A 144179-nucleotide genomic window follows, 5' to 3' on the forward strand; every position below is an offset into this window, starting at 1 on the left:
ACCAGATACATGTAACACTCAGTAACTTTAACGGATTTAACATTTTTTATTAAACACACAAAAAAAACTACTAAATCCAACGTTTTCGACACGACATAGTGTCATCATCAAAAATAATTATAGGCAGTGGCTTAGCCAGGGGGGGAGGGGGTGTTGGGGGTTTCAACCCCCCGTTTGGCACGAGTGTGACGTCACGATATTGAGAATGATGCTTTCAGTTTCTTTATGTCTCTCAAACAAAGTTTGCCTAATTTTAAACGAAACTGCATTAAAAGAGGGAGTTTTGCCAATACCAAACATTCAAACATCTCAGCCAGGAATTAGCAAGAAAACATAGAAACTTAGCTTTATTTCCGAAAAATGCCGAAGAAAACATGATCTTATCCTTTTGCTATATTACCGGACAGCACCATTTTACAGGAATATTTATACGCACATTTTTGTTAAAAAATGCTCTCAGAATGCATTAAATTCAAAGTAATTTTTCAAAATTTTCTTGGGGAGGCTCCCCACACCCTCACCACTGGTTGTCGTAAGTTTCGCCGGAGTGAGAAGGGGGCCCGGAGTTACTCTTCATACCCCTAGTAAAAATTTCTCTCAAGAGGCCCTGCTTCATTGTACCGTAATAGTTTCAAACTTATGTTCCATCCTTATGTTTTATGTTTTTAACAGTTTAAAGTACAACCAGAGGTTGAAAATATACATCAGAGGGAAGTTGAATACTCCGCAAATAGTTTTTTGCTTCCTCATTCAGGGATATCTAACTACAAGATTGTAAACTCTTTTCAGTGCTATAGACTACATCAGTAAGGTCATCACATTACTACGATTGCAAAAAAATTAACAAAATAAAATACTGTTTGTATGTATCAAATTCGGTTACACAATAATAATATAACATGTACACTCACATCAAAACATATTTGATGTATAAATGCATAGGACCACGAATCCAAAGATTGAATAAATCCAATGAATTCCAAAATCGTCTGGTTATGTTCTTCAGCATTTTTTTTTATTGCAAACCGAATCAGAAGTAAACGAGGAGTGTTTAACAATCAGTGGAATTTTCTATTGTATCATGATGAACAAGTTCGCAGACCAACCAGTACGAAATCAATGCGAAAAAGATGTCATAAGACCTAAACCCAATGTTTGTTTTGGAATTTTTTTTTAGCAACAAACAAAATACGACACGATGCACAATTGGAATACAAACAAAATAAACAAACAAGGCACGCGTAGACCCTATAGTTTACAGCAGGTAAATTGACTGTTACACTTTCCTTTGTCCGTTTACTACACACTACCCTTTGAGGTCAATTTATGGTAACCTTTATCACAGCGACGCAAAGAACAGTGACCCTACTGGTGTATAGAAGTGGTTTCAGTTTCACAAAGTTTCCGATCCCGTAGTTATAAATATCCCTGCCTCATTTTTTCAAAATTAACGGTTGAAGTTGCAACCATGGGTGGATTTATTAAGTTTGATTGAACTATTTCAACCTCTCAACAATGCACTACCAAACTTGCAAAGAAAATCATAAATATAATGATTCTATTGCAACAAGATTTTCTAACTTGCAACTGTTCTTTTTACCAGTGCATCAATCATAGCAACAAAAGCGCAAAAATTTTTTTAAATATAACCAGGCAATAAAATAATTTGTTGATATTTTCAAACATTTCTTCTTTTCATTTCAGACATTTAACCTACAAAGCAAACGAAGCTTGGTGGTTGAGCGTTTGCTGATTTGCATTCATTCTTCTCAAAATTTAAAACATGAATTTTTGCATTTCAAAAATTAAAATTTTGGTTGTCGAAAGTCGTTTAAAAAAGCTAATGCCGAAATAAGGTAGAGTTTGATTAAGTTGTAGGCTATGCTACTTGTTAGGTATAGACCACTGGTTTTCAACCTTTTTGTCTTGGCAGGCCCCCTTTGGTGCCTCGAAGCTGTCGCGGACCCCTAACAAAGTTTTATCTGGAAACTTTGGTATATCGCGTCTTCTAACAATCTAATGGAATCAAATGTTTTATAAATCTCGAAGCGATAAAGAATTTGCTGAACTCGCGACGCACTTACGACGATTGATGACATTGACGAAGTTAATGTTGGAACACAGGGTCAAAAATCAGTCATCTATATACTAATTTAATGTTTTTCTATAAACTTTATCAAAAATTAATAGAATTTTTTGTGACTGTTGTATAGAATTTCTTTTTTTTCATTTGTAATCAATGTTTTGTTGTAATTACAGTCATGGAAAAACTGTGAGAGCTGATAGACTGCTGACTAACGTTTGCATTTCTTAATTAAACATTAATTAGCAATCCGCTGTCCTAAAAGAATTAAGCTGATCATAGCCTTGTTAAAGGATTGAAGTCATTTATTTGATTCTTTTTACATTATATGATAATCAGGAAACCAAACTTTTGTGCAAACCTTTGAAATCTCAAACGACGCACCAGTGCGTTGCGACGTAGGCTGCAGTTTGAGAATCACGGTAATAGGCTACCCAAATTGTTATAGTCGTCATCTACGTTGAATATATGTAACTCGTGACCAGCGTCACTACATAATCACCGTTCAGCGTTTTCTGGTACAGACGTTGGAATTGATTACCACCGCACTGCGCGTGTAATCAATTGAGCGTTCTGTACCACGTTCCTTAGTTGATTGTTTTGCGTTTCTTTCTTACTATATATTGCGTTGATTTTATGCACTGAATCAGTAAGTAACAAGAGGTAAATGGTTTTCTCACTTGGTTGGCTATCGCTACAATTATTATTGTTTATTTTATATTAAACGTCTGGAAATACAACAGACATTTAACTGGCGTCGCCGGCAGGATCTTTACAGAATTTCTACAGGATTTTAGAAACATGGAGAAACTGATCGAAGTCCTGCAACAACAAATTGCCAACCAAGAACGCCAGACGAAGGAGCAAATTGCCAGACAAGAAGAACGTCACCGAGAACAAGAACAACGTCACCAAGAACAAGAACAACGTCACCAAGATCAGACGAAACTACTCATGGAGCAACTACGAGAAATGCGAGCCCAAACTTCAAGACCACAACCAACAACAATACAACAGCAGGTATCTTTACCTAAGTTCGTAACGTTCGATGCCACCACTGAACTGTGGGCAGACTATTGGAAGAGGTTTAACACCTTTGTAGCAGCACATTCAGTCGCACAAGACAAAATGCCGCAGGTTTTTCTCACCAATCAATCACCTACAATCTACAAAATGTTAACAAATTTGGCTGCGCAGGAAACAAACCCAAAAGAAGTCAACGATCTCACCATGACGGAAATTACAAATTACATGGCTCAACAATTCGACCCAAAACGCTTCATCGTGAGGGAGCGATTCCGTTTCTGGAGCGAAATGAAGCGCAAGCCCGGTGAAACAGCTCAAGAACTAGCCATCCGCATACGCCAGGCAGCTGCCACCTGTGACTTCTCGTCCATTTCAAATCCATTGGACGAAGCTTTACGTACTCGTTTTATTTGTTCAATAGGTAACGAGGCGGTGCTTAAGGCGTTATTCAAAATCAGAGCTGATGAACTTACTTTCAAACGTGCGGTGGAGGTTGCATCAGAAACCGAAGAGGCAGCCAAGGTGGCCAAAGAAACTGTTTACGGCACTCCACCAGTACCAGTTGCGAAAGTAAGGACCATCAGTAAACCTCCAAAAACTAGGCAACTTACAGGTACTTTCTTTTCTTCTAAAAATAAAGAATGCTATCGCTGTGGTAATTCCAACCACAACGCCAATGACTGTAGGTTTAAGAAAGCCACTTGCCATTTCTGCAATATTACGGGACACTTACAGAGTGTTTGTCGAAAGAAAGCTAGACAGTTCAAATCTTCTAAGGTAAATTGTATCGAGGAAATTAACATCAATCAATCAATCAATCAATCAAAGTTTTATTTGTCAGTAACAGGAACATAGGTACATGTTTGAAATATGCAATATACACAGTACAAAAGTTACACAAGTTCCCATACCGACAGGGAGACAACGAGACGACCATACGGTCTACTAGTCAATTGCCACCCTACGGAAATTACAATTTTGCCATTTAAAATAAGCTTACAAGAGAAAAATAATAATTGAAACGTTCCCGCGCTTCAACAACAGCATACGCATAAAAAAAACATATTGATGATAACGTAGGCCAAAACACAAAATTCCATGAAGCAAGCAGAGAATAATAAAGTTTCCGAAGCAACTGACAAGTTGGTTTCCATAACATATCACTTATTACGATGCACTGTAGCTTTGTAAAATTAACGTTTTGATCTCTTTTTTGAAACAATGAAATGATAAGTTTTTTAGCCTACTTGGAACCTCTGACCAGAGCATTGGTCCCAATACCTGCATGGACTTCTTGCCAAATTCTGTGTTTGATCTGTTTATAAAATAATTGTTGCCTGTTTGATATCTTGTGTTATGCTGATGAATAGATGAAGCATTTGTAAATAAATCACAATACGTAGACGGATACTCATTCATATGAACTTTGTACATATGTTTTTTTATTTCAATGTTATGTATGTCTTTTAGTTTCAAGATGTTCATTTTGAAAAATAAAAAATTAGTGTGAGCATAGTAATTTTGTTTCGTAATTATTCTTATTACCTTTTTTTGTAATTTTATTAATGGATCCAGTGCACTGTCACAGGCCTTTCCCCAGCTTGAAATACAATATTGCAAATGACAGTAAATCAAAGCGTGATACACATCTTTTAAAGTGTCTGTGTTGACATAATTTCTGAGTTTAAGCAACGCCCATGAACCTTTTGCTACTTTTCCGCAAATTTTATCTATGTGATATTTCCATGTTAATTTGTTATCTATGTAAACGCCAAGGTATTTTATTTGATCTTTTTGTTGAATGCTTGTGTTACCAATGTTAATGTTAAAATTTTTTATGTGTTTTTTATTTGTTATTAGCATGTATTCAGTTTTTGAGAAATTTAATGATAATCTATTAAGCTTCAACCAGTTGTAAACTTTTTGCATTTCGGCATTCACATTGTTCTGCAAATTTATTTCACATTTGTCGCTCATCGTAAGATTGGTGTCGTCAGCAAATAGTTTAACATTCATGTTTGTTGAATTTGGTAAGTCATTTATATACAGTAAGAAAAGAAGGGGTCCCAATGTCGATCCTTGGGGCACACCGCAGGTAACCTGTCTTGAGTTTGAAGAGATTCCATTGACGACCGTGTGCTGTAGACGATTGCTGATATAGCTTTTTAACAATTGTAATGGAAGGCCCCGAAAACCGTATGTTTGCAGTTTCTGTATGAGAATAGTGTGATCAACTGTGTCGAAGGCTTTAGCTAAATCAAGAAATACAGAGCAAGTTGTATTTTTATTATCTAGGTTAGTTAAGATGTTATCACAAACGTTTGACACAGCTAACGAAGTGGAATATTGTGGTCTAAATCCATACTGATGTGGTGTGATCAGGTCTTTTTTTGTTAGATAATTGTACATTTGTTCATACAGGCATTTTTCGAATATTTTGGTGAAGGGGGACAATAGTGATATGGGCCTATAGTTGGAACAATTTTTCCTGGAGCCACTTTTGAAGATTGGGGTAACTTGAGCGACCTTTAGTACATCAGGATATACACCTTTATCGATACACTCATTGAATAAGTTGGTGAGGAAAGGGGCGATTATTGGTGAGGATAGTTTGACAAATCTTATAGGTATTCCATCATGTCCTGTACTTTTAGAGACAGAAAGATTATTAAGATGTTTTAATACTTCTTCTTGATTGACGGGTTTTAGGAAAAAGGAGAATGGGACACTTTGCAATTTCAATAATGAGCCAGGAGACGGTAGAGGGATTTTAGATGCCATGGAAGGACCAATTTCTGTGAAATAATCATTAAAACAGTTACTTATTTGTGCAGGGTCAGAGATTTTTTCATTGTCAGTGCTAATTATTTCTTCTGGTATGTGAGCTGTGTGCTTATGTTTGTACTTGATGATGTCATTTATGGTTTTCCATATTTTTCCAGTGTTGTGCTTGCTTTGCGTAATAAGAAAACTGTAATGCATTTTTTTTGCTTGCTCTTTGGTATGAGTAAGTACATTTCTGTACTTTTTGTATGTTGCTTGTGCAGAAGTGTTTGTTGGGTCTTTTATTTTTAAGTGATATAGTCTGTTTTTAGTTTTGATGGAGTTCAAAATTCCTTTTGTTAGCCATGGTTTGGTCTTGAGTTTTCTTTCTCTTCGAGACAACAATCGTAAAGGTGCATGTTTGTTTAAAGTGTCATTAAAAGTGTCGATGAAATGATTAAATTTGCTATGAACTGAATCATTCCTTTCTGTGTATTGGTTGGTTAAGCTATTTTCCAGATCACAAACGAATTCATCAGCAACAAAGTTTTTCATATTCCTTACTTTTTGTGTATACTTTTCTTGTTTTGGTTTTACAGAGTTTATCACAACTACAATAGGAAAGTGGTCAGAAACATCGTGAATAAGAACATGGCATTGAATTTTATTTGATTGGTCGTTGCTGTATACATGATCGATTAAAGTTGAACTTGTGGAAGTTACACGGGTTGGGGATTGTACTAATTGATTGCAGCCTAAAGAGAGAAACGCATCACAGTAATTTTTTACAGCAGAATTTTTTGTCTTTGCAAACATATCAATATTAAAATCACCACAAATGTAATATTGTTTTGTGAAATTATTTAACGAATCAATGCACTCACAGAATTTGGTTTGAAACTCAATTAACTTATTTTTGGGATGCCTGTATACTGCACCAACTGTGCACTGTCTATTGTTTGATAAAGTAATATCCACCCAGAGATCTTCACATTCCTGTAAGTTTAGACTTAAATTATTAATTTGATTATACTTTATTGAACTGCTTACGTATAGCCCGACACCACCTGCTTGTATTTTAGCATCAGTTTGTTTGTTATTAAAGTGGACAAAATTATAGCCTTGCAAGCTAACAAAATGCAATCGATTTTCATTCAGCCAGGTTTCTGACACAGCAATAAGGTCCGGTGCTTCTTGCATTTCGACAAGCAGTGATTCTAATTTTTCAAAGTTGCCAACTAGGCTTCTCATGTTTACATGTAAAATCGATAGCTGGTTCCTATTAATATTGTTAGTTAAAGAGAAGGAGTTTTTTGAATAAAAATTTTTACAATCCGCAGACATTGCCACAAACAAAGTATGACCAACAGATGAATACAAAACCAATAACGCAGGACACGAAAGATTACAAAATGACTTTGCAACAAAACAGATTAAAAGCAAAATCACCAACACCTGCATTTATAACTTGTAGTCAGGATAATCAAAGAATTCACTTATGTGTGACGTGACGAAATAGGACGGTGACCAACAAGCACCGAAAAAGAACAAATAACAAGTCTGGTTTAAGTGGTGTAAGAAACACTTTAGAAAATAAACAAACACTATTATTGCGTTATGAAATATTTAATTTAGCAAGGATTTTGGAAATTGACTAAGTAATAATTTTAATTTGAAACTAAGAACTAAATTAAATTACGGTAGGTCCTACTTTAGTTGATGAGAGGTAACTCAGGGCAAAATTCCGTCAAGCAGTGATATAGAATCAAATGAATTGTGTTAAAATGACCTGATTAAAATATGCAGCTTAAAAAGAGAATTAAGACTGGCGAGGATAATGGATATACTTACGTAGACGTAGCCTAAGTTAGTCGGTTTATGATATCGATCAATGTCGGAATACGAATTGTAAAATACAGTACGAGAAAAAAAAAAATAAAAAAAAAAAACGAGTTCGGAAGGTGAAGATTTCAAAAATATTATTATTACGTCACAAAGGATGAAACTTAGGAGAAAAATATTAGTCAGTCTTGACCTAGCTGAATCTGATTACTGTACTTCAAAATTGTGTAGAACTACAAATTAATAGAATAATAAACATGCTTTCTAGTTCTTGCAGAAAACCTCGAAATTCAAAGTTGGAAGTACCGATCTCCATTAATTCGGTAACCACACACTTAGAACTGGACACTGCTACAAATGGAAATTTCCTTTCCAACGACGTCTGGACTCGGGTAGGCGCACCTCAATTGCAAGCACCAGTGTCGCAGTTCCAGTCTGCTACCAAGCATCTAGTACCAATCACGGGTTCTTTCACGGCCCAGGTAACTTGTCCTTCCACGGGAAGGTCAGATAATATTCCTTTTGTAGTCACGACAGTCAAAGGACTGAACTTGCTAGGTCGTGATGCAATTTCGTCTTTAGGAATTTCTATCGATAAATTCCTTCTGTCTAACTGTTCTACTTTACAGAGCATCCAGTCATGCGACAAGCCTGATAAGAGTCTGGAGAAGGCATGCTCCCTCTTATGTGACGAGTTCAAAGATGTTTTTAAGCCTGCACTCGGGTGCTTACGAGATTATGAACTAGACATAGATTTTAAGTCTGATGCTAAACCTGTTTTTCTCAAACCTAGGCCTGTACCTTTCGCGCTAAAGGAGGACTTAGCACAAGCCTATGATTCGGGCATTGCACGTGGTGTATGGACACCAGTTCAATTTTGCGATTGGGGCACACCGGTTGTTCCAGTCCGTAAGCCTTCAAACTCTTCAGAAGCGAAGGCCAAATTACGCATATGTGGCGATTATTCAGTCACGGTGAACCCTTCCCTGGAGACCCATCGTCACCCGTTACCCTTACCAGAAGACTTAATGCAAAAGTTGGGTGGTGGGTATGGTTTCAGCAAGATAGACTTGGCTGATGCCTACAATCAGATTCGACTTGGTCCTGACAGTCGAAAACGACTCGCATTAAGCACTCACCGTGGCGTACTTTTACAAAATGTTTTACCTTTTGGCATATCTTCTGCTCCAGGTTATTTTCAGAAGATCATGGACGACCTTACAGCCGACCTTCCAGGGGTTGCAGTCTACCTAGACGACATTCTTGTCAGTGGCACTACTGCTGAGGAGCATCTCCAGAATCTTAGACGGCTCCTCGATCGACTTCACTCAAAAGGCCTGAGGTGTAGGAAAGACAAGTGTAAGTTTGCACAACCTCAGGTAGAGTATCTCGGACACATTTTGTCCAGGCAGGGCATCTCCAAAGGTCCCAAGGTAAACGCCGTACTGGAGATGTCTGCCCCCACTGACGTATCTTCTCTTCGTTCGTTTTTAGGTTCCTTACAATTTTATTCGAAGTTTCTACCGTTGAACGCTTCTACTGTAGCAGAACCACTATACCATCTCACGAAAAAGGACATTCCTTGGAGATGGGGAAAACAAGAGGAAAACTCTTTTGCTCAGCTGAAGCATCATCTATCTACTGATGAGGTTCTTACACATTTCAATGCGTCACTTCCGGTAGGTATCGCATGTGATGCTTCTAGTGTGGGCATCGGTGCTACTTTGTTTCACCGTTACCCAGATGGCACAGAACGGCCTATAGCAAACGTTTCAAAAGTATTAACAGCCTCTCAGAGAAACTATAGTCAAATTCAGAAAGAGGCTTTGTCGATAATTTTTGCGCTAAAGAAATTCTATCAATATCTTTTTGGTAGATCATTCATTTTGGTCACAGATCATAAACCATTGCTTAGTCTTTTTGGCCCGACCAAATCGACACCTTCTTTGGCAGCAAATCGTTTGGCTCGTTGGGCACTCTTTTTGTCGCAATTTACATACACTATTGAGTACAGGAAGACGAAGGATCATCAAAACGCTGATGCTTTGAGTCGTTTACCAGCAGGAGGGGATAAAGTCTTCGATGAAGAGGAAAGTGCGGATGACATTGATATCGTCTGCGCTATCGATGCTTTGGATTTGCAGGTCCAGACCCCAAATGCCGCCTCACTGCGTAAAGAATCTTCTAAAGATCCTATCATTTCCACGGTAATGCGTTTCATTCATGAAGGATGGCCGGCCAAGTCTTCTCCACAAGACCCGGTCGAACCGTTTCGTAAGTACGCAGACTCTCTTTCTACTTGTTACGGATGTCTACTTTACGGTTCCAGAGTGGTCATCCCGTCCAAACTTCGTCCTTCCGTCCTTCAATTGCTTCATGAAGGACATTTCGGCATTGAGAGAATGAAGCAGTTGGCAAGGACGTCCGTCTACTGGCCAAACATCGATCGAGACATCGCGGAACTTTGTCACAAGTGCAGTACCTGTGGCGAATATCAACCGCAATCTAAAACCCAGGTCCAATCATGGACGGTTCCAGAAGCACCGTGGAGTCGCTTGCACATAGATCATGCGGTAGAATTCATGGGTTACCATTGGTTACTCAGCACTGATGCTTTTTCTAAATACCCATGTATTCATGCTACTACTTCTTTATCTTCAACAGCTACTATCAACCTGCTAGAAGAAGATTTTGCTCATTTCGGCTATCCCCATACTATAGTTACCGATAATGCTACTACTTTTAAATCCACAGAATTTCAAACTTTCTGTAAGGAGAGGGGTATGGTACACATCACGGGTGCACCTTACCATCCGGAAACCAATGGAGCGGCGGAGCGCCTCGTACGTACGTTCAAGCAAGCACTTCGCAAATCTTCCCTACCCCCGAAGCAGGCCGTCTTGGAATTCCTACAGCAATATCGACGCACGCCCACTCCGAGTGGCTACTCTCCAAGCCAATTACTCAACAATCGTCAGATTCGAACCAAGATCGACACGCTTCTCCCTACACCGTCTCAAGTGGTACCCCGACAAAACCCTCACAACACCGACGCCTCCGAAGGTACCAAACGACATTTCAAACCGGGAGATCCCTGTTACGCGCTATCATTCACTCCACGACGGAGCCAGGATCCTCGTTGGGTTCCAGCCGAGGTGATCAAGCGACAGGGTAGCCGAATCTTCCTGGTACGTCTGCTGCCACATGGTCCGACGTGGAGGCGCCATATGGACCAACTGCAACCTCGCTATGCATCATCGGAGGACCAGGAGCCGGGAGATACTCCTGCACCAACAATCGACTCTTCCGCTGTCTCCACCTCAGCCCGAACGAATTCGGACGACACACCGACTGTACCGGAATTCGGGCCACACAACCCACGAAGGTCGAGCCGTCGCCGCAGACCTCCGGCTCGTTTCGGACTTTGAGTTTTATTGTTAATTCGGTGTCTTGTTCATTTTTTTATGTTTGTGTATAAAAATTATCGGGGAGGTGTTATAGTCGTCATCTACGTTGAATATATGTAACTCGTGACCAGCGTCACTACATAATCACCGTTCAGCGTTTTCTGGTACAGACGTTGGAATTGATTACCACCGCACTGCGCGTGTAATCAATTGAGCGTTCTGTACCACGTTCCTTAGTTGATTGTTTTGCGTTTCTTTCTTACTATATATTGCGTTGATTTTATGCACTGAATCAGTAAGTAACAAGAGGTAAATGGTTTTCTCACTTGGTTGGCTATCGCTACAATTATTATTGTTTATTTTATATTAAACGTCTGGAAATACAACACAAATAAAGCACAACCAATTTTTAAATTGACGTAATTTATCGATCATGCAGCAAACTTGGAAACTTTCACGGACCCCTTGAAATCGCTTCGCGGATCCCCGGTTAAGAACAGCTGGTATGGACTTTTTCGACTTGATAATGGCGCGTAGGCTTATTATGCTGAACTATGCCTTTACGCTGTGGCTGTTCGAAACAAAAACTAAACTAAACTGAAATATAGTATATGACTTATCGAAAGGCCTATCTGTAAGTAGGATTATTTACACGCTAAAACAATTTAGAGCATTTAAATGAAATTCAACAGATTTGCAGTTACAGATATTTTCAAGTAGCGACTAAACAATAACTCTTTCTTGGAGATAGACTCAAAGCAAAGTGATAGTTGATTATTACTGAATAAGGTTTAGGAACGTTCGCAGAGCGACATGAGAAACAAACACTCTCAACTGTTTTGAACGCCTGCGGCTAAAACAAATTTATTTGTGTCGTCATCTGAGCGCAATCGGGCATATAAGCCACAATCGGTTGAGACAGTGCAGCTTCCCAATCAGGTCCGTTGAAAGCATAATTTTGCCCGGTACCAATGAGACTCTCGGGCCCTAAATATAGACACTTCTATGAAAATGAGCATTATATCCAACGAATACGAGGTAGTTTCTTTAAGTTCCCGGGCCGCTTGGAATGATTACGGCCCTTAAAGTCATCCCGGGTCCAAAAGTACTCTCTGAACCTCTCTGTCAACGCTACCGTTCCCAACCAGTGGGTCGAAACTCATAGGTTGGTTTCGAAATTATTTTAGGTGGACTAAATGTTGCAGTTTACCATTACATCGAGAAATTATTGCATTATCACTCCTTACCATTTAGGAAAAACCCAAAAATTATGCAACAATTAAAATTATGCGTTGAATCGTGGTTACAATTTCAGTAGGCTACCTCCTACACTCCTACATGCTAAAAAGTGTAGGCCCAGGTAGGCTAGTAGGCAGATTAGAAACTTTTTAAATTCAGATAAACAGTGGGTAGCAAGTAGCAAAGTCGCGTTTTGTGTAATTGTCAATCTTATGTCCAACGAGGTGCCTTTTCAATATGGCTAAACCAATGTTGTGCCTCTACCATAGAACTTGAAAATATGCTCATCAAAGTTTCTGAAGACAGCACTCTCCAGTTTAAATATCAACAAGTAGATCTTAGTTCATTTTGGCTCCATGCTGTAACCAAATCAAAGGTTAAGAACAACTAGAAAACGAACACTCTTAAATACTTTGTCTCCTGCAAAGGCTCAACTTCATTTGATAGTTTTTAACATGCAAGCTCAAGTTTTGCATTACCGTAATTGTGGATTGTATGAGAATACATTAACACTAGAACAACGGGCAAAAGTCTACAGGCTACCGGTTAACGACGGAAGGGATATCGATTTCGACGCTATGAAACAGTAGGCTATCACTCGAATTCGCGTGTAAATTTTTTTTTTTGAGCAGACATGTAGGCTAGTTTGTTGAGTTTCAAACTAAGTCAGGACAACAATTTATGAGTTCTTAAAACTAAAATTACAGTTTTGTTGATAGTATCTTTACAGTTTTTATTTCTGCGCGGAGCATTCCTTGTAGGCTATTCATTAAGTTTCCCATCATCAGTAAGCTACCATATTTTCCGCAGGTTGGCTTTCTGCAGTGTTGGCAAATAGTTACCTTGTTATTGTTGCTCAGCACATTTCAGTTAGCTCATCAGGCAGTTGCAAGATGAGCTCTAGAGTCTAGACGGAAAATTTTACTGCCTAAGACAACTAATTGCAAAGTAGGCTACTTGGATCTGTCTTGTTAAAATCCAAAATTGTATGATAAATTTGTCAGGTTCAATTGGCATAAAGAGAATAAATGGGATTCTGGTTTTCGTTGAAAACAACTAACCGTGCATCGATGGTTAGGTTTCATCCCAGCAGTAGCGTACGCACGTGGGGCCATTGGGCCATGCCTCCCCCCCCTCCCTTAAAAAATGTTTTAGTAGTTAACGACGTACGACATAGATTAAGGCATTTAATATGTTTTGGATTGCACTGTCAAAGCAATTAACAATGTTGTTTTATAGACCAAGCCAATACGAAATACTGTACATGGCCAATCAATATGGCCATGGCCAATAAGACAATCCACCTACCCCACCCCAGGTATGCCAATGTAGCATTGTGTTCTGTAATCCTATTATAGTAAAAACAAAATGGATAAAGTCTAAACTAAAACCATACCGGTACTGGGATATCATGAAGACGTCTGCTGGTGATTTCTATGTGTTTTTATCCTGCAGTCCTCATCTTAAAAATTTGACTTCTTAAACTATGACTTTCTAAGATGTATTGTAGGCCTACATCAACGGGCACTAGGATAATTGCCCGTCGGATAATTGTCCGCCGGAAAACTGCCCGCCGGAAAATTGCCCGTGTGGGAACATTTCCCGCCAGAAAATTGCCGTGTGGAAACATTGCCGTCGAGAAAATTGCCACCAGGAAAATTATCTGTCTTTGAGTAAGAAATAGCTCCGAAAAAAGTCCAGCTGTGATAAAAGGCGTGATAAATTTTAATCTGCAAATGCCAAACCGAATGGAAAAATGCTTCTGGGAAATATAAATATTAACTCTCTATCTCATACCGAAGTATACAGCTTTACACTAAGTTCTGAGGACAGTCTTCTTTCGGATTTCGCTATTGTCTCAAATTTTGTCACCCCAAAATGGTGACCGCCATAAAAAGTGAGCGCGGAAAATACATTCTTGTAGATAAATTGCAATTTATGTATCATCGGAATAAGACGAATAAAAGTGGTACTACGATTTATTGGGAGTGCAGTGAAAGAAAATCTACAAGTTGCAAAGTAAGATTACACACGAACTCGCATATTGACAATATTCAAATTTTAAAGAAACTAAATGAACATACACATTCACCAGGTAAAGATATTGTGGAAACAAAACAAGCTTTGAAAAATGAGGTAGTTTCTTCTCACTAATCATGTCGTGCCTCAGTTTCTGAGTGTGTTTCATCTCTAGACGAATATGCACTTTCCGAAATGCCAAGTTTAAATCACATGCGTAAAAATGCTAGGAATTGGAGACAAAAAGCATGCAATTTTCATTATTTGCTTTCTGTATGATCGCTTTGGTTAACGGATGAGCAACAACAGTAATCACGCAATTTCCGATAGGCTATTAATTAAACCTTCCCCATTGTCACAATCAAGGTGCAATGTTTCGCGATGGCTTGCTTTGTATCTTCAACGAGCGTGTTGTTTTGGTTGTAGAATTCTGGTGCGATGTGTTATTATCGGTTATGACCTGAAGTAACCTCTGATTACGAAATCTGTATTATGTAAAGTGTGTTTTCTGGAATCATTTTCCCTACGTGACATTCTAGAGACTTCTGTTGTTTACATTTCAACTTGACAGAATAATGAGTGGTGTGACATTACGTAACCTTCTCGAAGTTACTATACCGAGAGCCCTACTATAAATAGTGGTGCAGTTTGTGTAATGTTTATTAATTATTGATGATGATTATTATGAGTTGATTATAAGAGTTGTGTTATGAGTTGTGGATTGGTAGTTGGTGCAGAAATTATTGTTGATTGAGAGTTGAAGAAATCGAATACAAGTAGATGAGAATTGGTGCTGATTTAAATTGTGTTCGAAATTAGAGTTATTTGAGAAGCCGTTCGTTAAAGTCCTTCAAGAAGTTAGATTTTCATTTCACTAGTAGAATTATTCGACATTTAATTGACTGCTTTTCGGTTTGACCCATTAAACTACGTCATTGAACCTTTCCAAGTCTTTTTCCTGGTAAGAGATAGAAAGAAATCGTGACACCCATACTTGTCATTCCCCCATGAAAGTTGTTGATACTTTCAATGTCTAAAAGATAAGTTTATGATGTGATGTGCCTTTATTACTGCGAATTACCTAATGTACATTTTCTAGTTTGCTACAGATTAAAGTAGGCTACTTTATGAATTTCGCTTAATACATGACAAAGATCAGTGTCAAAACGTGATAATTAAATCTCGTCGCACCAATCTGGTTGCAAGGGTGCTAAGTTTAAACTATTTGAGGAACAATGATTCAATAGCCTACAGACTCACAGCTGGATTTTTTTTTTGCAGCTATTTCTTACTCAATAACGGGAAATTTTCCGGGTGACAATTTTCTCGACGGCAATTTTCCCACACGGACGACTTTCCGGCGGGCAATATTCCCACACGGGCAATTTTCCGGTGGGTAATTTTCCGACGGGCAATCTTCCTGTCACGACATCAACGGAGGTTGGCTAAGTAGGCCTAATACTTTCAGATCTGAAATGTGCATGGTTTGCTTTAAAACATTACATCCGCATGATTTTTTAGCAAATTTGCTGTAACAACCTTACTGCAGGAGAATGCTAAAACTTATTTGATTGTGTACGTTGTGTTTATCACCTTGGTGCACACGCAATCACCTAGATTCCGGGTTTTTGTTTCTAATTAGGTGAATTTAGTCCTAGCACTCCGGCTTATCATTATTTTGCTCTCACCATTACTGCTGGACGATAATTAAAAACACTATTGTATTTTTCGTCATTTTATTGCCCTACGTAAGATCTCATGCAAACCGTTTTGCGTCTATTGTAATTCAAGTTTGTTTATTGTCTGGTAGGTCTATGAGCCACCAAAAATATCCAAAATAAATTTTATAGGTAATCTAATCAATATAATCTCGCATGCCAAAAACGTATTACATTTATCAAAATTTAGGTGTATCAAAGCTTGAAATAGGCTAATAATATGATATGAAATTTCATGGGTACCGGTAGGCTACGCTTGGAAAGAAACCAGAGTTGAAAGCAACATTTCTTGAGAATCTTAATCAAAGTTTTCAATTGTCCATTGAATGATTTATTAGCTTTACATACTCTTAGTCTCTTACTGAGCGTGTTTTTTTCAGCGTTATTGTGATTGTGTACTGTAAATATGTTATTGCTTGATGGTGGTTTAGGAGGGTAGGCCTTATTTTTCGTTCTATAGTTCAGAGTGAGGTAATTTTTGATTAAAGTTAAAATTGCATTCGATATTTAAACTTTCACAGAGTAGTTCGATTTATGCTTTAATTAAGGTAATGACATTGCCTATCATGATCGAACTATTATGGTTTTCACTTCTCCGTTTAGGCCTATACTATTATGCTTTTCATATTCAGAATCGGTATCTGTACAGTGGCATACGCAAAGACCGTGAGAGTCTATATTTCACCAACAGATAAGCTACCTTAAACCTTGGTCAGACTACAGAGTAGCATAAGGCAACTCTTGATTAAAAAAAAGTCAAATTATATCGAACGCCCTTCTCCCCACGGAACAAAATCTTTTGTACGCCACTGAACGTACTCTCAATACGCGTAGTTCATTGGGTTTAGTAAGCCAACTACGTCGTCTACCTAAGGCATTAAATGCGACGTTAAGAATGTTATATCGTATCGTTTGTTTTCAATACAACATCTATCCAAATGAGTAAACTAGCCGTTGCAAATTAAAACATTATCGTCAATGCAAGCTGAGTACCTATGTTTGTAACCTATCAGCTATCATTAGCAAATGGGCATTTTTTAATTTTTTTCGTTTTGATTGAATAGAATTTTCAATGCCCCCCCCCCTCTGAGAAAATCCTGCGTACGCCATTGCATCCCAGTGTATAGTTGTACTGTAGGTAGAAGATGCTAAAAGTAGCTACATACTTCAAAAGTCCCTCGAATACGCACAAACTTATCTGTTGCCAATCTCTGATTGTGTTGTCAAACTTCTACATTGCATTATCATTGAACAATTCCCAGCATTTGTAAGGACTTTTAACAGTCTTAGGTTGAAGAGCAGAATTGATTGATCCTAGGGCTAGGTTTTACACGCAGGAAAGGTATGGACCCATGACCATACCTGACCCATGAGCCACCCTCTTCCAAATTTGAATAAAACCTTATAGTAGGCCTAGATTTTTTATCGACTAAATAAGTTGCGTTTAGTTCAATAGTAGTTCTTGAAAAATTCTGAATTGAATCTTTTTAAAATTTGCAAGTTAGAGGGTGGGGTGTGATTTTGAGGTGTTTTAGTAAAATTTCTCATTTGCGTTTGGAGCTTTACACAAACTTAAATACAGCTAGACCAAAAGAATTCTATGAAAAACTTTACAGTAGTAACAACAATCAGCAGAATCTCTCCAAAACACCAAAGTCAAAAATAGCAACGAACCACGAACCACCAATAACTAGCTGTTTCTGAAGTGAAACATGCTATTGATGCTCTAAAAACACAAAAAACTCCAGGACCAGACAACATCACTAATGATCTTCTAAAAGATACTGGAGAGACCATATTGAAAAGGCTAGCTAACCTCTTCACTGAATGCCTTCAGCAGGAAAACTCTGAAAGCCTGGAATACTACTGTCATGGTCTAGCTTCACAAAAAAGATTACAAAGATCTGAACAATTACCGACCGATCAGTCTACTTAGTAGTGTCTACAAACTTTTTACCAAAATCCTTTCCTATAGGCTAGCTAATTCAATTCAATTCAATTTAATTAGATGAACTAATCAACTAGATGAATGCCAACCAAGAGAACAAGCTGGATTTAGAAGTGGCTACTCCACCATAGATCACTTACAAACAATCAACCAAATAATAGAAAAAACAAATGAATACAACTTGCCTCTCTGCCTTGCCTTGCCTCTCTGCCTCTGCCTTGCGTTTGATTCAATACAGATCCCTGCAGTGCTACAAGCCATCAGAAACCAAGCAATTGACCAGACATATATTTCAATATCCTTCAACACATCTATCAAAATTGCTTTTCCTTCATCAGACTACACAAAGACTCAGCCAATATCAACTTAAACGAGGTGTTAGGTAAGCAGACTCCATCTCTCCTAAGCTTTTCACAGCATTCTTAGAAGAAATTTAAAAAGTTTTGAATTGGGAAGAAAAAGGTACCTATCAAAGTAGATGGCGAATACCTATCCAATCTCAGGTTTGCTGATAACATCATTTTAATATCTTCAACACCCAATAAACTCCAAACAATGTTGACTGAACTCGATGAGACAAGCAAAGAGGTCGGTCTCAAAATTAATTTGACTAAAACACAAATTATGTTCAATCACCATGTCAAAGAAAACCAAAACATTCCATTAGATGGAGCCAATCTCCCAAACGTAAACAAGTACACATACCTTGGCCAAATAGTAACCACATCACCTGATAAAGAAGAAAAAATTAAAGATGAATAAAATATTATACATAAAATGACTATAGTAAACCTGGTGAGCATTTAATGTTGACATCGCATAAGAAGAAGGATCAATTTGTTGAAAAGGAAATGAAAAGAGCGGTGGAAGATGTGATGAAGTTAAAAAAAATTGTTTGTGCTGCTGCAAAAGATAGGCCTAATAATGTTACTCGCATATCCCAAAGGAAACGGTTTCATTTCACCACAGACTAAGGACATTCATTCTGTTTCTGCCTCATCAATTGTTTTTGTCCTCCCTCACCCCTTGCAGGAACGACAAAACGAACAGTCGACATTAAAAAGTTTTCAACTCACTTTTCGCAGTTTAATATTGCTTAATCTATTTCTGTAAACTGTTAGCAGTGTGTGCATTTGACAGTGTATTTATTGTATCTTAAAAGTTTGCTCTAAGCATCTTTAAGGTCTAACTTATCAGAGTGGTTCAAGGGTCCATACCCGGTGGTTCAAGAGTCCAAACGCGTTTGCTCCCTTGAACCACTCTGATCACCGTCAATGTTTCCAAATATTTTTGTTGATCCTATAATCATCTGTGGTTGAATTTTTCACACAATATACTGAAGTGATCACACTATGTTGTGCTGAAATTTCGTTATCATAGACTAATTAGTTAACTAATTATAGCTTTTAATGTGAAAAAGTGGCTCATCAGTACACACCTTCCCCCACAATGTTAGAGGGGTTAGTGCGACAACAGAGAAATTCAACCCAGACAATCATTTTATCTTTCTCTGGTTCAAATCTTTACCAGATAAGGTAGGCTACATATCTGACCTGATCTCAACAAAAAATAGACGAGATAAAGTGGCTGTCTGGGAACCTTCTCTGTTTCTGCAAATTGCACTGAACATTCAGTCGTTTCTTCATCTTCAACAGATAAGCTGCTTGAATCATTAGGATGTTATAGTTCTTCTTAATCACTTTATTCATGGAACCTATCATTGTCACAGTCCTCCTGCTGCATAGACATCTATAAAACACTTATCGACAATGGAACACTTTCATTTCACCTTTTCGTGATGTAAGCTACCTCCAACCTATTTTGACAAGTGTCTACTTCATTGTCAAGAAGTTGTACATTGAAAATTCACATACTTTGTAAAATGCCTGACTAAATTTATTTTTTCATCTTGTAAATTAATGTAATTATGAGCTTGCAAAACGCCCTCGCAGCGGAAAAAATACTCTAAATCGTTCTATTTACAATTCATCTCTTGTTATTCTTTTGTGATGTCATAAAAAGCACAATCTGAGTCCATGTAGTGCAGTGGTTCTCAATCGGGGGTCCGTGAAGCGATTTCAGGGGGTCCGCGAAAGTTTCCGAATTTTCAGCATGGTTGATAAATTACGAAATTTAAACTTGTTTGTGCTTTGTTTATATATTAGCCTACAGTGATTCTTAAACTGTAAGTCGCAACGCACTGGTGCGTCGTTTGAAATTGCAAAGGACATGGCACAAAGGTTTGGTTTCTTAACTAAAAATATCATATAAATGACTTAAACTTTTTAATAAGGCTATGATGGCTATGTTCAACTTAATTCTTTTGAGGCAGCAGGGTTGTTGATCAATGATTAACTTAAAAATGCAAACGTTAGTCAGCAGTCTATCACCACTCACAGTTTTGCAATGACTGCGATTACAACGAATTAATATTGATTACAAATGAAAGAAGAGGGAAATTCTTTGTTGGCCTAACGGTCGCAATTATTCTATTATCTTTAAAACATCAAATGATCATATAAATTACTGATGTTTGATCCTTTGTGCCAACGCATAGCTCATAACCAGGAGGATTTTTGTCACTGTCACGGTTTCTTTCTATTTCTTACCAGGAAAAAGACTTAGAAAGGTTCAATGACGTAGTTTAATGGGTATAACCAAAAAGCAGTCAATTAAATGTCGAATAAGTTTTACTGGTGAAATGATAATGAGAATTCTTGAAGGACTTTAACGAACGGCTTCTCAAATAACTCTAATTTCGAACACAATTTATATCAGCACCAATTTTCATCTACTTGTATTCAATTACTTCAACTCTCAATCAACAATAATCTCTGCACCTATTACCAATTCACAACTCGTAACACAACTCTCATAAAAAAATCCATCAATTTACACCACTATTTATAGCAGGTTAAAAGAAGCTCCTAGATTGTCACGTAGGAGTAGAAGGTTCTAGAAAACACATTACATAATAAAGATTTCGCAATCACAGATCTACTGGTAAACATCCTTATGACATCATGACAAACGTCATTTGGCAATTATGAAAAACAAAGAACAGTCCAGGTTTGTTCTGAATGAATATCCCGAATGCTCTGGAAACACGTTACATAACAAAGACCTCACAATCATAGGTTACTTCAGGTCAGTGACCGATAATAACACACAACATGAGAATTCCCTAACCAAAACAGCATGCTCGGTCAAGATACAAAGCAGCCCGTCGCGAGACCTTGCACCTTGATTGTGACAGTCACTAAAGTTACTCGTTTTGTCTTTTTTTTGTCACTGTCAAATTTTTGTCACTAAAGTTGTATCAATTAACAAAACAAATGTAGAGATAAAATTTCATGGTTGTGGGGTCAATATTTAAGAAGTTATAAAGTTACCAAAAGTCACTTTTTGTGTTTTTAGGATACTTTTAATTTGTTAGGTCACTTTATTTTTCATACTTCTTATTTATTTATCTTTCATTACTACTGGAGAGATGAATTTGCATTCTACGTAATGCCAAAATTTTAATATAACTTCTACTATGATAGGCTACGGATTTTAGGTTTGCATGAGCCCATGCTTGTTCGTATCATGTGTATTACCGAAAACTCGTTAAGCAATTTTTTCGATGAAACAAATTGTGTTAACTAGACTTAACCAATTGTTTCCCTGCAACAACTAAAGTGTTTGATTGACAGAAACTTCCTGCCAGAGAGTGTAAAACACCTTCATATGTGTAATTCTGATTTGAGTACAAATTGAAACTATTTTAGGTGCTTTTTTATGTTGAATTGCTGCCATTTCGTTCGCTTTCTTGTTTTCTTTGACTAACGTTACTTTTTGAATCTCATCAATCGTCAAGTGCGTTGCGAATTCAGAAATTTTTTCTGTTTGGCTTCGAATCTTATGTAACATATGATTCCATAAGGAGACGCGATATACCAAAATTTCAAATATAAATTTTTAGGGGTCCGCGATCGCTTCGAAGGCACCAAAAGGGTCCACCAAGACAAAAAGGTTAAGAACCACTGCTGTAGTGTTACCAAAACGCAGCCGATGTCGACACCCCCGTTGTTACAGGTATATCCTCTGATAAAAAAATATTATTTTTACAATGTTTTTCAGCACAGTTTAATAGTTAAGCTAGTGCAATTACACGAATGCAATTTAGATGTCGAAAAGTATAAGTGTCGATTTCGACACCTCCGTCGTTCTAGAGTTAATTATTTTTACTGATGTATTAATTTGTTTGGTCATAACATCTCATTGTGGGCCGCGTGAAAAAAATGAGAATGAAAGTGGGTTGAAAAAATGAAAAAAATTGGGAGGCACTGGACTAAGAATAAAAGAAACGATACACTAGGCCTACTCGCATGTTTTTAAAGTCAAATTAATAATTCAATCTGTCGTTTTAAGCCATACTTCTAGCCTTGCCATGCTCTAGCTTTATTGAATATTTTCGAGTTCCAACACAAGTTTGGTAAACTTTATACTTTGCTGTGGCTAAAATCTCCTCCTTCCAATCAAATGAGTCACGCTACCCCACAGTTCTTTCTCCAATTGTTATTATACAATGTACGGCATTGAAACACTAAAACGTTTACTTGTAATGTTTATTGCTACATAATCAAAATTTCACGTTTACGGACATTGTTTAAAGTTGCTATAACAAGGTACAAAAGCAAAGCTTGCAACGCCTCACAAAAGCATGATGAATAACAATGAAAGATTTGACTTTGATAAATTTATTTTACTGCACCATAACTTCAAAGACATGCACATTTCGCTATATTTGATGGTAGTATTGACAAGTAGTAAGGGGTTAAATTGCATTGACTTGCAGTCAGCAACTGTCCACAAACAGTTTTTGTCCAATGTCGAAAAACACTTCCCAAAAACTTTCTATCAAACCCAAAGTGATAAAGATAGAAAGAGCCAACTTTCCAAAAAATAGTACATTGGTCCTGAGCAGAAGTGAAAAAACAACTCGTCCTCACATGCATACTGTAGCAACATTCTGATTGAAAAGCATTCAGATTTCCATCAGGGCATTGTTTCATCAGCATCGTTGAATTTTGTTACAATTGTGACGCTGTATAAATACAATTGTTATTACAATCCTAAGAATAACTATAAAGGAAGAAAGTGCTTGAGTGTCGAAAATGCATAAAAAATTTGCTTTAGATTTATAACAATTGCTCAAGAAGCAGCGCAGGCATCTATATTGCAACCATAGACCTGATGCAAATAATAAGTGACTATCGTCAGTAGCTCCACTGTCAACAACTTGAGTTAATTAACTCTCCTGTCAATATATTGCAAAATGACTTGACACAATACGATGATGCAACTGCATTTTTTTTCAGCTTTTCAGAATTATAACTCACTTAATTAAAAACTTTAATTTATAAGTTTCGATAGTCATTCCTAATTTTATTATTAATTTAATTTAAGCTACTCTAAGCTAATACTTCCTTTTTTCTAACTCTAGGTTAATATAATGTATTTTAATGACAATGCAACATAACATGCTGATCGTGAAAGCAAACAACAAATTTCATGCATTCAAACATATCAAAAGGGTTCCATCATAGATATGTTGAAACACAGTCATCAAAAACAAACAAACAAACAAACAAACAAACATGAACTCTAAGGAAGTACCCTAATTAATTTCTAACTGATGGGTGGTGGAAAGCTTTTCTTTGCAATATTATAAACTTGCATATTCGCACTATACTATATATTGAAATTTAACACAGCAATATCGCTCAATAATGTTTTCGATGTTGTGATGGCGACTTCAGCAGTTCAGCTATGAAATACACTGCAATTATCTCTTCATGTTTCATAAATTAGAGTAAAAATACATTTTTGAAACGTGAACCTCATAAGGCAACTTTTTTTTTTCAAGGTCAATATTGTTGCGTGCAACAATTTCAAAAACAAAGTTTTGTGTGACTTAGCAGGAGCAAAGCAACCTTTAAGTTGGGTACTGCAAATCGTACGTCTACACAATGCTAGTGATTTTTGGGATCCAACATGTCATTGTGATGATAGGAACGACAAAGCACTTCAAAACTCTCCTTTTGGCAGTTTTGATTATTTGGCTTATAATTGAAATTTCTCACCAAACCGTTGGTAGGCCACACCAGCTGCCGTCTGAGTTGCATGAATATGCCGAAAATTTTTACATTGGCTAGCTGGCTCAATCAATCATTTTGGTTTGATAAAAATTGTTACAGTGCAAAAGTAGGAACATAAACTACTTTACAAGACATTTAGTTAAGTGGTTAGTTTTGGTTGATGGCAGTAGTCGCTTCGCTGTATGCAGCTTTCGGTCACTGTAGTGTGCAAGCATGGTTTGATTAGAATGCAGGTTCTTTTTCAACTCAATGATCATAAGTTTTCTTCTTCATTTATTCTTTTTTCTTCCACCAAAGCAGTCGTCTCTTCTGTTTCATGAACAGGATATCTGAAGAGAAAGACATTCCATAAACATTTGAAGCAATAAACGAATAGCTAGCCACATTAGCCACATTGTAAACCAAAGTAAGAATTAAATTATGAATCGATCCATATAAATGTTCGTGCCAACAAAGAGAACTACTTGACCACCGAAAGTAAGCCTGCTATGTCATAAATAAAACACTAATTTATCAAGCGTAATTCATCGTTTTTTTATTTTGTTTACTTAGCAAGCTATGATTTTACAGGATATCACATGATACTAAACAAGTCGATAGCTCAATTGGTTAGCGCGTCACTTCTGGAACGAAGAAGCTTCAAGATCAAGCGCCGCTGGTTCGACTCTCGGGGTGTGCGCTTGAGCAACGCACGTTAAGGACTGCTCTCCATTCAGCGGCATCTAATGGATGGAATAATTCCCTGGCAACAAGACTTCAACAATCGGAAACTTCACTCTGTCAATCTCGGTGACCGGGCCTGCGTCAGTGATTCAAAGCCTCTACAAGTATGCGAAACTGCCAGGATTAAGCTCTGCAAGAAGCTTTCCCAGTCCGAGGATAAAGATTCAATCAATCAATGTTTGGTTAGCTGGTCTAATTCCTTGATGGAATTAGTCCTGGTGCTAAAGGGTGAAACGTCGGAAATAAAGTTAATTATTATATTTAACCAGTTTCAATAACTTAAAAGGCTTAGAATTACCAGAATATAACACAAAAATGTTTTGTTATCTGGTAAACAGTCTCTGTAACGCATAGGTTGAGGTATGGCAAAGCATCCTAGCCAGCAAAAGTCATCTGTTGTGTAAGGTTATAAAAACATTAAGTTTTGCTGACTGGCCGGTATAGTTGCCGATCTTCATAGAAGAGACGATTGATTGAATGCTGGAATATTAATTCTCCTACTGAAAAGGTCACTTCTATACCTTCTGAAGCGAAGTTGGGTTACTTTTTAATACTTGAACATACTTTGAACAACTGGCCCAAGAAAAGCCACCTTAGACACCTATCATCGAAACAATACTTGCAGATGTGAGTTGTCAGATTTGCAATAATTTCAACCCACAGACAGCGTACATAGTAGATAATAATACAAGTTTAGGCTAACCTTTTCCGTTTAAAAAATCCACATCTTATGAGAAGAAAGATGACAATGGCGTATATGATAAAAGCGACTACTACCCCAATGACAATGAACCACCAGGGAAAAACAGATTCGATGTCATCTTGAAAGAACGTGTGGTCGACTGTGGTTTTTATCTGAGACAAAACAGTAGGGGAGATGTGGGACCAATGAAACAAAATGAGTATTTTTTCCGTTGTCGCGCGTGATTTTCGCAGTACAGGGCTACTTAAGCGTTTGAGGGAAGCACATCTTCTTACTGTATTTATGCATAGCTAAGGCTTCGGATTGGACCAGAGATTAAAAAATTATTTCACTTTTTAAAAGTTCACTTTTTTGTATCATTGGTCCCACCTGGGTGGGACCTTTGCAACACACCAATGGGACCAATGAGACAGGTTTACTACTTACACGAAAACTGTACTTTTTCTGAAGAAAGATTGCATTTTGTGTAAAAGCAAAGAACAAGAAGTTTCTAGAACGAACATGGACAGATGGAAGAACGAACAAGCTGATTCAATACAAAATTGTTTAAACAGTAACAGTTGGCTGGGGAGGGGTCGTCACAGACAGCAATGTGATATTGTGACAAGTTTATTGCAAATTTCAAAACACCAGACAAGCGTTTCGTTTTGGCAACAGAGGTTGGGTCTGGCACAAGACATACAATATCACAATGAGACACATAAGCCACATTTTTATTTTCTGGGAGCACAAAACAGTCCTTCATTTTGTCAGATGTTTTCTCAATTTAGTTTTAAAAACTTCATTTCATAGTCATTATCTTGATCAGGTCCATGTGCAAGCCGGCCGATGAAATGTTTAAATTTAACATCTGCATTTGCATGAACTTTGGCCACTACATAGGTTCCAGTAGAAAGACAATCAGGAATTATGTTTTGCAATGCATTTTCTTCACATGAAACATCACTGGTATCGGTGCAAACACTCTCAACGTCAGTTTCTAGATGAACTTCCACAACACTGCTTGTGTTAGATTCTGAAGATGTTCACAACTAATTTACGTTTTCGTGATTTTCTCTTTCTTCCCTTTGCAACTCCTTTTGGATATGGCCGTATTGAAGATAACAAAATCGAATCATTTTTTTGTAAAGAAGCTGAGGTACAAGGCTCAGTTTCTCCTGTTTGGTGATGCTCATCAGAAGTTACAGAATTCTCACATTGTACGTTTCCAGAAATACCTAGATTGATTTGGAGAAATTCATAAATTTAATGAAGTGTGACAACACTTCAGAAAATGGCTCATTTTTCATCCATCCTTCAAGTATCTGCCAAGAGTGGTATGATCAAATTTATGTTTTTTGGCAGCTTTTCTCACAGATAAGTTATATTAAACAATGTCATGCAAAGCATTATTTGAAGCTTCATTTAAAAAATTCCTTTTTAAGCCTTCAGATGGCTTTAACATAGGCATTTTCTGCAAAAAATACTTTCAAATTCAGACAGGGACCTTTGAGACATGGTCTCAATTGACAGTGTCTCAAAGCTCCCCCATCTCAAAAACTTTGAATTAAACGATGGTTTCACAAAACTCGACTTATTATCTCTCATAAAGCCTACCAATCTTGTAGAATACCTTCCTACCTAGTACATGAAAAACTTAGCATTTGCTATAATACACACTTGAACATAATATTGAAAGTTTTCCAGAAGTACTACTTTTTACTTTTGCCTGCCAAAAACATACTTTTGTCTCTCATTTCTGCATTTGCAACAACCTAACTTTCAAACCTCGTGGCAAAGAAGGTTTATGTAATCTCGTTCCAATAACTACCAAAAAAATAGTTAATTTTTAGTAGGGATCAAAAACGAGCTGTGTTGTATTGGTCCCCTTGTATCATTGGTCCCACATCTCCCCTACTGCATGTTATTTGGGGGAGGTTATGCAACAAAATAAAAATCTCACAACAATTGCCTCCAACCCTCGACGAGAGGAAGGAACTTAATGATGATAATGATGCAACAAAAAAACGTCGTTTGCTACGAGAGAAACAAACTTAATGCTGGTATTAGGCTACCTTGTTTTTAGATTTCGAAATTGCTTTGTTGTTTTGCCAAATATTACTTCAACATGTGTTACCTAATAATAAGAAAGTAGGTCTATGGATCGGCACCCACTTCGGCATAACGGGTTAATAAAGAATTAATTTTATTATTTTTAATTTTTGATAAAAGGAAACTTCTTGCAAAATATAAAGCAAATATAAAATAACATTGGACTTTTCATGAAACAAAGAGTTCACCTGTCACTTCTGAATTCTGAAAATTCAGGGCGTAGTAGGGCTACACGGAATTTAGATTGATCAATCAAAAACCATACAAACATCAAAAGTAACACTTTGCACATTAAATCAGTCAAATATTTAAAACTAAATACTGAACAACGATGATGCATTGTGTTCATTTCTTAGTATAGAAGATAGAAAAACATGATAAAAATTTTAATTCAGTTATGTAATTGAAATGGTTTTGTGTGTTTGTGAGAGCACCAGCGCTATTTCTAGGCATATCAAAAATTCATACCTGAGTTGAAAGTTCTTTTCCTGTAATGCGGATATTTTCATCAGCGTTTACAAGCTCTCCCAACAATTCAACATCCACCAAATCAACTTCCTCAAATTCCTCAAGAAATGTAGCATTCCAAAGCCGAGACTAAAATATTGTGTAAAATCTAATTGATACCCTAGTTCTTATCATCTCACTACACAACTGTCAAGACAAAAAAGATCAAGAATGTTGCCTTAGCATACGAAAAGCAAAATGACTATACCTGAAAAAATACAGACACAGTGCTGCCTGGTTGTATAGGTTCCACTGTACATTCAATAGGGTAACACCTGGCTGATTTGTCTTCACAGTTTAAGTGCAACCTGCTTCTGTGCACTCCACTCGAATACACCGTCGCAACACGCTCGGGCTTGTACAGTGCGGCAGCTTTTTGAACCTGAACACATTCTCATTTGAACTTGCTTTAGCAAGTTGTAAGGAGGCCCGAAGCAAATTTGTTTCATGAATAGAAAATTGAAATATTTAGTAAAAATAATGAAGACAATGGAACCTCTTAAATTCGTTTTAAAATTGGTTTCAACTGAATTTTTACAAACATTGACAACTTCCCTTGGAACAAAGCTTCTTTCTGAGGACAGTTGTCACTGCTTGTGAAATCTCCAAAAACGTAGGTAGCCTATTTATAACATAAAACTTCAGAATAATGAACAGTATAAAACGAAGCCGTTTCGATGATGAGCACTCACAAAGCAAGAGTTAGGCTACATAGACAGCAGAACTTATATTTCTTATTATCATTAAAAATTGTAATTACAAAAGTGACTAAAGATGTTTTGATGGTGATAAGTAGACAAAGAAACTGATTCAATGCATCACAGCACACCGTCACATTACTGAGCAATCATGAAAAACCTGAAATTCACATGAATTATTAAAATGTGTGCTTAGCAAAACTCAAGTAAATGGACACAAATTTTTCGAAAATACAAATTACAGTAAATAAAATTTAAGACAAGTTCATCTATTAATAAAGTACCTCTCTTCTCTTCCTATTCGATGTTATTGCAGAAGGTAATTTGTAACCCAGCATATTAGCCTTGTCTTTCAAACATGATCCTGCAGTACGTTGTCCCCCTGCCATGACTCTACTGGAGACCAGATAAAGCAACCACTTCCCGTTCTTTATTTCATGTGGAAAAGTAACGTTCAGTACGATGTCTCCACTGACTTGCTGTCCTATGAAATAAAACTGAATTTAAACTCTTTGTTTTTAATATAAAAATATACTGATTTCTTGGAAAATATTTGGACTTTGAGTTTGAAATACTTTTTGAGGTTTTATTCGCAAGACGTAGAAATTATGGACAAGATTATTTTGCTAGTTCAATGTGCATGCAGAGCAGCCGTCAAGTTGGAGATATACATCGCAAACCAAAACCTTTACGGAGAAAACAATTTTTGAATGTAATATAATTATGTTATCTTGTATGAAGTATTTACTGTATTTTAGGTTTCCGCATAATTTATTTCGGATCGGGAGAAGTCTCGTTTGCAGAAAAATAGGAGGAAACAGGGGAGTAAAAAACAACACCCGGTGTTCGAAATAAAATATAACATAAGTTATTTAAAATACTCTAAACTTCATTTAAAAAGCAAAAAGGTAATGCAACGCCATGCCATGTTTGTTGAGACAAACAATAAGCCTTGTGCTGATAGCCGGGAAGAACGCCCCTCTCTTCACAAATAATGCTAAATTTTACTGAAATATGCTCGATTTAAAGCAGTACAAAAGTGGTGGAAAACAGAGTTTTTCTCTAAAATACTTTTGTTTCTGCTCACTTTTTGTTATCGGAAACATAAGAAAGTTATTTCAATATGTAAATAATTGAAAAAGAAAACTTAAAATGACTGAATTTAAGGACCAATTTGAAACATGTTTTTGCCAGGCCAAATTTGACAAAGGACCACTTTGACAAATTGAACAAAATCAAATTTTGTTTCTCGGCAGTCGAGTGTAGCAAGAACTCAGCGATAGACACGTGTTTTGCCCATGAGGCTGGGCTCATCAGTACCGCACCACTAGTTCTTGCCACATAGTTCTCAACCGCTGTATTTGCCAGTCAATAAAATTATTACCTTTGAATTCTTACCTTTACCTCCTTCTCAACTGAAAAATCAAATTTTTATAGCCGATGCCTTTGAAAATTTTGTTCTGCAATTAACAGATATGACAGCCTTGTCACGAATTAATAATCATGTAAAACGCCAGCTCCACATGAATACGTAAGGGGCATTGGTCCATGATTTTAGTGTTGATTTTTATTATATTTGTATGGTCTAAATCTCCGATGCTTACGCCACTAACTGCTATGCAAGCACAAACCCAAATTCTTATAATTCCCAAGTTAAAAAATAGCGAGAAAATACAAAACACTTTAATCTTCTTCAATTTTATTAAAGTCCTGATAAAATTACGTGTAGTATTAACTATAGTCTACTATCAATTGTAAGCTACATCAGTATAACATGTCATTAAGGCCCCGATCGAAGAAAAATGGAAGACGTCATACTTGAGTTTCACCCTGATTTGATCATCCCAAACAAGAGTGAAGCTCGAGTATGACGTCTTCCATTTTCGTTTGATCGAGGCCGTAATGGCTATAAATTCTTACATCCATCCATACATCCATACATACATACATCCATCCATACATTCTTACATCCATCCATCCATACATCCATCTCTCTTAGTGTAACATGTAAAACTCAAACAAAATCATGTAAAATAGCCCATTAAACAAGTGATAAATCTAAAAGCGCTGAAGCACTCACCATTGTTTCTGATGATGAACGTGTGATTTATCATAGGTCCTATCTCATCTGTGTATACTATAGCTGACTCTCCTTTAATGGGCGTATTGCTGTATCGAACCTGTTTTGTAAACAATAAAAATGTTTCAGGTATTATGTAATGAAACTAACGGCTGTAAGTTTAAATCTGTAAACTGTATTTATTGATAAATAATAATCAATCTATATTCTATGACATAACAACCAGTGGCGTATATTTCACTTTTTTTAATCACGCAGATTTTTGTGAGTATTTAAAGTTAAACTACCTTAAACTCAGTTTGCTTACCATTTTAAAATCTTCATAAATTTATTTTATTGTTTATCATATCTTTACCCTGCATTGTGGGAAAGCGGACTTGAGCGCTATGCATCGGTGTACGCCTTCCGACGTACACCTGACCGACGCTGCAGCCGACGGCAATGACTGTTTCCGGTTGTCTACTCTACTTATGACTTAAATTTGGTACTACCCATTACTCGAAATCGATCACTGGGTAGAGGCAATTATCGTAAAGTTTCTTGCCCAGAGAAACAACAGCAAGTGCAGGTGGCTGGAGTCGAACATGCAGGCTCTCGACTGCGAGCCCAACGCGCTAACCACTCGGCCACTGCTGCCGACAACTTATTTTATATACTTATTAAGCATTGTTTAAGCATAACAATCGATAGGCCAACAAGTCAAAATAGACAACTGAAAGTCCTTGGATGGATAGCGTTAAATTTGAATGCATTTGTTTCGTAAGCAAGTGAACAATCCTGTTATGAATGTGTGCACTCTCAAGAAAGTGTGGTATTCTGGCAATTTGTGGGATAATCATAAATATTTTTTTCAGCTTACAGGAAACTCTCTAAGTAAATCCTAAAAGTTTAGAGAACTTTTAGGCTAGTTTGCATAGAATTTAATTTTCATGTCACTAGTCGCATTACTCAATAAAAACGCATGGCAAATAATTAATTGATTAATTATGAATTAAACCTGTTGCGGATGACCATATCCTGATAATGATAACTGCATCTCTATGATGACATTAGAATATAAAGGAAGAGGAGGAAGATCTGGGTTTTCGCTTGTCGTTGATGCAGTTACTTCGAACACAACCTGAGAAGATAGAAAGTGCACTTGTTTTCAATTTTTTTTTACCACAGCACTCCATCGTATAAAAATGACTAATTTGATATACTCATTTGATTATTACATTTAAACGCTGGAAATTTACAGCAACCCATCAGCAAAATGTAATAATAATGCAGAGTATATCTTCAATATTGATAATAGCTTCTGATTATTTTCTTCTCTACAACATAAATCAATTGTAATATTTTTGTTTGTTGGTGCAAACCAGTAACTTTCAACCTTCTTGAAACCTATATAAATACGTACTTCGTACATGCATTGACATTGCATGAATAAATACTAAAAGACAATTGGTTACATGCTTGATAATTCGAGGAGTACGTGACCACAAAGAGGTTGAAAATCACAAGTCAAACCATTGAAAACTCGAAGTCACGCGTTGGTGGCGAACATCAATTCAATACGTTAGTCCAATGGAAGGAGCATATACTGTACATCACATATCTTAGCGCAACAAAAAACAATAGAAACTCAAAGTAACACTTAGGCTATGCAGATTAAAGTAATGACACACAAAAACACAATGAGAAATTAAAAATGAATGGCTGTTTTTGAATTAAATCTCTTATTTTCAATAATATTTAATAGGGTGAAGGTGTTAATAAAAATGGGTCCAAATTTATACTTGATTGTCACTTGTTTTCGTAATAAGTTTCAAGTATGACTTTGCTAAATCACACTTGCCTTCTTTGATGCTGCAGTTAATTTTGAAACATCTAAGTCAATGTTTATCTCATCCATGCTACCAGAGTAATAAGGATTTCCCAACGAGCAAGTGACAAATATTGAACCACCTAAATAAATGAGTACACAACTTACTCTACATTTAAGTGTGGGATATTTTAAGATTTTGACAGTAACTTCATCAAATCTAACATGAAACAAAATACCAGCATGAGATGTTCGAAAAAGACAGAAGAATTGTTTTTGTCAAGTTTATGCTGCCTACTAGTTATAATGCAATCTTTCAAAAAACTATTCACAGCATGGAACAAATATACTGTAAGTACACCGTTTTTGTTTTTTTTATTTCATATACCTATTGTTTCTTAAGTTTTGAAAAACGTCTAACCGGTTATCCGTTCTATGAATATTGCAACCCATTGCGTTTCAACAGAGGTCACCTATTTCACCTATAGGTCACCTATTTGACGAGTATCTCATACGAGAAAGACTGCATAAATATTGCAGGAATTAAGTTTTCTTATAAATGGATCAACCATTCAACCTTCAGTATTGTCATCACATGTTTGAGTTATTCAGTTACAAGTCAAATACTTATAGTCTACAGTATTTACAGACAAAGATTTAATCTAAGAGGTGATGCAGATCAAACCTTTAACAAAAATCACCACAGAGACTTTGTAAAACATTTTTTCTCATTTTTAGCAAAGCAAAGTGGAAATTCAAGCAAATAATTTTGTACCTTGGTTTGCTGCTTTGCATGCAATAGCAGCCCCGGAAGATTGTGCCACAGTGAAGTTGTCGTAGTAAATATTACTTGGCAGTTTCACTGATACTGAAGCTTGGTGAGCCTCTTCACCGTCGTTGGATACATTCAACTTTAGTGTAATTTTACCAGACCCTCCTGAGAATGATTGATAAGAAGTGAGTTGTGAGTTTCATAGCCTTATCAAACCACCAAAACTTTTCATATGATTATACGTTTAATTAAGCAGATTAGCTAACACAGTAATTGGGTTGGAAACAACATTAAACTAGCATAAATTCGACACCATATAAAAAAAATTACCGTTTGCGCAGCGCTGTAGATTGAAATTGTGAACAATGTTGTTAGCCCACCTATTTTTCGGTTAATTATCTGTTTGCGATTGGCTATATAGCAAAGTTACTTTTGCTTTAACATATAGCCTACGTCCAAGTAACACACTTACAATTTTGTGAAGAAAGGCGTTCTTCCCGGCTATCAGCACAAGGCTGATTACTCACTAGCACAGCGAGCTGCAGTGACGCCTTTCTTCACATTGACCTACCCCTGGCACCTGCTGGTTTTGTTGGCTCTTTCTTTCCACAAAGATAAGAGTTAAACTGACTGGTAAAGCGGCGGTCGATTACTCAAGTGGCAAGAATACGGTGCGATACTGATGAGCCCAGCCTCATGGGCGAAACACGTGTCTATCGCTGTCTATTCGATGCTACAATCGGCTGCCAAAATAACTTAAACTTACAATTTTGTTGATTAATAGCAATCTACAAACTAGTGATAGACAACAAATTATTTGAATTGAATGACTTTATTCAAAAAACAATACAAGAAACTAAAAAAGTACGGTAACATAATATTTTAAACTCTAACGTTTTCGACAAAAACCTCAAAATAGCCTGTTAAACGCACTAAAATAACTCCAAATTTCTCAAATTTAGCGCTCCAACCGCCAATATGACAATCCTTTTCAGGGCTCATCTTGGACGGCAGCGTTTGGCTTCCAGTCCAGATGCTATTATAGCGACGTCCACGTGCTATCCATTCATCCTATAGTGTATCGAATACCTCTCAAACAATCGGAAACTTCGCTCTGTCAATCTCGGTAAACGGCCCTGCGTCATAAGCCTCTAGTCTACAAGTTTGCAAAACTACCCTAAGACGCAACCCTAAGCTCAATGACTGATTATTTGCCAGAGAAGCATCTTACTGGCTGAAATTATATAAAATTACGTTGGTTTTTTGTTTTATAGGTGGTCGCTTGAATTTCTTAATATTGTTATCACCGGCTGCTTCGCAATGCTATGCTTGTCTTGTGACTACACTCGTAATAGCAGCTTTGTATCTGTGTCTTCGGTTTGTACTCAGCTCGATAGTGTTCCAACTTGTAATTATTTCGCAGTTATTGTGAAATCTGCTTCTAGAGAGTTTCTATGTACGTGACATTCTGGAAACTTTTTTGACTTATTGACCAGAAAAATGAATTCTTGTGATGTAATATTACCTTAGTCTCTGGAAAATTTTGGTCTAACCAAACCTGTTACAAATAGCCACGTGATTCGTTTACAATTATTATTAAAGTTGTGTTGAGAGTTGTTTATTATGGGAATCAGAAGTGGTAAAGAAAAGCATTTATTGAAAACGATTGTAGAGTTCCAGCCGATATGGAATAGATTGTAAAAGTGAAAGTTATTGCCAATTGTAAAGTAGTTGTTGCAAGTAGTAGTGTATATTTATTTTGAAATCGACGAAGATGTTTGCTGTTCAAAGTTTGATTTTTTTAAGTGTTAGAAGTGGTGAACCTTTTGTCAGTTCAAGAGTTTTCATCTGTCATCTCACAAGTAGAACTTTCGACCATCTATTTGATTGTTGAACGTTTGATATCCCAATAAACTACGTCACCAATCTTTCCAAAGTCTCTTTACATGTAAGAACCAGAAATAATTGTGACATTGACAAAGACTTTATTCATAGCTTGCATGTTTTAGTTATTGCTTTGCTATACACTGACTGAATTGGTTATTTCAGCAACCATAGTGGTTGTGACGTATAGCAGGATATGCAATTATAAATTTGAATGAAGAAAGATGACGTGAATAGCAAGTCAGGATGCTTGTTATATAGGGACCAAAAGTGCAATAGGAGGTGATCAGATAATGATGCATGTAGTAGGAGGCTAGTGAATTATAGGAATTTATTTTTCAAACTACTTTTAGAAAAAAGAATGAATCTGTCATGTGGTTTTTGTTTTGTTTTTGTTTGTCTTATCCAGGCTTTCATCCGGTGGTTGAAGATTTAGATTAAGTGGACGGGAAGGCAAGGAAGCCAATCTTCTTGTCCACCTTCAGGCGTGCCTTTAAGTGTCCTGCCACAGACACAGCCGCATGCTCCTGACGTGTCGAACCGACGCCCTTTCGAATGCCGTTCCAGAGTTCTCACCACTCGGCTATGCAGCCGACGTCATGCCATGTGGTGAAATACTTTTATAATAAAATTGTAAACATAAAATTAGTTCGGATCTGTTTTGAATCCGGATGTGAGATATCTAGAAATTACCGGAACCAGATCGGATCTAGATTTCAAGAAGCAAAATCAAGATCGGATCGGATCAGGATCCTAAAAATCTTGGATCCTTACAACTCTGCTACATTTATTGCCATATTGGTAAAGAAATGTAAGAAAACAGTTTCACGTGATAATTTCATATAAAACCGCATGTGATATTTCAACAGTCTCTTCAAGAAGAATCGTGTTTTTTGCCGAAGAGCATTGACTGAAAAATATAGCCTACAATTGGCTGCAAAGAATCGCATGGCGCGACGATGAAAAGAATTACCCTTACAAAACTTGTTAAAAAAGTTTAAAGACGTCGTATTTAGAAAATGTTTTTAGCCATGACGTTTACTATGTTATTTAAGTTTGCATGACTCTGTTCGACTAATTGCAATTTCCAAATCCTTCAATTCAACTCAGAATTCTTACCAACGATAATTACTTCGGGGACACTTCCCCCCACTTGTAAATTACTCTGACATCCATCGTCTCCACAATCATGTAGCAGGGCAATTATTAATCTCTTTTCATGAGGATAATCAGCATCTAAAATCGGATCGTTTATCATCTGGAATACTGGATCTCCATCAGCTTCCGCCGTGACATCATATCCGTCACTCGCCAGTGAAAATTCTTAAAATGAACAAAAATAATGGTTAGTTGTTACTTCTTCTTCTTCGTGTGTCGCACAGCCGCAGTCTAAAGCATCACACAAACTCTTTCTCTAATGTTGAACTGCTCCAAGTCTTGTGGAGAGCATTTTGCTTTCTTGCAGACCAGGGCTCAAACTGTGTTAAATTTGACTTACACGATGTTTAGCGTCAAAGCTCTTGCTGTGTCATTTCTAATTCATCATATTTTTTTTTTAATTTACAAATGTCTTGCCCAATGACATCGGCTACACTAAGCATTACAAATAACGCTGTCAAGAGCTAGAGCAGTAAAAGTAACAAAAATCAAATTAAAAAGAACATTTTGTGTCAGGTCAGTCGCTTGATCAGATGTAAAATCTTAAAGCGACTATTGTTACCTGACGTTGAAAATGCACCTAAACTACAGTTTCATAAAGTCACTTTCATTGTATTAAAACATCTATTACATTACACTGGTGGTGTACAAACATACACAGACTAATTTGACAAAAAACTTTGTTTTAAAGGAAATTTTGTAATCTTTTGAACAAGGTGTTGTTTAGAAATGTTCATAAAACAGTAAACCAATAATTGACGTACGAAAGTCAATAAAAATAGGTCGAAGTTTGTCATTAATATTCTTTCCTATGTAAACCGTATGTGTGCCTCCAGGACAGAAACGACGATCTGTAAAAAATAAAATCAAATGGGGTCAGTTTTTAGTTTTGGCTACTAATACGCTACTTAAAAGTTGAATTCAGGAACCTAACAGAGTTGTTAAAAACAAACACGACAATAAACTTTTCTTTGCTTCTTCTTTCGTATGAGAGGTTGGTTTTTGGACTACATTTCATTGGGGTCAAATGTCCGGGCATTCTTCGAGCAGCCACTTGATTGTAGAGTCCTCCAGCGTTGACAGGCCAACTGCCCTTGGAAGAGTAAACGTCGGGCAGTGGTAGAGGATGTGATCTGCTGTATGTTCCTCTACACCACAGTTGCATGCCGCAGATGTTGATAGGCCCCGTTTGTGCATCAAGGATGCGAAGTGCCCAACACCCGTGCGGAGGCGATTCAACCGTCTTCTTAGCTCACACGTTATTTAAAAGTATTGCTATAGCCAACAGATTTCATCGAACATAAGTATCCATTATCAAAACCAAATCTAATAATAGCAAAGCGTGGAACAACCTGCTTGCGGAATGTTGACGTTTTCACTCATCACTGCAACACCCCTTGGGGAGTGAAATAAAGCACGTGACCGTCTGTTGGATTTTGTTCTTTTGGCATCGAGTGTCACCGTATATTTGATGTTGATTGCTTCTGAATACTCCTTGTGACGAGAAGAATATCTGAAATTGAAAACAATACGTAAAAATCAGAAAATTAAAAGCTTGAACTAAATTTTCCTTTATTCTAGATTTGTTTAGATTTAGCTTGAGTTCATTTGAGTTGGTCTCTTTAGAATTTAGATGAATGAAATAAAAATCGTGGTATCGAGAAAATCAGTATTATTCGGCAATAATGATTTACATTTAAGCAGTAAACTTTAACTTACGTAAAGCAATAGTTCAGATTGAAACATGAATACTTCTTGTCGTTAAACAAACAGCTGGGAGCTTTCAAGTCTAAAGATAATGCACTAGCGTCGAACGTCGACTTCACTGTGATTATGGGCCGAGACCTGCAATTGCATAAACAAACATGGTCGATTGATTGCACGGTATTTCAGCCGGACGTTCAATATATATACCGCGACCGGACAGGATCGGATCGCTGCCAGGAAAACTGGAATCAAATCCTACTACTTTTTGTGAATAGCGTGTTGAAACATTGCTTCCGCTAATCAATGCAGAATGCAAAAACTTTTGCATTTACAACTATACAGTCTTTTAAAGCTCCATCTCATGTTGGTAGTTTAGCATACTGGCAAGTGACCTGCAGTCTTGCACCCTCGCTGAGTGGCGCAGCTTGTCTCAATTTTTTTCGCTGGGCAGCTTTAAAATACTTTGTTTTATTAGTTTATCATACAACGATAAAGCATATTTAATTTCACTACAACTCTTTTGAAAATAGTCAAACGTTTTTTTAATTTCATTACAGACATGGCTTGCATAAAATATGGCAGCTGTTGTCAAAAAGCAATATAATAAAGCGGATACTTTTTGTTATTAAAAGAATAATTTCCCAATCTTCAAAATAGGAAAGCTATTAAATTGACCACCGTGGTGCTACAACTACCGCATTAGCGAAACAAGCATTTTGTTCTCTAACCAATTAGGGTGACGCGAGCTATTTCTCAAATTCACTTTTATCTGTCTTCCTACAAATATTACGACTTACTAGAAAGCCACAAATGCAAGTTTTAAAGTCTTTTGTGTGAAACGGTTAAAGTTTGTTCCTAGAACTGTTGCATTTGAGATGAAAGATCGTTGGTCTACCACGGGGTACTGTAGGGAACCGTCAACCTAGAATGGTTGGGAACCGCTGCTTTGAGCTAAGAAATTACCTGAAAAGAACAACTTGATCAGACAAACTTCCGATTATGAGATCCGGATACTTGTTATTGTCGATATCCACGGCACCTGAAAGTGACGTTCCAAACCCAGTCATTTTCGGGCGAAATCGGACGTAATCGTTTCCATCAAATACTTGTGATTCTTTTATAATTTCGTCCGCTGACCCTAAAAAGGATTAGTTGAAAACAGTAAAATCGATTCCAACAGCTTTAATTGACATGAAACTTTTTCGTTCATGTAATGGAGCATTTGAGTAATAGAAATTGGATTAATCAACACAAAATTTAGTGCCTGGAACGTTGAGGGTATATCTGGGGGCACTGATTTTAAAAATGCAATCATTTCTACCCATCAACTCTAGTCCTTGAGATATGATAAGTTATAGCCTACCCCAGTGATGCCAAATTTAACAATCTAACATTTGTGCACAAAATACAGTAGTTCTGATACTGTATATAATCGGAACTCTTAGTAATATATGATAAACATATCATTAGCCAAGATGAAACTTTTAGCTTGGGAGACCGGAATCAGTCTGAACAAATTTTACTAAAATTTGTAGGCCTACGTCTAAAATTTAGAATGACTTTTAAAAACTTTATTTGGCGTGGCATAATGGCCACTCTATTGTGTAAAGGATCGCAAAACATTGGCTAGAAATATTCACAGTTTTTTTCACAAATTTCATTATTTTAAACTAGAGCTATCATATGTCCTCTTTTTCTCAAAAAAATAAATTGTCCGAAGACGCTCGAATGTCCTCTTTTTTATATTTTAGCGTTCTTGCTCCATGGCCACCTGGAGATAGTTGCTCATATTTTGAACAAGATTTTATTTTTATGTGACTTTTCGGCAGAAGCTATATAAGGCTAAACAATAATACCAAAATAAAATGTCTGTTTTTTAGGAACTGTAGCAGAAGCATCCTAGTTTTGGAGAAGGATTTATTCATTTTTAAGTTGAATATATGGCTATGGATATGGTACATTTACTTCTGTGGCAAACAAAAGCAGTGTTACCCTTAATGACTATACCAGATGTATTTTTATTGTAAACCTACAACTCCTGTTGCCTACTTGAATGAATAGTATAGACCACTTCATTTGCCGAGTTCAAATGTTTTGATTGAATACTTCTATCTAAAACCAAAAAAAATGGATAACGTTTAGCTGTGTGTGAAGTATCTGGCAGAGAAAAACGTTGGCATTGATGATGCTAAACGGTTGCATCTACAGTAGCCTACAACAAAGCTAGTGCAAAAGCGCCTTTTAAAACTGATACATTCGCTTTTTCTAAAATGATGTCACATTAAAAATTGACAAAATATTTCAAGCAGAAACGTGAAATTTTTTATTAAATTGTTAAAAATCGTGCAATTTTTCGTCTGCCATAGGCTACGACTTATAATGCAAACGTAGAACGCATTTTTTTACGTAGAACGCATACAGTCTTATATTTCTAAGAAAACATACAGCAGCTTTTAGTTGAGTCTGTTTCTAACATCCAAATGGTTGGTACAATTTTCATCATATTAAGTGCAGCTCAAGCAATTTTATGATCACGTGTAAGCACAAGCAGTTTCTTCTTAATTGAAAAAAGTTAAAGGAACAGCTCACTGTTTATGCACTGAATCTAACTATCGAATTTGTTTTGTTTTTTAGCTGTTAGTTTTGCTGCATAGGCCCATATAATTATCCAAGAAGGTGTAAAAAGTTGTTCAAAAAAAAATCGACTTGCATTTTACTTGCTTAGGAAACATGTCCTCTTTTTGGGTGATGAAATATAGACTAGTAGTTCTTTTTTAAACATACATCACAGACCACTTGTTTCAACAAACCCCATAGGCAAGGTTTGTTGGAGTACCGCACAGGTTAATTAGAACATATGTCAATTTTTGTATATATAGCCTACAGCCCTACACCCTGCAAGCCTACAGCATTGAAATGTGTCTGTCAATCGATGTCAACTATCAAATGCCAACGAATCTATTGTGAATTGGAGCTTAGCGAGTTGATAGGGAAGACATGCAACGATTTATTATATATATGTAGTATTTAAACGTGTCTGCCAATCAGTGTCAACGGTCAAATGTGTTCCATACCGATCAATCTATTGACTATATATTGTTATATATTGTCTGTTAATCAATCTCAAGGTTCAAAATCAAATTCAATTTTTTTTAATTAAATCCATATACTGTTGAGAGTGAAAACGTGCCGTCATGTAGGAGAACCTGAACCAGGTAATTTAACTTTCTCTGCTGTTTCTAGTACCATAGCACCAAAACTTGACATAAACCAAACAACCTTCACTTATTGTTCCAGATTATTTTTTTCCAAGTTTGAATTTTAGTTTTGTTCTGGTTTTCACTTAATTAAACGTAACATTTTTGTCTACATTGTGCGAACGTCTGATTTGACTACTCGCATGTCGTTCCAACCAAATCTACGCTTTTTACAATTTACCTCAATTACTTTCTTACGTTCTTTTCTCAGTATAAATTGCGTGGCGTTTAACATCACTTAGGTGAGTCTACTACTGTAGTGCAATCGACTACAATATTTCCCCCGTAGACTTATTTTGCCTGTTTTAACCTTATTCTGTCTTTTGTTCAATACAAGTCTAATAAAAATACAACAACTTAAAAGAGTAAAAATTAGAAAATTCATAGGCCTACCATTTTCACACACCCTCTGAACACAATGAAATCAGTCTCACTTAGAGGCAGTAAAGATTTACAAGTATGTTCTGGGAGATAAAACGCCAACAGTGTTTCACTAACCCAGTATTCCGACAAACCCCATCTCCTTATTTATAGTCATAGACGTAGGAGATGGGAGGCAAGGGGGGCGGTTGCTACCCGCTGAAAAAAACTCTAATTTGGGGAAAATGTCCACTTATTTGGGAAAATCAATCTTACCATGATGTTTCTACATCTCACCAGTTTACAAACTTTACATAATTGTTATAATTTATGCGATACATTGATATTTTTCGATAATATAAAATGTATTGTCATCGATTTTGAAAACTATTGAATGTGGTATTGTAATTTGGGCAGAACGGTAAGTTTTGACTCAACATTTGCAAAAAGTAGCCTAAGTGTAAAAGAGCTCAATTGGCAAGCAAAAGTAAGCTTATTCACTAGCATGTAGGCTACATTTCTTTACGGGTATGATTCAAACATCTGTTGGGTACTGGTGACTTGATGAGTTTTTTTATTTCCATTCTACTAATGCAATAATTAATAAAATCATTTGGGCAAAAATGTCTAGTTGTTTGGACAAATCAATTTTTTATAAGTTTTTAACATTTTACCAGTTTAGAAACTTTGTATACTTGTATGGAGTTGTATTTTGCAGTACATTAACATTTTTCTTAGAATGTAAAATGTAGTATCATCCGTTTTGGAAACTTTTGTATTTGATGTCGCAAATTGGGCAGAATGGCTTTGATTCAGTAGCCTATCTGCAGAAATTAAATGTAAAAGAATGCAATTGGTAAGCAGATGTAAACTTATTTCAGATATTTATTAGAATACTATCCTACATTTCTTCATCGGTACAATTTTCAACCTTCTGTTTTTCTTATTTTCAATAAACACATGGCCCCACTTGTACCTTACAACTCATCACCTACCACTACGTGTTAGTTGTAGCCTATTAAGTATTGAAGCATTGTATGGTTCTTACGAAAATACATTTCCAAAAATGTAGCTTTCGTGGCTTTTTTACCTAAAAAGGTTCCCGACCCCCCGACCCTTGTATTAGATTATACACCACCTCAGAGATTGTGAGTAATGTGGCATTTTTGAAAGTATATTTGTAAATACAAATTTGGGAAAAATTTGTTGGCCCCCCAAAATGTTTTACTCTCCTACGGCAATGCCTATGTCAAAACGTTGTGTTAATTATATTAATGTTTACCTCGATAAATGTAAACTTTTCCACTGTTTTCGTACGGTGCTCCGACTGCAAAATCGTTAAATCCGTCTTGATCTATGTCGCCAAGAGGTGCTATGGAGTATCCAAAAAAAGAATCTAACTTTCCAAGCAAAATTTTTGGCTTGATGAGACTGAAACAAAAGTTGAAAAGTTTCATAAAGTAATTTACTGACTTAACAACAATTATCTTTCGCGCTACAACTTTAGATATCGTATAATAAGTATTTCCTGTAAAAATTGAATGATGCTAATTCACAGTAAAATGATCTCAATTACGGTTACAACAACTATGTAAAACTTGTAGTGGATTTCCATTCTGAGTGGAAAGTTCCAAAAAGAAAAAGAAGTGTGAAAAATATTTTTATCCTGGTTAGATGTTATTGCAGCGTATACGATAGAGTTTAAATTTAAAATTTGCTATTTACAGCGCTTACAGTACCTTATAAGTATTGTTTAATGCAGCTTGTAACACTCTTGTGATAATGAAAATGAATGCACTTGTGAATGTGGTGCTGAGGAACAGACCGCAAACCACATCATCAACGATGACATCATCTTCAAGCCATCTAACGGAGTGGAAGGTCTGCGTGTCTTGGATGATGAAATCAAAGACTGGCAGCTCTCTAGTAGCCTTCCAGCTTAGTTTGGGAACGTTATGAATCTGGGGCGGTAAAAAAATATACTCTCGGCTCCAGAGGCTCAAACGAAGACGACGACGACAGCGCACAATGAAATGGTGAAAACAATACGTTAAAGTATTAATAACTGCCATTACCCGAATCGTCGGAGTGGTGTGTTGAGATAAATGTAAACTGCGCCACCGTGTTTTCCTTTGTTTGAATATTCATAATATTGGGGAGCGCCAACTAAAAGATCATCCAATCCATCCCCATTAATATCGGTCACAGCAACAGAAAAACCAAAACTGGATCCAATTTGATCTCCCAGAACGATGTCATAATGGCGAGGTGACAAGTAGGGACTTCCGGTGTCAACTACATTAAAAAAATGCCAACAAACTATGTATGTCACCACTCACCAGTCACCACCAATAAAGCAAGCTTTATTGTCAACAAAACTAAGAAAAAAAAACAAACATTCTAATTGCATTGCCATCGTCATGTCGTTGCAGTTACTAAAATCAACAGTAAAATATGAAACTAGAAAAGTGATACTTTAAAACCTATCAAACTTGATAAACTAACCCACCTTTCTTTTCGTACATAACTACGGCTCCCGTAAAGTTTCCTCTTGGGGCACCGGCAACGTATATCGTGTTCTTTAGACCAGCATTGTTAAGAGAATTACTTGAAGCCACCGAAAATCCTATGTAGCTATCCCTTCTAAGTGGAATCCTTAAAAAAAAAAACATGCTTCAAAGTTACATAGTGTATACTGCACAATACGAAACATTTTGTATACATTGCACTATTTTCACTTTGTAGCTAGTTGCACTGCAAATTTCAAAACATCTTTATCATTGTTCACTTGTTCAGTGTTCCATGACGTCGTAACAATGGCATGGTCATACAGCAGTGTTTAAGTATACGTAATCGTTTATGTTCAAGTCGCTCTACTACAGTACAACCAACGCTCACTGTCATCATGTCATCTCTCATCCGAAAGTTGGCTGGTAACTGTTTTCGCAAGGCAAATATTTGCCTGCTGAGAGACGGATTATTAGTTACGCTTGTTTATTAAGGCTTCTGAAAGCCGAAAGAATCAAGCGTAATAATCCGTCTCTCAAAAGGCAATTATTTGCCAGTGGCTTGTCTTTCCACTAGTGTGTGTTCTAATTGTTGTCATATGCTTGTGTTTTACACTTCATGTGGTCTGTTTCCCGCCCTGTCCTTTACTCGTAATCGTTTTTGTATCATTTATTGAGCTTGTGCTTTTTCAGTCCGGAGTGTCGTTACAGTTACAAGGCATGGTCAGATTTATTTAATAATTCTCATTTTACGTATACTGCAGATTTAAAAGTAATTCCTGATGAGGATTGAACTCATTTTAATTACAGAATGTTATATATCTTATGTTAAACTCGTTGAAGTGACTTTGTTTTGTCTGCCAAATATTGTTACGTTTAGTAAATTTTAGTTTTCAGTTTCCTACTAACTTAGTCTAGTATTATCACAACATACGTGCAACACTAGCATCAACTATGCTCATTGACAAGGCCGTTTTGGGCCCGGTACCAATAAGATGTTTGAGCTAAAAATGAAGACACTTGACTTCTAAGGGAAACGCACTATATCCATAGAGTACGCAGATTGTTTTTCAAGTTTCCGGGCCGCTTGAATGTTTCCAGACGCGTAAAATCATCCAGGCCGGGGTCAAAAAGTACTTCCTGAACCTCCCTGTTAGTGCTATTGCTCATCGAGAATACTATGGCATAACTCAAGAACAGGATAACCCATATACCTAGTGTTGAAAACTTGATCGTAACTCGAACTGTCCTTCAAAATAAGCATTGGAAGTTGTTGTACTACTTGATCATTGAGATTACTTGAACGATACTTGTTGCTTCAACAAATTCGTTACTTGTTACTTTAAACTTGAACTTGTTACTTCAACGACAGACCCTCAAAAGCAGATTAGTCCAAATCTCAACAAAGAAGCTCAGAGCTCAAACCACGACAAAGAAGCAATAGTTCAATTTCAATTCACTCACTCTGCACATTTAACCCTTCCACTCTCACTTCTTTGGCAACCATGAGACTCGTATCTTTCCACGGCAGGACCTCCAAACCCAAAATCATCAGGGTCTATTTCTTTCATTTTAAAATCAAACACCGCACCGGACCATGCATAGGCCCCAGGTCCGCCTATACATGAAAACTATTATACAGTATATGTGCATTTAAAAACACTTGCAAAACAACGCTATAAAAGTCAACGCAAACATTGACAAAAAAAATATATGTAGGCATGGCCACCTAAAGATATGGCTTGATTTGTTACATTTTGCAGAAATTTCCAGGTTTTTCTAACTTTGGGCGAACGTTTTAATAAATTTTTCTAAAAATTAGATTTTTACGCTTTCTTTATTTTTTTCCCCAGATGATACAATAGGTTTTAACATCCTCACATGTTGAAAAACAAAGAAATTTTGATTTCGAAGATTTTAGTCAGACTGTTAATTTTCAATAACAGTCTGATTTTGCGTTTTTCAACTTACTTTTTCTCATTTGCTACTGCTTCCCCAAGACAACAAAAAATTTTTATGTCATTAGGAAACCGTAAAAAGTAAAAACATCTCAGAAAATGTCAGTCAAGCACTAGCAGTAGCTGTAATCAAAATCTGCAAAATGTGACAAATCAGGCCGCATCTCCAGGTAGCCATGATGTAGGCTATGCAAAGTAACATTGGAATTTTAAAACAACTCAAAACTGATTGATTAAATAGTTTTCTTCTGCTGTAAACAACAGCTTCTTGCAAACAAAGTGGAAGTTTTCATATTCTATTTAGGCCTATTAATTTTAAACTTTTTGCACGTAAATTTTGTCTGCAAGAAACGAAGAAACTGTTAAAGAGTTTTGAGAAGTTTGAAAACAAAAACCCTCTAGTAACCAAATGTTTAAAACGCTTGTTCAACTAGTCATGTAACCAATGGAATATTTTCAAAAATCTATTTTAAAAGAACTTCAACTTGCAACACATTCAATGGAAATCAAACCTAACAAATATTCGTCGCCCAACCATGACACGGAAACACCAGCTTGTGTGTACGCCAGCGTATTCTTGTTGTCCGACAGGAAAGGGCTTCCGTCACAAGGTGACGCTGCAAACAAATTAACAAAGTTGATTTGAAATTGTGAAACTTTATTGACGAGTGGAAGTTGAGTTGTATCAAGGTGACTGGCCAGGGTGATGGTCCATGCCCAGACCGTATTATTTTTTTCACAAAAGACATTCCCAAAACAACAATAAGCTTCTCCAACAACTGCCAGCTCTCCATGAACTTTTTTGATGTCGCCAAAACGAAACTTGAATGACAAACGCAAAACCCAAACTGAAGGTAAATTATTTCGTGATTTAGTGAATTAAACTGCGAATTGCATGAATGTGATATAATCAATCTACACTATTTTTAATGATTTTAAGAGTAATAACTATAATAAACGATGATTCTTACGGATAAACGACCCATTGCTTTCATCAGGTGCAACTTCGTATAGTTCATCAGAGCCTCTGCCTGTGACAAAAAAGATGAATAAGTGCAGTATTTCCTATTAAACAGGCCATTTACTATTATTTGTTTACTTCGTTGCAGTTTAAACTTCACAATTAGAACTAGCTTAATAGACGTTTTTGACATAAGCAAGTAACCTTTTATTTTACTCGAAAGGAAAGTATTTGGATATTTTACAACAATGATCTGGCAATTACTTTGAATACAATGTTACTAAGAATGGATACGGCATTGAAAGCGTAGAATTGATGCATTTCCGCGATTTGGGAACTGAGGAGTTTTTTTGGTTTGTTTTATTGTTTTATTTACTTTTTTGGTGTGGTTGTCGGTGATCGTGGTGCTCAGTAGCTCATCGTGAAATTTTTGAAATGTATATCGAACAAGTCAACAGTAAATAAAAAACAATGAACGGGCATCACACTCTTGGAAAACATTTCATGATCAAAGTGGAAACAGAAGTAATAGTATTATAATGGTCAATTGACCAATGCAATTTAGGAAATCCTCTTCCCAACCCTTCAACACATCCTGCTCACTCTGTACATTGTAGGACATAGCCTACCGTGCTCAAGCTATGCGCCGTATTTTTACAATGAGAAAAGCAAAGGATTTAAACAAGAACAAAATTATTATCAAAAAAAACGTAGAAAACCAAGCGTTGTCTATTATATGCCTTCAGTGGTTCCAAGCGTTGTCTACTATTTGCCTTCAGTGGTTGCAGTATTCTTAATGCAGTTCTTGAGTTTTAAAAATATTCTCAGCAGTTTTTATAAAGCAACACTTTTCTTTTCATTACTGGCAGTTAGATGTATGCCTTTTGAAATCACAAAAATTATGACAAAATAAGCTCACGTGCTTATCGCTTACAACGTTAACATTTGCAATGATTGTGAAGAATTCAGCAAACTTTGTCCATTCATGTTCAGAAGACGTGGAGAAAAGTCTTTATAATGAATTGATAGTAACATTCTAAGCTTCTAAAAACTGAAAACACAGTGGTGTTGGGTCAAGCAAGAGCTTGACGGCATAATGGCGTAATGATCATGATACCGGCATAACGGACAACTTCATTGAAGTCTACCTTTCCAATGTTAAAAAATGCTTTACAAGTCTTTCATCACTCATGAGTCATGACCAGCTACAATGGGCGAGGTCCTATCTAAACCGAAGATGGATCACCGTCAAGGAGGCAGCACCATAAAACAAATGCAGTTATACTCTGAATCTCTAACCCTTGTTGAACCAGACATAAGTGAAAATAGTACAACAAACCAAAAAATTAAAAAACGTTGGATCAAACTTACTATTTAAAAGAAAACATTTCCCACAAACTCTTTCCTTTTCATTCTCGCCAACACCTCCTCTTTCGGAGTGTCTGTGGGCGCAAGTGATAATGTATTTCCCATCACCTGTGTAGAACAAACAAAAAAAGGAGGGCAAAAGATCAAATATTCTGACAATATCAAGCAAATTATGAGAATAAAAAGTATACCAGAAGTACTAACAAAAACAAAAAACAGAGAAAAATGGAGGGAGGTCATTTGGGAGGCCGTAACTGATCAAACATGATTAATCCGTTGAAGAAGAAGTGCAGAATAAACACGAAAATATGAACACAAGTGTAAAATTATACTTTGAAACATTGCTTTACTGACAGTATTGGAAGATTGACTAGAAACTACCAGTAATTAAACTTGCAGAGAATCACACTTGACGTGAGAAATAAAGGCAAGATGAATATGTAAATGTAAATAATGCAACACTCAATTCAATGCGATACGATCAATACGACTATGAAGTTTTATTGTAAATTTTGAAACTCTTCGTATTTTATAATGCTACATAATTGTCCATTGTAAAATCTCATCCAGGTTCCATTATGTTTTGCATACCGGCAGAGAATTGGTGTGCTTTTGAACGACAATAATCTGCATTTTTACAGATTGCAATTTAGCAAGTATGAAATGCAATGAACTTAAACGATTAAAGCTCTCCTATTAAAAATCCCAAAATTTGCTTTACCACTAACCTTGACTGCTCAAGCTAACTCCAAGCCATTGATTTGTTTTGTTATTTTCAGCAGTGGACCCACCTATAATAAATGACATTGCGCTTGAATCGTAGTAAAAAGCCGGCAGAGATATAGCACAATCTTTTACACCACTATGATGGAGTTGAAAGAAAACTTACAGGCTAAAGGCCAGAAGGGATGGTAGTTAATTTCATATGACCAAAATTTGAAAGGAAGCTGACGATGCACAGAAGACGGGTACAAACGGCTTTCTACGATTCTTTCCACAGTCCACTGTCGATATTCATTATTCAATAGAAAAAAACGAGCAAAGTAAGCGCGAAACCATAAACACACTATTATCTGCACAATCAAAACGATTGGCCTCCCCAAGAAAGCAGTTGGATGAGAGCCCGATATTGTGTGCAAAGAAACTACAAGATTAAGTAATAAGGATTCAACTTTCGTGAAGTGCGCTTGAGCAATGCAGTTGTTCAATGTTCATAGACATATCTCCATTCAGCGGTACTTAGTGGGTGGAATAATTCACAAGTAACTCCACTTCAACACTAGGAGAAACAGTCAATTGTTCAAATAATCCAATGTTCCAATTCTACACGAGCTATGCTAAAATGCCAGCATTAATCTTCCAAAGACGTTTTCTCAGTCCCAAGAAATTCCCACCTTCAATCTATCACATTTATTTCACTTTTTTTGAAAATTTTAATCGAGATATGGGAGAACCTTTTACAGTGCCCAGTTTTTTTACATTTTCATAAATTTTAAGAAAAGTTGCAGAGAAACATTGAACTTTTGATTTTTATTCTATAGTTTGAGGTTTTCTCTATTTTTTGGCCTATTTGTCCAAGTTCTGGGATTACTAATTTTTGTTCGGTAGCCATTTAAAAACTTGCTTTCAAAAGTAGGCACTGTAGGGTATCGGTCCCATACAATGCCCATGGGGAGTACTTACAGTGCCCACTTTACAAAGCATCACATTATCGTACTGCTTAAAAGGTCATATCCTACTTATCTTGTGTTGTAATACTCTGGCTGCAGCAATCACCACACAAAAATGTTGAATTCAAGCCATATAGCCTAACACATGGCCACCTGGAGATGCGGCCTGATTTGTCAAATTTTGCAGATTTTGATTACAGCTACTGTTAGTGCTGAACTGACATTTTTTGAGATGTTTTCCATTTTTGCGGTTTCCTAATGACAAAAAACTTTTTTGTTGCCTTGGGGAAGCAGTAGCAAATGAGAAAAAGCAAGTTGAAAAACGCAAAATCAGACTGTTATTCAAAATTAACAGTCTGACTAAAATCTACAAAATCAAAATTTCTTTGTTTTTCAACATGTGAGGATGTTAAAACCTATTGTGTCATCTGGGGAAAAAAATAAAGAAAGCGTAAAAATCTAATTTTTAGAAAAATTTATTTAAACGTTTGCCCAAAGTTAGAAAAACCTGGAAATTTCTGCAAAATGTGACAAATCAGGCCGTATCTTTAGGTGGCCATGCCTAACATAAAATGAACAACACTAATCAACAATAAAAGAAGCAGATGAAGAAATAAAAAAAACCTTCTAACCATTTTTTTTCCAGCCATGTTATTTGCTTTTCACGCTTCCGGAATTTTTTTTGTCATATTTTGTACGTAGCAAGTTCGTATGCCAACTTTCTAACATTCTTATTGGAAAACCAAAATGGAGCTTAGCAGACTCTGTTAGATAGTCACAAAGTTTCTGCTCTTCTTGGTCATTGAAAATCCTGTTTTTTTTTGCTTGAAATTGTTCATGGTAATATTTTCTAGATCTCCTTCACACTTAGCTAAATAACGCCGAATTGTTCTACAAGAAATGACGAACTCTTCCGATACAAATTTTTTTGATCTACCTTTTACAATCACCTCCATGCATGCTTTCTTCATGACATTTTCTGGATGTCTAACAAGCTTCTTTGTAGGCTACTGGGCATTTTGAAAATAACATATAAAAGATTCAAACTTATTGTCTGGACAAAAACACTAAACGTACCCCTATATGAAGATTGTTGCTCATGATCAATAAAAAAAAACATAGATCCAACAGTGCCCACCCCTGGGCACTGTAGGCTCTGTCACTGATGGGCACTGTTGGGGCCGTCGCTATTTTGGACAAAATGTGCTGCAATATTTATAAACTACATTATTACAAGCATTAAGCAGTATCAAAGCTTGCCTACATTAACTAACTATCCACAGTGTAACAGACAATACTGTAACATGAGCAATGAAGTCACATGCACACTTTCCTTTCTTCCAAAAAAAAGTTTATATTTTCCTAAAAAAATGATTTCTGTTCTCACATGCCAAGTACTTCACATTGCATCTTCACGTTACATGCGAGAAATCATTGGGCACGTGGACATCTCAAAATGAATTCGGGCGCGCAATTGATGATGCATTGTGGGTAAAATTTGAATATGGGCACTGTAGGAACCTGGGCACTGTAGGAGGTTTTCCCCCCTACCGGTCTGTTTCAAATGGCTTTCTGTTGAAGGGAAAAACAAAACGTTGTTTACATAGCAATGTGATCAAAATTATTCTGATCAGGTTGTACATTATAACTCAGCTCTTGGGAGTTGAGTATTTCATTTGTTTTTACCTTTTATGTGTGATTGTAATATGGACCATCTTGAGTCTGATGCAAATACAAATAAATAGGCTACCAGTTTGAAATAATACAGTATACTTACGTGTCATAAATCGCAAAAATCTATTGGAGCAACAGAAATATACTGAACTGTTCTTTATTTACAGTGCACTTTTCGCATAAGAACTACAGTAGGCTATATATCGGAATGGCCCGTTTCGGTGAGTCCGATCCCTTAACGGGGGATTTTTTTTTTTAATTATCGTGTACCGTAGCCTAATTATCATTTCCGTTTTAGGGTTAGGGGTTTGGGGTTAGGGTTAGGGGTTAGGAACTCACCGAATCGGACTCACCGAATAGTAGCAGACCCCTATATATAGTGGATAATGTGGATTATTGAAAAACGTCAGGAAAATATATTTTAGCTGTCTTCTGTTTGTTGTTGTTGTAAATTTAAACTTTCAGGAATATGCAAATTCGTTTTTAGTAAATTATGGTATATTTTTTAACATTATTATCAGCCTACCATTGTCCATTTGCACTCTAATACAGTCTTGAGGAGTGGTAGAAACAGGACAAGAAAAGACAGCACCAGGGTTTCTTGTATTGGGTTGCGTTGATAAAGCAGGAGCGGTTGGACTTCCAATCACAAGCAGACTGTTTCGTAAGCTTCCTGTGCAAAAACAAAATTTATAGGCGCCATCAGCAGAAACGTTTAAAACTGACCAGAAGTTACCAACTAGCCTCTACTTGCAAAAGTGTATGCCTACACATCTACTTTGGCTATAGTGACTGAGTTCATACACAGACCTGTATAGACTACAGCCCTACATGGCTATTGGCTACAGCATTGATTTTCAACCGGTATTGCGCTGAACACTAGTGTTCAGTGAAAGATCGTCAGGTGTTCCGCAAGAAATTTATTAGTTTGGCTAGTGTTCCATAGAACACTGGTGGAAAATCAAAATCACAAGAGCTTCACGTTTGCTTTCTGCAATTCCTGTCTAATATCTACTTAGTGCTCATCCAAACCAGCCAGATATAGCATTGGGAAAACTGAAAGTGAATAAGTTGTGTTGTTTATTTTTTGGTCTCATTATAAAATTACGTTTGCTGTTCCGTAAAAAAATTTTAATGCATAAAATGTTCTGTGGCTAAAAAAAAGGTTGAAAACACTGGGCTATTAACACGTAACCACAAAAAAACTTTGCAAGGAAAAGAAAAATACATCAAAACTTGTAATATCGATATGTTTTTGCCAATATTGTTCATTGTGCCTTTTATATAAAAAATAATAAAGCTTTTGTAGAGAGTTTGCTTTGTTGAACCATAGAAAAATAAAACATAATAACTTTAGCGGGTTTATCATACTTTATTACACAAAAAAATATAACATAATTAAAATAAAAATCAATAACACCTTCATGGCTGATGAACCAAAAGACACGCCTGAAGAAGTAGATTTTAGTTATTTTATTAATATACCCATGACCACCTGGAGATGCGACCTGATTTGTCACATTTTGCAGATTTTGATTAGAGCTACTGCTGGCTTGTGACTGACATTTTCTGAGATTTTTTACTTTTTGCTGTCTCCTAATGATATAAAAGCTTTTTGTTGCCTTAGTAGCAAATGAGAAAAAGTAAGTTGAAAAACGCTGAATCAGACTGTTATTGAAAAATTAACAGTCTGACTAAAATCTTCGAAATCAAATTGTCTTTGTTTTTTAACATCTGATCAAGTTAAAATCTATTGTGTCATTTGGGGAAAACAGTAAAGGAAGCGTAAAAATATAATTTTTAGAAAAATTTATTTAAACATTTGCCAAAAGTTAGCAAAATCTGGAAATGTCTGTAAAATGTGACAAATCAGGCCGTATCTTCAGGTAGCCATGGTATACCCTTTCTAGAAAAAGATTCAACAAGCTTTGCGAAAAATCTAGCTAAACTTATAAAAAAGAAATTTTCGTGTGACATTCATCCTGTGTATAAAACATTTAAAGTGCACCAATATTTTTAGCTGAAGTCGCCTACCCCCTTTGCTCTTTCTTCGAATGCTGTGTATAAATTTAGTTGTTTGCGTGACGCAAACCAGACATAGGCTACATTGGTATATGTCAACTAGACATTTGTTGACAAGGGCCGGGGAGCACTTAAACCCAAACCTAACAACTAAAAGTGCAATTAAGGAGCACATCGCCTCTTGTGAAACGTGCACTGACAATGTCTCGATCGACCAATTTAAAATCATCTCTCGAGGCAGATCTGATTTTCAGACTAAAATCATGGAAGCCTTAAAACTGTTTAAAAATCATTGACCTTTTGAATTCACGATCTCCATAAAATATTTCATGACAATGTTTTGCAATGGAGCAATGAAACACATTGGCCGTCAGTCAAATCAGGGCTAGATTTAGCTGATGGAGGGCCCGGGGCACTTTTAGATCGGGGCCCCCGGGCGAAAAACCACCTCTACGTCTACAGTAGCATTAATCTAGCACTGCACAGCATTTTGCATAAAATTCAAAGACTGAAAGAAAAAAAGTAACACAAAATCACATTTTTACCACTTAGGGGCCCTTTAAAAGTCGGGGGCCCTGGGGCACCTGCACCCTCTGCCCCACCCCCCTAAATCCGGGCCTGAGTCAAATATTAATAAAAATTGTTTTATAGCAATGTATACGCTATACATTGATCAACAGACAATTTGTGTCAAGGTTGTTGTGGTCTGTGGGGGTATATTTAGGCATGGCCGTAGGAGTGTAAAACATTTTTTTTGTGGGGGAGAACAAAATTTGCCCAAACTTTGTCTTTGCATAGCCTATATATTTTCAAAAACGCAAAACTACTCACAACCCATAAGGTAGTGCAGTCTAATAATAACTCTACAGTCGACAATTTGGCGGTGTACGAAAACACAGGAAACAAAACGTACAACAGCAAAACAAGGCTAACTTAATAAGTTACCAAACCTGGTTGCTTTTTTACTAACTTAAGTTTTACTTGCATTTAGACCTGTCTAGTGTCTATGTCCCAATTAAATAAACCATCAAATTGAAACACTCTTGTGTGGCACAAAAACATATATATTAAGCCTAACTGGTTTCAACAACAATTTGAACTGAGACTTCAGCAATAACTGGATAACAATTGCTGAATATATCCATGTCGCCAGATTATTTAAAAAACTCCAGCCGAACTTCAATAAAAGGCCAGACCAAAAGTAGCTCAATCTTTTCATTGTGAAGATAGTCCAAAGACTCAGTATTTGGACTATCTTCATGGACTATCATATTTGGACTATCATAAAACATAACGACGAAAATCGTGATCACGTTTCACATGATTGAGAGCAAGGATTTCGCGGTTTAAGGAAATATCCCTAATGCGTAATTGCGCGGTTGAAGAAATTCGTGGATACTACAAATCTTTCAATTGCACGTTTATTTTGGAATAAACTTACTTACATTTGACATGGTTAGCTCCTGCGTCCCCGGCCTGCGTCAGTGGTTCAAAGCCTCTACAACAGGGGTTCTTAACCTTTTTTGTCTCGTTTACCCCTTGCCGAATAAAAAAAGTAAAATTTACCCCCACCGTTTTGGTGGCTCCTTGTGATGTCATCGTGTCCAGTCAACCATGCGAAGAAATGTAAAACATCCTTTTTTGTCTGGATTTACCTTGGCTAATATCAAAAACAAGCTGTTTATTTGCCGAAGACACGAATGTTCTTGACAGGGTCCTTTGAAAAATACTGTCTACTCAAATGTCCTAAATAACTATGATAAAAGCACACAAGAATGTTTAAGTTTTTCTCTTTTATTAATAACTGACACGCAATTTTAACAGTCAATCAGTGAGACTTTTGTGCTTGCTTTCCACAAAACAATTTTGGAGATTCTTGGAACAGTCGTTGAAAGAGCTACTCACATATCGTCTTTGGGAATTAAGCGAGATCGATGTTTTCTTACTAGTCAATAATGAAGAGAACCCTGCCTCGCACAGATAAGTAGTTGGAAAAGGTATATTAACTCCAGATGCACGCTTAGTCAGCGTAGGAAACTCTTCGACTAATCCACACCAAAACCCGGAAAAGTCACCATTGCACGATAAGAATTTGGAACAAAGCGTTGTTGAACATTGAAGATCAATCAATTCATCTTTGCAAAAATTATCGTCAACAGTAGCCTACTTTCTAACTTGGCTTCGAAGGGATGAGTTATCTAAAGAGCATTAGGCCTACTGTTAAAACTTTCACCTTCGAAGTAACTGTCAAAGTTCTTTTTTAAGGCGGCAAGGTGCTGGCATAGGCTATTTCGACTTTGAGGTCAGAAATCTCGTTGCCTTAAGTAAGTCAGTAGGCTAGAAGTTGCCTACTTCTACTGACTTTCCAATCATCAAATGTTGGAAAATTTGCGTAAATTCCTTCTACTCCACAGATCTAATTTTGTCTGTAAGCCCTGAATTTTATCATGTACATCTATGCAGTGCCGGTCTTTGGGATGTGCAAACCGTGCGATCGCACAGGGCCCGCAAATTAGGGGGCCCGCAATTTACTCAGAAAATGCAGTAATTTTGTCATTTTCAAAGGAAAAATTCAACAAGTGAATTCAGCAAAGGAATTCGCAACAAGAAAACATGGAGACTCAACGAATTCAACCTATTTCGTCGCCTGAATATTTCGTACCCTGAAAAGATCGAGAAAAAAAAACGACATAGCCGAAATCGCTGATCGGAGTTGCCGAAAACATTTAAAAATTTCTCGATCTTTTCAGGGGACGAAATAAGTCGAAATTTAATTTTGTTACACGATTTCAGGGAACGAAATAGGTTGCATCCAGACTCAACATACTGTACTGTAACATACATACATACTGTAGAGACATAGCTTTATTTCCGAAAAATGCCAAAGAAAGCATGATCTTATCCTTTTGCTATGCCACCGGACAGCACCATTTCACAGTAATATTCATACCTAAATTTTTGTTGAACATGCTCTCAGAATGTCCCAAATTTAAAGTAATTTTTCAAAATTTTCTGGGGGAGGCCCCCAGACCCCCCGCCGCTGGTTGTCGTCTTTGGCGATCTCGCCGCCACCGCCGCCCCTCCCCTTTCAAAGTACCTAGCTACGCCACTGAATTGGATTATTGTCATTGGGGCCCGCAAAAGCATATTCCGCACAGGGCCTGAAAAACCCTAAGACCGGCACTGATCTATGGTAATACTTTTTCGTTGCATTTGCATATTGAGCTGGTTCAAACTTCAAAAAATGTCTGTCAAGTAAGCCAATTAATGCACCAATAAATTTGTTGTCGCCAAAGTGCTTCCTCAACGGGGATTTGCGTTCTCGAAGAAAAATCTCGATTTCACCATGTAGGCTAGTTCGAAAACTCGAGACAAAACAATGAAGTTTGCTTTAATTTATGATTCAGTAAATTTACCCCTTCGGTAGATGAAATTTACCCCCAGGGGGTAAATTTACCCCCGGTTAAGAACCCCTGCTCTACAAGTATGCGAAACTGCCAGGATTAAGCTCTGCAAGAAGTTTTCCCAGTCCAAGGATAAAGATTCAATCAGTCAATCAATCTATAGCAATCTAGTTACTGTTTACGGTTGTGGAATTGAAACTTATCATTTTGCCCAAATTGCAATACACATGCAATTGTTTCCAAATCGATGATAAGGAATTTTACATTCATTGGAAAATATCAATGCATCTCATAAATTATAACAATTACGTAAAGTCTATAAACTAGTGAGACGTCGAAACATCATGGTAAGATTGATTTGCCCAAATAACTAGACATTTTTGCCCAAATTTGCAACGTTTATTTTTCAGCGGGGGAGCAATCGCCCCCCCTGTCCCCCCATCTCCTGCGGCTAAGTATTTAGGGCACTAATTTTGAAAACGAAGAAGGGTTGTTTTGCATCAATTTTATATTTTGAATAGTCTAAGGATTGAATATAGGCTACTTTCAAATTTAGTTTTCTTTTTGAAGAAAGATAAATAGATACTACAAATGTAGCCTTTGAAGGCCTAAGCTTGTTAAAGCTAATAAGGCCTGTCAAATGCGAACTAACTTGCAAAGCAAATATATGGTTGTGACATTTTAAGCAAAGCAATGTCATAAGCTATACCCTACTAATAATCACAATTAGGTATCGGAAAATGAAAGACTTTGTCCAGGATTTTTTTTACACTGAAATTAACTGCTGTAGAGCGCAATTCAGGGGTTCAATATTATTTTGGAAATACCGCAGATACGCTTTACTTTCTTACCCGATGCTTGTTCTTCTGCAGAGGTTTTATGAAGGGTAACACTAAAACCAAATGCACCACCTTCATCGTGTATTTTATAAAGAGGTAAACGTTCTTCCAAGTTGTACCCTTCAGCTCGGTAACAAACCATCCCAACTGCGACTATTGCATAGAAAAATGCCATGGGCTTCCTTTGCAAAATACTGTACAATCAGTCTTTCCAAAATCTCTTCTCTTACCATACAGACATTGTTGCAAACGTTTTCTAGTTTAAAGAAGACAAAAAAAACTCACTGAAAAAGAAACGTCCATATTAATTCTGCAGTTGCAAGATCGTGATACAATAGCTTATTTTACAGGTGGCGCTCATAGAGTGACCACTGGTACCGTTCGCTACAAAGAATGTAGAAAAAACGTTGTTGCTCCAAAATAGAGACAACCACTTCGAAATGCATTGCTTTGGCAGAGAGTCAGTTACAGTTTTCCTACTCAATCCGGTATATCCAAACACTCGGATTGTAAATTCAAAACTTACCACTTTTGATAGCATTACCAATAGTTTTAATGTTAATATTGATTGGTCTGCACAGTTTTGATCTTGAAAGCAATAATGATCAATGGCACTTTGTGATGTAGACAGATCATCATCCATATTATGTTCCTTCCTTGTTTTGAGGGTTAGATACAATGCGCCATTGTTCTCGACCACAGGCTGTTCGTACTGCACTTTCATAACTTAATTTTGTCCATTTAGTGATGTTTTTTGTCCAAATCATTCCTGGTCTGCTTTTGTTTCTTTTACCGTTTATCTTCCCTTCTACTAATGATCTTTGTAACGAGTTTTGCCTTATTGTGTGTCCGAAATACTTCAATTTTCTTCTTTTGACTATTTGCAAGATAATTTTGCTTGAATTGAATTTAGATAATACTTCATCGTTAGTGATCTTTTGTTTCCATGAAATTTTTAACATTCGCCTGTAGGCTTATGTCAAGAGCTCGAATGCATCGATCCGTTTCTCCATTTTTTGTGACACTGTTCATGTTTCAGTATTGTATAAAAGGATTGATATAGCATTTTAATATCCTTTGACGAATTGATTACAACATTTTTCATTTTTTCACATGTAATTCTTGCAATTTCTATCCGCCTTAGAATTGCATGGTCACACCTCCCATCTTCAGTCATTAAATGTCCAAGATAGGAAAAACTTTACTTTTTGTATATTTTCATTGTCAATTATTATTTGGAGTACTGGAGTGTCTGGTAATTTTGAGATTATCATTGATTTGGTCTTTTTTAGCGTTATTTTCATACTAAATTCTTTACCAATTGCGTTAACATTGTCCAATATTTTTGAAGGTCTTGTTGTGATGCAGCCAACAGAATAGTATCATCTGTTATGTTCAAACTACCAACTTCTAGTCTTCTACCCCTTTCATATCATCAATGCGTCGAAAATCTATTTCTGTATATAAATTAAAAAGACATGGAGAAAGTAGCCTACACATCTTTGGCGTAGGCTACTCCCCGCTTGATACCAATTTCTTCAGATAAATCTTTTTCCATGCGAATAAATTCTTTTTGATTCCAGTAATAAAGTCTTTGCCATTCATACCAATATAGGACAGTGAATCAGTTTCTCAGACAGACAGGTACGAATTTATTATTTAGACAGTGTGTTAGTTGTTAAGTTTGGTAGTGCAATTCAAATCATCGCCACTATATTAAGCCACATTTCTCTCTCATTTGGCAGACTGAAACTATTCTCGAGTACATACCGCAAATTTTTTGTCAGTGAATCAATGTTGCTCATGCGGAAGAATCAAGCTGCTCTCTTGCTTCGGGCAATCTGTTCGAAAGGTTAACCGTTAAAGCGTGCTGTAGTTTGATGGCAGTGGCGCAAGCAAAAAAAATACTGGAGGGTAGCACCTTTCATGTTGGGGAGGCTGTTTCAAACGGTAATTAAGGCACCCTACTTTTAAGTTATCACAGAAAAAAGGACTTATCACGGAAAATAACCACAATCATTACAGGAATCGCTTCGACAGCACAAACCACATAAATTCAAAAACAAAGAAGAATAGGAAACAACCTTGGTCCAAGAGATGACACTTATTAGTTACGTCATGCGGTAAGCTTAGGCAAACCTTCTCAGCCCACAAAGATTAGCTAATAACTTCATAAAGTCTAACAAAAGAAATACAAGCACATCACAAAGTAGCGGCATGTCAAAATAGGGTGTAGCCTAGGCTACTTTACAAAGACAGTGATATAAAAAGTATACTTTAAAAGATTCAAATTATCACAAACATTAGGACAGTGATCCCAACCCAACTTAGCAAAGACAAGTTGTCCTTTAGTTTGCTTCAGTCACCAGACATTGAGGCGATGCATAAAAACATCTTATATTTGATGGGTCAATAGCCTACTTTTCAACCGTTTTGCAATGATTTAAATGTACCAGTCAATAGACAAAGCCTTAGAGCTTAGACCTTTACAAAATCGTAAACTGAGCCTTGTAGCCTTCACACATACGATAACTTAACCAATTTAAACATATAGAAAAAACTATTTCAGATAACTGAAGCAACCCTTGACTGTGTGGTGTGTGTATAACGGCTTATCTATAGCCTACCTTTTACAACTTTACAGCAACTTTGCTTAGGCTAAATTATAATAATAATGTTATGGTTTATTTTATTGTTGCTCTTCAACTGTTAGGATCTTTTAGCGACATGGCTCATTTTTAATTTTTATATCAGATTTAGGATGTCATCACATTACTGTATTACCCGACATCCTCACTGCGTTATGCACGAAGGAACGTAGCCTACTGCTTTTTAAAGTCGTCAGTATGACCGGGTCTGGAATCAATCTCAGGCTTACCAGCACTTAGTCCGGGAGCGGGGATGGTTGACCCTGCATTGTTGTATTAAGTTTTTTTTACTGTTGATTTTGGTAGCCAAGGGTCTCTATTTTCAGAAACTGCTTGATGACATGTTGTCACCTTTGGGCAATTTGAGAAATTCAAGATGGCGTCCAAGATGGCCGCCATTACCTATAAATGACCATAACTCCCTATCCATTCACCTTAGGAAGGTGATTTTTGTCTCTATACCTAGGTTGTAGGGGTCAAGCTATCCATTAAAACTAATTATTATCTTAATATCGTATTACATAATGGTAATTTCCAAGATGGCGTCCAAGATGGCCGCCATTACCTAAAAATGGCCATAACTCCCTATCCATTCACCTTAGGAAGGTGATTTTTGTCTCTATACTTAAGTTGTAGGGCTAGGGGTCAAGCTATCCATAGAACGAAGTATTATCTTCATATCGTATTACATAATGGTAATTTCCAAGATGGCGTCCAAGATGGCCGCCATTACCTATAAATGACCATAATTCCCTATCCATTCACCTTAGGAAGGTGATTTTTGTCTCTATACCTAGGTTGTAGGGGTCAAGCTATCCATTAGAACTAAGAATTATTTTAATATCGTATTACATACATAATGGTAATTTCCAAGATGGCGTCCAAGATGGCCGCCATTACCTATAAATGAGCATAGCATAACTCCCTGTAGCCTAAATCCCATGTAACTATCATATTGTAGTAGACGGGCACTAATAATTCACTATTGTCTTTTTAGGTGCTGCCCGTCAGGGCCCGATTAACCATGATGCACATGAGGCACAGGCCTCAGGCCCCCTGGTTTTAGGGGCCCCCATTTTTTTACATTAGTACCGTATGTGTAGGTAGTGAAAGTTATTGTGCCAGTGTGTCCACAGTGGTTATTTTTGAGTAACAATTTCAAATTGTGTAACGATTTTGCCGTAACAGTTGAGCACTCCTGCTCTGCATTGAAAGCGATTGCCAATAGGGGCTCCTAAACTTAGCTGTGCCTCGGGCCCCCATCAGCCTTAATCTAGCCCTGCTGCCCATAGCCTATAATATAGTATGACGATCACCAATAGTGAAACATGAATGGAGAACAGTGCTTTTTCGTGTCCAAATTTGGATGTGAGAATAAGGCTGAACCGTTGAAAGACACTGGTCCTGTCAGTATTCAAAACTTTATCAAGCATAGCAAAATCTATGGGGACAGGTATCATGAACTTCTTGAAGAAAAAGTTAGTGAAAATCCTCAATGCACAGTTAAATGTCACAGAAACTGTGCTTCAACATACACTTCAAGCCTCCAGGTTCAAAGGCATAAAAGGAAGAATCCAGAAAGTTACTCGTTTTACATTCCGCCTAAGACCAGGAGACGGTCATCACTGCCAGGGTTTATCTTCAAAGTACATTGTTTGTTTTGTGGTGAAACTTGTGTGCTTGAAAAATATCCGAAACACCCTAAACGTTGGCGACCAGCATATTCATGTCGGGAAATAGGCAGCGCAGGTGGCAAGAAGTCACTCAAGCAAACTATACGTGAAGCCTGTGAACGGCGTCAAGATGAGCTATCAGAAGTTGTGCGACAAAGGGTAGATATCACTGTAAGTGACCTTCACGCAGCTGATGCAAGGTATCATGTGGATTTCCGAAATAGCTTCTTGTCAGAAAAAATGTGGCTTCAGCTGCAACCAAGTCTGATAGCCAAACTAACATTGATTGTGCCTTTGAATCACTTGTTGTAATGATCAAAGACTCGTCCGGCTTCCTGAATTCAGTTGAGTTGCATGAAGCATAGGCTACAAAGAATTCGAGAGTGATAGTCTCACACGTCGTTTAATTGTCCCAAACCAGATTTACGCAAGGGTGATTTGCCTGCAGGTTATTGGGCGGGACAAGGTTGTGCTTGGTCATGAACTTGCGTCAGTTTCAACATCCATGTTTGATGATACTGGAGATATGAGGGTTGTGAAATCTAAATCTACCTTAAAGAAAATTCTCCAAGTTGAGGTGTCTGATAGAGTTGCTGGCAGCGCAGAAGGTTCTACTAACCTCTTCCAAAAACAAGAAGCAACTGATAGTTGATGATTTTGTCCAGGATAAGAAGTTTCGTGAGGACAACACACAACATCATAAGTTAGTGGTAACAGGAGCAGATCCGGTGCCAATCAAAATCAGTGAAGGTAGAATTGTCATCTCACGGGCAGATCTGTTAACTTCACACGAAGAAGCAGATAACGTCATTGTTCAACAGGTCTTGAGTGGGGCCTCGCAAAATGCAGAAAGCAAAATCACTGTCGTTGCCGATGACACTGACATCTTTGTACTGTTGCTACATTATCATCACATGGCAAATCTCAAGAATGTTGTATTGATGGAGTCCCCAATCAAAGGAAGCGCGGTGCTTGATATAGGAAAAAAACTGTACAGAAGCATTGTCAGGTAGTCAAATGACTACTCACGGCACATGCACTTTCTGGCTGTGACATCGTCGCCTCCTATTTCAAAATTGGGAAGGCTACTGCATTCATAACACTTCGATAATTCAAACGAAATATGGTTGGGTAAAGGATGACCAAAACAAGTCCCTTCAACCAGTCACCCTACCTGATGAAGTCGAACTAGCCCCAGAGATGGTATACGACGTCTAATAAAATATGGATGCCACAGTACTACTCCATGCAGTTCACGTGCTTGTAGTTGCAACTCTGCTAACATGAAATGCACAATATTTTGCGCCTGCTATAATCGGGTTGCTATAACCTGACATCATAGAATAGTATGTAAGATAATTTAGTGTTACTACGGCCATGAATTTCACACAAATTGCGGTGGGATGGCGCAACGTTGTTGGCTTTCCAATTATGCAAACCTGGTTCGACTCCCGGCTTCAGCTGGTGTTGAAAAACACCGCTCACCTCTACCCAGGGTGTAATAAATTGGGTGGGCGTAGTTGCTGAAGTAAAGGCGGCCGAGAGAAAGGAACTGGCCACCCTACTCTCCTCAGTGCCGAAGGCTTAGTACAATGAGAACCTTATCTTCTCATACCCGACACTTGAATCAAGTATGGGACCCCCCTTTACCTTTTACGGCCATCTTGGAAATTACCATTATGTATGTATTACGATATTAAGATAATACTTAGTTCTAATGGATAGCTTGACCCCTACAACCTAGGTATAGATAAAAATCACTTTCCTAAGGTGAATGGATAGGAAGTTAAGGTCATTTATAGGTAATGGCGGCCATCTTGGACGCCATCTTGGAAATTACCATTATGTATGTAATACGATATTAAGATAATACTTAGTTCTAATGGATAGCTTGACCCCTACAACCTAGGTATAGAGACAAAAATCACCTTTCTAAGGTGAATGGATAGGGAGTTATGGTCATTTATAGGTAATGGCGGCCATCTTGGACGCCATCTTGGAAATTACCATTATGTATGTAATACGATATTAAGATAATACTTCGTTCTATGGATAGCTTGACCCCTACAACCTAAGTTTAGAGACAAAAATCACCTTTCTAAGGTGAATGGATAGGGAGTTATGGTCATTTATAGGTAATGGCGGCCATCTTGGACGCCATCTTGGAAATTACCATTGTGTAATACGATATTAACGTAATACTTAGTTCTAATGGATAGCTTGACCCCTACAACCTAGGTATAGAGACAAAAATCACCTTCCTAAGGTGAATGGATAGGGAGTTATGGTCATTTATAGGTAATGGCGGCCATCTTGGACGCCATCTTGAATTTCTCAAATTGCCCAAAGGTGACAACATGTCATCAAGCAGTTTCTGAAAATAGAGACCCTTGGCTACCAAAATCAACAGTAAAAAAAACTTAATACCGCAATGCAAGGTTAAGGGAAAAAATGGCGTTTGGCTCCCAGACTAACTAGAGCCGAAAGCGAAACCTCTTTGCCACTGAGCTAGTTGTAGGCTGTATAGATTCTCAAGCTATTGTCAAGCTTGGTTTCCTTTTTGTGTACCGGTACATCAAATTCAAATTTAGCAAATTTTATTCGGTGAACAGCAGTAGCAAAGTATGAAATCAGAAATTTTATGAAAATTGAAATCAGAAATTTTATGTCAAAGCGAAACGAGCTTTGTTTAATTTTAAAGTAACAAAAGATTTTTGAAAAAATATGTTTTGAAAACTTGTCTGCCTGAATAATAGTTGTTGTCTTTTCTTGAAAAACGTGACGCAAGGTCTTGACGTTTAAATGTTACCACGCTTTCTAAATTCTATTTAACGGAAGTTAAAATCTAAAACGCTCGCATACTTTTGTATCATGATGAACGTTCTGTTGTTGTTAGTTGTGCACCTCGACAAGCCTTGCATTGACGCTAACGTAAAAATACTAAAATTTGCAAATTTAATGTTTAAGACAAATCTTAATTCACAAAAAATCATAATCTTTGCAAATGCAATTTTAAAAAGTCTTAATCGACTTCGACGGACTATGAACACTTGGAATTTCCCGAGTCCAATACGATACCAATGTCTATTGTGTATGAGTGAGAGAGAAAGAGATAGGCATATTGTTTATTTATCGTTTAATATTACAAGTCAAATTCAAAATGAGAAAAAAACGAGTGCTGAAACAGCAACTTAGGTTTTATTTCCAACATTATTTAATTTTTATGGAAGAGGCTTGTCTTCCTTTCCACTAGCTCTGACTTTCCAGTTGAAAAGACATTGTGTCTCGCAAACATATTTTGTTCTGGTGAGATTCGCAATTAGCTTTAAATTGCGAAATATCTCAAACCTTTTGTCGAAAGAGTTTTTTATATTATATTCTAAAAAGAAACTTTATTGCACCATTAAACTTCAATTTTAAATCGAAAACCTCACGACGAAAGACTTGTATTAAAACGCTAAATGCGACAGATTTTGCTATGGAGCCTAGGCTCATAGGCCCAAGGTTATGAAGCTTTTTTGTCACAATAAAAGCTCCGAAAATGACTTCTAGGCTAGTCTATGTGATCAATTTAAAAATTAAATAAATTGAATCATTTCAGTTTCATGTGTTAGTTTAAAATACTGTACAGTCCATGAATTAAGTTCCACAGTGGCAAGCAAATCATCAATTTATGTTTTGTTACTTTGTTACTAAAGTTTTTAAACAATTGCTGCATGTCGGCTGCGTGGCCGAGTGGTGAAAACGTTTCTTTTCCATGCGACAGGTCGTCGGTTCGACACCGGTCCAAAGCACGTGGATATGTCTCGGTAAGACACTATTGAGGTATACTAAAATAATAGAAGCAGTTGATTCGACAATTGTATGTCACTCACTGCTTCCAGTGGTCTGCTGAGTTACATCTGTGACAACAGGGTAGACCTACTATATTGCATGTTGTGAAAATAGGTCAAAATAAAACATGATTATTATGTATTAATTATAAATATCCTTGCGCAACTAGCAAACAGGTTTGAATCGCTGTGGACTCAAAGTCGAAACCAATGGCGGATCCTCTCCTCCGATAAAACATAAAAAGTATCTTTATTCTCAGTTTATTTGCAAGACCAAATTAATGTAGTCCTATACATCATTGCGTTTTGTTGAAATCGCCCGACTAAGGATCAGGGCTTCTGAGAGATATTTTCACTAGGAGTACGAAGAGTTATTCCGGGCCCCCTCTCACTCTGGGCCCTCTTTGTCTTGGGCAAAACACGTGAATAGTATCAGGCTGCAATAAAATCATTATTTAGTGTTTTGTGTTGTGCATATCATGTGATCTGTCCCTCGCCAATTTGTGTAGGCCTATCCTGCATTGAATTTGTGTGTCAGTTGTTGATGGTGCTGTTGAAAGGTGTCGCTGGTACAGCTTTAATGGAAAATTTCAAATTCATTTATTTATTTTTCTTAGATGTAGCCTAATGTATAATTATTCCTGATGAGGAAACTATGTGGTGTCGAAAACGTTGGATTTAGTAGTTTTCTCTTGTTTTTTGTGTGTTTAATAAAAAATGTTTAATCCGTTAACGTTTACAACTGAGGGTTATATGTATCTGGTACAACAAATCAAGTGCTTTTAACAAAACATTTTTGCATGTAAAGCATTAAATCACCACTTTGGGACCCTAATTTGCGCGCAATGCACTCAATTACCTTTCTGGGCCCTTTTGCTACACTACGGGCCGCCGTGGACTAAAGAATGACAACTTTTATGCTTGCATTTAGTCATTTATGATGGTTTTAGCCAAACATTTTCCACGTAAACTACAAAATCACAATTTCGGGCTCCCCAGCAATCACAGGCCTGGGCCCTCCGTGCCCCTCTCTCATAGGCCTTGCTAAGGATACATGCTGGATCCGCCCCTGGTCGAAAGAAAGATAAGAAATCACTTCCGTAACCAAAAAAACGTAATGGCATAGGAATGTTGCAGCAGTGATTTGTTTGCTAGAATATTACCAAAACAAGTTTCTTGGAAGAAAAATATGGCCGCAGTTTATCTAATTCCAGTAGTGTAGTGGCACAAAGATTCCAAAACTCACTCTATAAAATTCGAACAAGGCTTACATGCTGCCTGCGAAGCTTTTGCAGTTTGTTTAGCTTTTGGATTGGCTATTTCAGAGCCGCTGCCACAATAATGCCCGGAGAAAACAATTTATAAAACTACGAAACAAAATACGAAAATATAAGCATAAACTCAAACATGCTTTTAGCTTCATCAGCATAATTTCTACAGAGGAGACCAAAGAACTTTCAAAGTGACTTCGCTTCCTTGGTAGGCTACGGCGGTGGCGTAGCCTAGTAGGCTACCATGTTCTATCCCCTCAGTTAATTTCTACTACAGATTTAAGACGTCACATTTGCCGCTGTGCCGTTGGTAAAGTTAATTCAATTTAATAAGCAGTCATAAAACACGATGTTTATCTGAGACGGAAATATTGCATTTTTCGGAGTTTTAAAGTGCACATGCAGATTGCAGAGTGCTCTCTTCAGTATAAACTTCTGGTTATCACTTTTATCAGTGCAGGTGTTCGAACCAAACCTTTCAAAAACTCTTTTGAAAGGGAAATAGCTGCCCAAAGGGGTACCACTTTGCATGATTAGCTGAAAGCTTAATATGCAATCCACCTACGCTGCTACAGTAGCCTATCTCAGCCTAGCTTCAGAGCCTCTTTAAAGAACTGAAATAATCAGTAACTGACAGTCACAACTCACAAGATCTGTTGTAAAAATACATTTTAGTTTAAAAATATGTTTGAGTAGCTGACACAGATATATCAATAACTACAAATTGAAAACTGTCAAAATTTAAAATTGTATGCATAAATAAGAACACTGGTTTCGTGCACTGCCTCGTCTGGTCTTTGACTGCTATGTTAAAAAATAGCTGAAGCCATTGGACGTTTCAAACTGGCAAAATTTCAGCAATTACACTTTGCGATTTTTATCGCTCGCGTTTACGACGCAGACACAGCGTTTTTTTTCACCAGAGCTTTTGTAAGCCACAAATAAAAGAAACTACTGAAGCATGTCAATGATGTCATCGCTGTATACACAGAGTGTTAGAATGCAAACTAAACTGGATTCCAGTGTAATTGGTTAACAAGTAGGAGATTTTTATATTCAACGGGTAGCCTTACTAGCCTGCATAACTGAATGTGACTTACACGACACTTACTTAACCATTCAAACTCTACGCTACGCTACGACAAATTTCAAAGAAGCTTGAAAGAACACGATTGCCAAAATTCAAGAATATCGAATATGATCCATAAAAAACTCAAAACCCAAATAAACTTTCTGAAATACTGACAACTGTGGTACAGGAGCAGTCTAGCTAGTGAACTAACTTTATGGGAAGGCGGCCTTAAAAATATTTCCTAACACGCAGAGTCCGTCACATTTGTGTTCATTAATTATTTGCACTTTGTAGATGATGCTTCTGGCTGGGTTAGGCCATCTATGATCAAGCCCGTAACTAGGGGGGGGGGAAGCGAAGCCCCCCGATGCAATAATGTTTGCCCCCCTGGAAAAAAAATGATGTTAATTAGCTCTGTTCGCTAACTTTTCAGTTTTATACCCAATTTTCTTGTGTTGTTTAATTGTAAACATCGTGTGTCTAATGGTGTGGTCGAATGTTGTGTTAAACAGAACAGACAGACTCGAGATTTATTGCTAGTAAGATCCAAAGTAAAGCCTACACCAGTTTCCCAGCTAAGCAGTGTGATAGCCGATCAGTCTCCTGAATACTATGCAGTTGACTGTCACTAAGCGTTATTAAAGTAGCCTACCAGACAACCACACCTTAGCATTTGCGTTCTAGGTAGGCTATGCTTTTATACTTGCAGTTTGAAACTCAGATTGGCAGACAATTCATAGTTTTACACATCTGTTTGTGATCTTAAGAAAGTACCGGCCTATTTTGCTAACAAAAACTTGCTTAACAGTTCTGCCGCTGGAAACGAGTTAGCTCGTGCAATTGTGATGTAATTTAACGTCACATGACGTCACAATGCCGCAAAAATCATAATGTGTTGCCAGTCTGGGGGCCTGACAGGTTGCTTCAATTTTCAACCAAAAAAAACGATTTTTAACCCATTTCCCCGCCAAATTCTTAAAATTAAATAAAAGTCAAAACACCAATCAGTGTGAACAAAGCTTGAAATTCAGCAATAACTTCGGTAGCCACTTTAACAAGTCGAAATTCTGCCACTGAAATTGATTAGAATGCAACCGCCAACCAATCAGAACATGTTATAAGAGGCTACCGTCCAATTGTGATCCTTCTCGCACTCATCCAGAGAGTTAATGCTTGTTTTGAACTTTATTTGGTAATTACAGAAGAAAAAGAGCAATAGCAGTAGTGGGAATCGAACCCGCGTCAATGAAATGACTACTTTCTAGCCTTAACCCTAACCCCTAAGCCAACCAGCTGACAAAAAATCCATCACTTAATTTGCTTTCTATCATCTTCTTTTCGCCATTTTTTTACGTCACTTAAACCGTAGCTTGTGATTGGTTGGCGGTTTCATTCTAATCAATTTCAGTGGCAGAATTTCGACTTGTTAAAGTGGCTACCAATAACTTCGAGGTCTAGAGATTCTTAGACTGGGATCATGTTGCCAGGCAACTAGTATATTGATCAATGCACATAGGTCATGTAAAAGAGCTTAGTTTTTATGCAGCAAGGTAATTGAAATATTCTATTATTTTTTAAGGTTTAGACTAATATACCTATTCATTTAGAGTCACTAGACTAGACTGCTTACTGGTACTAGCTAGAAGTCCTGTACGGTAGGCTATCTAACCCTAGTCGCTAAAAAAATCCAAGCAAGCATTTTCTTATGAATATAGGCCATGACTAATTGACTATGCTATGATGTCAACAAAACTTATGAATGTAATGTAAAGGCAAACCAAGCGTGGTAGCCTATAGGTTTCATCGAAAGGAAATATGTTTGCAATCGCCTAGTTGGTTAAGTTAAACTTCGGTACCGTACAGTAGCCTAGCTATCGGCCAGCAAAAATTGTCATTTTTACATCGTTTCAACGTCGCCAGACGTTGAAATCGTGTAAAAAAGGAACTTTTGCTGACCAGGTATAGGTTGCAACTGAGAAATATTTACAAAAGCCATTCGATTTGTTCAAAGAACCGAATTAGCCTAACAGTTCGTATTTACATTGATTCAATGTTTGAATACGTTGAATCACTCGGCCTATTATTTTTCTTTACATTGATTTCACGTCTGAACAGGTTGATTCAATGCAAAAAAACTGTTTTGCTGACTGGCGCGCTTGTAAATGCAATGGTCATTTCGACGATCAATTGCAACACCGATTTGCTCCAAAATTTCAAAGTGCGTTTCAACAGTTTGGCAACCCATTTTTTCATTACCATGGCAACAAGATGCAACCCTATGGTCACATACAATTTTGAAATTCGGAAACATACGTTTTAATCAACCAATGGGACAGTGTGGCTGGACATCGCATTGGAATAACGTTAAGCGACCCCCACCTAGAACTACAATCTGAATGGTCGGTCGGTGGAATCGTATGCAAAGCGAAAATATGCTTCCCGGAAAGTATTTTTTACCTTCATGCTCATTGACTCCTCAAGAAAAGTATTTTTGGTCATACTTGTACGCTGATACCTTCCGCGGGCCGCAGCGATACAGCGTGGCGGGCCGCATGCGGCCCGCGGGCCGCCATTTGGTGACCCCTGGGCTGCAGTATTCCATCAGAGGCGGAATTGCAAGTCACAAAACAGTTCCCACATGACCATGTGGAAGTTGCAGAACACCAGGATTCCAATATGGTAGGTAGCCTACTGAAAGAACTATAGCCTACAATCAACGACTGGCATTCCTGAACGTATATAAGCTTGCCGCTACTGTGGCATCATTCAGGTCCAGTAATGCAGTTTGTAAGAGTGGCTTCTCGGATAGACAAGCCTACACGCAGGTCTATATTCCAGGCAAACTTGGTTCTGTTGGCGTTTGAAAAGGAAATGGCCGAGAAAATATACCTGGACGTTTTTGTTAATAGATTCAGTGAAGTCCATCCACGCCTTCTGTTTAGGTAGGACCTAACCTATGTATGGCGAGGATACATTTCACTGATGGTGTGAAATAGGCTACATTCTCACTAAGTGCCTACCGAGAAAAACGTTAGTATCTTGAAGCCCTGAATAGTTTTTTTTTTTATCAAAAAAGCTTAATTATCTTATATGCAATTTCAGCAAGAACCTCTAGAATTGCTACTCAGTGTTTGTTCTTCTTTAACTAAGCTTATTCATTTTTTCGCAGTTGCTTTGTTTATTCCAATAAATTTCTTCGGTGCCATTATTTTTATCCACAAAAATTAGCTTCTAAGCCAGTGTTTCAGGCAATAAACTTCAAAATATCATTGTATTAATTAACAAAGCGTCGCTGTTTGATAAATTCCATGCAGAGCCTATTCACGAGTCCTTTTCACCAGAACTTCTCAGTGAAGACGAGCGCATCTGCAACCACTAACTTTTCAATATGAAAAACCACGATCGTTTGATTGGCACTTGAAAAACCGATCTCAGCTCAAGTCCAAGCTCACAATAGTGAATACCGATCTTTTTACATCGTTTTAACGCCTGAAGCAACGTTAAAAACATTTCGTTGAATCAAAATCCTTGTCGCCGCATCCATACTTTCAGATATAACTGATTTGATTGTGGAAATCTTTATAGTAGGACCGAGAAAACTTGAAAGTTTATTCTTGGAAGTTTTGCATACCTGCAGAGGCTTTGAACCACTGACGCGGGCCTGGTCACCGACATTGACAAAGTGAAGGTTCCGCCAGTTGTCTGTAAATGAAAAGTGCGTTGTTCAAGCGCACACCCCCAGAGACGAGCCAGCCTTACCAACGGTGCTTGATCAAAAAATAATACAACTTTCGGATAGTTGCACTTAAGGGACATTCCATCAACTGTTGATATCTCACAAAAGCTGGAACTTTTTACGTAACGTGACAAGTGATTGTCACAGAAGTGACGATTTATTGATTAAAAAGTTACTAATTCATGCCACATAAAATATATTAAACAAGCAATTTCATGTATATATTCGTTTATATGAGCAATTAGAACGGCCAGTTATGATAAAACGATCAAGAACTCGTACTATGTGCATTGCAAGCATCATCAAAACATACATCTGTTTACATCAAAATAATGCAAGTTTTCGGTAATGCAACAGCGAGAGATTTTGTTCACAAAAAATATATAGGCTATAAATATTGTGATGGCATCTATTGCATCAAGCATGAAGCACTAAATTTTCTTGCATTGTGACTCAAAAGTGCATGCTTGCGGTAGCCAGTAAGCAGCATGGCCTTCTGGGTAATTACAATTATCATAGCATTGAATTGAGCACGCCTTGAAACAGTCGATAAATTGCGAGAAACATCATATGTCAGGATCGTATGATGGAGTAGCTACAGATTCCTTCACGTCAATTAACAATAAACTCAGACGACGACGAATTAACAATAACGTTATTTCTCAAAGAATCGCGTTGATAACCAATGAAGACGATTGAAGTCAGATAGATTAGACAAACTTTGAAGTGATGTAACTCAATACGTCAGAATAAACGTCGGCCGAAATTTCATTGACGTCATATGAGCGGCAACATTTCAGCAGTACAAGGTCATTTAAATAGGACAATAGGGAGGCTGCAACCTGACCAGATCGCTTCAGTCAACAGCCTTAAATACGTCGTCAGTCAATGAACAACAGCAAAGACAATAGGACGTCACGCATGTCAGCTCTATACAGATCTACAATAATTACAGCAAAGGTTCCCAATTGGGGATGAATTTTTACCCTGAAGGTAAACTCTACTTATCAATGGGGCAAACTAATTAAAATATACGGAATACAAGTTAAATGCTTAACGTCTGCTGTGAAAAAGGTTGATGGAATAAATTTATCTTGGTACAGTAAGCAAGTGGTAAACGAGGAAAAGAGATTGAGAACCTTTGAATCACAGAATCTGAGGAGCAGATCTGATCGCAAGATGCAAAGTTTAGAATAATAATTGAAAATATCTTCTCAAAACAACAAACGATAAATACATAACTTTAGAATTATGGTTAATGCGTATAATTAACTCAAAAAACAAAATAAAATCATTATCTTCTCCAAGATAGGGCACCAGGCTGGTAACAAAAGCACAATCGACCAATGAAGAAACCATGATTAAACAAAATAAAAATTGATCATGACCCGAGAAAGAGGCCACAAATTTGATCACCACGTGCAAAGGAAGATCACGATTTCCACAGATAAGCGAATTTTTTTTTCATGATTGAAAGCCAAGCATGCCGAAACGTACTGCATGTGCAAGAAAGTAGATAGAATGTTACAAAAAGTTATAAATTAAAAACTGCATCTCATAGTTCCAACAAAAAAGAATAATTTCTTTTAGATTTGTAAAATATTAGCCTACATTAAAAAGTGATTAATCACATTTTAAATTCAAGCCCGTTCTGACGATTCCGCAAAGGGTGAAACAGGCTGTACAGTTTACTTTGATAATACTGATTCAATTTACTTACACAACCCAATACAAACGAGTCCTAACAATCAGAATGTTTTCTTGTGACTCTTGAAAAAAAATAGGTTCTAAGAATCTATGAAAATAACATGCCTCAGCAAACAGCTGCAAAATCTATTCAACTATTCAAAAGAAACTTGAAAAACTTCATGGGCGAATATTAGATTGGCCTGTACTGCATAAGGAGGCTGTTAACCACGCGGACACAGCCGTATAATGCAGTTTTAATCCGGTGATGTCCCCTACAACATCACGATGCACATCCATTAAATACAAATCGTAATTTTTAGTTTAAGTGGGTTGTTGTTAATACTTTTACTTTAGGAAGTTCTTACGTCTAAATATATAGACCTCGAATCTCTTTACTTAGGTGAAACGCCATAACCGAAAATGCATCTGAAATGATCTGCACTATCGCAATTGGCAGGTATGACATCACAAGATTACGATTCAAAACCAATAATACATGATCGAAGAATAAAACGTACGCATTATAAATTTAATGTTAAGTCAACGTAAAGTTAATGCTGTAACAGAGGAGAGATTACTGACATTAATCTTTTTTGTGTTTTTACAGCGAGGATGATGGGCACCTAGAAACCCAGCAAGCAAAAATGACTGATTTTGCTATCTGGGTGTTTACATTGATTTTGCAGACGTTGAATCAATGTAAAAAAAAACGGTTGATTTTCTGTCTGAGCATGGAGGTGAAGAAGCCGAGGTGCGGATTGTACTAAAGCAATGAAGCACAATGAGGAAGCGAAGGTTGCATGTTCAACCACATGAACATCGAATCAATGTCAAAAAACGTAAAAGCAACGGTAAAATATAAAAGTAAACAGACGTGAAACGCAGTCAAAGCGATGACATTCCAGCTAACATTCAATCCTTTTTTACATTGATTTAACGACTGGAAATGTTGAATCAATGTAACATCAACAAAAAAGGAAAAAATGGTGACTGGTTGCTACAAACCAAGACAACAAAATCTGTCATTTTTACATGAAAGATTTTGCTATATGGGAATTTAGCATCTCTGGTGTATCGTGTCAACGTAAAGCAACATCAAACAGATATAAAAATGTTCATTGTAATCTTCAACATCAATAATTTGGGATGTGCAGCAACTTCAAATGTTACAATAAACTGGATACTAGCAGCAATTCAACAACCAAACAAAAACTTCATTTTTCTTCTTTCTCGCTCGTGTGCAATTGCGAATCTGTCTCGGTTGAAACAGTGGCCGTCAGAAGTTATCAGGCTTTCAAGTAAAATTCGCTGACTGTAGAGACAGTTTTTTTTATGAAAATACGATATTTCGGCCCTCAGTCAGTATCTCAATCACCAACATTTGCAATAACCAGAAAAGTGAATAGACAATTCAATAACAGTTTTGTGAAACTGAAAATCAATTTGACAACTCCAAGACGAATGCGCTCACGAAGGCTTGAAGTAGCTCACAATGAGGTCAACACCAAGTAACCAACAAATATTTTGTACTCGATGCAAGCATAAAACACGTTTATTCATTTTGAAAATACATATTGATCTTGTTTTGACCTTCCGTTGATGGCTAGGAGTCGAAGATGTCACTTAAAAAAGAAGATAGCAAAATATTAAACGATCAACCTTATCAACGGAAACTTTCAACACAGCGCATGTGACATGATTTGCATAATGACAAATAGCGATTGAACGATACGAAGAGATACTTGGGTTAATGCAACACAAAAATGTCATGGCGCTCCGCATTCATAAACAAAACCGAAGAGAACAGGTAGAATATGCATTGATCAGCATTATTTTTAAATCCAGACTAACCATAACCTCAATTGATTAATCTCTAATGCAATGAAACAAAGAACCACGCATTGTAAATTTGTGTCCGTGCAAAAGAATCGTCACATGTGCAAGCGACTGATGATATCACAAGGGAAAATTTAAAAGAATTGTTCATTTATTTACAGACTTTTTTGTGTGAGCTTTTCAACTCAGTGGCAGCCTACCTTTTAAAAGCAACAGCCAGATTTTTGTTCAGTCCATTATCGGTACTATACTGCAGATGCAAGGATTGGTCGTGCAACAACAAAATTGAAACAAAAAATTCAACAAATTGTCAACAATCACATCAAAAACACATCGGTTATTGTTTTACAACGAAACAAAAAGTGTTGATTCGTTTCCTGGAAGTAAAGGTGGGAACATCTGTCGGCTATCGATGCATTATTTTTTTTCTTTATTAAATGAAGCGTTGATAAATTCAGATTAAAAAGACTCACACCACAATTTTTCAAAGGCAATTCACAAAACTGCGTCATTTGCTTACAACCATTTCAGCGAGTGACAAACGACCACAAGGTTATTGACGAATTTTGAGACAAAAAGTCAAACAAAAGGATATCAGATGGCGCAGTTAGGTTCTACTCCATCTACAGTTTGCTACCCACCAGCAAATAAAACTAACATGAACCTAACGTGCTAATAACAACCCCAACTAACAAATCCATTTTTTGACATTGCTTCAACGTCCACAGGCGTTTCATCGATGTAAAATTCTGGATTTTGCAGTTAGAGACGGTTTGGGCTGCCAGATACTTTTGCCATTAAAAGTCACTCAGGAACACTTCGTTGATTTTCAAGAAATCCTTGAAAGTTCTAAATGTCAGTTTGATGACTGGCTGATGATTCCAGCATGTGCACTGCATTGGTGTGTCAGTTTATGCCTGGGATACTACCCATGAGAATAGACAGCTGGAAACTAAATCAACAAGCACAACCCGAAGATTCCTTTTCTTCACTGGACTGGTCCAGTTGAGTTGGGCCGCTTTCGATCTTTCCGCCGTACTGTGCAGGTAGAAGTGTCTTATCCACAACATCCTCCATTCTAGTAAAATCATTTATTATTCATTCAATAGTATTTGTGGAAATAAAAAATAAAGTCACTGATATAAAAGTAACTTTTGCTTATTGGCACGATGAGCGAGAAATGGCCCGATTCTGTGCAGCCGATTACGTAATATCCCGACTCGGAGACGACCGATTCAGTGCGGATGCCCTGTCAAATAGCGTTTCATAATAATTACAGTAGAATACAACTGTCCGTAAATATGGAAGTTCTCAAATCCCATGGCAGCATTTGTTTATTTAAAGGAATTATCATGAAGATTAGTCAGGTGAATGATCAACTGAGTTAAAACCTAAACTTTAAACCTGCGTCAAAAGCCTCTACAAGTATGCGAAACTGCGAGGAATAACCTATCAAGGCTTTGTCAGTCCGAGGATAAAGATTCAAAACCAAACCAACCAAACGTCAAATGCTCCTGTTCACGTACAGAAGATATCGAAACAAATTGACAAAATTGAAATCGAGTTACAAATGGTAATGGTATTTAAAAATACTTGTTGCTACACTGACGCCAAGATGATGCCATGTTAATAGACACTGTATCAAATATTAATACAAGTAGTCAAAACAAAAAACAACTCTGTTAAAAATATTGTACTGTATTAGTTTAAGTCCCTATCAGTCAGAAAAGTGTCTGTTGTTGTTATTGTAACTCCTTTATTCCAAACAACGCTTGTGGGGCTAATAAGTGACTTGAAGACAAGTTTACACTTACACTAAATGCTTAAAGTTCGTGTGCAAAATTCTACTAGCTACTTGGCTCTAAAGGGATTTAGTACAATAGAAATTAGTCACTGGTTGTTGAAATTTTCAGAAATATTCAGTAGCCATTAATATACTTGGATGGTTGAATAAAAAAGCTAATTCTCCTAATGTATATATAATATATATGATATACAATACATTATAATAATTTTTGTTGTTGTTTGCTGAGCCATTTGGACTTCTTCCCAGGCTCTAAGGTTAAAAGCTCTTGATTTGCAAGCAACTGCCGTTTTTTTTAAAGGATCTAACGCAATTCGCACAGCCCGTAAGGTAACAAGTTTATCCACAGACACTGAGAACAGAGTACTTAGCCGTTGTTTTAAAAGATCTTTGTTATGACCCGATGTGGAACCACACCCACATTGACCGACGCAGAAAAGAGCACAAACCACTAGGACATTGTGCCTGTTGTTCTTGTTAGTAAACTAAAAGTTTTTTCGCGTTTCTTGTAAGGCCTACTTGAAAGCAGACTTGGCGAGTAAAGTAAATCAGATCAATCCATTACAAACTAAGCTATCGACTTAAAATCAGATTAGAGACTTGTAGCATCCAGTGATGCGACAGTTGCAATATGTTAATATCATCCTCCCCATGTGACTGTTTTGTAATTTTAACATAGTTTGTAAAGAATCGCAACTGAGTTGAATTCTTATGAGAGACAATTATCACGGTATTCAAATTTTGCAAAACCTTACCTTTTCATTACAAGATCAAGCAGAAGGTCTACAGCTTCATTGACATTATGACCGGTAGCGGCGCTAGTTTCCAAGTATGGAAGCCTGTACGAAACGTACAAATATAGTTAAGCAAGTTAAATTTTTTGAATGTTGTCGGTTTTAGAAACGGTGTAGCATGTTTTTCCCTTAACACCATCACATAGCTGTCACAAAAAATCTAAATATGAACAAGGCGACAATGGACACAAAATCGATTAATGACTTGACTGTCGATGATCTCAAAATGGCGTAGCCCTGAAACGCAAGTCACTTCACATGATAGATGTGTGGCTTAAAATATGGCTTGAAAATCTAACACTTGACATATTTTACAGCGAATAAAATTCAAAATAACATCTCTGATTGGATAAAATCAAAGAGACAGTGAAAAAATTTTCTTCCTCATATTAAGGATACAATATTAACACAAATATAATTTAATTCAACACAACCATCACAGAATAAAAGTTATGATAATGAAAAGTTTAAAAACACTGTACTCTGAATATGCGAGGCAAGCGCGTTATAATTATGCAACAGCCTCTGCCTATAACACAAAGAAGCTTCAATTTAATGCTCGGGTAGATTGGCGTTAATTCAAAGGAAGTCAACTGAACGAGCTCAGAGCATCACTGAAAGCACATGTTCCCGTTTCGGCTTGGGCGTAATGTTGTTTATAATACAAACAAAATGAGAATGTTTATGATTTTTATTAAACTCACCCAAACCTGATAAGGTCGTTAGAACTATTAAACTGGTTTCAGAACGCTACACTAGCAGCTGTAACTTAACTGAACACTCACTGTTCATAAAAATATCTCCTGGTTGTTTTTACGATGGCACATAAAATTAATGTCAACACAGCAGCTAATTATGCCGAAAAGGCACGACATTATTGAAAAGTTGTAGCTGCAAAACTCAAAACATGCAATATACTGTACACAAAGTTTCAAATTAAAATTTACGCCATTACGCCAGAGTAGATGACTCATTAACAAAAACAATGTTTAGTAAATTAACAACTACGGTCGAATATAATCTGCTCACTATAAACCTACATGGCCTTATGCATAAAATTAAATCACGGCAATTTGCAAAAAAGAATGAAAAAAACGTAGAATTAATATTTTCTTAGAATACTTTGCATTTGACAGAGATCGCTCACCCGAAAGACTCGGCGCATTCTCTTGCTTTGTCGTCGCTCACAACTCTAAGATCTTCAAGATCACATTTGTTCCCACACAAAATAATGTCAGGAGTTTCGCAATACGAGTGTTGCTTCAACTGCTCTGAAAGCAGAAGATACAAACATTAGATTGATGCAATATAATGCTTCAGAGATGAACACAGCCTCGAATTTTAGACCCGAAAGTCACATTTTCTCATGGAACCAAAGGATCTACAAAATCTGCCGATTTTTTTTTAAACTAAACCCGAGAAGCTCGTGGGGCTTTACACCTATGTGGTGCTTAATGCGAATGTCTGGAAAAATTCCAGTATATATTAGATTTTATGCAGCAATGCATTGGTCAAAATCCTGGACTTGAATTTTCGATATGGGACTGCCATAACAACATACAGTAAGCAAACACAATGCAATACACGATTCTGAAAATAAGAATACCTCATACTAATGGCACATATGGGGGCCCTGAGTTTAGGGGTTGGAAATATTCATACGAAAGAAAATAAACTTTTTAATCGAACATATAATTTGTGTGCAGTGCCAAGAAAAACTAAACTAAAATAACAACTGCACAAAAAAATTATTTTTAATTATTGACCTGCCAGCAAATTGATCGGTAGCTGCGTTTACTGCCGTTCTTGACTTCCAACAAGTCAAGCCACCAGGCAGGAACGTTGGCATTGCCATGACCTAGTACAGGCTGAAAGAGCGCTCTCCCAACAAACGGCGAATTGCTGCAATTTCGTTGACAACAGAAACTAAGTTTGACGACAAAGGACAAAACAGAATTTTACATCAGATCACGGCAATCACATGCGGCATTGGTTAAATGTTGCTTGATGTGGTCACGAGCTTTTTCGGACTAACGGAATCGATTTCATTTGCGCCATTAATATAAAAATCCATTAAGGGTACACTGAAATGTTCGCTGGATATAGCACTTGTAGCGCGATACCTAAAAATATGACGGCTAAGAAGATATTCGTGTACCGCACAAAACAAAAAGACAGCTGACAGGGTATTCAAATTATGAATATTTTTTTGACACGTGCTACAAGACAATTGAAAATAAATAAAGATAACTTTTAGTTGTGTCGTCATGACTGCAACCTGAAAATTCAGCAAACTACGCTTTAAGACAAGAAAACTGTTAAAAACTAAAAGTTATTGTTTGCCTTTCAATTTTTAATTAAGCTATGTGAATCCTGGTTGACATATTTTTACTGGACCAGCAAAATTGATCATGGAAAATTTCACGTATGCTGTAATGTGCCAAGGCTTTGGTGTCTCCTTTTACAATTAACAGAAATATTTTTTCAGCAAATTGTGGGTCTGAAGACAAGTAAGGTTTAATCACGGTGATTGACTTTATTTTACAGGTAATTTCTTAATTAAAACCCATCTTAAAACTGAAATCGTTGAATCTGTCAAGTCCTGGCTTTACAATAAGACGAGCAGCGGAAGGGATGGCAAAGATCAGATGGAACTAACCATAAATATATATTTTCCTAAAGTGATGGTGTGGGTGGAGTATTTGTTGACATTTCCTTTGGAAAATTTTTATGGACTGTTCTATCTCATTAAACGCTAACTGAAAATACGCTAACAAAGTCATACCAAACATCGCTACAAGCAACGAGCTCATCATAAATTCAGTTTCCTTCACAACATATTGTTTGTGCACTGTGACACAACTCCTAAACTAGCTGTACGGGCAGTGGATGGTCGTCGACGTCGTCGTGTGAGCCTCTGGGGCCGAGGGTCTATCCTGGATGGTAACTAGATGGTAGGACCTCGTAGGTATTAGTTTGTCTTAAAAGAACTGGAAATGCACTATTACACAATATACATCATATGCAAAAATATTTCACTATTAACTAAAACCACCAAAAAAGAAATTAGAACAAAGTATAAGAAAATTTCGTATGCCATCCAGTTGTTTAGCATTCGTCCCTTTCGTACTGAAGATGTTTATTCTCGTTGTTGAAATTATATGATACGGAGGTTTCTGTTATGTGTTTCATGGCCAATGAGATGGCGTACTAGTGAACCACCTGTTAGGTGCTGACATACTGTACAGTGTACATCTGCATCATTGTGGTACATCAGAGAGTTAATGCAAATGCGTAATGCGTATGAATTTACATGTCAAAACACGCATGTAGTTGACTATCACACATATCATGAGTACATATAAAATTTTGTGATAACAAACAAAAAGCTTCCATTTCCATTAAAGCTGTCTTACCAAGCCAGTTTCTTATGCTCAGAAAACTTTGCTCGCTGGTGAGATCAAAAAAGAGCAAAAACCCCATGGCATCGCGAAAGAAAGCTGTCGTTAAGCTGCGAAATCTGCAAACAAAAATAAATTTAATTGTAAAAGGTGCTGTAATGGATTGGAAAAACCCATTTTGTATGAAGAATTTAAAAAGTTGATCCAGTGATGGTGGTGTTTTTCCACAGGTATTTTCCCCACAGTATAATCTGTGCTTAAAATACCATTCATCTATCTCAGAACCCATTCTAAGAGTACTTACAGTAAGACTGTGATATGAAAACGGATCTACGAGATTTTGGCATTGTGATTTCGGCGTCTGGCCATTTTCACGCCAGGCCTACTCGTTTCATTGATGATAACGCAACAACACAAAGCGTTTCATGTAAGAAGTTAAGTCCCTATCAATGATCAATAATTATATTATTATTATAATCAAACTTTCAGCAAATATGTAAGAATAGTCGCCATTAGCCGTTGACTTGTCACCTGTAGGAGAACCATGATGCAAATGCGAGCTGACAATATGATATACAAAAAATAATTAAGCCTTTGATAGGCTAATTATTTAAACAAATATTTTTAAAACTGTCTGTCATTGAGTTACTATTTTAGAAGTGCGCAGGCTAACGGATACACACAAACGAATCATATCGATATCTGATTACTTAACACAGTATATAACCATTGGCATAATTTTCTTTTTACAGACATAAATAAAAGAAGTTCGTGTTAAACATTGAATAGCATACCGAAATTCAAGTCGGGAATCAAGTGGCTTGTCTATAAAAATTTTGGGTTTATCATTTGCATTGTTTGCAACGGGAGTTACCAGGATTTGAAGACTTTTTTGTAACTTTGCGCTTCCCGGTGGCGAACAAAAAAACTTAAGATTTTGACCGTGATGGATAAATACCGACATTACGTCAAGGACAGTTGAAGCAGAACGAACTTTTCGGTTGCGGCATATTTTGTCAATTGGCATGAAGCTGCGTTCACGGCTAAATGACGTCCGTTCACGCTCTCAGTTTTTTTTACAGTTATTGTACGCATAATTTTTCTAACAAGCTTAGACGCAATTTTTCTTGGATGATTTTTATGATAAAAATGCACTTGTTATCATGGCGTGGTACATACATCAGACTTTTTTCAAGTCTGGAATCATCGAGATTTTTCCGTTTTCATTGAGTTCAGTTGGCCATAGACATAAGAAGGGCCGTAGGTACTTCTCTCCAGAGCAGCGTACTGTTCATATGTGAGGAAATCTTGGGCTATAGTCGAAGAGGCATCACTTCGCAATCGACGGCATGCCTTTAAGTGTCTTGCCAATAACAGCCACATGCTTTTGAGCGGTGTTAAACTGGCGGCCTTATGAACATATTTTTGTCCTTATTTTCGACTTGCATCCTTATTTTATCTTATTTTCAGCTATCAGTGTTGCAAATAAAAGTTTTGAATAAATGTCTTTATGATCTATGATCTTGTTAAATGTCAGTGGCTGACTTGAATTAACCTCACATGTTGATGTTAATATAATAGGTATAGGTCAGTGATTTTCAAACTTTTTTGGACGACAACATATCAAAGAATTTCGGAATGCACTGTGGCTAGAGATGTAAAAAAACGGTTTTTTTTTGTTTTTAAAAAAAACGAGCTCGTTTTTTTTGTTTTTTATCGTTTTTTTTGTTTTTTTTACCTATTTTGACATTAAATGTCACAATATGCAGCAATTAGGGTAAACTCATTGCTATAGTGTCTCTTTCAACAAAGAAACAGTCTCATAACTCGTATAACTTACTTTAAATCAGACTATATGTCTGGTATAGGCCTATTTTTTCATTGCAATTTTGTAGGTCCCAAGTCTCAACACACGAGCCATAAAGATTTCTCACTGTCTCAAATAGTAGTAACAGTGTCCTATGGTTGGCACATCTCAAGTATTGTCTGTACTTTGGTCGAGCCAGTTGTTAAATGCAGTACCACACTCGTGTACAGTTTCGAAGCCACCTGGGATTTTGGTTAATGGACATGTTAGGACCAGGTGGTCACTGGTCAGTGTCCTGTTTTTCTACTTAACAAAGGCACTTTTGAGCAGCACTCCACACCTTTTCCAGTACAACGTCAAGAGGTTGTTCCAGTTGATGTGCATTTGGTGCAAACTTGATGAAAATCACACAAGCGGTTCTCGAGTTATAAGTGAAGTAACCTTAGCCAATAGGTGGCTTCATAGATAAGGAGCAATACAAAATGGCAATATCTCAAGAACCGCTCAACATATTTGGATAATTTTTAGCTCTACCCCATGTTTTCTGGGGTGGGCTATCTGTTTATGAACATTAAAACAAGTTTTGGCGACTACTTTTTGAGATAAAAAGAAATTAACCTCTTGTCGTTACGCACCAATAAAACCATGATGCATAACTTTAAAAAAAAAATTTTTTTAATCGGGTAGAGAAAAGATTGATGAAAAGTTTGGCAAAAGCAGTGTAGTGCTAAAGCCCCAACTTTTAGCCCAAATCACATTTAAATGAAGCGAAAGATGGAAACATTTTGTTATTTTTTATTTTCCCTGAAGAGTTCAATAAATACTCCTTTGTGATGTCATAGTCATGTTTGTTTTCCCTTAATCACACTATTGTGCTGTCATAGACATTTTTAAAAGAAGTATGGTTGCACTTATCCATCCAAGTTGAACTACTGCAGTTTTCAGGACTTTGAGACTTTAGCACTTTTCTGTTTTTGCCAAACTTTTCATCAATCTTTCCTCTACCCAATAAAAAAAATAAAAAATTAAAGTTACGCATCATGGTTTTATTGGTGTGTAACGACAAGAGGTCAATTCTCACTCCTTTTTACTCCAGCGTAGTTCCCAAATAAAATAAGTTTTCATCTTTGAAGTTTGTTTTGTATCTTTATCCTGCATTGCGGTAGCCTAATATGGGTAAAACTTTATACTTGTCAGGAAAAGTATTATGAAGCATTTATTCACTAAGTGAACACTGAGCAGTGCTGAAAAACTCCACTTTAAAGGGAAATTTCTTCATTCAGGGTTGGTAGTTATTAGCAATAGGTAACATGGGTGGTGGGCATTTGAAAGGAACATTAACTAAAACCTTTTCTGACAAATGCACTTACTTTTGACAGCTAAAAATATCAGTGATAAGATCTCTTGCATTATGTCACAAATGATCTGCAGGAAGCATCAATGACAAAGTGTCTAAGACCTTTTACAACACACGAAAAGAATACTTCTGTTTCAACGTTTATAAAGCATATAGGCTACATCGTTGTTAAGCTATCAGTTAAAAAACATGTTTAAACAAACTATTGGCAATAGCTTGCATTAGTAAATTACCACAAACAAGGTAATGTGTGTTCTGAATACTGCCATCTTGTTTTTGCCAAAATTTCGTCAACCCATTGAGTGTGTACAAGAATAACCAGTAGGCCTACCGGTATACTAACATCGTAGGCTACCTTCCATAAAGGGCACTTCCATAAAAGGAAAAAGAAATTAACTCATCTACATTATGTCATGTATCAAATTGCATTAATTCAATGTTTGTCAGGTCTACTGCCACAAACATGCCTGAGAATGAAAAAGAAAGTGAAACAACGTAGGCTATAGGGCTATGCAAAAACATATGCTGCTGCCAAGCACACACACTTAGGAATTTCAGCACACCAATAAAAACAATTTTACTAGTTTAATGTTTTTCAAGAGCACTATAATGAAACTAACCTGCAAATTGTAAAAAAATTGCAAATTTTCCAGAAAAATATGAAAAAAAAACAAAAAACGCGTGTTTTTTTTGGCCCAAGTTTTTTTTGAAAAAAAACACGTTTTTTAAAAAAAAAAACGGTTCGTTTTTTTTTGCATTTACAACTCTAACTGTGGCACATTAATTTACTCTGCCAGTATTTTTTCGAAACATTGCCTTTTAATAACTTGTTGATTGAAGCTGCTATGTTGAAGAATGATAGAAGTTATACAAAGATAGCGTTACTTTAATGAACACATATGAACGGTTTGCTTGCTTTTGCTCAAAAATAGTCTTAATTCGAGGCTTGACATCAGGTGGAAGTAGACCGATGGTCAAGCGATTGTCGCAAGTTAAATAACATTCAAATCCCCAGACTTTTACGGCAGACTTGTGACCCTCCTGCGGTACACACTTTGGAAAACCAGTTACCCTGGTATAAGCTACATCTGCTATGAAAGGAGCAGCCTTCACGAAAGCACAATTTAAACCTCCACTGCGAGTGAAAGTAAACTTATATTTTAGCTGCGTAAGAAGCACAAAGTAACCTGGAAGTACAAGGAATTGTTTGAAAATATAGTTTCCGGTAAAAAATATGGTGGTAAATGACTTGAGACGTGCTGATGTTTAAATAAAAAAACTGTCTTTTTTATCGCCCTTATTTTGGAGTGCAAATGGATGGTAGCCCTTGGCAATATATTATTTGCTTTAAAGCGGAAGTAGGTTGAAAAATGTAAAACGCTTCCGTGAAAGAATGTCCTGGTGATTGAAAATATTTTATGAAAAACATTTCCAGATTTTGTTTTGTTTCTTCAGAAATTCCTAACGTTAGAAATCCGTATAACCATAAAATTATATCAAGAACATTAATGATCAATCAAATGTGTTGTACTTGACATTTTCAACATTCATAGCTCATTTTCTCTGATAAAAGATAAAGGCAGTGAGAACTGCCGACAAGGCAAACAGGTTGAAGAAGGGAAAAAGACGCCAGCCGCCCATTAAACAAACAGTGAAGCCCACTTCCAAGCCGGCAAGATAGTTCTCCTATGTTGATTCAACGTTAGCAGAGGTTGAATCTATATAAAATAGATCTGAACTGCTGGTTAGGCTAGTTACAACCTACAAATACTTTATAAAGCTTTTCAATGGTGCACGTTATTACTACACTTTAACAATATTCATTGTTGAGCTCTGTAGTTCATTTGGTCAACGCCCATGGATTCAATAAAAATCAAAGACAAAATCGATGAACAGTGGTTCGATTCTTAGCATAGACAACAACAAATAAACTTAAATGCTCACTTTGCATCGAAGTAATCATAGTCTAACCACAAGCTTAAATTTCATGGTTCGACAGTAGTAGGTTGCTCATATTATGTACATTTGTTAAATATGCACAATTTTGATACTACAGTACATATGCCAAAACACTTGCTTTATATATAAGTAAGAAAAGTTTCATTTTATCACAACGCACAAAAATAGTATCTTGCTTCCAAGTTCCGTAATACAGACAATCGGCAAATTAACAAAAAGCAAAATCAATATGCTGGAAAATCAGTCAACAACCACGGCAGCATAGCAGAAACATTTTTATCTGATAGTAAAAGCAGTTACAACTGGGTGGTTGGAGTATCGCAAACGCAATCAAGATTTACAACCAGTCATACCATTAAATTGCAATAGATTTTTCTCAGTTGCAAGTCTACACTATTGTTGAACTCAAGATCAGGCAGGTAATTTCAATCGTTTAAAAAATTTGCAATCCGAAAACATGGCTACATACCTTTCTTGTCCCGCAGTATCCCATAATTGCAAATGTACCCGTTGAGCTCGTGCTGAATCCACACCAGAAGGTCGATAGTTCTATGCAAAAAGTTTAGTTTTATTAGATCATGCAATGTAACATTTTAAGATGGATTGAATAACGTGAATTGAGAAGTTTAATACTGATGCAGGACTGCAGGTCCTGGTGATGAAGCGTCATTGCGCATGTCTCAAATGAAAGCCTTGCTAAAGCCATTGCTCTAGCTAATATATTATATGACTTTCGTTCGTGACACAACAGATGATGAGCTTTGCCTGGATGAACAGAAGGAGGAAGCTATTACAGAGGGCCAAAGAAATATTGACTTTGACATGCAAATTGGTCACTCAATCTGGGAAGAAAGACAAGTGGAATATCGTATCACTGAATCTAGTATGGTAGGCAGTAGGCACCCTAAAGGATAACCAGCTTTTGTGTTTTGTTCTGTAAGCGACTGAATGAAGAAACCTTTGGATTACCATATCTAACCTTTTAAAGAGTAGCACTTAGACTATCTGAAGTAAGGAGTCAATTTCTGCTGTCAATAATGTGTCGTGTTTCCTCAATTTCAACTTGCTCTGGCAATGGAAATTGTTTAAACCTGCACCCTAACTCAATTGGGCGCAGACTTCTCAAGAGTTGAAAAACAACTACATGGTGACGTCTGTACAAGTCTTGAAATATAAGCAAGCCAAGGGGAATGCAATATTGCCTCAATATACATACAGTTTGTGGGCAACATTTTCCATAATTATTGAATGTAATAGTTGTCTTTCGATAAGATTATTACATTTTCCAAGAGCTTAAAACTATTCAGAAAAGTGAGGAAGTAGCAACTTGTTTTATCAACAATTTGAGCACACAATACTTTGAAGAACTCTTTTTACACTTCATGATGCTTCAACCTACTTATTAATGTTTTTACAAGGTTATGACCAAAAACTAAAATAAAATACAAAAAAGAAAACTTTTCAAAAATCTGCATTTATTGCACAAAATGAACTAATGAACTTGTAACTTTTCAGTTAGAAGCTTTTCAGCAATCAGCATATGTACTTAAAAATTCAAATATTATTTCCCAGTAAGGCAAATAACAAAGAATACACAACTTTATGCAGCAGTCCGAATGACGCCATCCCTAGGCCGCAAGGCACAAATGTTGCAAGGCTCGAATACTGCAATAAATGAATGACACAATACTTGGTTATTTCTTACTAAAATTAATTGTTTTTTTATAGTTCAGTCTATAATGACTGCTTTGAGACTATTAATACAAGCCTACTAGATTGCTTGGAGGACATGGAGGTTTACACCAACCAAATACAGTACTACTCAATCACGATGCAAACTTCACCCATATGGTACAACTATCCTAGACAACACCTTACGGATTCAAGATGCCAAATGACTTATTTTTGTTCACAAATATTTACCAACATTATTATTTTTGTTCAGTCATCTTCGTGATTATACTGCAGGAACTGTAGCCTACTTTCAATGATTAGTTTTTCAAAACCTTTTGCCTATTTACGTCTTAATTTTTGTATGTTATGAGTTTTTTTTACATTGCGCATAAAGTAAAAATGGTCAGGTTCAATACAAATGCATCTATTGGATAATGATAACTTCGAATGTTATATATAGACCAAAAATTGTCTATGACTAAACAACATTCATCTGAAATTAAACATCTCTGTTTAACTGCGCGTCCAAACGTAGTCGGTCGTCTTCAAAAACAAAAGAGTGTAACTGACCTTCTGTGTTGTTCCTGTAGCAAAGAAAAAAGAGATTAAATGTGGGAAGCCAGAATTACATTTTAGAGTTTGCCAGACGTTTCTGATTAATAAAATTTCTCTGCAGATGTGTCCATTAAGATAAAAAAGCAACAAATGAATTAGTGGTACCTTCATTTTAATTTTGTTTGTGGTTTGTGCAAAAAAAAACAAGTTTTATATCTTTGTTTGCGTAACAAATGAAAATTGAATTTGCTACTATGGTAAATGAAATTACTATCATACCGGTATTTAAAAAAAGAATTAATTTTAATAAAAAATAACAAAGTCTTGCATCATTTATGTATCACAGCATTCGGGGCTTGCATCATTCGGGCATGATGTCATTCATGCTTTGCGACCTAAGGATAGCATGATTCATGTTTGCGAAGTTCGTGTATATGTCATTCGGACCACGGTATTATGTCATATTTACCGAATGACATATATACAGTATTATATTATATATATATATTCATAATGCAACTTACTATATAGCCTATAATAGCCTATACAACTTACTACACGTTTTTCTCGAAAATCTATTCCAACCGTAGTGACAAATTTACTTTCAAAAGTTCCATCTGTATATTGAAAGAGGAATGATGTCTTTCCAACACCTGAAATATCAGTATAAAAATATTATACTGTACCGGTACATATGCTACATGAAATCACAATGTTAGATCATTTCAGAAAACTTTCTACTAAAGCAATCAGCTTGATATATATTATATACAGTACGGTAAAATGATACTTTAACAAGGATTGTTATTAACACAGTCATTAAGCAATTCATGCAACAAAATATGGGATACAACCTATTTCGCCCCCTGAACACTTTGTACCGCCATTTCGTCCCCCGAAATTGTCATTGCATAGCATGAACAATATTATTGTACAGCAGTGTAGCCTATCCCTTAGCTTCCATTTAAGCAGGAAAGCATTCGATTCTTATGTTGCTTCAACGATTGATGACATCGAATCAGCATAACAACTTAAATGAATTTTTCGCTAAGAATAGATGGGAGTACCGTACTTCTACACTAATCATGCGCAACTTAGTTCAAGTCTTACGTCACAATGTCTGGCTTTGATCTCCCAGAAATATTGATAAGGCAAAGTTGGTTAGAAAATTAGATTATACCACTAGGCTATTACAGCAAGAATGCAAGATGCAGCAAAATTTGTTAAGTTTTGGTATTACAGTAAGAACTCTACTTGCTCTTGCAAAAAATACTTACACCTAAGGAAAAAGGCCTAGTGAAATGTTGCACTGCAGAAAACAGTAACTTTAGTGCAGAAGTTTTCCGACTTGAGCCCAGAGCGTTGTGACGCAAGAGGCCATACGACCTTGTTTGATGAAAGTTAATCAGTTATTTGACATATTGGGCAGCTACAGGGCGCTTTCACTCTTCAATGGTCTGGTCTGATGAAAACCTTTTAGAGTGACTTCGCTGCAATTTTAAAAAGCCTTCTAAACTGTAGCTATAGTTCTCAAATGGCAAAGAATTATCAAGATATAGTGATTAAGTATGATGATTGGCATTAAATCTGGTGTGTCCGCCGTGAGACTTAATTTGTCTGCCGGGATAGCTGCTCAGACCGGACAAGTTTGTCCACCATCAACATAATCAAATTTCGACCCATTTCGTCTCCTGAAAAGATCGAGAGAAATTTTGAAATGTTTGCACCACTCCGATCAGCGACTTTGGCTCTGTTGTGTTTTTTTTCGATCTTGTCAGGGGACGAAATAGGTTGCACCCCAAAACATGCATCTAGCCTATATATTGGGAAATGGCTATTTTTCCACACTCAATGCCATGGTTACTATCAGGTGTTGCCAGAATTAGGTAGAGCTCGACCGATATCACTTTTTCAGGCCGATACCGATATTTATGAAATTTTTAGGCCGATACCGATATATATCGGCCTATATATATCAACTACGAAAAATTTGTTACCAACAAGGTTATTAAGCAACAAACCAGTCCAAGAAAGTTTATGCATTGGTTGCTGTCATAGGCGCCGAGTTTTCAAAATAGCTGGGCGGGCGAACACATACTGTCACGTCACGTCGTGATCACCAATAATAATGTAGAACTCCACTGTTGTTTTCCTACCACCAAGGTCCAAGATCTAGGCTTCCTAGTTCCTACTACTATAAATTGCAAATATCTAGCGATAAACTGCGCTATTGAACCGAGCTTACATTGAATCTACAATTAGAACAGTTATATAACGAAGGAGCTGAATTGCAACTAATGACAACCAACGGTTTCATCCGGCCAAACCAACACGTGTGCACTGTGCAGTAGTGCACAGTTTAATATCAGTGACGTAACAGACGCAACTGTGATGGTTGAGACGACAAAATAGAGCATTTTAGCAGCAGAGTTAATTGATGACGTCGTTTGAGAGAAAATTACTCCTTTGAAGAACAATGCTACAGTTTTTAAACCGATTTAACATCTGGCGATGTTAAAACGATGTAACAGCAGTGGAAATTGCGGTCAGACTTTTGCTGCGAATGAAGTTTCTCACAGGTTTGCACAATTTACTTGATTTATAGCACTGGGCTTACGAGTGGCAGAGTGGAGACAAACCGCGCGGCTGGACACTTTTGCTCGTTTAACGGCGAATCAACGTTGATTAACGTTGCATGAATGTAACATGGCAATAATTGACGATTGGCAATAAACTAATCGCTTAATTAGTAGGTCTAGTAGGGCCTATCATATGACGACAAAACCTTGCGAATAAGGTAAGTAGGCTAGTATTAGAAGGTGGCAGATGGTTACAGAAATTTTTGGACTTAAGATTGAATTAATTTTTTTTTTAATTCCTGAAATGTCCGGCGGGCGCGGCCCACCCGCCCGGGACTCGGCGCCGGTGGTTGCTTGCTTAATTACGCCGCATAACTTCCACCGAAAGAGGTCGTGTGGCTTCTTGCGTCACAATGCTCTGGGCACAAATCGGAAAACTTCTACAATGACGCTACTATTTTCTTCTGTGCAAAGTTTCACTAGGCTTTTTTCTTTGGGTTTATTTTTGCAACTTCTACAATGACGCTACTATTTTCTTCTGTGCAAAGTTTCACCAGGATTTTTTCTTTGTTTTTGCAACTTCTACAATGACGCTACTATTTTCTTCTGTGCAAAGTTTCACTAGGATTTTTTCTTTGGGTTTATTTTTGCATGTCATCTGAACGAAAGTTAATTTTCCCTGGACCTTTTCTTTCTTACTGTAATACCAAAACTTGACAAATTTTGCTGCATCTTACTGCGATAGCCTACTCGTATGATCTAATTTTGTAACGAATCTTGTCTTAGCAATATCACTGGGAGATCAAAGCCAGTCATTGTGACGTAAGACTTGAAATACGCTGGGCGTGGTTAGTGTAGAAGTACACCCGCACCCCCATCGATTCTTAGCGAAAAATTTACCTTTGTTACACTGATTCAATGTCATCAATCGTTGAAGCAACGTAAAACTCGAAATTTTTCCTGTTTGAATGGAAGCTAAGGGATACAGCATTAACATTTTCTAGATGCGCGCACTAGAATGGGCGGAAATTATATTCTCACAGCAATTGTTTGTGCTATGCAAGCACGTTTGAGCAACTTGTGTTTCTTCTAAAGGCATGTATGGCTGGTTTTGAGTGAGCTCTTGCTGGCCGATGTTTATCGGCGAAAAATAGCCGATACGATATATCGGCTACACCTGATATCGGCCGATACATATCGGCTGACCGATATATCGGTCGAGCTCTAGAATTAGGATTAAAGGTAGGAAGGGTTAAGGTAAGGGTTAGAGTTAGGAATAAGATTAGGGTTTTGATCTTTGCCCAGGACTAAAAAAAAATTTCCAAAATACAAGTTTTTGTTTTTAACAGCTTAAAACTTTTCTCATATTTGGACAGAATTCCTTATCTGGCAACACTAGGCCTATTGAAGCTATTATTACACTATATAGTGTAAATATAGCCACAGCCTATATATTGACCTTATTTGAAAGGTAAACTTAATAAATATTAAATACAAAAAGTAAAACCTAAACTCCAACTTATTCATATTAATAATATGACCAGTCACGCAATATTACTGTAGCCTATACCAAACACATTTCAATTGTTTCAGATTGACTTAACTTTAAAAGAAAATTCACACTTTAATCAGAAAACCCATCCAAGACATATTGGTAGAACAATGGAGTTCAAAATACACATTGACAAGATACTTTCTAAAAATCAATCTGAAAGTTAATTTGTAAAAGAACCTTACAAACTGTAGCAATTCAAATACAGACGATTTTGCAACAAATCATATAAAGAAGTTCCCCAGAAACGATGATGTGAATAGCCTACAATAGCCTAGTACATTATCAAAAAATGAACCTGAATCTCCCAAGGCAAGAAACTTAATCAGGTAGTCATATTCAGTATTTTGAAGTTGTTCAGTTCCATTGGCCATCATTCAATATTTAAATTTAATAAAACCTAGGTTTAAAATACTATAGGCTAAAGACATCCCATTCCAGTGAAAATTGTTCATATACGGTATATAACATGAATGAGAAAAAACACTCTGACATGATGAGAATTTCACGTTGATAAGCTACCGTATCTATGCTACACTACAGGCATGATAAATGACAAGAAAACATAACAAACTGATGTCAAACATTGTTAGACTAGACCAGCTAAGCTTCTTCCAGCCTGCAAAGTGCTTATTGTAGTAGTCTGGACTCCGGTTCATGCCTGACAAAAGAAACTGCCAGTGCCGGTGTAGGCTAATGTAATGGTCCAACTCTTGGTCCAACTTTACTCCAGGAGTGACCGCAGCAGGGTTGCCAGATGTTTTTAAAATTTCCAGCCCAAAAGCAATTTCAAACTAGCCCAAAATAGCCCAATATTGTTGCTTGTATAAACTATCCCAAAATTAGAAGAATTCGTTCACAAAATCAGTCCAAATTGACGAAACACAATCAATCATCAAAGATCTTATTTCTCACACTTAAAAAAACACCTAAACAGCAAGGCACAGTCCTAAATGTGCAATAATGCAAGATACAATAAGGATTTAAAATTAATTGTATCAAGAAACAACAAAAACGTTGCCTAAAAAAAACAATGATGAAGAGAACATTGAAACTATTTTTTCATTCTGTTTACTTCTGCCTAATTGCTTGTACCACTAAATGATTGTTCAACAGATTAGTTGCTGGAATATTATGTTGTTTGATGCTACCTTCGAGTCTTCGACCTTTGTATTAAATACTGTAAAAGTACACATAAATGCAACGATTTACACTCAAACTAACACATTAAATTGTTACACTTTGGAAATCACATCAGCAGTTCAAAAACAGTGTCTGCATTAGTTTCTAAATCACTAGTGTTAGCTTGGGAGTCGCTTTCAATGGTGTACATATCCGAGGTAAACAAACAATACATGGCTCGTGTCGGTTGAAATTTGTTGCAACAAACACCACAACGAGCCATGTAACCCCAAATACCCCAATGCGTTCCACTGCTGCATTGCTGAAGGGCAATGGAAGCAGGGAGAGAACAAATTGTGCCACTCTGGTAGTAGACAGTAAGACAGAGCACTGGGATCAGGTAATAATTAATAGATCAAACAAGCAGCCATACCATTCCTCCTTCACAGTGCCGGATTAACTATAGTAGCAGATGTAGCAGGTGCTACGGGCCCCGCGCTTCACAAGGCCCGCGCTTGGTGAGCAAAACATTTTTTTTTGCAAAAAAGCTGTCGAACATAGTTGGTAAGTAATTTTTGGCTTGCAAACTGGAATGGCATGGGAGAATATTATAGTTGTAGGATTAAATTACTTAGTCCCAACGTCTTATCCCTTCCTAATTATTGTAAACTTTAAAAACTGGTAATTTCCGCTGGAGGCAACTGCCTGTTCTGATCAACCTTCTATAGAACATCTAACTACAGTATTTCACTTCGATTAAAGAAAACAACATTGACACGGATGCAACCTAGTTCGTACCATGAACAGTTCGTACCGTCAGTTCGTACCTTGAAAAGATCGAGAAAAAAAAACAAAAAAAGCCGAAGTCGCTGATCGCAGTTTTCGCAATCGCTTTAAAATTTTCCCCCTGAAAAGATCTAGAGAAAAAATAGCTCAAAACCGAAGTCCGCTGATCGCAGTATCCGCAAACATTTTTCCGCAGTTTCCGCTAACCCTAACCATAGAGTAATCTATGCTCTAACCCTAACCCTCGCTGATCGCAGTTTCCACAAAAATTTTTCCGCAGTTTCCGTTACCCCTTACCCTAATTCTAATTTCTAACCATAGAGTAATCTATGCTCTAACCCTAACCCTCGCTGATCGCAGTTTCCGCAAACATTTTTCTGCAGTTTCCACTTTTACCCTAACCATAGAGTAATCTATGCTCTAACCCTCGCTGATCGCAGTTTCCGCAAACATTTTTCCGCAGTTTCCGCTAACCGCAGTTTCCGCTTACCCTAACTCTAACCATAGAGTAATCTATGCTCTAACCCTAACCCTCGCTGATTGCAGTTTCAGCAAACATTTTTCCGCAGTTTCCGCTAACTTTTACCCTAACCACAAAGTGATCTACGCTCTAACCCTCGCTGATCACAGTTTCCGCAAACATTTTTCCGCAATTTCCGCTTACCCTAACTCTAACCATAGAGTAATCTATGCTCTAACCCTAACCCTCGCTGATCGCAGTTTCCACAAACATTTTCCCGCAGTTTCGCAATTTCTGCTAACCACAGTTTCCGCTAACCCTCGAGTTTGTTTCAAATTGTTTGGGGAAACTCCGATCAGCGACTTCGGCTTTGTGCTATTAAAATGCGATCAGCGACTTCGGCTTTTTTTAATTTTTTCTCTCAATGTTTTCAGGGTACGAACTGACTGTACGAATGGTTCAAGGTACGAACTAGGTTGCACCCCATTGACACCACGTTTCCTAACTGACAATTTGTTATGCATTTATCTATGTATGATGGTATACTAATTGTAGGCTACAGGAAAGAGATCATTTTCAAAATTGAAGTTGATTAAAAACTAGCCTATCTGTTCAGTTCAGTTTATTTTTTATCTTTATATATTTTTTATCTTTATCTGCGAAACACGATGGGGCAAGAGCGGCTACACTATAATCAAAAAGTATCAAATCTATAAAATATTCAATTACTTCCCAGTCATTATCTGTACATCAAATCAATCTGCTACAGGCCCGGCACTTGTTTAATCCGGCACTGCTCCTTTACGTGACGTTTTCGTCACTTTTCCGCTAAGGCGCTACGTAATCCAGTTTAACAGAAAAAAGTTCACCTAAAATTCACTCTGATTCATTCACTGTAAAGCGAAATTTATAGAATTTTATTGAAAACTGTTGTGATTTTTTGCTATTTTATGCTTAATATTGCTCCAAAAACAAGCCCAAAAACCCGCAGTAAAAAACAAAAACAAGCCCAAAAACCCGCAACCCGCGACTACTCAATTTTTCCCGCAACTCTTCAACCAAACTAGCCCAATTCCGCGGGAAAACCGCGGACTTGGCAACCTTGGACCGCAGTCCAAGAGTTACCAGAGTTGCCAAATATAAGTATTTTTTCATGAAAATAACTGAAATTCCTACGCCTCAAAAAGTTACATTGACAATTTAAAGCAATGATTAATCTCAAATGAATAGGTATAGGTTTACATTAGTTTGAAAGCAACTACTCAATTAAATTTAGTTGTAAGATTTTTGTTTTTGCATAGCTTTCGGAAGCACCAGGCAGGCTCTTGTCATTTGTGGTCTGACGTCATTTCTACAGTGCCGCGCTGCAGCGTAGCACGGTAACTTTTGAATCGCAGTTACTCCTAGACCGTTACACCGGTGCCAGATCCAAATTTAAAAAATTGCAAAATGTAGGCTACCTAACAAAAAGGTCAGATTAGGAAAAAAGTGACAATTTTACCCTATGGTGTGGGGCGTTGTGTTAGAAAAATGGGTTTCGAGATTTTTTAGTATTAAAAGCAAGTTTTTCTTTAAATGGCTTCAAATGACATGAAGAAACAAAAAATAATTAGCGTTTTAGGTTTTTAGCCCTCTCCGTAGGTGGGGCAAGAGAGGTGCAAACGCGGGTACCTCATTTTATTAATAAAAATATTATTAGGCTGTCACAATCAAGGTGCAATGCCTCGCGATGGCTTGCTTTGTATCTTCAACGAGCGTGTTGTTTTCATTGTGGAATTCTTGAGCGGTATGTTATTATCGGTTATGACCTGAAGTAACCTCTGATTACGAAATCTGTATTATGTAAAACGTGTTTTCTGGAATCATATTCCCTACGTGACTTTCTAGAGACTTCTGTTGTTTACATTTAAATGCTGCTTGATAGAACAATGGTTTTTTATGATGTAACCTCACGCATCCTTCTCGAAGTTACTGGACTGAACAACCAGCTATAAATAGTGGTGTAGTTTGTGTAATGATTATTATTATGATGATTATTATTATTATGATGATTATTATTGAGTTGGTTATGAGTTGTGGATTGGTAGTTGATGCAGAAATTAGAGTTATTTGAGAAGCCGTTCGTTAAAGTTCTTCAAGAAGTCAGATTATCATTTCACTAATAGAATTATTCGACATTTAATTGACTGCTTTTCGGTTTAACCCATTAAACTACGTCATTGAACCTTTCCAAGTCTTTTTCCTGGTAAGAGATAGAAAGAAATCGTGACATTCTTGGGGCTCGTCCGGGAAAAACCGAAAAGATTTAACCGAAAAACCGAAGAATACCGAAGATTTATTGAAAGAATAATAAATTAATGTCAAGATGGCGGATACTGTCAAACAAGAGATGATTGAAGACTTAGGGAGCATGGCTGAACGAATGGGGCTGACTGGTAATGAGAAGTCTCAGTTTGTGATGGAAGAGTATCACAAGATAATGGACCAGAAAGCTCAGCGAGAAGCTGACGAAAGAGAAGATAGAAGAGCTGCTCGTGAAATAAGGAAAGCAGAACTTGAAGCTGAGGAAAAGCGAGCACAACTTGAAGCTGAGGAAAAGCGAGCACAACTTGAAGCTGAGGAAAAGCGAGCACAACTTGAAGCTGAAGCAGAGGAGAAGCGGGCGCAGCGCGAAGCTGAAGCTGAAGAAAAACAAGCTCAACGAGAAGCTGAAGAGAAACAAGCGCAGCGCGAAGCTGAAGCTGAAGAAAGAAGAGCGCAATATGAATTGGAAAAGTTAAAACTTGAATTAGAAAGACAAAAGCTGGACATTGGTGAGCGATCTAATTCTACTAATGATAATGCTCGAGATGTTATTGTGGCGCAAGTTAGACGTCCAGATTTGCCATCATTTGTTGAAGAAAAAGATGAGTTGGATAGTTATTTGTTAAGATTTGAAAGATATGTTACAATAGCCAAATTAGAGAAGTCGACGTGGGCTACCCAGCTAAGCATGTTATTATCGGGACAAGCTCTTGATTTATATTCAAGACTTTCGCAAGAAGAAGCCATGAACTACGACAGATTGAAGTTAGCTCTGTTAAAGCGATACAATTTTACCGAGCATGGATACCGTCAAAGATTCCGTGAGGCAAAGCCTGAACGACACGAAAGCCCAGGTGAATTTATTGAACGTTTAAGAAACCTTTTGTTAAAATGGTTTGAACTTTCGGGGGCCGAACAATCATTGGACGGATTGGCAAACCTTATAGTTAAGGAACAATTCACAGATTCATGTTCAAAAGATCTGTCTGTTTATTTAATGGAGAGAAGTCCAAAGAATCTATAAGAAATAGCCAGTGTGGCAGAACAGTATTTAGTTGCTCATGATGAGAAGTTGTCGACTGAAGAAACGTTGTCATGCGATAATGACGAAGAGCAAACAAATAATTTTAAAGGAGGTGCTGTTCCAAGAGATGTACTTTGTTTTAATTGTAATGGCTTAGGTCATAAGGCTGTTAACTGCCGGAAGAAGACTAAAAGAAATCATCAGGAATTGAGGAAGTGGTGCAATCGTTGCAATAGGCAAGGACACGAAGCGAAGGAATGTAAGGACAAGTCGTTTTCCCGATCCAATCAGTCTGGAAAAGATAAAGACACGGACGTTTATCGATGCGGTTGTGCGTTAATGATTCCTGAACCCACGCTTGACGAGGAGAAACCGGATGAAGATGTTTGCGGAAAAATAATACCTGAAGATTACCTGCCAGTAGTAGATGGAAAAGTTGGAAACAAAAAGGTAAAAGTTTTACGTGATTCTGGTTCTACTGGTATAATAGTGAGGAGAGATTTGGTTAAAGACAGTCAATTAACGGGAAAAACTGGAATTGTGATGTCGATAAATAACACTTCAATCCAAGGACCGTTAGCGATGATATATATCGAAACTCCGTATTGTAGTGGGACTGTGAAAGCGTTATGTTTACAAAACTCTTTAGTTGATCTTATAATCGGAAATGTTATTGAGAGAAATTCTGAAGTTACTTGTTATTCTGGTGGCAAGAATGGTCACTTTGCTCGAGATTGTTCTGCAGATAATCAGCAACGATCTCACGATGACGGATATTACGAGCGCGAAGAACCGAGGAGAAGGAGCAGGCGACGACCATTTGGAGTTTGCTATAGATGCGGTAGACGCGGACACTTCGCCAGGGAGTGCGTTGCTGACGGCAGACATTCGGAAAACAGACGTTGCCGTGACAACCACTGCTACCGATGTGGGGAGATTGGACACATAGCCAGGAGCTGCCCTTTTGATGAAAAGGCTTGCTACAACTGTCACAAAGAAGGTCATCTCGCCAAGGACTGTCCGGAGAGGAGGTGTTTCCGATGTAGGAAGATGGGTCATCTTGCTCGCCGGTGCATTGAAGACATTGAGGACGATGGAAACTTTCACAGAAAACGTGACTATTGTTTTGAGAAAGCTATCGTTAGTAGATCATGCAACGATGGACTTATGAGAATTGATTATTGAGTAATTAATTGTTTTGTGGTGTGTTTTGTATTGATTGTGTTGTTATATTGTTTGCAACAATATTCTAAGGGGGGCGTATGTCACAATCAAGGTGCAATGCCTCGCGATGGCTTGCTTTGTATCTTCAACGAGCGTGTTGTTTTCATTGTGGAATTCTTGAGCGGTATGTTATTATCGGTTATGACCTGAAGTAACCTCTGATTACGAAATCTGTATTATGTAAAACGTGTTTTCTGGAATCATTTTCCCTACGTGACTTTCTAGAGACTTCTGTTGTTTACATTTAAATGCTGCTTGATAGAACAATGGTTTTTTATGATGTAACCTCACGCATCCTTCTCGAAGTTACTGGACTGAACAACCAGCTATAAATAGTGGTGTAGTTTGTGTAATGATTATTATTATGATGATTATTATTATTATGATGATTATTATTGAGTTGGTTATGAGAGTTGTGCTATGAGTTGTGGATTGGTAGTTGATGCAGAAATTAGAGTTATTTGAGAAGCCGTTCGTTAAAGTTCTTCAAGAAGTCAGATTATCATTTCACTAATAGAATTATTCGACATTTAATTGACTGCTTTTCGGTTTAACCCATTAAACTACGTCATTGAACCTTTCCAAGTCTTTTTCCTGGTAAGAGATAGAAAGAAATCGTGACATAGGCCTACGGTACAGCAGAAAAGTTCAGTATGTAGGCCCTACAGGCCTACGTTTAATAGGCCTACATTGCAATTTCTTTAACTCATTTTTCCCAGAAATAAGTTACATTATCTTATATATGGCAGTAGTCAACTTCGGAACAGTTTAAAAACACGTCATCGCAAGCCCTCTTATGGCCTCACATGACTGGTAGGCGCGACCGCAACGATAACATGTAGGGGAGATGTGGGACCAATGAACAGGTTGGGATCAATGAACAATGACGTTTTCTTTTTTGGGTGTGAGGGATACGCTTGGTTACTGTCACGTGGTTTTGCGATCTGCTCTATGTGTAGATATGAGTTACTTTTGTTGTGGATATGGACAACTTTGTCTCACGCAAATAAATAATAATAATAATTCTAGTTTTGTGTTGCAAAAGTAAAATTTGGAGGTGCCAGGAAAAGTTTTCTTACTTTCTGACTGTAAGTTAAAAAACCTTCTCAGTGTGTTGGGTGGATAACATTAGAATGATAGTTTCTTATACAAATTGAAGAGGAATAAACTTTATCAGGTAGCCTACAACTATAGACTTCAATTATGTAACATAGCTGACAAGGGGATCAATAAACAGGCTTCGGGGTAGGACCATTGACGATAACGATTTTGAAGTATCTTTCTACAAGGAAGTAAAAAATGGATTCATGTTGCCAGAAACAGAAGACCTGGCATCCGTTTTGAATGAATCCGTTCTTACTGTGTTGCCCAATCCCTCTTCGTGTTCCAACACCAAAAGACTGGCCAACGCTATGAGGTTCCTCGTGGACTTGTTAGAATTCAACATGAAATGAACAGTTTGTTTGTCCAAATAAGAACAGTTGCTTGTACCTTATTATGTTTTAATTTGTTAATTTGATGTCAACTTGCGTAAGTTTGACGTTGGCTTGTATTTGTTCATAGGTCCCCACCTCCTTGTTTATTGATCCTACCAGGGTGGGGACCAATGAACATTTGTTTGTTTTTTCAAATATATTATTTTAAGGACTAAAAAATGGAAAATAAAAATTTCTTTCTTGATTAAAAATAAATTCATCATATAACGCTTCGTTTGTGAAATAAGCAACTTGCTCTTGGATTTTTTTCGGTATTTAACAAGGATCAGAAAAATGGGTGTTCATTGGTCCCACATCTCCCCTACAGCCTGCCACCGCTGATGATGGAAAATTCCGACAGTTTTGTCTATTGCGACACTTTTCCTCTTGTTTGGTGATTGATGTTTGGTAAACGATTTCTTCATACTTGAAGACAGTCTCACAGTGATCCTCCACGCATCTCTATTCAATTCAATTTATTTTTCTTTGTCGGAAAACAACAGCAATGATAAAGTTACTAATAGTTTACGGGAACAAACCAACAAAAGGAAACGGCGGCAAAACCACAGAAGTTTAAAACGTACATGCGATGTACATTTAAAGCATGCGTCGATGAAAGTAAAGTTAAGCACGGTCACCAAACCTAACAGTTTAAAATAGATGAATTAGCCTAGTTGAAAGAATCAGTTGACTCCACATACCTAAAGCAACTGAAGGTGTGACAGTCAGGGCCTACGAGAGGGGGGTACGGAGGGTACGGCGTACCCTTGAGAGCCCAGACCTATGATTGTTGGGGGGCCCGGAATTGTGATTTTATAGTTTACGCGCAAAAATATTTCGTTAAAACCATCCTAAACGTTTAAATTGAAGCATAAAAGTTGTTATTATTTACTATTTAGTCCTGGGGGGGGGGGGGGGGGGCGTAATGTAGCAAGAGGGCCCGGAAAGGTAACTAAGTGCATTGTGCGCAAATTAGGGGCCCAAAGTGGTGATTTAATGCTTTACGTTAAAAATGTTTTGTTAAAAGCACCATAAATTATACCATAAAAGTTAGTTATTCTCCTGTCCGGGGGGGGGCATAGCGTAGCAAAAGCAAGGTTGAGATTGCCTAACCCGCCAGGTTTTTTTTTAAAGCCCGGGTGTTTTTGGGTTTTTTAAAAACTATTTGAAAAAGGAGCTGGAGCGGAGCCAAAGTAAAAACAAGTGGCTTCATTCACCTCTGCTAAGCATGTGGTGAATGCAAAAGTTAATGAAAAAAGGTTATTGGTCAGATGATTAATTTGATTATGTTTTGACCTGATGTTGTGTTCGAGCATTGGTAGAGAGCTTGACTTGTTGTACGAGATACATATGACACTCAGTAACATTAACGGATTTAACATTATTTATTAAACACAAAAAAAACAATAAAAAACTACTAAATCCAACATTTTCGACACCACATAGTGTCCTCATTCGGAATAATTATAGGCTACATCTAAGATAAATAAATAATATGTTTCTCGGCAGCCGATTTTGTAGTTTGAAAATTTTACATTAAAGCTGTACAAGCGACACCTTTCAACAGCACCATCAACAACTGGCAAACACAAATTGTGTGTGACAATTCACACGATATGCACAACACAAACCACTAATTAAAAACGGAAAGCAAGATGGTAAGTTTGTGTAAACTAAAGCTGATCAAAAATTATTTAAGATCAACAACAGGTGAAGAGCGTTTAGTCAATCTGGCAAGGCTCAGCATAGAATCAAAGTTAGCCAGACAAGTTAACTTTGATAAAGTTATTAAAGTTTTTGCAGAAAAAAAGGCAAGAAAAATCTGTTTTGCTGAATAAATGAACTCAGCGATGTACAAAATAGTGCTTTTGGTATATAGTTGACATGCAAGCATTGGCTAAGAGTTAAAGAAGACACTGACAAAGTTTATTTTGGCCAAGTTATAAAAGTTTTTGAAAGAAAAGTCCAGACAAGCTGTTATGCTAACTAGTAACTAAATACCGATCATGAAGTTATTGTAGTACAAGTGTTACAGTATATTTAGTTTTGATTGTGGAGTAACTTGCAATCATACCATACTGCAGCTACTAATTTGATGCTCTTGAGCCTGTTGAAGCCTGAACTTTTGAAAGTACTTGAGCTTTTTTGCTTTTGGACGGTCATTCTCAATCTCAGCAAAATTTTGTGCATGTTCAAGTTAAATGACGGACTGATTGTTTACTAACTATATATAAATAGTGAATTTTTTATGTTTAGCAGAATTTGGATATAATAGACTATTCATGGGCAGCATTTTTTGTCCTTTCCTGTATCAGAAATCTGACATCTGTTACATCCAAATGCCTTGGAGAAAAAAAACTGACCAGAGTGTTGGTCCATTACATCAGAGTTCTACAGTAATAGCACATTATACTGTTATGTAGTTGTTAAACTGTACAAATTATCCTCTTTGTACAATAGTAGCCTACTGGCTGTATGTGGTCCACGTCTTTTAGGTGCAGACAATTAGGCGCCGGTCAAATAGGCGCGCACACTGTGGTGTCAGGATATTTAGGTGCAGAGCATTGTGGCGCCCGGTCATTTATGTTCTGCAACGTCAAACTCTGGTAAGAAGATGCTATGTTTTAATGGAGTGAAACTATGGAATCAAATACCAAAAGAAATACAGGAAAAGTGTTATAATGCTTTTAAATTTAAATATAAATGTTTATTAAAAAATTTGTACAATGATCACTCCTGAAACATATTGTGGTTACATTTTATTTAGGCTTACATGTAACGTATAAGGATGGTTGTTTATAAATTGAATTAAGATTAAGGCTGTCTGACTACCTGATGAAATTTCTATCTATCTAATTTACTGTATCTAGTTTGGCTATCTGACTCCATGAACTGATTTCCACACAATTGTTATTCGAATTATAATTTTAAGTTATCAGAAGGTGTTCATATAACAGAATAATGAAATTACAGGATAGTGAAACATTATCACGAGTTATTACATTTTAATTAAACAATCAATTTAATGTTTTTCTGAGAGCTGAACTAGTCTAACTGAGCTCGTTTGATGTGAGCTGGTTTCGTGTGATAGAGCTGGTCCGATTTGATAGAGCTCTCGTCAAAGGACGAACAAACCATTTTATTTTGTGTTCCCTTTTTCTTATTTACTTCGGGAGCAGTTTAAATGGAAAATTACAATTCTTTAGGAAATTACGCATGGTTTGAAATGGTTCATTTAGTTAAAGAAAGGGAATTTATATGATGAAATAACGGATCGCTACAATATCATCTGCTTAGCCTATTTCTCTGCACAGTTTTTTTTTATGTTGCCCTGTGTTACTCCACTGTTAATGTATTATGTAAAGTGCTATATGTGTTAATATTCTTAATTTTGGGTCTTTTGTTTAAATGTTTGGGTGGCAGCTGACTTTGGTGATCTTTTGGTCTTTCGCTGCCATCCTTGTTGTGCGAATTATTTGTGTTTATTGTGTTTTTGTATATTTTGTTCTTTTCTTTTTCGCCAACAAAACAAAAATAAACTGAACTGTCATTATTCAGATGCATAGGAATAGAATTTAGTTTAGAATAGGCCAATCCCATTCTCTGTTCCTATAAACTTGTATTTTATGATGCTCAGTTTTTTCTTATCTGGCAGCAGGGCAGGGTAGGCCTATATCATATGAGCAGTGCCGGTCTTTGGGGTGTGCAAACCGTTCGATCGCACAGGGCCCGCAAATTAGGGGGCCCGGAATTTACTCAGAAAATGCAGTAATTTTTGTCATTTCCCATGGAAAAATTCAACAAGTGAATTCAACAAAGGAATTAACAACAAGAAAACATAGAGACTCAACGCGGTGCAACCCTTTTCGTCCCCTGAACATTTCGTACCCTGAAAGGATCGAGAAAAAACAACAGAGCCGAAGTCGCTGATCGGAGTTGCCGCAAACATTTCAAAATTTTTCTCGATCTTTTTAGGGGACGAAATAGGTCGAAATTCGATTTTGTTGACAGCGGACAAACCTGTCCAGTCTGAGCAGCTATCTCGGCGGACAAATTAAGTCTCACGGCGGACACACCAGATTTAACTTATCTGACTGAAATAGGTTGCATCCAGACTCAACATAGCGACATAGCTATATTTCCGAAAAATGCTAAAGAAAACATGATCTTTTCGTGTTGCTATGCCACCGGACAGCACCATTTTGATTTTACAGTAATAATCATGCCCAAATTTTTGTTGAACATGCTCTCAAAATGCACCAAATTCAAAGTAATTTTTTGAAAATTTTCTGGGGGAGCCCCCCAGGTCTCCCGCCGCTGGGTGTCGCCTTCGGCAAACACGCCGTCAGGCTTCGCCCGCCGACCATCAAATCAACCCCCTCCCATTTCAAAATGCCTAGCTCGCTACTGAAATGGATCATTGTCATTGGGGCCCGCAAAGCACATTCCGCACAGGGCCCAAAATACTTTAAGACCGGCACTGATATGAGGTAAGTGACATATTTATCTTTCATATTCAATATTATTGTACATAGCCTATTAAAATTAAGTAACTTAATAGTTTTATTGCAGCCTGATACTATTATATCGCACAGATGTCTAATTCTGCAGTAAAATGTTGTATGGTGTGCAATACGCGGTACGCTTTTAGAAGCAAACATCACGCGCTTTTCCCAAAACGAAGGGGGCCCGGAGTGAGAGGGGGGCCGGAATGACTCTTCGTACCCTTGATGAAAATTTCTCTCAGAGGCCCTGGTGACAGTTGATGAAGCCAAGCGGGGACGACTGAACCTCACTACTATCTGAATCACTCACGTTTAAGTTAATACGTAAGTACAAAGGGCATGCAAAGAATGAACAACAATACGAATAATACACGACGATACATGAAATTGGTACCATAGGTACACGCTAAAATGACGCTATATACAATGGTTTAACGCCAAGCTCGCACACCAAATCACTCGCAACAAAAGTCAACTGCGAACCAGGATCATGCTGACAATACACCAACTTCGATTTGCCAGTCATTGGATTCAAAACACGAGCAGCAGTAAAGCGGTTAAAGGCTGCTTTAACATTTCCAATCTTAACATTACGCACAGGAACTCTGGCACCAGCATCACCTTTGCCGATCGAATCCAGAGAATCACGTGACGTCACATAAAAATCATGCAGAAGAAAATAGTGTTTCCTATCGTTGTTAGGCCCACACTTACGACAGTTGTTTGCATGAACGCAATCCCTAACCATATGCTGGCGCAAACAATTCAAGCATTTGCCAGCTTTCACAATGACATCTCTCCGATCTTTAGATGTCAAGCGCAAAAATTCTTTACAATTAGAGAAAAAATGATATTCAACTTGACCACGTGACGAACAATAAAAACATGCCGGTATGTCACTACGTCTGGCCACACCACCGCGCGGTGCGCCAACAGCAGTTGAGTACTGCGAACTCCCTGAAATCACATTATCATGGGGTTTTACCGACGTCTGCCTAACCGAACATGAAGGCAATTTTCCTTTGCCAAACTTTTTAAAATGCTGCGACTCACCAGAATCGCCCATTAGCATAATGCTAAAATCAGTCGACTTGCGCGTTTCCTCCCGTACTACAAATTCAAACAAACTCTGAAAAGTAGGCTCATCAGTACCACCATAGTGATCACCTAAAAAGTCAAGATAACGCTGCTTAGCGTCAAACGGGAGTCGCTTAGCCAAATCCAAAACAAAACGTCCTTCCAATTTGTCACGCTGACCATAAGCTTGCGCGTAAAGCAGACACTGCGACAATTCATCTTTAAACTCTTTTAAATCACTGGAAGAGATCGAAATTAATTTGCTACCATAGCGGTACTTTCTAATTTCCGGTTCGGCGAAAAGACCTCCACGAACTCCAAAACGCTGGGACAAGCGAGCTAACGACATTTCTATCCTGTCTTCTTCTGACAAGCCAGGAGTGTTGGAAACCAAATTAGCAATTGTTTGCGCAGCTGTTCTAACACAAGCTGCTTGTAACAAAATCAAACGAGTTCCTTTAAAGGGCGAAGCTGCCATTAAGGCCGTAATACGATTTTTAAAGAAGATAAATGGCATATTATTACCATCGTAACCAATCAAGGCCGCCTTATCAAAAAACGTCCTACTATTTTGGTATTCAAAAAAGCAATCCTGTTGTTGAGAACTCGAATTAGCGGGAGAAGACAAGCTATATCCCTTAAGGGGCTGAGGAGGCTCAGTCACATGCACAGCCCGATCACGATCCTCACAAATGTTAAATTCAGGAGACGCGTTACGCCTCTCACAATCACGCAAATTACGTGTAGCTGGGCGATCAAAAACTAGCGGCGCAGAAAACTGTGAAGGGGGCAATACATTACTGCTAATGGCGGCCCCGTGACCTGCACGCTCTGGGGGAGGAGTTCGGCTATAATTCGCAGGCCTTGGCTCTACAGCCTTCGGAAGACCCTTAGCCGCGGCCCCGAGACCTCCTGAAACAGCTTGAAAACGTGTGGATTGCACTGGTCCACTTACAGATTGAACAGGCGTCTGGAAAAGGGTATGTAAATTAAACTGTGATTGATGTTCACTTCTGTAATGCCTGGAAGATCCCTTCTTAGAGCTACGCCAGGAGCCCACCTCTGATCGATATTCAGCTAAAGCTACCTCCTTACGTTGTTCAGCCCTCAACTGTGCGTCTTTGAGTGCGAACTCAGCAGCTCTCGCTTCGGCTTTTGCTGCAGCTTCAGCTCGTATGGCCTCCGCTCTCATGGCAGCCTCAGCAGCTCTCGCTTCGGCTTCGGCTTGTATCTGGAGCTCCTCTCGTCTTAGCTGTAGGTTAATTTGTGCCACTATCCGAGACGAACTCCTAGACATCCTAGTGCTTACATTTGATGCGCTATCCTCAGGATGTATGTCAGCATCCAACCTATCTGAGAACTCACTTACTTTTTGTTCGAAGTTATTTTTTAAATAGTTAAATTCGGGATCTACCCTATCACGAAGTTCTGCCAAAATTGCAGAGTTAAAAATTTTATTCAAAAGAGCATGGAAATGCCGTAATTCCTCTTCTAAAGTAGATAAGTTAGATTGAAAAATTAACAGTTCCTGCTTATCACTCAAAGAACCTAGGGCTACAGAAAGTTCCCCAATTTGATTCAAAATATCCCTTCTAAGATGCCGGGCCTCTCGAACTGACTTAGCCTCATCGTTACTGGGTCACTCCCCAGAATGGCCTGCCCGACCGCAAAGAACATCATTAGGCTTAAACTCAGTCGAGTCGACGGCGGCCGAGTCCCTGTCGCCACCGAGTGTAGACATATTAAATGTTGGGGCTAAATTTAACAATTAAAAATTTAAGTTACACAAACACACAAAATTAAGTTATACCCGCAACGCAAACAATGTCGGCTGATCGTTGACCAACGGTCGCGAACGTCGCGGTCGGCTTTTCGCCGCAAAACAACCATTTGCCAACTAACATTATTTCTTTAACTGGACAAAGAATAAGTAAAAAAGGGTACTACATGTTATAATTTGGTGATATAAACCACATAAAACATTTTTTTTACCAAATATATATTGTGTAAAACTTGGTTGTGGACACAATGCTAAGACAATGGTGGGCCAACGTCGCATTTGTCGTCGTGGGCATTCAGTTGAAAACCAACCTCCAGCCACCGATTGTTTATTTTGATATTCCGGGTGAAATAATCTTACATAATGAAAAGTACCCATTACAATTCTGTGAATTGAAGCTTTTATAAATTTTTATTTCAACAAACGTCAATATCATGAATAGGTTGTTAACACAACGTTGAACCAACGAAGAACCAACGTCACGTACGTCACCGTGGGCATTCGGTTGTCAGCCAACCTTTTGAGAATAAATCTCAATTTTGGTGTTTCTGGCAAACGAATTAAGAGATATGGCAAGTATGTATTATAATTCTGTGAAATGAAGAATTTTTAAAGTTCATTTCAACAAAAATTTAATATGACTAATATAGTTGTTGACGCGACGTTGTGCCAATGGTGGACCCCACAGCGCGTTCGTCGCCGTGGGCATTCGGTTGTGAACCAACCTTTCTACAACAAATATCATTTTTCGTATTCACAACAAAATCATTCGAAGCATTGGCCAGTATATGTTACAATTTGATGAAATTAAAGTGAACAAAGGTTTATTCTAACAAAAACGCTATATAAAAAATAGTTTGTTGACGTGACGTTGAGCCAATGGTGGGCCCCACAGCGCGTTCGTCGCCGTGGGCATTCGGTTGTGAACCAACTTTTTTACAACAAATATCATTTTTCGTATTCACAACAAAATAATTCGAAGCATTGGCCAGTATATGTTACAATTTGACGAAATTAAAGTGAACAAAGGTTTATTCTAACAAAAACGCTATATAAAAAATAGTTTGTTGAAGCGACGTTGAGCCAATGGTGGGCCCCACAGCGCGTTCGTCGCCGTGGGCATTCGGTTGTGAACCAACCTTTCTACAACAAATATCATTTTTCGTATTCACAACAAAATAATTCGAAGTATTGGCCAGTATATGCTACAATTTGACGAAATTAAAGTGAACAAAGGTTTATTCTAACAAAAACGCTATATAAAAATAGTTTGTTGACGCGACGTTGAGCCAATGGTGGGCCCCACAGCGCGTTCTTCGCCGTGGGTATTCGGTTGTGAGCAAACCTTTTGCCAAAAAATCTTAATTTAATTTTATTTATTTATTTGCAATCAGACTCAAAGTCCATAGAATTCAAAATGCTTAGCCTACGCAATTGAATCAAATAGTTTTCAATCAGAGAAAACACAAGTCTCACGAAACAAAGTGTTACAATCACTCATACAAACAGCCTATAAATGTTGCATGACCAAATGCTGCATAAATTTGATTAAAGAAATTCATCTTTTGATAAACGTTTTTACAGCTTTTCAATAGATTATAAGTCAGTAAATCGGTTGGATATCGGAAATTTTTGGAAATGAAATATAAGTCGTCGCCAAAAATTCATATAAAAATGATATTTTGTTGAAAATACAACCAAGAAAACTCAAAATGCAAAAATTTTGTCTTGTTTGAGGATAAGGATTTTCATTAGCCTACATCTGCCGTATTTAACGTTTGACTAGAATTAACTACATCAAAATAAAATAATTTAATTTGGACCAAAAAAATGATTTCATCATGTTTTTACAATAACCGCAAACATCCCCCATAAAGTAGCCTACAAATGATCATATGAATGTTTGTGGTGGGCAAAAACTATTTCTCAACCATTCAGACTTTCGAGTGTTCAATACAAATTGAAGCGTTTAGAACGAAAAGTAACTAAGTCACATTTTCACTCGAATTGAGTTAAGTACAAAAACGTATTGTTTTCATTGTCCTTTGTCACCAGACACAAAAATGTTTTGGTATGAAGTTTGCTAGGTGATCATTTTCCAATACAGGTTTTGAGCGGAAACGTCATTTTTTCTTCTAAAAGTAACTAAGTCAGTTCTGACCAATAGCGTCGAGTCATTTAACCACGTGACATGATTTTTATATTGCTTTTTGATCGGGTTCCATTTTAGAGGACATAAAGCAGAGTTGCCAGATGGCTTTTTTTAGGCCGAATTCCAAAAATCTGGCCTTTTTAAATTGCAGTTAGCTTAAAAAAATTGATGCAAATAAGGCCAGAAAATCTGGCCTTATTTGGCCCTTTTTATGGCTGCAAATTTTGACCGGTTAAAGAACCAATTTTATCAGAAACAGTTTTATTTTAATCATTTTTTTGAAAGGTTAAGGTATAGCCTATTCCCAAGTATTGAAAGTGAGTAAGTATACAGCAAGTAATGGGCTAATGGCATACTGATGATGAATTAAAGTGATAATGGTTTCTAGTTTTTCTGCCACTACAGTAATTTTTTATTAAACAGATTAGCAAACGAGAGAGAGAAACCTTTTATTTTGTCTGCTGAGAAAAATAGTATACGGTACAAATATATTGTACCAAACGAACCGGTCATTATGCTCTGACAGTTAAATTATTTTTTGTTATGCTTAATCGTTAAATGGCATTTACAAAAAAATATTTTAATTAAGTTGTTAGCGTTTATTTAGCCTTAATAGAAGTAAATAAAAAATTTGGCCTTATTTTATAATGAATTTGGCCTTACTATAGCTTGAGTATCTGTAACCCTGATATAAAGTCATTAGCTGGTTACCGGTTATTTAGACTGGGACACTGCCTCTGGTTTAAGTAGGGTAGGTGAAGGATTGGGATCATTGCTAGTGTTAAAAACGGCAGTGTTTTTATCAGCTTTTAATTGTAGATATTTTGCAAATAAGTGATCAAATACCGGTAGTATTTATAGGCCTACTGCTTTCGAATCAAATTCAGCAGTCCACAGGTCCAGTTTGCAAGAAGTTTAGCAGTGCAGACTTCAATATTCATGGGACATGATTACTGATTAGGCTATTTGATGGAGTGTTGGTGCCAGCAGATAACGAAATGAAGTACACTTAACCGAAGATTAAGTAGCCTATTAGATTGGACTATTATTTTTAGAACTTATTCTGTAAAGGTCCTAGCCTATCTACCAGTCTTCTTTACTTCTATACTACACTACTAATGAAGGGAAGAAGGTTTTGAGAGTGTACCCAATTCTTATTATGTAGGCTAGTCTAGTAGGCCTAACCCAATTATTATTCTACTGTACATTGCCAATGAAGGTGGGGAAGTCTCTGTACTTCACCTGTTTTTTTTACCCCATTAATTACCAGTAACCGTTATTATGTGCTACCAGCCTAATTTTTTCAAGATATTTCTAACCCAAAATAATTCTTTGCAGATTATTCCAATGTCATATTAGTACGAGGTTTGAAGAAATATATTTAAATAGCTTACTTTACAGTATTATCTGGAGTAAGAGATGGCAAATTCTGTTAGGCCTATAGGGTGGAGCCTGTGACAGTGCTCTCTGCAAAAGTGCTTAAGTCCATCATTTGTGTCTAAAAGTGCCTAAGTGCCAATTTTGAAGAAAAGTGCATAAGTCCAAAAAAGAATATTATCAATATTTTTTGACAAGTTCAACTAAAAAATCAATTAATAGTGCAATCAGAACTAGGTTGGGGTTGTAGACACTGACGTATGGTAAAAAGAAAAAAATCTTTTAAATCTTGATTTTACAATGCAATTGAAAACTGTATATGTCAATATCTCCTTAGTAGTATTTTGTGACTTAGTCACTTTTCGTTCTAAACGCTTCAATTACTTCCTTTAGCCACAAAACTTGTTGTTCTCATCTCGTTTGCTTCGAATTTTCGAAGTATTTCGTTTCGACCTAAAAGTTTCTTTTGAAAAGCAAAGTCCAATTTTTTCACATTCATCCAATGTTTGAAGATGTTGAATCAATGTAAAATGCCTGATTTTGTTCGCCAGTGATTTAACCCAAATAGAATTGTGGTTTAATTAAATCCAAAGTTTGATTGAATTGAATTAAGTTTAACTACTAGATTCACCCGGACAACAGAGCAGAAATTGATTTTCATTGATTCAACGTTCACAGATGTTGATACAAAAGCATGCTTTGCTGGCTGGCAATAAACAGCTTTTTGTTAATTAGGTCATGCATTGGTGTTAATTAGGTCATCCTCTTCTTTTTTCATTTTTTTCCCATGCTGCCCTGCTTTCAAATTTATTCACAGTGAGTTGTGACGGCTTGAGGGCTTGTACGAATTACGAAGATAATATTGCGGTGCTTTGGTATGTCAGCAAGGTCCAACCAATGAAATTGCGAAAGATTTTAAGCCTACAAGCTCCAGCCTCTAATAATATCATTAGTCGCCTGGAAAAGCATTGGTGAGTGTATACTAGGTACTGCATATCGCTGTGTTTTATTGTTGTTAGCATTTTTGATAAAGCATGAGGTGGTTCAATTAGTTCAATGTAGTAGCCTACTATAATTAATTATAATGCAATACCGATACATAATTATTCATAAATTTAGATTTTAGGACACACCTGGGTGTGTACTGTGCAGTGCATTGATTTTTGTGTTAGTTTCGATAATACTAAATAGCTTATCTCCTGTTTTTTCAATGAAGTCAACGTTTTGTAGCAAGCTTGCGCGGTGCGTTTTTTGTAAGGATTCTGAAAGTAACGAAAAGGTTCCAGATGCTTGTTTAATAGATCAATGAAAAGTCAATTCAATACCATTACTTATTTTAAGTCAGTTTGTTTTAAATGGACACTGGTAAGGAAAGTGTTTCCTCCTACATTGATAAAAAAAGCTCACCCTCAATAATTTGTTTATTTTTATGTCGCCAGTTTTGTGGCTCAGACTACTGTCTTGTATCGCAATTTTGGTACGATCTAATTGATTAAAAGCAATTAGTTTTAACATAAAATCTAAAAAAACACTAAATTATTTGGTCAAGTTTTTGTTAGGTCATTAAGGTCATTTTCACATTTTAAAGTAAATTGTTTTGAATATTCAGGTCGATGAAAACTTGCTCTATTTGTGAGGAATAGGCTGATGATGATGGATGATGGTGATGACGGATGATGATGAGGCTACATCAGATTTCGATAATCCTTTTCACTCCAAGCACAAGCATGGTCAGCTTAAGCATTTACCCCTTTACCTTATGTTTCTTTTTCAACAAACTCTCAGTTTTTAATGAATAATAACTACAGACAAAGCTTCTGTAGTTAATTTAATGCAAGGTTGCATGAAAAAGGTGTTTATTACAGTGACGAAAAATCATAATTTTGTATTTGTAATAGAAGTAATTCGCAAAATCTTTGAAGAAATGATTTCAAAGTTTATTTGCAGCAGGATAATTCTCATTTTCTTTTCCAGACTGTTGTAATCAATGATGTAATTCTGAGTTTATCCATGGGAGATACTTTCAGAGCTTTTTCAGTGTGATTAGTTCATTGCTTTATGGGAAAAAGTTGCTTGTTAGAGTTAGTTACGTGGCTTCAGCAACCAACCTTTTCCACTAGACATATTGGTTTGGACCAGCTATTGGCAATTTATCCCAATGACATTATTATTTTTAGATGGAGTACGAAAAACCCATAACTTGTCCACAGCAACAAATTGAAATATCCATGCCGCTATTTCAGACTGGCTGAAATACGCAAGAGATGAGGATTGAGAAGTTTGAGAAGAGGAAGACAGGAAATTTGAATTTAATTTGCCTCATGCCCTTTTCTAGACCGCTGTTATATTTAACATGTTCTTTGTTTTTGCTGTGATGGTTAGAAATAAAGACAAACTTAACTGCCATCTGTCCTACTTTTTGCTTGTATGAGTGCCTTTTCTAGCAATGTTGTACCGAGTGGAATGCTAGTATAGTAAGTGATAAGGTTTACTGCGAATTGAGGCCTCGATCCCACGTCTTCGTGGTCATCATTTTCAGCACAGATTAACTAGAAAAAAGTGAGTTAACAACACGCCACCATGTGGTCAAAGTTAAGAAACGTTTTCGGTTTGGTGAGGCCGTAATGTCTAACCCTTGTCAGAGCAAAACGTGAGCGTTTGGTCGTAGATTAGCAAATGATGGCCAACGTTAGGCCCACGAGTAACCAAATCGTTTTCGCCAGAGGGGATGATTGTAAATTGCGTCTTCCACGTCGACCCAACGAAAGCGTTTGGTCGTAGGTTGGCCAACAGTGCACTAACGTTGGTTCTACGATTAAACAACTCTTTTTTGCCACAGTGAGGATAGTTGTAGGCTGAATTGCGTCGTGGATCCCACGTCGAACCAACGAAAGCGTTTGGTCGTCAGGTTGGCCAACAGTGCACCAAAGTTGGGTCTACGATTAGCCAAGCATTTTTTTTGCCATAGTGAGGATAGTTGTAAATTGCGTCATGGATTCCACGTCGAACCGACGAAAGCGTTTGATCGTAGGTGGAAAATGGTCGGGAAAGGGTTGGCCAACAGTGCATCAACGTTGGGTCTACGATTAGCCAAGCCTTTTTTCGCCACAGTGAGGATAGTTGTAAATTGCGTCGTGGATTCCACGTCGAACCGACGAAAGCGTTTGGTCGTCAGGTTGGTCGCAGGTGGCAAATGGTCGGGAAAGGGTTGGCCAACAGTGTGCCACCGGGGGATCGACGTTTAACCAACCGATTTTTGTGACTGACGATTCGCCCAAGGTGGCCCGCTGGCCAAATTTGTTACGCGCCAACGTCGGAAACCAACGGAGGGCCCACGGGACGTTTCCGATGGTCTAACGTTGGACCAACGACACGTTGTTGTGCGGGTAAAAACTTAACTCCAAAAACCGTAAAAATACAAAAAAGAATTTAAATGCACAATACCGTAGATGTAAGGGTATATGAATGAAGTCCAAAAGTTCCACAAAACTTGTTTGCATTCGTCCACTTGAATCTTCAAGCACAGATGGATTGTCTTTAATCTTCTTTCTTGCCAATGAATGTCAAAGTTGTTTTCCTTCAGAACCAACAAAGAAACGCCTTTAATTTTTAGCTTGAAGTTCTTCAGTACCAACTGAGAAAAGTCTTTAATTTTCTTGTGCTTTAGTTCTTCTGCACCAACTGAGAAGAAAACGGCTTTAATCTTTTGCTTCTGCAGCCTACTAACCAACAACTACGTCTTTATTATTTATGGTCACAGCGGTAAACCATAATCTCTTCGTGGGAAAATTGTAACATAAGATTCCCGGATCCGTTCGTCTGTATGTAATGACCGAAAAAGAAACACTCTTTTGAAACGTCTATTCAAAAAGTGTATTCCTGTAAAATTAGCCCGCAGCTATCGAAAATGAAGTGCAACGCGATACACCACTAAAACTTGTCACTACAGATACAACTACTTAGATAAAAGACGGAAATTTTATCCAGCTGGCAAGCACTAAGCAAACAGTTAAATATGCCTCCAACTTTCAAGCAACCATTTTACGAATGACTAGAATAATTTGCGAGATCTCAAACTCACGTAAACAGTAACTGTGACGCAATAATGAAAGACATTGTCACGCAATTCAAACAGGTGTTCAAAGGTGGTGATGCAATGTTTCATCAGGTCTTACGAACGATGGTGCAATATTTGGACATTTTCTAGCAATTTCCATGACGTAAAATGCCAGCTAGGTTAAGTAGACCATAACGGTTTTATATGACGTTTGATTTGGTGAATAATTGTCGGGTACACTATCCTCTATCGACTATCTTCTGCAAGGTTAATCCTTCTCCAATTTCAAGTGTCTAAGACTCTAAGTTGCATAATTTCAGTGATACTTTTTACGGTGTCTTTGATTTTGAAGCGCTTTTGGGGGGAACAACTTTGCGGTGGCTTGTGGAAAGCTCTCCAAATAAGGTGATCTTGGTCGAGAGTCTGTGATTGTACAATGTCCATCCTGGAGACATGGCCGACCCAACGTAGTTGTCTTTTTAACAGAGGTTATTCAATTCTAGAGGTAATGCCTGTTGAAGGACTTCAGTGTCTGAGACATGTTTGCTCCGGTGAATGTTCAGAATAAATCTGTAGCAAGTAGCAACGCTGGTGAAAACTTCCCAGGAGTCGTACATGCTGGCGATAAGTTATATAGGCTAGCACCCAGCACTCTGATCCATAGAGTAGAGATGTTAAAACGACTACCGGTACCTCATATAGTTTACCATGATTTTTGTTTCCTTTTGTAAGTCATGATTGTTTGTAAGTCATAGACGCTGGAACACTGGTACAAACCCCGATCTGGCTTTCGCAAGTGATGACCCCGATAATTGCCAACCGGACAGACGTGTGCTAGAGAAGTTCCCCAGGTCCCAACATCGACCTTCGATTATCACGGCTCCAACGCTCATAATGCCTGTCCCGAGCAAGCCTGTTAAGCGATGGAACTTCAGAATGACTAACTGGGAGTACTATAGCCTCCTCACCAATGAAGCCACACAGTATCTCCCATCCCCTCACACCAACAACGTGGAAAAAGCCTACCAGGACTTTTGTGATGCAATAACATCAGCGGCAAAACAATCCATCCCCCGCGGCCGACGAAAGACCTACATACCGTGCTGGGATAAGGAGTGCGAAAGCCTCTACTCCGACTTTCTCCACGCCCCTCAGGGCAATGACACCAACAGCTCAGCCACAGCTCTGCTGGCAAGGCTGGACTTAAAGAGGAAGGAGCGCTGGACAGAAGCCGTTGAATCAATCGACTTCACGCACTCCAGCCGCATAGCATGGAGTACACTGAACAACCTAACTGGCAGATCACGTGCCTCCCGTCAACAATGTCCCGTTTCAGCAAATTTCATCGCCTCACAACTTGTGGAGAACTGGAAATACAAATCGAGAGACCGTGAATCAGATAGATCCGTCTTGCAAGAAATGACGGACCTCTGGAGGGTAACAACCCCAGACGGGGACAACATCTCGGGTGAGTTCACCACGGAAGAATTTTCTGCCGTCCTCCAGCACATAAAGCCAGGTAAAGCCCCGGGCCCTGACCACCTATGCCTAGAGTTGATACTTCATGCTTCTGCCTCCTTAAAGTCCTGGTTAAAAGACTTCCTTTCCTGCTGTTTGCGCCACCTGAAAATTTCCAGAATTTGGAGAAGAGCCCTTGTGGTTGCAGTTCCTAAGTCGAAGAAGCCCCAGGGGACCCGAAGAGTTACCGTCCAATCTCACTGCTCTGCATCCCCTTCAAGATCCTCGAGAAACTCATCTACGCCCGTGTCAAACCAATAATAGATCCGCAGCTCCCCCGTGAACAAGCTGGTTTCCGACACGGACGATCAACCGTAGATCAGGTCACACTTATGACCCAAGACATAGAGGACAGCTTCTCGGCTAAGAAGAAGGCTGGCGCCGTGTTTGTTGATCTCACGGCTGCCTATGATACCGTATGGCATAGCGGCCTTACCTGCAAGTTACTCTGTCTGCTCCCTGACAGACACATGGTCCATAAGATGATGGAACTTGTGCAAAACCGCAGTTTTACCCTCACAACCGGTAGCGGTCGTCGAAGCAAAATACGCCAGCTTAAAAACGGCGTTTCACAGGGCTCAGTCTTGGCTCCTGTCCTGTTCAATATATACACCTACGACTTGCCCCCCACCATCTCCAGGAAATATGCTTACGCAAACGACCTGGCACTCAGCAGGAAACTGGCAGTCAGTGGAGAGAAACTTCAACCAAGACATGCAAACACTATCAGCATACCTCCAGAAATGGAAGCTACAGCTCAGCAAGTCAAAGACAGTGTTGGCGGCCTTCCACCTTAACAACCGGGAGGCACAGCGTGAGATAAACATCAAGATTGATGGGGTACGCCTGCCCTAGTGTGCCGAACCTACATACCTCGGCATAACCCTGGACAGGTCACTCACGTACCGCCGGCACTTGAAGTCACTGCGCAAAAAACTATCTACACGCGTCGCACTTTTGAGGCGATTGGCGGGTTCCGGCTGGTGAGCTGATGCTAAAACTCTTCGTACAGCTACCCTAGCTCTTGTTCATTCCACCGCTGAGTACTGCGCGCCGGTCTGGTGTCGTAGTTCTCACACCCACCAGATTGATACCGCCATCAACGACGCACTGCGTACTGTGACTGGATGCCTGCGTCCCACTCCAATGGACTGCCTACCCATCCTAGCAGGCATCCAACCCGCTGAGCTACGCTGTAAAGGAGCCACGATTTCTCTCGCTCGCCGCGCTTTGGACCCCGACCATCTCCTTCATGCAACATTCAAGAGACCACCACCTATAAAGCAGCGGCTGAAATCAAGACGCCCCTTTGTGCTTGCCGCACAACAACTACTTAAGAACGCAGAAGAACTTGGTTTAAGTGCGAAACACTGGACGAACCACATGTGGAACACGGAGTGGCAAAATCACACCTCCACGCTCCGTGACTTCATACCCAACGTCGATCCCCGTCCACCAGGGATGTCCCTTACAAGGCTTGCGTGGGTCAGGCTAAACCGCCTGCGAACTGGCGTCGGCCGCTTTCATTCGGACATGCACAAGTGGGGCCTGGCTCCCTCATCAGAATGCGAGTGTGGTGCCACGGAACAGACTGCAGATCATGTCATCCACCACTGCCTAACCCACCGGCCTCCTCACGGTGCGCATGGTCTGAGGGTCCTGGACGACAAGACTGCTGAGTGGCTGAAGATTTCCTGCCCTCCAATCTAGCCTGGAAAGATCGCTCATACGCCATCATCATCATTGTTTCAAAATCTTCTATGAAGCTTTCCGAAGGCAGAGTTTGCTTCGGCCAGTCTGCACTCTATTTCCTTGTCAATCTTAGCATCTGAATATAGGCCTAGTGCATTTTAGGTATGAAACTGTTGCACTACATTGAGTTCCGATTTGTGAACAAAACGTAGGCTTGCCATAGGCCTACGTCCCGATTTAGCTGAGACAGTCCCGATTTCAAGGCTTTGCCACGTTGTCTCGTCCGGTTAATTAGTTTGTTCCGGAATTTTCAATTTGAGATTTGCAAAAAAAGTTCTTTAATTAGTCATTTTAGCAATTCTTTCTCTAGTGAGTCTGCGGAAAATTTCAACAAAATGTTTCAGAAGCAAATGATCAACATCGACTTCCTTTTCGATGAGCTCGTTTTAGTGAAGAACTAGGACTACATGTCTGAGAGTGAGAGGAAAGAATCATGGCAAAATGCAACGACATCTATTAAACAAAAGTGGATCCAACTGTTCCAAACTTTTATCAACAAAAACATAACCATTTCAAACTTTCAAAAGCTTGTCGAGTTTGTGTTTTGTTTGCCTGGGACATCAGCACCAGTTGAGCGTATATTTTCAAATATGAACAATATGTGGACTGGTGACAGGTAAAAGTAAGGAATTTCTCACTCAAAAGAAAGGTGGACAACTGGAAGGTCATAATAAATGTTATGACAAAATTTGATGCACCCACAGCTTGAGGTCTACAGCTATAAGCTATGTCGCATGTGCTACTCAGGTTCAGTTTATATGACCTGCCCACGTGTGTACAATGTGTGTAGCCTACCGCCAAAATAAATGTAACTTAGGAAATATGTGATATCATATCTATTTTAATATTATTCAAGTCATGATAATGCAGGGAAAAACTTCACGCAACACCGGCAACGGTAAGTATAGCCTCATACTGCTGCAGTAAAGTTTTGCAGATTTTCTAGCACCCACAATTTTAACAAAATATAGCAATTCATTTGATGAGAATGAATAGGCTATAACTAAAAGCAAAGAAAACATTCTGCAGTTTTTTTAATTTTTGAACTTTATAGTAACCCTCCATTTCTCAAACTCTCAATCCCTCCATTTCTCAAAAAAAAATCAGTATAGTGAGTCGTCCCGGTATTCCACTGCAGGCTACCTAGTGACAGAGGCCAAATGTTAGAACAGAATGTCAAAGTTCTCCTCACTTGCAAAATTGATGTTGATTTGACATGTAGGCTAGTTAATTTTATGAAAAGATAAAATCGAACACTGTAGCCTTCCGTAGGCTACTTTTGTAAAAGGTGTTAGCACAGAAAAATATTACTGTATATTAGGCCTGATTCATTTGCTCATAAATATTAGGGTTGGTAGAAGCTTTTCCACTGTCCCTAATAAATATTGTTAAGTTCGTTTGTTTTCGTTGGTGAATTAGGCCTAGATATATTGGTAGTTTGCCTATATTAATTAATTAGTTGCATTAAGTTCTTTTGTATTAGGCCAACATTAAGTTCATTTGCAATTTTCAATATGCTACGGATTTGCATTTCTAAAAAATGGCAAGCCTAGCATTAGTTAGACATTTGAGTTCTTCTTGTGATTTTGAAGTGAAATAGCGTAAATGTTTAGGGTCGTTGTTCGAACATGTTATTGTTCAAAGTAGGCTACATGTAAAACCTTGTAGGCCTATGCAAATTCTTAATTATGAAAATAAACATCAACTTGCTGCTTAAAAATTAAAGTCATAAATTGCAAATAGGCCAAGTTAGAAAGATAAAAATAGCAAGGTTTTATTACAAATGCATAATGCATTTATTGGATAATGTGCAAATTTTGAACGTCATATAGACATAAAGCAAAGAATTCCTAAAACCAAGCTAAATTTTCGTGCCAACTTAAATATTTGTGTTTCTGGAGTCCCCCCCCCCCCCCCCCCAATCAAATGAGTCACGCTACGCCACTGGCTCTGTCCCACTGTAGATTGACAAACAATACAGATAAACCAGTCGAAAACTGGTTTATCGCACTTTTTGCTGACATAACACACTGAATAAGTCATTTATCAACAAACATATAACAATTGAAACACGTAGGTTAGTGCTGTGCCGAAAACTACAAAACGCTAATAAAGAGAAATAATTACATTTTGTTCAAATCAAAGTTATTTTAGGGAAATCTGTACATTTGATTGTTGATACGTCACAATGGTAGCCAATCTCTGAAAACAAAAGGAATCGCGAATTAGGCTACCCATGGCCACCTGGAGATGCGGCCTGATTTGTCACATTTTGCAAATTTTGATTACAGCTACTGTTAGTGCTTGACTGACATTTTTTGAGATGTTTTTACTTTTTTGCGGTTTCCTAATGACATAAAACTTTTTTGTTGGCTTGGGCAAGCAATAGCAAATGAGAAAAAGTAAGTTGAAAAACGCAAAGTCAGACTGTTATTGAAAATTAACAATCTGACTAAAATCTTCGAAATCAAATTTTCTTTGTTTTTCAACATGTGAGGATGTTAAAACCTATTGTGTCATCTGAGGAAAAGAATAAAGCAAGCGTAAAAATCTAATTTTTAGAAAATTTTATTTAAACGTTCGCTCAAAGTTAGAAAAACCTGGAAATATCTGCAAAATGTGACAAATCAGGCCGTATCTTTTAGGTGGCCATGGGCTACCTCAAATAAGGTAAGGTAACCCGCTACGCAAGATACACGGTGAAAAAAATGCCAAATGAAACTACCTAGACTGCAAATCCAGGGGCGCCGGAACGGTTTTTGACTTGGGTGGCAGGATTATGAAAAAAGGGCACTTTTGTTGCTGAAAGGCCAATCCACAGAAAAATTGAGGGCAGGGGGGCATTTGCCCTTCCTGCTCCCCCACTTCCGGCGCCCCTGTGCAAATCAGTCGTTTTCTTACATCGATTCCTAAAGTAGGACACCAGCGCCCTTTCTAACGTCAAACCAGGGCTCATTATTCTGCTATGTAGCTGACGGTGCTTGCTAACGAAATTAAACTTTTGTAGTAGGCTATGTTTAGGAGACTAAACGAACAAAACAATTAAAGCATTAGGCCTACCATAAGAAAATGACATTGCGTAAATATTCTATAAATCTACAGTGATATGAGCTTCATCTTCTGTACCATTAGGTTGCTTCCGAAATATTCCTGGGTATAAGTAAAGCTTTTTGCATAAAGTACTATGAAATTCTGGCGATACTGTGGTACATGACAGCTTTGAGTGATCATCATTGGCCTTGTTTAGCACAATTCCATTGGTAATGGTAAGTATTTCAGCTAAGTCTTTGTCTTTGGCATGCGTAGCAACCGCCCGAACAAATCCTTGTATAAAAACACTTCCGTGTTGAGTATTTCGAATAGCGATGTCACCTGAAATGTTAATTTTATATAAAGATAACAATAGGCTAAGTTTGTCCCAACCAGCCTGCTGACAAGTAGGCTACTAGAGAGAGAGAGAGAGAAACCTTTTATTTTGTCTGTTGCGACAATAGTACGGTACAATTATACACATTATACAATTATACTACTAGAAATAGGCTTACTAGCCTGCTGGAAAGCTACAGCACACTAGGCTATATAAACGTTCAAGAAATAAATTATTGAAATTGTTCTGTGGCTGCGAATAAAAAAAAATGGAATGATACGCTGACTTAAATTTTAAACGAAACTTCTACCCAATCCAATTTTAATTTGGTCACACACAAAGTGTGCATCTTAATAAAATAAAAATATTGCTCCTAAAACTTCCGAAAAAGTGATCAAAACAAGGTTATAACTAGCCTATTGGTGCAAATTTTCTTGGGGTAAACCCCCCACACCCCCATTCCATTTCATTTATTTGGACATTAAGTTTTGCATAGCATTGTTCATTTATGTTATACATTTTACTTTGTTAAAACTCTGGTCCTTTCTCAATTGTTTTCTAGATCTTCTTCTGCATTTTTGGCAAAGCTTAACTTATTAGCCTAATTAGTTTTTTCTTTAAAATCTTAAAAAATGTTTACACTTTGCTAAACTGATGAATGTAAATTGTTTTTCCATATTGAAAGAGTTTGCCGCAATTTCTAGTCTTATTTTTAAGAGGAATCACTAAATATATATAGGAGCCCACTAGTTGATTTCGGGTGGGGCTCGAAATGGTGCTCACACGGCCCTGTTTAAAGGAGCCAATTAGTGGCCAGCTATTACAAGGCAATTGTAGCTATTCCTTGTTTTGTTTGTCCTATAAGCCTAATTAATTTTTGTTAACTTTGTTTTGTCAATAGACCGATCCATCGCCTAGCAACGTTCAGCCAATCAGAGCGCATGAGAGCAAGCTATCTTCGCTGGCCAATTATGTAGCATTGATTTTGTGCAGTTTCTGTCACGTTTATGCTGTTTTCGTGGTGGTAAATAAGAGATTTAGTTATGGCACTTGCAATTTTGACGACAAATGCAAAGATATCACTTTCATTTGCTTTCCTAAACCAAAAACAAAATTGGAAGACTGTTTACGTTGGATCAAAGCATATGGTCGGCTTCATGTACAGCTAAACGTGTCAAGAATTAACCTTTGAACATTCATACGTTTGTTCAAAGGTAGGTGGTAACTATACTATCTAGAATCTGAAATTGTTTGCAATCTTATCAAAACAGAAACTGTCTTACAATGCTGCATCAATTGCCTAAACAAGCTACTAGCTCTGCTGGGGGGTAGGCTATATAGCCTACTGATAGACTGATTTTAATGTTTATTTGTGGTGGTGGTTTTGCAATGTATTAAAATACAATAAATACATGAAGTGTTACCATTTTTAGCATTTTGTGGATGGAAAACCTTCTGACATACATCCAGACCCAATTCCAGCTGATGGAATGAAAGTACGAACAACTCGAAAGAGCCGAAAAAGAGTTCTGCCAGATATGTCTCATGACAATGAACAAGATGACCATGACCATGTACAAAAGAAGCAAAAAAGTATTTCAGAAGCACAAAACAATGATAGGTTATGATTATCCATGACATCTCAATTAGTCATTTTGCAATGGGTTAGGCTAATTGGTTTATTTCTTGATTTGTATGAATTAATTACTGGTAGCTTACGGTACTAGGCTATTGGTATTATAGGCTATGTTTCGGTTCCTTTTTTTATCTTATGCAACCATTAAATTTAAACAACCATAGTTCACAGGCTATATGCTATTCATTGCAGAATCATGGAAGCTGGTAACTGAAAATCAAGCTTTGAAAGAAGAACTTTGTGCTCTAAAATTGCAATATGAATCGCAATCTCTTCTTTTGCTACAATTGCAAGATGGGTCATTTTTTAGTGCAAGTTCCATTTTAAATTCTCCTGTTAATGAATTGTTTGCATATTGTACTGGTTTAAGTCATGCTGTCAGGTGCAATTTAAAACCCTGTTTGATTTTTTGACGCAAAATGCCACAATTGCCATTAAATACAAAGAATGCAAAGAAAAATGTTTTAAATTGTCTTTGTAAAATCAGCCACTTTTGACTCTTTGCAGGCTAAGAAATGGGTTTCATTTAAAAGATTTGGCTTATTATAGATTTAATTTTTCACTCCAGTGAATTGTAACAAATCAAACAAACAAGGTAGCAGTTGCAGCACAGCACACCATCCAGGCTATGTAACTTCTTCTATAAAAATATGATCAGCTATTTAAAACATTGATAACACTGCATGGCTGTGGCTCTAACAACCCAGTTAAATTGTGTCTTAGAAAACACTATTTGCAGCAAGTTTCCGATTTTAAGTTTTTTAAGACATCTCAAATAGGTATTTGCTGTCAAACCTGCAAGTACAGCAAAAGAAAATTCTACTTCTAAAAAATCATAGCATAAATGTGACAGAAACTGCACAAAATCAATGCTACATAATTGGCCAGCGAAGATAGCTTGCTCTCATGCGCTCTGATTGGCTGAACGTTGCTAGGCGATGGATCGGTCTATTTCATGTTCTGTCCGTTATTATGCACTTTTTTAAACAGCGGATGAGGCCGAGGGAGGCCCACTTGTAGATCTATAATGTTCTTGATATGACATTCGCAGTGCCGGATTTACCATTGCTCACAAATAACCTAGTCCTAGGCTAATAATAATTAAATTGTTAAATTTCAATGTTAATCCAGACAGGCAATGAAGTGAAAATGTTATCTGTGTAGGTGCGAATACCTCAGATAAATTTTCGAAGTTCTAGCCGGCTGAAAAGCTATAATACACTGTAGGCTATACAAACTTTCAAGAAATAAAATATTGAAATCTTTCTGTGGTTGTGAATAAAGGCTGAAGCCTAAATATACAGGCTGAAGCCTTTACATTTAGACTGAAACTTTCAGTCCTCAAGACGTGGGGTCTCAAAGCTTGAGATGTTACGACGTATGTTTAAAAACGTTCAAAGAGACATATTTGTAGAAACTTTCACGTTGTAGGCTTATAACGTGAAAATTTCTGGCAACCAGTTCTAATGAAGTAGGGTAAGTACCTATTCATGAACACTTGAACAAGTCGTAGCCTAATGCAAATTAAATTTCTAGTGTGTTTATTTTTTTATGAAAATAAAACTGTAGGTCTACCACGGTTTAAAGGTTACATTTTCAACTGTTTGCAAATGGCTTGACTGATTCATTAAGGAAATTATGTGCTAGTTTTTAACGGACGATTATTTTTTTCACTTCTTTCGTCCTCCACTAGCTTTGAAAAAATCGTACGTTGCAGCCTACATGAGACAAAACTACAGGCATAGAGCACATTGATTCAAAAATGAGATATCCTAAATTGTTCAAGTGTAGATGTTTGTAATTTACTGTTGAAAAGCCTACTTTCAAACTGTTTTTTTTTTTTCATAGTGGAGTTTACTTGATTCCTTCAATTTGTTTTATTTCCGGCCATCACAACACAACGACAAACAATATATGCCAAACACAATCCCTGGCCAAACATAGCAAAGGTAGTCTAGAAAAAAATAGAAACGACTAAACGGGAACTTTATAACGTGCATGACACCAAAACAGGACAATCAGTTATCAGTTTAAAATATGGCACGGTCGCAACACCTTATCAAAAAGATTTTATATCTTTTCTTCGCCCTTTAGCCTACTGCCGAATTGGACCTAACAAGGTTCGAAATAGTTTGCAGCCTATGCTCCACCACACATAAAGATTTAGATTTTCTGTAACGTTGACAGGGGGTTCAAAAGAAAGCCTATTGAACAGAGTAGCTTATCAGTCGTTTTGACTTGTCTGTTTTGACAGCATCACAGCACAATAGACTAGGCTACTATGGCCTATGGTCAGGAAAGAATATTTTTATAGCATTTTTACATTCAACTTTAGGCTATCCCTCACCAATCACTTTCGCAGATTACGAAATGACATGGCCTCAGTGGCCTAAAATGATAAATTGATTGTGGGAATATTTATTTTCGGATAAAGCTCGTTTGAGAGCTTAATCCTGGCAATTTCGTATAATTTGTTTGTAGAGGTTTTAACCCTTTGACACATAAATTGTCGGCCCGGTCACCAAGATTGTCTGAAAAAAGTTCCTGGGCTGTAGTACTGTAGTAGGCTCACAGACTGGCTAAGGCTACGGTATTTTTGTCTGTGTATTATTTCATCCTCCAGAAGCCATTAGAAGGAGAGCAGTCCTAAGAATGTCTTGCTAAGTGCACAAATCGAAAGCCAAACCAAAGTTGTTTGATCTTGGTAGCCTATATGGAAACTTGTCTGTTTAACAAAAGTAAGCTAGGCCTATAATGTTTAAAACAAAGGAAATCGGTCAACATGCTTTAGTTGAACAGGCCTAAATTCATGTCAGTGAGTAGTTTTATCAGTGGCGTATTCTCCATGCATGCAAGGCATGCACTGCATGCCTTACAGTTCTGATGAAATCAGAAATCTCAAATCTTTCAGGAACAACGAATTTATGCGTAGAAATTGAAAATGTTAATAGCAGAACCTCCTCGCTTTTAATTTTAATATTTGAAACAACTGTTCGTTTTCAAAATTTGGCAACTTTGCTAACCCTGGCAACTCTGCATGCTGAGAAGAGCTCAGCATGCGTTGATAATACAAATTTATTTTCCTATTCGCCGCTCTTTTAGAACAGCGTGGCGCAAATGGAACCAAGGCATGCAGATTTGAAATTGCATGCAAAACAAAAATCACGATCTCGAGACAGAGTTGCCAGATTGGTCTTTTTAAGGCCAAAGTTCCGAAATTTGGGGTTTTTAAAAATTGTTTGGCCGGACTATTTTTGTTTGGACGCTTGGTCTTTTTTAGTTTTCCGATTGACATTTGTTTGGCCTTTTTTTTGGTGCTCATAGTTTACGTCCTTGCGGTTTTCTACTGTAGATAGTAGGCTATGATATACTTGAGACCTAAGCACAGCAGTTTAAACGCTCATCAAGAAAACAGGTCGGGTGTATGCTGATTGCTGAAGGCCATACACCGCTGCATAGCGCTTCAAGTCCGCTTTCCTGCAATGCACGATGAAGATGTAAAATTAAGACATTGGATTCATGGTGCGTTCCAAACCTCATTTTTTGCAAAACAGTTCAAACAATTATCAGCTAAGTAAGGCTCAGAGTGCAAGAAAAGCTATAAAATCTAAGACAAATTTCAAAAATTTTCCTGGGGGGCATGTCCCCCAGACCCCCCTATACTGGCTATCAGTAGCGTAGCCAGGAATTTTGAAAGGGGGGGGTTTTGACGACCCAGCGGCGGGGGTCTGGGGGGTCTCCCCCAGAAAATTTTGAAAAATTACTTTGAATTTGGTGCATTCTGAGAGCATTTTCAACAAAAATCTGGGTATGAATATTCCTGTAAAATGGTGCTGTCCGGTGGCATAGCGAAAGGATAAGATCATGTTTTCTTCGGCATTTTTCGGAAATAAAGCTAAGTCTCTATGTTTTCTTGATGCTAATTCCTGGCTGAGATATTTGAATGTTTGGTATTGGCAAAACTCGCTCTTTTAATGCAGTTTTGTTTAAAATTTGGCAATTTTTTTTAGACTGAAAGCATCATTCTCAATATCGTGACGTCACACGCGTGCCAAAGGGGGGGGTTGTAACCCCCAAAACCCCCCCCCCCTTGGCTACGCCACTGCTGGCTATGACCCTCCTTCCATTGCATGCCTAAGAAAATCAATCAGGATACGCCACTGAGTTTTATAGTAGGCTAGGTTACCGTAGTTTATTGATTTATTAGCAGGCTTATTGTTATCTCACCTGGTGACGTAGCGTAACCGATTATCATGTCAGATGAAGAAGGCAAGCGACCGTGGATGTGTTGACTATCCCTGGCTGTTGTTAATGTTGCGTCGTTGCATTGCCTAGACAGCGATTGGCTTGATTTGGGCGATATTCCATGTGTCACATGGCTTCTGCACGCTTGAATCAGAAATATTTTAGGTTTGTTTTGTAAATACTGACAATTGGTATTGTCAAACATTTTAAAAATTGATTCGGTAGATACAGTATTTCCATCACTTCCATAGATTACTCCATTCCCTCCATAACTCAGCACAGCTACAAAACATGAGTCAACAAAACGGTGCTTCGTTTTTTGAGAAAATTGTTTAACTTCAGTTTTTACACCGTCAGCAGTCAGGTTTTCTGCAATAATCACTTCATAATCAAGTTGTTGAAGCATAGTAGACAAGTTTCGCTGATCGATGTCATTTCCCTCTCTGTCGGGAAATCCTCTTCCTACAAATCTTCTCAGCGAAACTATTAACGCATACCCTCGTGGTCGTGACGTCATCTTGTATGCTTTGTGCTTTGTATTGGAATAAAAATCGAGTGTCGTCCTTTCAATAAACATTCTATTCGGCTTTGGCCCATCGTCAACATCTCTCATACTTCCAACGAGTGGTTGGAGATGCGCTTCGTCATATTTGACCAAAATGAAATGCTCTGGGTTTTCAAACTTTTCGGTACCGGTAGGCCTACTACGGGTGTAATCTTTCTTTTTTAATTCAAAATTTTCAAGATTACTTGCCAAATGATCTTGATTGGAATAGCGCAATGCATCGTTGAAAGTTTTGAAAGCAAAGGGGCCTCTTTTCGGAAGAATTCTCAGCAATAAAATATTCTTCTCAAAATCTGTGGATTTTGAAATTATCTGTTCTGCTAATTGTTCAGACAATATTTCTTTTTCAATCAGATACTGAATTATTTCATCGGCAAACATGTTTCTTACAAGTATCATGCGATTTCGAACCAAAATCGTTTTGTGAATCTCGTGCATGGAGTGAAGGTTCATATTTTCCCTATCAGTTTTCGCAGCTTGCTACGATCTGAATGCAACTTAAACTGGCTACTGTAACCTTACCTGCAAACGATATATTTAATAAGTTTCCAACAAGCTTATAAGCTAATTACAATTAACCTTTTTTGGTCTACACAAGATATAGGCTAACTCCAAGCTGTGAGCTATGTGAATTACAGTGATAGAAATTCTCTGAAATTTTCAATTCTACGAGAACGGTTAAATTCAAATAATATCGGTTGCTGGTGCCAGTGTTGCCATTTTGCTTAGAAAAAAGTGTTGGATTTGATAATAGCATGATGACCTATAAGAAAGTGTTTATGCTGCATAAGCAGAATAAAAATCATCCTCACTTGTAGAATGCCTGTGTAATGTCATTCACACACAATTTTCGGGAAAGTTGATGGCTTTGGGGTACGTAAACTATACACCACACTGAATTAAGCTAAACTTGAAAAATTTCTCTTTCTTTATGATAAAAAAATTAACCTAAAAAAACTTAATTCTTTTCTCATAAAATATATATAAAAAAATTAAACATTGTTGGAAAAACGATCTATTTGAAAGCAACAAATAGCCTACCGGTACTATAAATTACAGCACATAGGTTCATTTGAAATAACAATGAAACTTTTTCCACTTGATTGATTTGGTGTTGCGACCGTGCCATATTATAAACTAATTTCCCTGCTTTGGTATCATATGGCATGCACGTTATAACGTTTGCATTTTGTCGTTTCTACCTTTTTTTAGACCTCTGTTATGTTTGGCATATACAGTATTGCTTTTCGTTGTGATAGCAGAAATAAAAACAAACCGAACAGATTGTGGGAATCTTTATTTTTGGACAGCGAAAGCTTTTTTTAAAAAGCTTACGTCGGTTAGTTTGGCATACTTGATGAAACTTTGAGCCACCGCCAAAAACTCGCTTCTTGAGATCGACAGTGAAGTGTTGTTTACGGGAACGCTCTTCTCTCCTCACCAGGTGTCGCTAAATGGTGAGCTGTTCCAAGCAGGGTTACCATATCTGTTACCATATTTTAGTCCGTCCCGTTAGCTCAGTGGTTACGCGCCGGCTCAAGATCACGCTGCGCTGGTTCGACTCTCGGGGTGTGCGCTTGAGCAACGCACTTTCAGGACTGCTCTCTATTCAACGGCACCTAGTGAATGGAATAATACTCCGGCAACAACCGGAAACTTCACTCTGCCAATCTCGGTAACCGGTCGTGCGTCGAGAGTCTCTACAAGTATGCGAAACTTCCAGGAATAACCTATCAAGGTTATGTCAGTCCGAGGATAAAGATTCCAAACCAATTCCAAATGCGAGAAAATTGGCGGTTTTCGATGCGTTTAGCTTTTTTGGTTTGGCATAAAGATGTTTATTAGCATTTTATATTGAAGTTTTAAAAAAAATTGTTTGCTTCTAACTTGTTGCTTCTAAAAACAAGCTTGTCGCTTCTACCTGTTTCTAGACCTTTTTGCTATGTTTGTCATATATTGTTTTTTCTTCATTGTGATGGTCAGAAATAAAAACAAACTGAACTGAACTGTTTTATCTAGGATATTTGTACTGTAGTAGGCTATTTATAAAAACACTGTTGAAATGGCAACCTCACTTCTCTAATCCTGCTTTCCTTTATAAATTATATTTTTTTCATTCTATAATATACCTGCATTTTTGGGCTCATTTAGCAACAGGACCATCAGCTCATCCCCTTGCCGATTTTTTTGTAACCCCGTGTTCGTTGTTAAGAAGCATAAAGCATAGTATGCACATTTACATTCGAGTTTAGCAAGAATTGACAGCGATAGACACATTTTTTGCTCAATTTGTCTGTGTGGCAGATGTTGAGAGTTTTGTGACATGAATTAGTGGTGTGATAAGCCTACCGTCATAGGCGAAACATGTGTCTTTTGCTCTCAATTTTTGGTACCGTTGTTTCAAGAAACATTTGTTGATTGGAAAAGTCTTAATGGCTATCAAGGAGGCAACATCGCTATGGAGTACCGTCAGCAAAAACGTAATGCTTGCTGTTTTGTAGTGAGTGTGACTATAAATGTATGATAATTAGCCTTGTGTATCAGGTAGATTGCTTCTTTAGGCTACATAAACTATAGATAATAATTTTATACACAAAAAGCATCCAGCAACATTATCTGACAATCATAGCCTTTTTCAGCCCCTCCACTTTTGGTAATTTTTATCACTTCAGTAATTGTTGCAAAACATTTAGTACATACTCTATCTACGCTATCTTTTAGACTTTAAAATATCCTCTTTGAGTAGTAGTCTATTAGTTCAGCACGATTCCTTTGCAGTTAAAATATGTTTGACATAATTATCGGACCAATAAAAGTTAGGCAGTGGCTATTAGACGGGTGCAACCTAATTCGTACCATAAACAATTTGTACCGTCAATTCGTACCATGAAAAGATCAAGAGAAAAAATAGCACAAAGCCAAAGTCGCTGATCGCAACAAAGCCGAAGTCGCTAAGCGGAGTTTCCGCAAAGATTTTAAAGTTAGGGTTAAGCGGAAACTCCGATCCCTGTGCTATTTTTGCTTTTTTTATTTTTGTTGTTAGGGTTAAGCGGAAACTCCGATCCGTGTGCTATTTAGGCTTTTTTAATTTTTTTGTTAGGATTAAGCGGAAACTCCGATCCGTGTGCTATTTTGACCTTTTTAACTTTTTTTGTTTTTAGGGTTAAGTAGAAACTCCGATCCACAATTTGTACCATAAAAAAAATCGAAAAAAAAATTTAAAAAGCCAAAATAGCACACGGATCAGAGTTTCCGCTTTTCCTTTTTTTCCCATTCTTTTAGGGTACGAATTGTTCATAGTACGAATTAGGTTGATCCCTATTAGACTGGCTCTGGTCTTTTAATCTGAAACTTTATTTGACCGGTCATGACATATTTTTGCGTTCACCTTCACTTTCAAAGCAAAAGACGAGAGGAGAAAAGAAAAAAAGTACCCATGTAAGTTCTAAATTCAACAATTTTATTCAACTGGATAAGAAGCGCGTACGATATTTCTCGTGCTGGCGTTCCCAAGGGAATGAGTTTGATACTACCCAGAAACATTTTTTAACTAAATTTTGACCCAAAGTGACTCAATCGTGAGGCTGCTGCATTTTTGTGGTCAATTTTTAATTTGAGTAGCTTACAGCCCAATTGTTTATATCTTTTCATATCTGAGCAATAAAGTTAGAGTTTTTTTAGTTTCCTGGAATTTGAAAATTTCTCTGGGTAATTTTCCGTTCGTCATAAGAGGATGTGACCGTGTTTGCCGAACGACGCATTACGTTTTTGCTCTCAACAATTTAGTTTGGTGGCTGCAAAAAGTTATAATACTGTATATGCAATACTTCTTTAAAAAAGATGGTTTCATCAATGTCAAGTTTACTTTTAGGCAGTGTTTTTTAGCAGGCAATTTAGTTTGAAAAAAAAAATGCTTCTGGTTAGTATCAAACTCACTTGTGGATACCAGCTCAAGAAACATTGTATGCGCTGCTGATTCGGTTGAATAAACTATTGAATTTAGAAGCTATAGCCACTTTTTTCTTCTCCTCTCGTCTTCTGCTTTGTAAGAAAAAATGAAAAAAAAACGTCACGATCGGTCAATTAAAAAAATCAAATGATTTTTTTATTTGCTAAAATAAAAATAAATACATCAACAAACGTTTCACTGCTTTTCTGTAATACATCATCATCATAATCCATCGTCGGTTTGTTCCCCACTAGTGGGGGTGGCCGATTGTTTCCGCGCAGCAATTGTTTTAATCCCTTTTCTCCATTTCGCCCTGTCCCTTCCATCTTCCTCCTTCAGTCCAACTTTTTTAAATTCATCCTTCACTTGTTGTTTCCACGTTCTTCTTGGACGACCGCGGTTTCCTCTTCCCATCCACCTTTAGATCTAGTGCCTTTCTAAGAAAACTTCCTTTCTCCCTCCTTATCACATGTCTAATTTGTCCATACCATCTTACTCCATTTGCCCTTGCCAGTTGGTCTATGGTCTCTCTCATCTCTAGCATATCCAACAATTCTTCAGTCCTTTTTTCCCTTCTCGTTATCACCCCACACATTGCTCTCACCATTGACCTTTCCGTTCTTCTCAGGATTGCCAGTTCACTCTCTCTCAATTCTGTAATAGTTCTGTAATACAAAAGTTATATTTAAATACTTAAGGCTGCTTTATAAGGATGATACTATCATAATTTATTTGTGATGTCACAGACAATAACGTTAGGCTAGTAGGCGGGAATAATTGTACATGGTCAGCATACGCGCCGACTTCCGGGGGGGGGGGGCGGCGCCCCCCGTAAATTTATGGTTGAGGGGCAACAAAAAAAGCTAATACAATTGGTGTTTCAAAAAAAAAAAAAACTTCGCGAAAGAGATTTAGATCATTTAAACAGACTTAAACAATGCCGAAAGCGAAAAATAGCCTACGTTGTTCTTGCCCGCAAAACAGCAGCTGATCGCATGGCTTTCTCAGGAACGTGAATTACTACTGAGATGTGCACGCTCACAGTCACACACTGCTTATCTTCCCTTGCGTGAGGAGCAACTTCAAAGTCTAAACGCATGGTAGCGAAAAAGCGAATGTGAGGTTTAATGTTTATTCTCATTTCACAAATTATCCAAACGTCCGTTAGATATTTTGTGTCTTCAAACATGAAATCGAGTTTAGCAAACATTATCGAGTTGAAACTACGACACAACGAACAATTACGTGAATACAGCTTAAAGAAAAAATGCATTTTTCAAAACTGTCATCCGTATTCCCTTCTCCCGTGTATAAGTCGAATAGTTTATTCCCGATTCTACCATTTGATGGTTCATCTAAGTATTGAAATTGACATACGGTGAGAAAATTTCAAAGTAATATATATCGTAAAGTAACTTCATCATCATCATCATAATCCATCGTCGGTTTGTTCCCCACTAGTGGGGGTGGCCGATTGTTTCCACGCAGCAATTGTTTTAATCCCTTTTCTCCATTTCACCCTGTCCCTTGCATCTTCCTCCTTCAGTCCGACTTTTTTAAATTCATCCTTCACTTGTTGTTTCCACGTTCTTCTTGGACGACCGCGTTTCCTCTTCCCATCCACCTTTAGATCTAGTGCCTTTCTAAGAAAACATCCTTCCTCTCTCCTTATCACATGTCCATACCATCTTACTCCATTTGCCCTTGCCAGTTGGTCTATGGTCTCTCTCATCTCTAGCATATCCAACAATTCTTCAGTCCTTTTTTCCCTTCTCGTTATCACCCCACACATTGCTCTCACCATTGACCTTTATAGGAATAGTTAAACTTACGTTGGTGAAATAAGGAATAGTTACATAACTATTCACGGCAATATTAAGTAAACTAGCTAAATTAGAGGCGCTATTTTCAGCGAGGTCTTCCCGCTTTGAGATCAATTATGATTCAACAGAACGCATTGTTTTGTTCGCAATGTGTGAGAATTAAATCGAAAACCGATAAAAAAAAGGTGTTTAATGGTCTTGGTTGCAGATATTGCCTGCATTAACGACGTCTCTTACCGCTATTATCACCTAGCCAACCTGACATCATTGTTTTATGCGGTCTCCAAGGTTTGACATCGACTTCAACGATCATCGCATGTTACGTAATAAGTCTCGTGAGCTTTGCATATTGCTCAACAAGTGCATAAAGTTTAGAATTGACAAGAAATCATTAAATTTGAAAATTAAGTTTGAATCACTGCAATAAACAAATTCGAAACTTTTACTTCGGCCGACGCCATTTCACATTCCATAATCTACGTCGGCAATGATTTTGCCGCAGCAAAAATATGTTAATTTTGAAAACTGCCGAGCTGGAGACAACTGCTTGTCCCGTGTATAAGTTGAGTCTGTCTTTTTGAGGTGAAAATCACTTGCGAACATCTCGACCTATACTCAAGTATATACAAAGACCTTCGATAAAAAACAGAAGAGAAAACACTTTGCCGTTGTTAATGCTTTGAAGGTAAGCAATTAGCAAAACGAGGTTAATAAAACTGATAGCGGGTTTCCACTCTGCTTAAGAATTGAGATCACAATTGTTTGCGTTTTATTTCGATAACTTCACTTTCTTGATCGCTTTTATTCACTCGCACGAAAAGGAAATGAACCGGCTTGTTTTCCAACTATGAGCTAACAATATCAACATTTTTACGACTAGGCATACTGCATGCGTAAAACTACAGTAATCATTTCAAGAAGCGGTTCTAATAAATTCGGTTTGCGACCTAGGTGTCAATATAAATAAGACACTAAGCTTAATCAAAGACTATTTTAATTGAGTAAAATAGCGTTATGGATATGACGTCATCACCATTCTCGCCCCCCAAGGTTTTTTTAAAAGTTGGCGCCTATGATGGCCAGGGTGGTACAAAGAGACACCTGCTGCATTAGTGAAGCTGTAGATGTCTGGAAAAATTTAGAACGAGATCTACAAAATGCTGGCCACTCCAATGTATCTCCTAAATTAAAAAATTGCATGAAGCAAGCTTGTACTCCGGCTCATTTTTTGTCCAATATATTGGACCCCAATATGGAGGTAGCAGACTATCTTTGGAAGAAATTGACGAGGCAATGGACTTTGCTGGTGACATTAGCCCAATCATTTTGTCAGAAGTTCTCAATTATTATCGTGCTAAAACTGGGCCTTTCAAACCATACATGTTTCAAGAAAATGTGCTCAATCAGTAACAGCTTTGGCATGGTGGAAGTCTACAGTCTGACAGAATCAGCAGTGATATGTTAAAGATAGCTCTGAACGTTTTGGCAGCAAAAGCTTCTAGTGCTGACGTTGAGCGAGTTTTTTCCACTTTTGGTCTGGTTCAATCAGAAGTTCGAAATCGATTGGGCACTGCAAAAGCTGGCAAGGTTGTATTTATGTGCAAACTTCTCAATGCAAAATAAACTGCAATTTTGTGTCATCTGAACTTTTATTGTTTTGGTATGGTACGTCAGTAACATATATTACACAGTTGAACTTTCTTTGCAAAAAGTCTGGTTGTAAGCTATGCAACAGTTGAGCAACAAAGCAAAGTGATGTGCGCTCAAACGTAAGGAAAGATCTTAGTGTAGTGAGATGACAGTCTGAGACGTACCTCAATCTCGACATGCACATTATGATTTAGTATAAAGAAACATATCAAACCTACTTAAAAATATGTGCAATTGACAGGCTAGTCTACAACATGGTAATAAAAATGATTAAACACTTGCAAAGCAAAGCCTTTCAATCAATCAAGTTCAAGGGGTTAAAAATAATTCTGCTATCTTACTAAAATGTTCTCTTCCCCATAAGTAGAGCAGACAACCGGAAACAGACATTGTTGTTGGCTGCAGCGTGGGTCAGGTGTACGTCGGAAGGCGTACACTGATGCATAGCGCTCAAGTCCGCTTTCCCGCAATGCAGGATAAACATATGAAAAACAAAAACAAACAAAACAAGTAGACTCGACGCTTTTTTATCTAAAAAAAATCATGATTTTTTCCAACCCTGTCAATTAGCCACTGCCTAAAAACTATCGTATAAAATCACAATCATATTGGTCAGTTTTGTTTGCACTTATTAGCTGCCACCAATTTCGACTTTAAAGGCTTTCAGCACAATCAGTATATATTTGTTTATCAGAAATGCAGGTCGTTTATTTATCAACAAATCAAAATAAAATAAGACAATTGATTTTGCTTCGAAGCGAAAAGATATAAAATATTTCAAAATTACAAAATTTAATTTTGAAAAATGAAAAGAAAAAGTAGCAATTTACCGTTTCAAAAAATAACAACTTTGCATATTCTGCAAAGAAAAAGCTTGATGATTCAAAAGTATGAACTTCATCTTCTCATAAAGATCCAAGTCAAAACAGTACATAATTGTTTCGTGTAGCAATGCTGGATCAAATAATTTTCGACCAAGATAAAAGTGTAGAAACACCACAAAAAATTAATTCAGGAAAGTGGTACCAGTAATGTAAGAAATGAATCTAACAGCATCACTGAAGAAATTGTATTGGCATCACCTGGGGTTATAGTCAGGGGAGCAAATGGGCAATTGATCCATTGAAATATTTGAAATAAACGTTTTACTCTCTGCTATCATCATTTATTGTTAATTTAAGCTGAAAGTATTTTCAGAAATTTTTTCAAGATTTTTTTGGAAAATCCCCTCAGACCCTGCCCAGGGTGCTTCGCTAGTATTAACTCATTGCCGGGTTCACAGACATGTGCAATACTGTTTAATTGCTTCCCCCGAAACTTTGTGCTGGCTACCCCATCCCCCCTGGCCCTGGCACCAGCACATCAAAACACTGCCCCTCCATTGGAAATCTGTTAAAAGAGGCCCTGCTAACAATGACACTTTTTTGTTGATCAACTCCTTTAAAATAACTACCTTGTACTTTTTACTGATTTCATTGGCAGTTTTTTAACCACTTCCCATCGGTATTAGCGCGCCGCGATCGTGACGCGGTAACGGCATTTTTTTCTTTTTTTTTTCTCGCGTTTCTGCATTTTGTACTGTCTTGTATAAAAGCAAACATTGACATTTAATTTTACATCGAAATAAAAGAAAACTTGGTAAAATGAAAGCAGCAGTGGTGTCTTATATGAAAGCAAATATTGTCAGTGATTGACATTTGATTTTACATCGAAATAAAAGAACACTTTGAAAAATGAAACCAGCATTGGTGTCTTGTATAAAAGCAAATATTGTCAGTGATTGACATTTGATTTTACATCGAAATAAAAGAACACTTTGAAAAGTAAAAGTAGCAGTGGTGTCTTGTATAAAAGCAAACATTGGCATTCAATTTTACATCGAAATAAAAGAACAGTTTGAGAAAATAAAGAAAACTTCGAAAACGAAATCAATAATTGATTTTGGTGTGGTAGTTTTTGAAGCATGGTACAGGGCAAAGCGGTACATCGCACTTGTCACATCGAAACCTCACTTCTCTTCTCTGACCATTTTTTGCGCATACAATACACCGTTTATAATTTTTATTAGACTGTGTAGGCGGGTTAAACTCCAAAAAATGTCCATCTTTAGCTCTGAGTCGGTCAGGGGTGGGAAAAGATCGTTTTCGGCCAGCTCTTGGATACTCTGCAATTTCTGCTGATTCCAGCATCTCACGAGCTAGCATGACTTTGAAGTTAGGCAAAGTCAATCGTCGGTGCTCTTGATGGAGCTTTTTGAATAGCAGAAATGAATTCACCAATGCTATGTCCACCATGTAAAAAAACAACTTCTTGTACCACTTTGTGTGCTTTCTTACAGAGCGGCAGGTTGCTGAAAGCTGATCTGAACGATCAACTCCCCCCATCCATTGATTGTAAGAAATCACACAAGTGGGTTTTACGATGGGATCTCCATTGATGCTGGTTTTACCTGTTGGACATAGCTCTGATGAATGCCATGTAGAGAGCATTTTGACGTCCTTTTTGTCCTTCCACACCATTGCCATCACACCATTTGCCGTCTTGAACACGTGCTCCCCTCTTTTTAATTTTTTTCCCGGAAGATTGGTTGGCATGTGCTTCCGGTTCAGCCGAACTGTACCAACTGTGTGGGTTTTGTTTTGCAGCAATGTGCAAAATAACTGTGGACTGCTGTACCAGTTGTCGATATAAAGGTAATAACCTTTTCCAAGTAAATCATGGCATAAATCCATGACCACTTTTGTACTTGCTGGTACAGCACTGTCTCGATCCTCGCCACTGTAAAATTTGAAGTTCCAGGTGTATCCACACATACCCCCACTTGATTCACACAGTCGGTACAGTTTTAGTCCAAACCGTGCCCTCTTTGAAGGATTGTATTGCTTGAACTTTAGCCTTCCATGAAACTTCAGCATAGATTCATCCACAGAGATGTGCTTCTGTGGACAATAAACTTCCTGAAAGTTGTGGAGAAATTCATCCAGCAGAGGTCTTATTTTGAAGAGACGATCGGTTCCAGCATCAAGATCATTGTTGTGGAAATGGAGGTTTCGCATGATCTTGATGAACCTATCCCTCGGCATGGTTTTCTTGAATAATGGCACATCGAGCATGCCATTCGTGCTCCAGTACATCTGCATTTCTGGCAGACTCACCACTCCCATCATGATTGAAGTAGCTAAAAAAACTTTCAGCTCTTCTGCTGTGGTGGCGTAGAAAGGCGTGTCATGTCGTCGTGAACTGGTGGCTTCAGGATGCTGTGTGGCATACAAATTCGTCTCTCTTTCAATGTTTCCAAGCGTTTCGGAAGTCATAAAACGTTGAAAAATGTCCAGGGGCGAGGTTGTTTCATCTAGGTCCACTAGAATGCCACTAGTGCCCACAAAAGGAAAACTTTGGGGGTCAAGCTCATTTTGGGTCCAATTCCAAGTCAAATTTTGTGCCACACTCTGACTTGGTGACCTGGAAGGAGTTTGATCTTCATCAGTTTGATCCTCATCACTTTCGCTGTCGCTTGAGTTCAGGGAGAATGTGTCGATTAAATCTTCCAATTCAGCAACATCTCCATCTTCGGAACCGGACTCACCAGACGATGCAGAGCCAAGAATTTGTTGAAGACCAACTTCAGCATCAACCGTAGACAATCTTCTCGCAGCCATTTTTCAAATCAATAACGTATTATGTAAAGCTTATATATATCACTGAAAGACAAGAAACAAAAACACATAAAATACAAAGCTTGTCATCTGAAATGTTCTTTGAATGTCTGTACCGGTACTAAAACTGCAAATATCTGCCTGAAAAATCGCAAGCATTACGAAAAGATCAGTGGAAAAATACTTCCGTTTTACAACAAAAGAAAATTCGCGTTGCCACCTCTTACAGCTAAAGCAACCACTGGAATACCTTCAATTCGCTCATGCTGAAGCAGAAAAACAAACCGAACTGAACTGGAATGAACAGTAGCTCAGAAAGCTTGCGTCATAGGCAACTTTCTGACAAACAAAATTCCGCTATAGCATTGATTTATTACAGCTGAAACCATTGCCTAAAGATAATAGAACCAATAGGTGATTCCCCTTTCAGCTGCTAGCAATGAGCGTCGATAAGCGCTATCCGATGTCAAACCACGAAAAATTTGCGTCATTTGACGTTCCCCGTAAGATTGGCACAGAAAAATCACGCGTCATTTGACGCTATCCGCATGGAAGTGGTTAAGGTACAATTGGCATGTTTTTGAAATTTAGGTCTGGCAACTCTGTTTCTCAGATGTAAAGTTGCCAGTTTTCCAGCCAAATTGTATATATCTGGCATGTTGGCAGTTTTCCTCTGTTCGTTTACAAAGTTCACATGTATCGACAGTCAAAAACAAAATAGTTGTTGTGCATTTTTACACTTTGGAGTAAAAGGCCAAAAAAACATTCTTTTTTAAATTTCGTTAATGCTTTTACTTCGAGCATTAATATCTGTACCTGTAACTATAGTAGTAAAATAGTAGTAGATAAGCCTAAGTGCATAGGTTTTGAAAATGCAAGAAAAGAAAATTTCTCAAAATGACACTTACAAGTTTCTTGTTTTCGACCGTCGATATACAGGTAATAATATAACTAAAGCCGTTTTCAAGTAATAGACATTAAAAATGAAACATTATGGATAAACGAATTGTTGAGTTTGAGATGTCTCTCAAACACTGTCTGAATGTCTGGTAGTTTTTTTTAGTTATTGACGCTTTTAAACACTGTTTGGATGAAAATTTATTTATCGTAGTATCTTATTATCCTTGAATTGAACTTTGGTAGGTGAGTAAATGTTTCCTCAATTTGAGAAAATTGTAATACGCCTAGGTAAGTAAAATTGTAGTTGAGAAAATTTAGTAGGAGCCGTAAAAGCTTCATTAATTTATGATTAGTGCAATTGGTAGGCCTACTTAGTTTCTTTAAAATAAATTTTCAACATGAAAAGCAGGTAAAAGTATTGGTTTTTGGGGACATCTTTATCCCTACTCTGTGCAGGATGAGCCTATGTGTATAAAGTTGAGGAAATCTGCACTGGCGTGAAAAAGTAAATTTTGGCTTATCAACACAGAGTAATGTCCGCCCCAATAGCTCAGTTGGTTAGCGCGTGACTTCTGGAAGGAAGAAGCTTCAAGATGAAGCGGCGCTGGTTCGACTCTTGAGATGTGCACTTGAGCAACGCACAATAAGGATTGCTCTCCATTCAGCGGCATCTAATGGTTGGAATAATTCCCCGGCAACAAGACTTCAACAATCGGAAAGTTCACTCTGTCAATCTCAGTGACCGGGCCTGCGTCAGTGATTCAAAGCCTCTACAAGTATGCGAAACTGTCAGGATTAAGCTCTGCAAGAAGCTTTCCCAGTCCGAGGAAAAATATTCAATCAATGTAAATTCTGTGTTTTTGTCTTCGTGAACCACTCTCTGAATTAGTAATTCGCAAATTGCTCTGCATTGATTAGCCAAAATTTGCTATTTTTTTTATTCTTTGTAAAAATACCTCACCACCATTAAGTTTATTTTATTCTGATGACCTGCTTCTGAAGAGAAGAACCTCACTACCAGGATTTTAGGGTCTGCTACTATTCGGTGAGTCCGATTCGGTGAGTTCCTAACCCCTAACTCCAAACCCCTAACCCTAAAACGACAATGATAACTAGGCTACGGTACCCAATAATTTAGAAAAAAAATTGAAAAAATTCCCCGTTAAGGGATCGGACTCACCGAACCGGGCCATTCCAAGAATTTTACCATGCAAGTCATAAGCATTGCACTTACTAGTCTAATATTCCTTGCAGGCAAATATACAATAATCAAGGGGATGTGGGGATTTTTAAATTCAATAAGGCATCAATTGAACAAAAATGGAAGACACCATAGTCGAGTTTTGCGTGGAGGTTATTAGCATACTCGAAAAACCCAGGTACCCTCCCACACACTAAACGGAATGAGACTGCTACTAACAACAGCTTCATTGTCTTGAGACGTGATGGAAGTGTTAAGAATATGAATACTGGACCAGTGTTGTACGACGTACGTTGACGGTGTCAACTTTTTGTTGACACTGAGGCTAGCACCATCAGTTTATTTTTTAGTTGACAAAAGTGATAGCGCCGTCAACTATTTTGCCGATTTTAAGCGTCACGCGCTATGCATCATTTTTCGTTTGCATGGAAAATCTCGTTTCACAATGAAAGTTAAATTTTGTTTGACGTTTTGACTTTCAGACTGATAGCAATAAACAATCTTTTTGTGTGGCAGCTGTTCGTCTATATCCAGTTATGCTGTTTCAAATTTATTTATCGTATCCTAGGTTAATCTAAGTCGAGAAAAGATGAAATCTTCTTTTGCAGCTCGAAACAGTCTCAAAAACCAAACTCGTTAGAAGTCGAATACTTCCGTTTTGTGAAACCCTGGCTAAAATAGCGCGAGAAATTAGCGCTGACACTTGACGCCGTCAATTTCTTTAAGAGCTTACGCAGTACTTTACGCCGTAAAGTTTTTAGGCTATTTGCGCTGACGCTGTCAATTTATTTCATTGACGCATACAACACTGCACTGGACTCAGGGTTGGTTGGGTAAAACCTCTGGGAGGATTTTCCCAGTTTCCCCCTGGTAAAACTGGGGAAACCCTTAAAACTTCTAAATGTGTTGTTTGTGGAGTTTCTTATGCAATATAATGCCTAGCCAGCTGTTTAGCTGTTATCTCATAACGTTTTCCATCTGAAAGTAGATAAAATA

General features: G+C 37.5%; 4 protein-coding genes across 4 annotated transcripts; 1 reads left to right on the forward strand and 3 right to left on the reverse strand.

The window, feature by feature from the left end:
- The first annotated feature begins 3032 nt into the window (after window positions 1–3032).
- On the forward strand, window positions 3033–18415 carry LOC145773807 (uncharacterized). The gene is made up of 3 exons (XM_082584935.1): window positions 3033–3103; window positions 3281–3791; window positions 18123–18415. Exons 1-3 carry the CDS (start codon window positions 3038–3040, stop codon window positions 18413–18415), a joined length of 870 nt encoding a protein of 289 aa, XP_082441061.1. The 5' UTR covers window positions 3033–3037.
- Window positions 18416–22590: 4175 nt separating this feature from the next.
- LOC145773808 (integrin alpha-7-like) lies at window positions 22591–58480 on the reverse strand. Its single transcript, XM_082584936.1, has 24 exons — window positions 58351–58480; window positions 52600–52746; window positions 49458–49520; window positions 48733–48837; window positions 47372–47431; window positions 46913–47017; window positions 45907–46060; window positions 44445–44590; window positions 44011–44230; window positions 43218–43366; window positions 39282–39456; window positions 38331–38456; window positions 37964–38124; window positions 37376–37462; window positions 36573–36776; window positions 33573–33734; window positions 32831–32940; window positions 31988–32110; window positions 30991–31090; window positions 29195–29394; window positions 28421–28594; window positions 28174–28302; window positions 25615–25766; window positions 22591–24517 (listed from the first exon to the last, which is right to left on the reverse strand). Exons 1-24 carry the CDS (start codon window positions 58478–58480, stop codon window positions 24442–24444), a joined length of 3258 nt encoding a protein of 1085 aa, XP_082441062.1. The 3' UTR covers window positions 22591–24441.
- A 14247-nt stretch (window positions 58481–72727) lies between these two features.
- Window positions 72728–93998, reverse strand: LOC145774226 (ras-related protein Rab-27A-like). Its single transcript, XM_082585406.1, has 7 exons — window positions 93877–93998; window positions 90003–90100; window positions 87688–87767; window positions 82111–82214; window positions 79842–79965; window positions 78656–78739; window positions 72728–77174 (listed from the first exon to the last, which is right to left on the reverse strand). The coding sequence occupies exons 1-7, from the start codon at window positions 93953–93955 to the stop codon at window positions 77054–77056; spliced, it is 690 nt and encodes a 229-aa protein (XP_082441532.1). The 5' UTR covers window positions 93956–93998; the 3' UTR covers window positions 72728–77053.
- A 29281-nt stretch (window positions 93999–123279) lies between these two features.
- Window positions 123280–130457, reverse strand: LOC145773809 (caspase-2-like). Its single transcript, XM_082584937.1, has 2 exons — window positions 129422–130457; window positions 123280–123563 (listed from the first exon to the last, which is right to left on the reverse strand). Exons 1-2 carry the CDS (start codon window positions 130455–130457, stop codon window positions 123280–123282), a joined length of 1320 nt encoding a protein of 439 aa, XP_082441063.1.
- Between the last annotated feature and the right edge of the window lie 13722 nt (window positions 130458–144179).

The sequence above is a fragment of the Aplidium turbinatum genome, chromosome 7 (assembly GCF_918807975.1).
Source record: "Aplidium turbinatum chromosome 7, kaAplTurb1.1, whole genome shotgun sequence".
Classification (NCBI taxonomy): domain Eukaryota; kingdom Metazoa; phylum Chordata; class Ascidiacea; order Aplousobranchia; family Polyclinidae; genus Aplidium; species Aplidium turbinatum.

Bases quoted from the DNA above. Each gene is read 5' to 3' on its own strand.
- LOC145774226 (XM_082585406.1), bottom strand. From the start codon at position 93,955: ATGATGGCCAATGGAACTGAACAACTTCAAAATACTGAATATGACTAC. The intron at 90,101-93,876 runs GTTCATTTTTTG...CTGATATTTCAG, and splicing joins TCTTGCCTTGGGAGATTCAG to GTGTTGGAAAGACATCATTC. The intron at 77,175-78,655 runs GTAAGGTTTTGC...TGATTTTACTAG, and splicing joins CTTGATCTTGTAATGAAAAG to AATGGAGGATGTTGTGGATA.
- LOC145773809 (XM_082584937.1), bottom strand. From the start codon at position 130,457: ATGAACCTTCACTCCATGCACGAGATTCACAAAACGATTTTGGTTCGA. The intron at 123,564-129,421 runs GTGAGATAACAA...TTAACATTTCAG, and splicing joins CGGTTACGCTACGTCACCAG to GTGACATCGCTATTCGAAAT.
- LOC145773807 (XM_082584935.1), top strand. From the start codon at position 3,038: ATGGAGCAACTACGAGAAATGCGAGCCCAAACTTCAAGACCACAACCA. The intron at 3,104-3,280 runs GTATCTTTACCT...TTGGCTGCGCAG, and splicing joins CAACAACAATACAACAGCAG to GAAACAAACCCAAAAGAAGT. The intron at 3,792-18,122 runs GTAGGTTTAAGA...CTAATCAACTAG, and splicing joins CAACCACAACGCCAATGACT to ATGAATGCCAACCAAGAGAA.
- LOC145773808 (XM_082584936.1), bottom strand. From the start codon at position 58,480: ATGGTTTGTTACCGAGCTGAAGGGTACAACTTGGAAGAACGTTTACCT. The intron at 31,091-31,987 runs GTTTAATTCATA...TTTACAAAACAG, and splicing joins GATATGGTCATCCGCAACAG to GTTCGATACAGCAATACGCC. The intron at 29,395-30,990 runs GTGAGTGCTTCA...TTTATTTCATAG, and splicing joins GTTCATCATCAGAAACAATG to GACAGCAAGTCAGTGGAGAC.